General features: G+C 38.1%; 11 protein-coding genes, 1 long non-coding RNA gene and 4 pseudogenes across 13 annotated transcripts; 2 read left to right on the forward strand and 14 right to left on the reverse strand.

Moving 5' to 3' along the window:
- Positions 1-14,310: 14,310 nt before the first annotated feature.
- On the forward strand, positions 14,311-16,460 carry LOC103935155 (F-box/FBD/LRR-repeat protein At1g13570-like). Its single transcript, XM_048570803.1, has 4 exons — positions 14,311-14,564; positions 15,711-15,801; positions 15,907-16,062; positions 16,176-16,460. Exons 1-4 carry the CDS (start codon positions 14,311-14,313, stop codon positions 16,458-16,460), a joined length of 786 nt encoding a protein of 261 aa, XP_048426760.1.
- A 2,351-nt stretch (positions 16,461-18,811) lies between these two features.
- Positions 18,812-19,441, reverse strand: LOC103935145. The gene has a single exon (XM_009344901.3). It carries the CDS (start codon positions 19,277-19,279, stop codon positions 19,082-19,084), a length of 198 nt encoding a protein of 65 aa, XP_009343176.2. The 5' UTR covers positions 19,280-19,441; the 3' UTR covers positions 18,812-19,081.
- Positions 19,442-30,391: 10,950 nt separating this feature from the next.
- Positions 30,392-32,318, reverse strand: LOC125471002 (non-functional pseudokinase ZED1-like). The gene is made up of 2 exons (XM_048570858.1): positions 32,081-32,318; positions 30,392-31,674 (listed from the first exon to the last, which is right to left on the reverse strand). Exons 1-2 carry the CDS (start codon positions 32,101-32,103, stop codon positions 30,642-30,644), a joined length of 1,056 nt encoding a protein of 351 aa, XP_048426815.1. The 5' UTR covers positions 32,104-32,318; the 3' UTR covers positions 30,392-30,641.
- Positions 32,319-40,827: 8,509 nt separating this feature from the next.
- LOC125470959 (non-functional pseudokinase ZED1-like) lies at positions 40,828-41,907 on the reverse strand. The gene has a single exon (XM_048570804.1). The coding sequence runs from the start codon at positions 41,905-41,907 to the stop codon at positions 40,852-40,854; it is 1,056 nt and encodes a 351-aa protein (XP_048426761.1). The 3' UTR covers positions 40,828-40,851.
- A 635-nt stretch (positions 41,908-42,542) lies between these two features.
- On the reverse strand, positions 42,543-44,404 carry LOC125471000 (non-functional pseudokinase ZED1-like). The gene is made up of 2 exons (XM_048570856.1): positions 44,135-44,404; positions 42,543-43,712 (listed from the first exon to the last, which is right to left on the reverse strand). The coding sequence occupies exons 1-2, from the start codon at positions 44,155-44,157 to the stop codon at positions 42,674-42,676; spliced, it is 1,062 nt and encodes a 353-aa protein (XP_048426813.1). The 5' UTR covers positions 44,158-44,404; the 3' UTR covers positions 42,543-42,673.
- A 3,680-nt stretch (positions 44,405-48,084) lies between these two features.
- LOC125471005 lies at positions 48,085-58,697 on the reverse strand (annotated as a pseudogene).
- Positions 58,698-61,610: 2,913 nt separating this feature from the next.
- Positions 61,611-63,230, reverse strand: LOC125471003 (non-functional pseudokinase ZED1-like). Its single transcript, XM_048570859.1, has 2 exons — positions 63,037-63,230; positions 61,611-62,658 (listed from the first exon to the last, which is right to left on the reverse strand). Exons 1-2 carry the CDS (start codon positions 63,057-63,059, stop codon positions 61,635-61,637), a joined length of 1,047 nt encoding a protein of 348 aa, XP_048426816.1. The 5' UTR covers positions 63,060-63,230; the 3' UTR covers positions 61,611-61,634.
- Positions 63,231-63,447: 217 nt separating this feature from the next.
- On the forward strand, positions 63,448-66,378 carry LOC125471006. 2 transcript variants are annotated; one of them, XR_007253333.1, is made up of 3 exons: positions 63,448-64,029; positions 64,140-64,908; positions 64,992-66,378. It is a non-coding gene; the product is annotated as an uncharacterized LOC125471006 (long non-coding RNA). The 2 variants fall into 2 exon arrangements; XR_007253332.1 differs by having other exon boundaries at positions 64,140-66,378.
- Positions 66,379-68,637: 2,259 nt separating this feature from the next.
- LOC125471001 (non-functional pseudokinase ZED1-like) lies at positions 68,638-70,347 on the reverse strand. The gene is made up of 2 exons (XM_048570857.1): positions 70,139-70,347; positions 68,638-69,716 (listed from the first exon to the last, which is right to left on the reverse strand). Exons 1-2 carry the CDS (start codon positions 70,159-70,161, stop codon positions 68,681-68,683), a joined length of 1,059 nt encoding a protein of 352 aa, XP_048426814.1. The 5' UTR covers positions 70,162-70,347; the 3' UTR covers positions 68,638-68,680.
- A 1,028-nt stretch (positions 70,348-71,375) lies between these two features.
- On the reverse strand, positions 71,376-72,442 carry LOC125470960 (annotated as a pseudogene).
- A 541-nt stretch (positions 72,443-72,983) lies between these two features.
- On the reverse strand, positions 72,984-74,925 carry LOC125470999 (non-functional pseudokinase ZED1-like). Its single transcript, XM_048570855.1, has 2 exons — positions 74,661-74,925; positions 72,984-74,246 (listed from the first exon to the last, which is right to left on the reverse strand). Exons 1-2 carry the CDS (start codon positions 74,681-74,683, stop codon positions 73,208-73,210), a joined length of 1,062 nt encoding a protein of 353 aa, XP_048426812.1. The 5' UTR covers positions 74,684-74,925; the 3' UTR covers positions 72,984-73,207.
- Positions 74,926-78,530: 3,605 nt separating this feature from the next.
- LOC125471004 lies at positions 78,531-84,334 on the reverse strand (annotated as a pseudogene).
- An 879-nt stretch (positions 84,335-85,213) lies between these two features.
- Positions 85,214-87,050, reverse strand: LOC125471008 (serine/threonine-protein kinase ZRK1-like). The gene is made up of 2 exons (XM_048570860.1): positions 86,761-87,050; positions 85,214-86,402 (listed from the first exon to the last, which is right to left on the reverse strand). The coding sequence occupies exons 1-2, from the start codon at positions 86,775-86,777 to the stop codon at positions 85,421-85,423; spliced, it is 999 nt and encodes a 332-aa protein (XP_048426817.1). The 5' UTR covers positions 86,778-87,050; the 3' UTR covers positions 85,214-85,420.
- Positions 87,051-89,953: 2,903 nt separating this feature from the next.
- Positions 89,954-91,296, reverse strand: LOC125470961 (annotated as a pseudogene).
- Positions 91,297-91,449: 153 nt separating this feature from the next.
- LOC125470962 (ATP-dependent DNA helicase PIF1-like) lies at positions 91,450-93,077 on the reverse strand. Its single transcript, XM_048570806.1, has one exon. It carries the CDS (start codon positions 93,067-93,069, stop codon positions 91,450-91,452), a length of 1,620 nt encoding a protein of 539 aa, XP_048426763.1. The 5' UTR covers positions 93,070-93,077.
- A 946-nt stretch (positions 93,078-94,023) lies between these two features.
- LOC103933281 lies at positions 94,024-95,562 on the reverse strand. Its single transcript, XM_009342952.2, has 3 exons — positions 94,885-95,562; positions 94,625-94,793; positions 94,024-94,514 (listed from the first exon to the last, which is right to left on the reverse strand). The coding sequence occupies exons 1-3, from the start codon at positions 95,560-95,562 to the stop codon at positions 94,024-94,026; spliced, it is 1,338 nt and encodes a 445-aa protein (XP_009341227.2).
- Positions 95,563-105,527: the final 9,965 nt, after the last annotated feature.

Raw genomic sequence — 105,527 nt, forward strand, 5'->3', positions numbered from 1 at the left:
GGTGTGCTCTGAACACGGTCCTTATTTGCATATTCATTATTCTTTTATATTTATAACCCTTATTTATCCCTTGTTTTCAGCATTTGCACTCAATAAATGGCTTTCGTCACCTTCGGGTGTCGCCCAGCACGTGCCTATCCTGGTATTCGGGGAATATCGGGGTCGGGGCGTGTCAGTTATGGTCGTTTGAAATGAACTTTTGGATGTCTGGGTGGCTCCCTCGGAGTTTTCAAAAGTTTGGTATTGATTTCCTATGAAAGATTTATATTCAAGGTTTATAAATTATGATTGATGGCTGGTTTTATTATTGTATCACATGCTTATTTTATTGTCCCTCGCCCGAGCCTTTCAGCTTATCTGAGTGCCTGATTTGCCAGTGAACCAATTCCATAATATTGGCATTGACTTTACATATGATAGGTCTGGGTAGATTATGAGAAACCGCTTGATATTTTGGTTCCGTTGAGTGGTCCGGAACCCAATGTTATTGGATTCCGTGAGTGGTCCGGAATCCTTGTTCTTGTTCATTCCGTAAGGTGATCTTAGAATCCTAAATTCGAGTAGATGGGAATTACCCACAATAGATATTGTGAAAATAAATTAGAATTACCAGGTTATTATTCTTAACCCAAATTGGGAATTATGTAGAGTTCTTTAATTAAATTCGTGAAATGATATGTTATCTTACTGATTGATTAACGTAATTAAATATTAATATTGTACTTCATGATTCCTTGATATGTTACAAGCTATGTATTGAGATATAATGTTGGAAGTATAGTGATTAGTATGATGAAGTGAAATGTGATTTGACTTGTGTATTGGAAATGGTTGTGACATGTGATTGAAACGCATATTGAATTGCTTGGGAGATGTGAGGTCTAGTAAATGATCGATGACCCATTGTGATGTGGATTTGTTGCTCGATATTGTTTCGTTTCGTTGAGTTTTTGGGAATTGGGTAACTTGAATCATGTCTTGTTCCTTCGAGCCGTTGTTATGCTTCTTGGACTTCCGTTCAATTCGGTTGGGTGGTTTGGAACTGAGTTCTGTTTGGATTCCGTTGAGTGATGGTCCGGAATCCCCTTTGGAGCCTTGGTCCGTTGGGTGATCCAAAATCCCCTTTTCCAAAGATGTAGTCTTCAACTGAATTGTGTTGCTCTAGCCTTGCGTTCGACTTGTTGTATGTGTTATTGATTATGTGATGGTTGAAGTGGAAATGTTAATTGTCATGTGGGATTGTTATGTTGGATGTCATTGTTATTGTTATGATTAGACTTGTTGATAAATGTGGCTCGAGAATGGTATTGTACATCGTTGGTTCTTTGAAATGATATATGTTGTGAATTGCAGTATCATGTTGTGACATAATGGTCTATATATTGATGGAGGGGAAATCATGATTTGTAGATGGGTTTGTTATGTAACCCTGAGTCTAGTATTTTCATGCTTTTCAAGTTCTATTGATTGATTGAGAAATGTTATACCTATCGACTTAATCGGACTGTGTTGTATGTCAACTATTGTGCTTGATGAACTACGAATGGCTTGATCCCTGTTTAGGGTACGTAGGCAGTCTAACGGGGAGGTTAGATGCAACCATAAAGCATACGAAAAATAACTATGTGATTCGATTAGTGAGTTGTGCTTGCCCATATCCCGGAGGTGGGATATGATAGATACGGATTTTTTGTGACGTCACGTGTCAATTCTGGACGTATGTCGGGATTGGGGCATGACAGCTTCTCTCTCTCTCAACTTCTCATCCCTTCCCTAGTCCCAGTTTTTTTCCCTACCTCCATTTCTGTTACCCCTCTCTCTCTCTTTTCGTTCTTGTTGAAATTTTAGTTTTGTTTAATTTCATTGTTGGGGTTTTAGGGGAATTAGGGAATCGATTATTTCACCTACTTGTATTTTAATTTTAATTTCTCTGAATTTTGAGAAATCTTCCAGAGAAGTTGTTTGTCTCGGCAACCAAGCAGAGAATTAGGGTTGCCATCTAATGGCTTTGAAGCAATTACGTGCTGTTGGAATGCTAGAATTTTGATCCAATTAAACCTAGAAATGGAGAAATTTATACTTATCCAATTATCTGCAATCAGCGAAATATGATGGCGTTAGTTTGATAGTAAAATATATTTGCAGAACAATTCGTAATTTCATATTTCAATTTGGGATTCTCGATTTGTCCTGATATCCCAAAAATATTTTGGAATTCCCGAAAATTTGATTTAGAATTGGTCTTCTAATTTTCATCCCGAAAAATTTCAATTTGGGATTCGGGATATTAGTTTCGGTTTGATATCCTATACCAAACCAGCCCTAGATACAGGTGTTCATTGAGATGGTGAGTGTGATATGATCCACCAAGGAAACATGCATATATAATCCTTCAACAAAATGAGGTATTCTAAAATACCGTTTAGTTTCTGAGCTCTCGATCCCTCTTCCTTTCTGTCTCTGCCGTCGGATTGGATTGGGTTTGTGCTAACTCCACAACCACCAAGCTGGTTCTGGGATTTTTATTTGGCTTGAAGTTTTCAACGTATTTGGGACTAAAACTATATTCATAATTGACTTGAAATTGGGCTTAAAATATAAATATTCAACATAAATAAAAGTTCGGTTTGGTTCAGTTTTTGAACCACTAAAATCGAAACCAAACCAAAACATTTTGGTTCGGTTCAGTTTTGTTTAATTTGGTTAGGTTTTTTTTTTTGGTTTTGGTTCAGGTTTTTTATTTCGATTTTCGATTTTCGATTTTTTTAACCGACCCCTAATTCCAGCTCAATTTCTAGATTTTTTTTATTGAAATTTTTAATCAAGTGTAGTTCTCCAATATTTTAGTTAGTAACTCAAGTGATTAAAACTTAAAATCATTCATGTGTGCACTTGAATGGGTGTTAAAAGCCCGTGTTCTCACATTCTAATCTACTAGCCTTCATGCATGCGTTAGCGCGTGCAAATAACATTTTTTGAATCACGTCGTATTACGTGCGACTTATGCATTTTAAATGCATTTATATGTGTGAATTGCTTCAATAGGTTTTTTTATGACAAAAAGAAAGTCAAATATTTTGACCAAATGAATAATATGAGACCATGCTAGAAGAAACTCCTTATAAACCAATCAAAACAGGTGAATCCAGATAATAAAATCAGTCTTTCAATTTTCATCTATATTATATTGAATTTAAATTAAAAATAGAGAAAATAACATTTAATAAACAACTGATTGAATCACATTATTGTTAGCCCATTGTGAGGTTAAACTAACTCCCTCCCTTTTAATGTATATAACATCGTTTGTTCAAAAAAAAAAAAAAAAACAAAATTAACGATCATTTGACAACTAATTGAATCACATTATTATGCACGTGCAAAATGTCTTTTTTATAACTGACACTACACGCCTCTTAAGTGTTTAAAAATAGAGAATAATATTTAATGAACAACTGACTGAATCACATTATTGTGCACTTGTGAAATGCTTTTTTTATTACTGATGGTACGCATCTCTTAAGATGTTTTGAACATGTTTAAAAATAGAGAAAATAATATTTAATAAACAATTGATTGAATCACATTATTATGCGTGTGCTAAATACCTTCTTTTATAATCGGCATTACGTTTCTCTTAATATGTTTTGAACGTGTTTAAAAATAGAGAAAATAATATTTAATAAACAACTGATTGAATCACATTATTGGTAGCCCACTATGAGATTAAACCCACCCTCATTTCCCTTAGTGTAGATAATAACGTTGTTAAAAAAAACATCATTTGACAACTAATTAAATCACATTATTATGCGTGTGTGAAAGATCTTTTTTATAACTGGCACTACGCACCTCTTAAAATGTTTTGAACGTGTTAAAAAAATAATAATATTTAACAAACAACTGATTGAATCACATTATTACTAGCCTATTCTGAGGTACTAATTATTAAAAATAAAAAATAAAAAACTGTACAAAACATATTAATATATATACAAAATACTGTTTATATGACAAAAATATCCTGCATTATTTTTTTTTTCTCAAATACCCTGCATTATTTTGGTTTGCTTTTAATTTTTTTTGTCTTGGGCATTTTTGTTCAAATTTTTTTGGTGAAGCTGTGACCCTAAAAGGGACCAGCGGCTTTATATATACAGATACGAATCAAACTCACCAACGAGTCCTTTGGGCAACATCATCCTCCAAGATAATTGACATAGAAATCTCCATGTTTTTATTTTTATTCAAGTCAAAGCTAAGTCTATAAATCTAAACATATTTAGTAGAGTTAATGGAGCTGCGACATTCGAAGTGTTGAATATGAATCTCCTTCCTCCAATATCACCTATACCAAATATATATATATATATATATATATATATATATATATATATTAAAGCAAACAAAATAAGTAGTAATTTTTACACACTTCATTTTACTTCTCCCTCTTCCTTTTAATTGTTTAGTAGTTTTTTAGGTGGGGTGTTAAAATAGGAGAATGAGTTACATGACACAAGTACACTACGAAAATAGCGTCGCATACCAATGAAATAAAGGAATATGTAAGTATTTGTTCAAATATCTTTATTTCATTGACACATAATGCCATGTGAAGATATATCTGTGTCATAAAAATTATTCTTATATAATGAGTAATGAGAAAATCACTACCATATATATATATATATATATGTTAAAAAAACTATTAAATAATTAAAAATGTGTGCGTGTAAAATAAAATGGGGTGCGTGAAAATGAACAACAAATAGCATGAGGCTGAATGAATGATAAGAGTATATTTAGGCAACTTAGTTGGCTTGTTCTTGTGCATTTACGTTGTTATTTCTTAGTTCTTTAAGTCTTTTAAGTTATTTTCGTATGTTTTCAGGTTCTAAGGGCTAAAGGAGCAAAGAAGTGCATTTTGGAGCCTTTTGGAGCACTTTTGAGCTAAGGATGGATAGCTTATGCTTGGAGCCAAAGTGTTGGACAAAATGGAAGGCCTTGTATGCACTTTAGGACATAAGACAAAGGGCCTAGCCCATTCTAACACCATCAAACAACCCCAAGGCCGTGCATTTCATACCCTTTCCAGCATGAATCCTTTAAGTGTGCCGTGCAATCCCTATGCCATTGCAGCCACCAACCAACCCAGCTTTCACCCACATGCTCTCCCATCATCATTCCTTCTTTAATCCATTCAGCCACATGCTTTCCCATTCTATAATTCAGCCACAACTCCCATCATCATTGCAGCACATTCACTTCCATATTCCCTAACTGTTTTTCCATTCATTCCCTTCATTATTTCAGCCACATGCACTCTTAATCATAGAGCCACATGCACTCTTAATCATTCAGCCACATTCTCTCACATTCTCTCACATTCTCTCCCTATCAAACCATGCATTCATACGCACTTCAAATCATCACCCAATCTGCCCAAGAGCCGTGCAAAACCTCCATTCCAACAATCAATCCATCAAAGCCGTGCATTTCCCCTTACATTTCCTGCACTCCCTATCCCTCCAAAACACTACCCTACCATCACACATCCATTCCTCCATACAAATACCACCCCAAAACCTGTCCTTAGACCTTGTGCCACAACAAAGAGGAGGAGAAGAGGGCCTAAACGTTCATACAATTCAAGTTTGAGTTGTTGGAATTTTTAGTTGTTTTCTCTCCTTGATTTCAATGGTTAAATTTACTTATCTTTGTCTTGTACGTATGAGGAACTAAACCCCCCCTTGGCTAGGGGGGGATTCGAAACCATGATCATGCTTGCTATATGATTTGATTACCTCTAATTGCGTTTCATAAGTTGTGAATTCCATTTACTTATCTATTTGAATTAAACTGATTTGTGTATGTTGGATGAGAGTGCACGCTTAATTATCATGCGTAAATCTAATGCTAGGATATAAGGAAGTTTCTCCTAATCGTTACAAACTTATATTCACAAGTAGTAAAAGTTGATGACCTCAATTGCGTTAAGTAAATTCTTAGCATAAGTTTCATGCAATTCATAGTAACGAATGCTTCGTCAATGCTTATGGTTTTCAAAGAACTTAATGATTCTTGCTTGTATCTCTATTATGCAATTCATGTAGGGAACTTGTGGGGAATGCTTTGGGTTGTCGTATGCAATCATCCAATTCAATAACGTTAGGAAAATCTGAGGGTTAATTAGTGCAATTCACGGTTAATCTGGGGCGTTGAGAATTCATGGGTTATTGAAAAGCAATTAGAAATCGTTTTGTGTGCAAGTATGGCATGTGTGAAGATGAATCCCTTAGCTATTCCATCATCTATTGATTCATCACAATTTGTCTTACAATCTGTTTTCTTACAATCTGTCCATTTAATTTAATTTCGTCCAAACACAATCCCCCCATATTTTGTTAAGTCTTAGTCATTACAAGCTATCTTATTTTGTGTTTTTAAGTATTTGGAGTCTTGTGGACTTGTTTTGAGTTTTTGATTGAGTTAAGTGTTTTAAAGGTTAGTTTTATTTATTTGAGTCAGTTTAAAGTGTTTAGCACCCCTAGTTAATCCCCGGTTAGAACGATCCCTACTTACATCATTACTACAATTGTCACAAATGGGGTTTAATTTGTGTGTCATATTCGTAACGCAACAAATTTTGGCGCCGTTGCCAGGGATTAGCAAAGTTGCTAATCCCTTGTCTTGAGTCTTGTTTAAATTGTTTGGTTTCTGTTTTGTTTTAATTTTTGCACCGTGTGTATGTGTTTTGTTTTTGTGCCAGGTGTGGCTACTTATTTTCTTACTTGTGCCGAGTCTATTAAGTTAGTTACTTATCTTGTTTGCTCTTGTGTGTAGGTACTAGTTTATGACCCGTAGCTCACAACCTGTTCGTGAGCATATCTCCGACTTTGACGGCGATTTCGAGAGGACTTTGAGAAGGAACAGGAAATTGCAAGAGTCTAATCCTCCTAGTCCCGAACCTGAAGTAGAAAAGCAAGAAGTTGAGGTAGAAGAGGAGGCCACGGCAAAGTTTGAAGAGGAAGTACCAACCATGGCAGCGGACAATCGAACCATCAAGGAGCTTTCTGCCTCGGGTTTGGCCAATGCAGCCCCTCTTTGCATCCAATACCCCAATGCAGCCCCTGAGAAGACCAATGAGTTTGAGTTGAAGTCCAGTTTGCTACATCATATACCCAAGTTCCATGGGTTATCAATGGAGGATCCTAATAAGCATTTAAAGGAGTTCGAAGTAGTATGCTCAAGTATGACACCGGTGAATGTGGACAGCAACATATTGAAGATGAAGGCTTTTCCTTTTTCTTTGATGGAGAAGGCCAAGGATTGGTTGTATGAGTTAGCTCCCGGAACTGTCACATCATGGGAGAGTATGAAGCGAGCCTTCTTGGAGAAGTTCTTTCCGACATCGCGAGTCATTCTTCTTCGTAAGAAGATTAGTGGAATTCAACAAAGCCAAGGTGAATCTTTTCCAACTTATTATGAACGTTTTAAAACTCTTGTTGCTTCATGTCCATAGCACCAAATGAAAGAGGAGCTACTTCTTCAATATTTTTACGAAGGTATTTTACCACTTGAACGGCAAATGTTGGATGCATCCGCGGGAGGAGCTCTAGTGGACAAGACACCCAGGGATGCCAAAACTCTCATTGCTAATCGAGCACTCAATGCACAACAATATGAAGGTGTTGGGCAGAGAGACACCCCACGGCCACATCATGTAAATGAGGTAAGTTCTATTTCTGAGTTACAACTCCAAATGGCTAACCTTACGTCTATGTTGTCGCAGTTTGTTGAAGGCCCCAAAGCGCAAGGAGCTACAATCTGTGGTGTATGCTCCATTCAAGGACCCAATCTGATCAATGCCCTCAATTAATTGAGAATGGAGGGTGGGAATCTGCCAATGTCGTGGGTTATGGGAATCAAAACCAACCAAGGGGTGATCCTTTCTCCAATACTTACAATCAAGGATGGCGTGACCACCCAAATTTCAGATGGAGAGATGCACAACAACCTTCCCAACAAAGTGGATTCCGACAACCCCCGGGTTTCTTTCCAAGGCCAATGGCACCACAACCACCTCCTCAAGCACAATCATCCCAAACCAACTCAGGTACGTCTATGAATGATGATAAAACATATCAATTATTAACCACAATGGCACAGGGAATGCAGAACCAAGCAAAAGAGGTTAATGAGCTAAAGAAACAAATGGGACAAATGGCCGAATTTTTGGGACAATTTCGTGAAAATGGTAAGTTACCAAGCACTACGGTGGTCAATCCAAAGGGTGGTTTCGAATCTGCAAAAGCTATCACCCTAAGAAGTGGAAAAGAAGTGGGAAGCAAAGCACATGAATCTGCCCAAAACAAGGAAGATGAGTACTTGAGGGAAGAAGATGAGCAATCCTACCCCACGGCAAGTGTAGCACCACCCAAGTCGCAACCATCTAAGCTTTCCCATCTGTCCATCTCAGGTAATGTTGTCCCAAATGTTATGATTTCGAACACTAATCTGCCCAATGTTCCTTTCCCTCGCAGATTTGCACAATCGAAGAAGGAAGAAAGCGAAAAGGACATTTTGGATACCTTTCGAAAAGTCCAAGTAAACATTCCTTTACTTGATGTCATTAAGCAAGTGCCCAGGTATGCAAAGTTTTTAAAAGAGTTATGCACAACTAGGAAAAGAATTTCAAACAAGGAAGTTGTGAAAGTAAGTGAAAATGTATCTGCGGTTTTGCAACGAAAGTTACCTCCAAAGTGTAAGGATCCAGGGAGCTTTACTATTCCATGCATAATTGGAAACACTACAATGCATGTTAGATTTAGGTGCTTCTATTAATGTCATGCCATATTCCATTTATGCATCTATGAACCTTGGTGAGTTAAAACAAGATGGTGTTATAATCCAATTGGCAGATCGTTCTAACGCTTATCCCAAGGGAGTCCTTGAGGATGTTTTAGTGCAGGTCAATCATCTTATTTTTCCTGCAGATTTTTATGTCTTAGAAATGGAGGATTCGAGCCATGCTCCATCATTGCCAATCTTGCTAGGCCGTCCATTCATGAAAACAGCAAGAACAAAGATAGACGTGTTTACGGGAACATTAACCATGGAGTTTGATGGGGACATTATTAATTTTAATCTTTCAGAAACCATTAAATATCCAATTGAGGACCATTCTTGTTTTGCTATTGACATTGTGGATTCGTTGGCACATGAGCATTTGGATCAAATGAACGAAGATGCACTCGATGTAGCCTTAGTGCACGGCATAGGAGCAAGAAATGAGGGTGGGGGAATTCTTGCAACCCACGGCATGCAATCTGACCATATCGCCATGCCCGCTTGTGGTGAAGTGATTGAAATGGTTGCTGCCCTCGAGTCATTGCCCTCACACTCTAGTAAGTCTCCACTCTCAATTTTGGATTCGGTTTTGACTAACAAGTTACTACCATCAATTGTGCAGCCACCTACACTTGAGTTAAAGCTTTTACCTAGTCACTTGAAGTATGTTTTCTTGGGAGAAGATCAAACACTACCCGTCATCATATCAAGCTCACTCACGGCCCAAGAAGAAGACAAGTTGATAAGGGTGTTAAAGGAGCACAAATCTGCCATTGGATGGACCTTAGCGGATATCAAAGGCATTAGTCCCACCACGTGCATGCATCGCATCCTTTTGGAGGAGAGAGCCAAGCCATCTCGTGAAGCTCAATGTCGCCTCAATCCACCCATGTTGGAAGTAGTGAAAAAGGAGGTTATAAAATTGCTTGATTGTGGTGTTATATATCTTATTTCTGATAGTCGTTGGGTGTCACCTGTGCGGGTTGTTCCGAAGAAGTCCGGAGTCACGGTGGTAAAGAATGAAGAACAAGAGCTTATACCCACTCGTGTTGTGACCGGTTGGCGTGTTTGTATTGATTACAGGAAGCTAAATGCTGCAACAAGGAAAGATCACTTCCCTTTACCATTCATTGATCAAATGCTTGAAAGGTTAGCCGGTCATTCTTTTTATTGCTTTCTTGATGGTTATTCGGGATATAATCAAATTGTCATAGCGCCGGATGATCAAGAAAAGACCACCTTTACTTGTCTATTTGGTACTTTTGCATATCGTCGTATGCCATTTGGTTTATGCAATGCACCAGCCACTTTTCAACGATGCATGGTAAGTATATTCTCAGATTATGTTGAAAAGATAATTGAAGTATTTATGGACGATTTTAGTGTCTTTGGGGACTCATTTGATGATTGCTTGCATAATCTTACTTTAATCTTGAAAAGATGCGTGGAAACTAACCTTGTTTTAAATTGGGAAAAATGTCATTTTATGGTTAAACAAGGCATAGTTTTGGGTCATATCATCTCTAAAAAAGGAATTGAAGTTGATAAGTCTAAAATAGATCTTGTACGTTACTTACCCTCTCCTACTTCGGTTAGAGAGGTTCGTTCTTTTCTTGGCCATGCAGGATTCTATCGGCAATTTATCAAGGATTTCTCCAAGATTGCACAACCCTTATGCCGTCTCCTACAAAAAGAAGTGACGTTTGAGTTCAACGAGGAGTGTGAGAAGGTAGGCAGTATTAAAACACCACTCTGCCCATGGCAACCACTGAACCCACTTTTTGAGCTGCCCTCCAACAAAACACCTAACGTATGTGCCCAAGCATCAATTCATCACCTCAATATGTCCATCAGTTTGGGGATGATAACCCGAACTCATACAAAGCTTAGAACCTTGGAGCTTGAAAAACTCTCTCCAAAATGCACTTATAAACACTGGATCCCTATCACTCACAATGGAATTAGGCATGCCATGCAGTCGGAAAACATGTTCTATGAACAGTTGAGCAACCATAGAAGCATTGTAGGGATGAGCAAGTGCAATGAAGTGACCATACTTGGAGAGTTTGTCCACAATGACCATGATAACTGATTTGCCCTTGCAATTAGGTAGTCCCACTATAAAATCCATACTAATATCAGACCAAACCCTTTGTGGTAAAGGTAAGGGCTGTAGCAATCCAGGTGGTGCAATGGTCTTGAACTTGTTTTGTTGGCATATGGCATACTCAGCCACAAACTTCCTTATATCCCCTTTCATTCCTTGCCAATAAAATCCCCTTTTTATCCTCTGATAAGTTTTAGTCACACCTTGGTGACCTGCTATTGGAGTGCAATGGTGTTCCTCCATAAGCTTGGTTCTCCACAAGGAATTTGGGCTAATTTCCACCCTCTTTTTATAACATAAAAAACCATTGTCAACTGAATATTTAGCTAAGGCAAAATTGGTAGTGTCCTTGAGTTTGTATGCAGTGACTTCCTTGATTTTGTCCACAATCCAAGCATCACTTTCATTATATCTCCTTAAGTCATCCCTCCACCCAAAGTAAGGGTAAGAGATAGCAGCTAAGACCATAGTGTCCTTAGAGACAATATCATGATGATTTGGAATTCGGGATAAAGAATCTGCAACTGTGTTTTCATTTCCACTTCTATACCGGATCTCATAATCAAAACCAAGGAGTTTAGACACCCATTTTTGCTAGAACTGAGTGTTGGTTCTCTGCCCCAAAAAGTACTTTAAACTGCTGTAGTCAGTTTTTATAATGAAGTGCCTCCCTTGCAAATAATTTTGCCATTTCCTTACTGCATGAACTATGGCAATAAGCTCCCTTTCATAAGTAGAGAGTGCCTGATTCTTAGGTCCAAATGCTTGACTGAGAAATGCAATTGGCCTTCGGTTTTGTTGCAAAACAGCCCCTGTACCATTTCCAAATGCATCACATTCTACTACAAAAGTTTGAGTCTAGAAGCGCTAAGACCTGTGGTGAAGACATAATTCTCTTGAGTTGTTCAAAGGCTTCAGTAGAGGAATTATTCCAATCAAAACCATCCTTTTTAGTCAGATTGTACAAAGGTTAGCAGACCTTACCATAGCCAGGAATGAATTTTTGCTAATACCCAATAAGCCCCAAAAACCCCCTTAATCGCTTTACATTTCTTGGTTGAGGCCATTCCTGGATTTCTCTGAGTTTAGACAGATCTGCAGCCACCTCATGTTTCGATACTATATGCCCAAGGTACTCTACACTACTTTGACCAAAGGAGCACTTAGACTTCTTAAGATACAACTGATTCTTGTGCATGACATTGAAGACTTCCCTTAAATGAATCAAATGTTGCTGCCAAGATTTGCTATAAATGAGTATATCATCAAAGAAAACAAGCACAAACTTCCTGAGAAATGGTTTAAACAAGTCATTCATCAAGTTCTAAAAGGTTGCCGGTGCATTAGTAAGGCCAAAAGGCATCACTAAAAACTCATAGTGACCCTCATGAGTTCGAAAAGCTGTCTTCCCCACATCCTCAGGATGCATTAAGATTTGATGGTAACCTGACCTCAAATCGAGCTTAGAAAAATAATTGGAACATGCAATTCAACCAACAAATCATCAATGAGAGGGATAGGGTACTTGTCCTTGATTGTGAGAGCATTCAATTCCCAATAATCAATGCACATTCGCCAAATGCTGTCTTTCTTCTTGACTAATAGCACCGGGAATGAAAAGGGGCTATGGCTTGCCCTTATAAATCCTGCATCCAAGAGTTCCTTCACAGCTTTCTCAATCTCTGTTTTTTGAATAGGACCATAGTGACAGGGTCTCAAGTTAGGAGGTTTAGCCCTAGGGATTAAGGTAATAGAATGATCATGCGATCTCGAAGGTGGCAGTTTGGTAGGTATCACAAAAATGTCTTCAAACTCTCCCAACAGCCCTTGTAACTCCTACAATTGGTGAGAATTAAGATCACTGATCTCCAACTGATTATTTTCCAATGAATAAAGACATATACCAAGATTAGAATTGTGGAGCTCCTTGTCTATGTGCTGAAGGATAGTTCTTGAATGAATGGAACCTGTGGGGGGCTGTGAACTAACTTAAACTTCTGATCACCCTTGGAAAACTTTATAGTTAATAACTGAAAGTCCCATAACACCAGGCTCACTGAGGATAGCCATTGTACCCCCAACATTGCATCACATCCACCTAATGGCAAAGCATAAAGGTCTACTGCACACTCATAACCCCTTAATGAAAGAGGCATAGCCTTACAACAACCCGAACTTTGCACATTCCCCCTATCTGCAATCATGACTTCAAAAGGTTTTGTGAACTGAGCTTGATAGCCCCATTGTTTCAGGAGCTTGGAGTCCACAAAATTGTGAGTACTTCCTGAATCTAACAGTATCTTAATAGAATGGCCTTGCAACAGACCGTCCATTTTCATTGTTTGTAGTGTTTGGCGCGCAGTGGTGCCATGTGATGCAACTCAGGAGCCTCAACCTGTGTGACATCAAAATCATCAACTTCTTCATCCACTAAATCCAACATAAGAAGCTATTTAAGCCCACATTTGTGACTTGGTGTCCATTTGTCCGAGCAGAACCAACACTCTCCTCTCGCCCTCTTTTGTTGGGCTTCTTCAGGGAATAGTTTTTTGACTGCCAAATTACATGCCTTAGGGCCATTGTGAGGAGGAACAGGGGTAGTTACCAACTGATTTTTCAACACCTAAGAGGATTTAGCTTGACTACTCTTAAACTCATTAAGTTTGGCATCTAATTGGACAGCAATTGTAATTGCATCATGGACCGTAGCCGGTTTTAATAATTTGACATCAAATTTAAGCTCGCGTTTCAAACCTCCTGAGAAACAACTCTTAAGTAACACAGGACTAATATCAGAAGTATGATTAGCCAATCGCCTAAATTCAGAGATGTAATCCTTTAAAGTACCTGTATGGCGCAGTTTAAAGAGTGTTTCAGCAGTGTCCTCAAATTCCAGTAGGCCAAACTCCAGGCACAAGGTGTGAGAAAACTCCTCCCAAGTCGGTGTAGTACGTAAGCAGTCTCTCCACTTAAACCATTGCAAAACTTCTCCATCAAAATGGAATGAAGTAGTGAGCACACGATGAGCAGTCGGAGTGTTGTAGAAGGAGAAAAACTACTCCGCCTTGTAAATCCAAGCAAGCAGATCTTCCCCCTCAACAAATCGAGGAAACTCAATGCGCTGGATCCATGGCGGTCTTGGCGGTGGTTCATCGCCAACATGAATCGAACCCGGGGGACGTGGATCTAGAATAGCAGCATGATGATCGAAACAGTCTTGCACTACGGGACCTAGAAGGCCGCTGCCGCCAGGTCGAAAGTGTAGCTCGTGATGAAATTACTCGAAATAGAGCTGCAATTTAGTATCAAGAGTAGCCGCCACCGCATTATCAACCAAGGAAGGAAGCGAAGCCATGGAAACATCGAGCGAAGCCACAGAGGCCATAAGCGAAGCGACGAAATCTTCGAGCTCAGCCACGCGGCTGTCCATCACAGAGAGACGATTGGTGGTTGTAGCACGGGTCATGCACGAAAGGGAACTAGGGCCGGAGGCTGATACCAATGATAGCACCAGGATCCATAAGGCTCAAAACCTTAACCTGCTTGCAAGATTAGAAATGGCAATGGAAGAGAAGGGAAAAAATAGCAGAAATTCCTTTGTAAAATTGTATTAAATTCTTTTTCTAATCTTTCGAAAAGAAAGGACCTATGGCTTTATAGGTAGCCAAATACACACGTGAAACCTGCCATATGGCAATACTAAAACAAAAATTGTAAACAAACACCACTACAGAATTACAAATAGCAAAATAACCCTTCAACCTATTTCACTTATTACATTTGGTCCCATTTCCTGATACTTACGATCAAAGTAATCACAAGATCATAACAGGCTCATGCCCGAAAAATTTCCGCCCTTGAGTTAAAAAGTAGGATCAATCTGCGTGAACATCTCCTCCCGCGGATTGTAATCTTGGAATTTAAAGCCTTAAAACTCTCTTGGTGCTTTCTAGTAAAAACCATATACTATGAGTCTACTATGGTTCTCTCGTTGTGTTAGATTACTAACTTCCTTTTTTATACTTAATTTTCATGATGCAAGGAAAGCTATCTGAGTCCTCTTTGAAAAGAAATATGGAGTTGGATAGAATTAGCAACTTACCAAGTGATGTTTCAGAACAAATTTTGTCATTTTTGCCTATTAAGGAGGCGGTGAAGACAAGTGTTTTATCCAGCAAGTGGAGGTACAAAACGGCTACACTTCCACATCTTGTGTTTGATAATCAGTGTTTTCCGACCAAACCCCTTACAACCTTTGAGCACATTACTTGTACTTCATGTTGGCCCCATACACACATTCAAGCTTGTCCATGAAGTTCCTATAGCAACTGGTCATATTGTTCGATGGATTCTTCATGTATCAAGAAATGCTATCAAGAAGTTCATACTTGATGTTTGGAGAAAGAATCCCTACAAAGATGCCTTCATGTTTTTATTCTTGTCAAGATTCGGTTAGTTTGACGTTATATAATTGTTTATTTAAACCTCCTTCCACATTCAAAGGCTTCAGGAGTTTGAAGAACCTTTGTCTTCGTGAAGTTACAAGTGCCCAAGATGTATTGCAAGCTCTGATTGATTGCTGTTCTCTTCTTGAGAGATTAACTTTGAGAACATGTAGCGGAATTAGCCACCTTAAGATTAATGCACCAAACCTCCAATTCTTTGACTTTGCAGGCTCGTTTGAAAATTTAAATCTTGAGAATATGTTAAATCTTGTTGAAATTTTCATTGATTTGGACTGTGATTCCATTAGATTGGTTCCTAACAGTTCTAGCCATTTGGTCAAGGTTTTTGTTCACCTGCCACTTGTTCGAAGGATCACAATTCAGAATGACTTTTTACAGGTAACGAATTGTGTGGTTTCATACTAATTCAAGATGATTTACATGGCCATGGGAATTTGAGCATATTCGTTGATTCTTCTGCTTTCTGCATGCATTCTGCTCCAGTATTTGGATGAAGGTGCCTCTCCAGAAAAGCTTTCCAGACCATGTCTATGTCTGAATTTTATTTCCATAACCGTTAGCTTCTGTTATGCGGATGAAGTCTTAACTGCTCTATGTCTTCTAGGAAGCGCCCCTGCTCTTCAAGTACTAAAAATTCAGGTGAGTTTTATTCTATGGATGCATAAAGTACTCTTGTGCACCACAGAAGTTTAGCAGTTTGGAAATCCGTTTTTGTCATAATCTCAAGATTTGATGCTATATACCTTGCGCAGGCCAGTGTATATGGCGAGGACTCTGAGCAAGTAGTGAACTCTTGGTATGATGACAACCAGAACTGCCAATTCAGCCAACTGCGACTTGTGACAATAACCAATGTTTCTGGTTTCAAAGCTGAACTAGATATCATCAGATTTCTGCTTTCATGTTCACCTGTTCTTGAGAGGATGACTGTTGAGCCTGCTTCTGACGTTGTTTCTTCAAAACTCTTAAAAGAGTTGGTCCAGTTTAGGCGTGCCTCACCCCGTGCCGAGATAATCTACTTGGGGACTCTCGAGTGAATTCCAGCAGAGCTGACAGGACTTTGCTTGCAGAAGAGATTGTGGGTTTGTTTTTTTTTTTTTAAAAAAAAAAAAACAGTTTCTGTGTTGAGACAAGTTTTGAACATTTTCATTTTTATATCAAGCTTTCCTACTTTTTCATAGGCCTCCTGAAACATGTTATACAGAAGAGTTTATATTTGAGTTTGCCGAGTTGCTTTCAAGTCCAACTAAATCAAATTACCCAAGAAACCAACCGTCTCAACGCCAGTCTTGACCTCCAAGCAATAATTTTGGGTAGGATAACGCACACCTTGACTATTTTCACTCCATGTCATGGAATCATGGCTTCACCATCAACTCACAAGCATGTCTCATTGTTGCCGCATCAACAATGATTTTTGTTTTTGTTTTGGGTCAAACCACGTCATAAATTTAGTGAAGGACAAGTGAGTGTATTTTTTTATCACCGCCTTCAAGTATTGATAATGCTCACAACCATATAAAATTAGATGATGTTAAGTATGGTTAACTCAAAAACTTGATTATAACTTAAAAGCCTTTTTCTTTAAAAAATGGATCAATTGGTGATTTCGCTACACCAATTCTCCTTTTGAGGCTGAGAAGACCATAAATAAGTAAATGAAAGTACTAGCGCTTGACAACTCCTCTAAGAAAACTTGTGTAACTTATAAAGTCTTCAGGGCTTCTCAGGGACAACACGACGCATTATACATTCACTTCATGAAAGAATTACATGACTGTGAATAACTTTGACTTATAAAATATTGGATCAGAAGTCATTATTTTACTTTAATTTAATGATGCATGTGATTTTAGGGCCTAATTGGTTATTAACTCAAAATTATTAGTCGGTCAAATAATCAAAACAGTTGACTTGCTAGTCACGGCAAAAAGCTGCTCTTTCCCATTTTTCTAATGATAAACTCAAATCAATCTGGGAAAGGTTCTATCTATGCTGCATTTTTTTTTTCCATTTTTAACTGTTTTATATCTTAAATATTGCATTTTTAACTGTTTTAAATCTTGATTTTTGTATTTGTAACTAACTAAAAATTACAAAATTAAAATGTTCGGATTATACGATATTCCGGAGCATCTAGAGAATATCTGTATGCTATTCTTTAATTAATGTGCAGCTGCAATCCTTGCGTTGGAATTGAACTTACGCTATTGACTATTAGAACAAGTTTTGTTTATTCGCGTCCACAACATTCTTACCAAGCAAAATTTTGTAGTGAAGCGCACTTTTCACGTGTGATTTGTTTGGGTTTTTTATTTTATTTTTTTAACTCCATGGTTTTCCTCATCATAGATCCACTGAGTCCGGTTAAGAGACCTTGAAGCTTTTCCAAGCGATTAATATATAATGGAAGAGAATTGTTATTGACAATCTAAAAACCTCATTTGACACTTAAAACTTACTATAATTAGGAAAAAAAAGAAACACTTATGAGGAGTGTAGAATGAGATTTTTGGAGTGCTAATAACAATTCTCTAATGAAATTGTGTTTAACTTATTGGATACTGGGTAATATATTAATTTGTAAATGGGGTTTTATCGTTGTGGCATAAATCAATTATGTCTATGCATTATGTTGCGGGTTTAATCCCTATCAAAATTTTCTCCCCTAACAACTAACTATCCAATTCCAAACCACTTCTACAAGTTTTTAACATAAATGTTGATGCACCACTTAGTGCTACGAGCTAGTAATATTCATCTTCACTTATAAGTAAGAAGTCTTGAATTTGATTCCCGCTAAAGGCGAATTTGAACCACATTATTATGACAAGCCCATTATAAGGTTTAGCTCACTTCCCCACTTCTCTTAATGTAGATATTATCTTTGTTAAAAGAAACACATAAATGTTGAAGCAAACCCAACAAGCAGGTGCAAACACCAATTAGCTATTGGTAGTTGTACCTTTTTTTTATCTCTTCTTAAAGTTCAAAGAAGTCCAAGTTCGAATCCCTCCAGGCCCCATATATTTTAGTAGGGGCCCGCAGTAAAATCTTATTTGGCGTATATTACATTACGATTAAGCAATCATGAAATACTCTTTTTTGGTAAATAGTCATGAAAGTGTCATCTTTCTCTTTTATGCATTAGAAGATTAGAAATCATTGAACTCATTATTTAACCCATTAACAACTTTCATCTGTCTCTTTCGAGCAACCCTCGATCCCCCTAAAGGAGTCTCGAGTGATGCTCGAATCCCTTTGAATGATTAAAATTCTAAAAGTTGAAAAAATAAAAGCCGAAAGTCTTTGGCACGTCATTCACTTTCAAAATTTCAGCAAAACAGGCACTAGTAACAATTGCTCATTAGATTTGAAGACAAAACCATAACCCAAACATTGTTCATTTGATTTGAAATCGAAGACAATCCGAAACGGTTACAAAACACAGAATCGGCAGCCAAACCAAAAACTTATACAAAAAAATAAAAACTTCACCCAGAAACAACCCAATTCACCAATCAGCCTACCTATCTCCGATCCAACCCCCTTTTTTTCTTTTGTAATGAAGAGATTTACACAAAACAAATACCTGGTAAATGATAGAAGCTAGAAATGTAATTATTTGGGATCATAACATGATTAGTTAATTGAAAAATTAAGGAATGGGGCGCTTGCCGGGACGGTCGGCGGCCTTGAGGGTTTTGTCGATGAGCTTGCGTGCCTTTTTGCTGCGGATCTCGACCTTCACGCTGGAGCTTTTGTCCATCTTTATGTACGGTTTCTTCGACTTCTTCTTCAGCGCTCGAACTTTCGATTTGATCGACTCCACCAAGCTCTCCAACTGGTTCGTCATGATGATCTTGATTAATATGACTGACCTTGATTAATTATAAAGCTTAATGATGATTCAGTATCGAGAGAGATCTAGGAAGAAGAAGGAGCAGGAGGAGGTGAGCTTTTGTTGCTGGCTTGGGAATTGGAGCTTGATGCAGGCTCTCTCTCTGTCTGCTATCTCTCACTAGGTTTTTTATCGAGTCAATCTATATGGTGTGCTGTAGAATGGTCTTGGTGTGTGAGATAATCACCCATTTGCCATTCCGTTTGACTTTCACTTGTTAGTTTTGGATACGGATGTGTACACTTATTGGAATTTCCAAGTCCACACTTTTTTGGCAAGCATTTTATTTTTCAAATATTTGAAATGAGGATCACATGTTTTTTAGTACATCGATATTTTTTACATTCAGGGGAGGGGGAGTTCGGCTAAACCACACAATGGGTAACCTAATTTGATTTCGAATTCACCATTCTCAAGATTCGAATCTAAGACATTTTACTTCCAAGTGAAAAGGAATATCATTAGACCGTAGTAATGAGTGACAATTAGGATCATATGTTAATTATGTGAATGTTGTTTTTTTTTTTTTTTTTTTTTTTTTTTTTTAAGTGAACAACTGGTGGCAAACCACGGTTATCTACCCCTTCCAGGCCCGGAGAGGATATGAGGAATTTCACCCTGCCTGTGGTCATAATCAAGCAAACTCACCAACTCAGAGCATCGACTCTAATTATGTGAATGTTCAATAATGATTGTGAAGGGTTGTACTAGTGGTTTCGTGCTTTAATGAATTTCTTTGCGTAAAAAAAAAATTGGGAATTTGGGATTAAGAAATGATAATAATTTTTTTAATGGAAAGTGAACATAGCTTAACAAGAAAAGTATTTCTAACTATTAAAGGGGTCAAACCAGGTTGTATGAATTTTTTTTTTTTTTAACAAATAATATCATCTACACTAAGGGAAAGCGGGATGAGCTTAACCTCAAAATGGGCTAGCAGTAATGTTGTTCAAATTTGTCTTTTGGCGAGAATCGAACTTAAGATCTCTCACTTATAAGTGAAAAGAAATATCATTATACTATAGTACTAAGTGGCAATTGTATAAAAATTAATGACTTAAGTTAAAAATATAGAAAACGAATTAGAGTAGTAGATGACTTTACCTCGATAAGACATTTCTTATAATCAATCTTGCATTTGGTTTACAAGCTTTACCTTTTGTTATTATAATTTCATATTTAGGCTTTAAGATTTATTGTGTATCTTTTTCGTGATTAATGTTTTTTTAGTTGAAGAAAAAAACCATTTGCTTATATGTTGCAATGGGATAAATTTGATTATAAATTTCAAGCGAAAATTTGAATAGATAAGTCATACCGTAGCACCATTAAGTATGATAACGTTCTTATCATAAGATTTTAATAATTATTATTATATTCCCTAAATAAATTATCTTATTATATTATAATAAGTAACAATTCAAAGATAACTGACTGAAATAATATATGAGAAGAAGAAAAAAAAATCTATTTTTCAAATACGTCACTTGATTTTGATGATGAGTGCAGCCATGTTATTTGGTCAATGCACAGGGGGCAGTTTCGTACTTTGGTGTACGAAACGTAGAGTAGTTTTGAGTCCGAAAATATAGCTCAGATTATACACTCAACGCACTTTAATTTAATGTGGCAAACTTTTCTAGAAAAAACTGGTTGGTGCATAGAGTCGTCGAGGAACAATGCTTAACTTCGCAAACAAATTGTAAATACTGCATTACCACACCGGCAGAGAACAATCAAGCTTACTAAACAAATAAATTCAAACATTTCTTACTGAAAAAAATAAAAAGCAAAAGAACATTTATAGTTGGATAGACAAATCTACCATATCTACCATCAACTTTTCGATAAGTAGGATAGCAAATTCTCTATAATTGTAGTTATAATTATAAATTCCTATTGTGACACATTTCGGAGTAAGATAAATCAAGCGTTCGATCTTGTTCTCGTGACCAAAAAGAACTTTAAAACAATTACAAACGCCAGTGTCCTACGCACTGTTAATTAACAATTTTTGCAGTATTAGAATGGTACTAATGCTGTGAACAAAGGTTCTATAGTTTTTGTTCAAGTTTTATGTATACCAAATTGGTTTAGTGGCACTTCTCTTTCCGACGTTGAACAATACCCACCATCAAGGTTGTGCCAAAAAAGAAAAACAAATCTTACATATGATTTGCAAGTGATTACAACTATCTGAAGTTTAAGGGAGTGAGTTTGAGCATCGAGCATTCAATGTAGCATGAAGTGCATTAAGGCGAATAATAAACGTAATGCGGCTGGTGCATATATGAAAAACTTGGATGTGTTGCAATTTGCAAATTAAAATTTCTCTTTATCCTCTCTCCTATTAGTAACAATTCTAAGAGAAAAGAACGTCGAGGCCCTTTTATTTTTATTTTTTGACAAAATGATATTTTGATTTATTAACTACTAGGGTTTATGAGAGCAGTTTGAACTTCAATGAAAGAAAACTAGCACATTGTCTTGGACAAGTAACTTAACGCACACATGCAACCGCTATGTTTCTTTCATTGACAAATGAGACATAAAAGACTCCTTATGCTGGCTGCGAACTCTAGTTATAGAAGTCGAGAGTTTTTTGGGGTTTAGGGCAAAGAAATGCAAGCAATCGATTTTCTAACAAAAGAATAAATTTAGAAACTGTGAGCACCTAGCATGATCATATGAAATGCATCAACCTGCCCGGCACCTCTTACAAAATCCTAATGAGAAAAGGCTCTTAAATTCCACTGCTCTACCAATCACTGCCTTGTGTTGGCTTGTATGTTTTCATTTCTGAAGTCGACATTTTGAATTATCAGCACAAACAAAAAGAAAAGTCACCGCAAGTTCGGCCAGAATTTTTGACATGGAAATGACGGGGGAAATCAGAGTGAAAATGACCCAAACTCATTGTTTACATGAATCATATATCACTTAGTCAAAGTAGCCATCATCGACAAATTACTAGTCAATCAAGTAATGAATATGTATAGTGTAAAATGCAAATCGGTCAGATCAGATGCCTTTCAACAAGCCAGCCAAAGTTTACCCACGAATCATGATATGAGTTGTGTGACTACCCACAACTTGCAATATGAACCTGTGACACATAAAATCCCGCCATACAACCTACAAAGTGTGAACCAACAAATTTTTTCTGTCCTTTCCCACCAAATTTACCCTTTAGGAAACGCGTCAGGGTGTTCAATTTTAAGCTGACTATACTCAAAACTAGGTTTTATGCAATACTTAGGCTTGTTTAAACTCTACCAATGGCATTATGGTTAATGGTGTTGAAATATCTTATATGTGAGAAAAGAAGAGTTTAAATATCCAACTCCATCGCAACTAACACCGATACCTTTTGTAATAAAATCTCATAATGAAAGATTGTGCATGTCGTAATTATCAAGTTTGGGATAGTATTAGTGTTGTTGGAGGTGGACATTTGGTCAGTCTCTCAGTCAAGGAGTGGGATCATACTGCCACGTGATGGGTGGGTCCCCTTAGTCCTGTGCGATGATGGTTGGTCCCTTGGCCCCGCATGTAAGGTGAGTCCCCTTAGTTCCACATGGTTGTCGATGTATCCCACATCGACCGTATATGTGAGAAAAAAAGAGTTTAAATATCTTAACTCCATCCCAACTAATACCAAGATTTTTTGTCATAAAACTGCACACCTGACGGATTGTGCAGGTGGTAGTTACCAAGTTAGAGACAATGATGGATTGTGCATGTGGTAATTATTAAATTAGGAACAATATTAATGTTGGAAGTGGATCTTTGGTCCATCTCTCTAATAATTTGACAAAAGGCAGTCGGGAAAGACTCTAGTCATGTACCAATAATCATGTCCGAATCTATATAGGGACTGGGGTGGTCCCGGAACCCTCCAAAGATCAGAAAAAATGCCTGTGAAGTACTTAGAATGACCACCCTAAACTCTAGAAGGAGCTTATGAAGGATTCGATAGGATAAATTATTGTGTAAAATAATAATTAATAACATAGTAGATATAAGAGCCACCGTTGGCTGGGTTTTATTAGCCGGAGTGTAAAAATTTGAGTTGCAGAACCTGCAAATGAAGAGAAGACGAGTTGTGCACTGCACCCTACTTTTTTTCTTTTAATAAAACGTTGTCGTATTGCGTTCTTTCTACCCATATTTCAACTTTGGACCCACCATCTTCTATCTAAATACTTTTTTTCTATCCTAGCTTTGCCATTTGGCCCCCTTTCTATTCCCTACAAAAATAAAAAAAAAAAAAAAATTTATATTCACACATTCCAAATGATTTTTTCCACATCTTTTTAATTTTTTAATATTTTTTTATCAAGTATTAGTGATGTGTAGAAAATATTAAAAAATTAAAAGGATGTGGATTTAGAGTGTGTGAATATAATCTCTTTGCAAAAATATTGAATGCTAAATATGTTTTTTTTTTAACATTTTAAATTACTAAATCTTCTCTCCTCCGTGAAAGCATATTCCCTCCTCCGTGAGAGCATCCTCTGAGGGTAAGATCTTTGGGCCATTGGTTGTGGCTCAGAAAGTGGGGTGGGTCTGGTCATTTATTGGGTAAAGCTAGGGAGTTGCAGTCTACGAGGAGATCTACGATTTGTGTGCCAAATCTCCATGTGGGTCAATCTCAAAACTACAGGCAGGCGCCTGAGCAGTGTGAGCCTAGACATTTATTGACTCTGGGAAGGAACATGTAGCGGGCAAGGAGGCATTTAAACCCTTATCTACCTTAGATCCAATCAGTAAGTTAGTGGGGATTGTAGAAGTTGTAACTGGTGAGGTGGATTTATTCCCACAACTACTCTCAACCTAACTAGATCAGAGTTGTTGATAGGTAAAAGGAACAATCTCTTGCTTAGTTCTGTTTTTGTCCAAGGTTTGGGTGGGTTGGGCCCAGATCTCCAGATCCGGCTGGTGGAGGGCGATTAATGCATTTTCATCTCTGGCATTAATTGTTTTTAGGAGATTTACAACTACCAAAAGCCTAAAAGTACAACGACAAGATGCATATGAGTAAAGTGTTGAGGTACGCATAAACATTGCTTTTATGGGTGTATATCTTGATAAGTAATCTAACTAGCCAAAGAGCAATCAAAAAAGGAAAAATCAACAGTCACTACAGAGACAAGATTTGCAAGGATTCCACATTCCATCCTTTTCACTCATCTATTCCAGTGATCTAGAGCACAAAACATCGTATGGCCGAGCAGGTTGTTGAGGATTTGGTGGTTCACCTTGATAAATCCATCAATTTGTCGACCATGGAATAGGGGATATAATTGGTTGAATACGAGTGTTTGCAAGACTTCTGTTACAGGTGTGGGTGTATCGGACATGCAATGAATGAATGTTCATTTGATCAAACTAAAGGAAGAGCGGTTGGCTATGGGGATTGGACTAAAGCGGCGCTTATTCGTGAGCTGATTGAAACCCCTAAACCTCTTAACTTTGGGATGGGTGAGCGAAGACAACCTAGTACGGCTAGGAGAGGTACGAGGATGGATACCCAGCAGTCTACTGAAATTAGAACCTAGGGAAGTAATAACAGAGGAGAAAGCAGCCAGATGGATGTTGGGTCACATAGAGGCACACCTCGGCTAAAGAAAGGGTGGAGGCGAAATTACAGGATAAACCAACTTAGGATGAAAATGGGGTCTGTCATCCCACACTGGTTAATTTCACAGGGTCCCCAATACTTGAATCAGCAGACTACCCTCTATCAGATGCAAGCTAGCTCAACCTCGATCGTCATACAGGAAATTAGAGAGGATGAGACTCAAACCAGGGAAAAGTTGGCTTTGAATAGGGTGATGGATGTTGGTCCTCGGTTGAAGAGGGGTGTTGACCTTTGTGTGATGGAGATCCATCATTCGCCTAAAAAAGAAGTAAAAATGTTAAAAGTAGCGATGTCAAGAAAAAAAGAGTGGCAGAAAAGCTGAAGAGTATGAGTACCAGAATAGATGTTTGATGATGGAGAGAGCCTTATATGCGGATGAGAAGTTTGAGGAAATCTCGGAAGAATACAAGGAAATGCGGGATTATATGGAGGACATCATGGAGACAGAGATGAGGAATCTGAAGGAGAGAAGTGAGGGGTCGAGCTCTCAAGGCGGTGGCGGCTGGCCTGAAACAGCCATAGGATCGCCATGACACACCTATTTTAGAACTGTCGTGGTCTTGGGCCGGACACAGTTGTTCGAGCCCTACATGGGCTAATCAGAAAATATAGACCCTTTATGATATTTCTCTTGGAGACCAAAATGAAAGATCATAGAATTGACGGAGTTCGTAGAATAATGGGATTCTTGAATGGTTTCAATGTAACCCCTATTAGCAAGGCTGGTGTCAGTCTTTGATGGGATGATTTAATGGAGGTTGAGGTTACTTACTTATCAAAACATGTCATTGATGCTCGAGCAAGGCTAGTGGGAGAGAACAGGTGTGTGAGCTCGGTTAATTTTGCTGTGCTTCTTAATGGTCAATCGGGCAATAAATTTGTCCATTCGAGGGGGCTTCGACAAGGTGACCTACTTTCCCCATACCTGTTTTTGATGGTTAGTGATGTCCTCTCATGGATGATAAGCCTTGCTACGGAGACTAACAAGCTGCAGGGGTTGAGATAAGCCATCATGACCCGTCCATTTCCCATATCTTTTTTGTTGATGATACTTTCATATTCCTAAAGGCTGATAGACCAAACTGCCAAGTGTTGGGCCGGCTCATTGAGGATTACTGTGCAACTTTCGGCCAGGCAATAAACTTACAAAAATCGTGTGTGTTCTTTAGTGCCAATACCCTTGCGACAGTTTCGGATGAGCTGGGGAATATTCTTGGTGTACCAGTGGTGACTAATCCAGGGACCTACCTGTGGGTTCCAGCTATCTGGGGTCGATCCAAATGCCGAGGCCTCGCTTATGTGAAAGGTATTATGATGGGGAAAATCCAAGGCTGGAAGTAGTGCACCTTATCCCAAGCTGGCAAAGAGGTCATGATAAAAGTTGTGGCCCAAGCCATCCCTGCTTACCCAATGAACTTATTTAAATTTCCAAATACAGTTTGTAATGAATTGGATTATATGATTATGGGGTTCTGGTGGGGGCAGAAAAATGGTGAAAAAAAAATTCATTGGGTCTCTAAATGTCGAATGGGCCGCTCGAAAAATGATGGGGGCATGGGTTTCAGATGCTTTAAAAAATTTAATGATGCTCTCCTTGCTAAGCAATGTTGGAGGATGATTGCGGAGCCAAATTCGCTCTAGGCCTCTGTTCTTAAGGCCAAGTACTTTCCACATTGCTCATTTCTTGACGCCAACCCGGGGAAGCTGAGCTTCGTGGGCCTGGACTAGTTTACTTGTGGGTAGAGATTTAATTTTACAAGGGGCATAATGGCAAATTTTTTATGGTCGTGAGGTGTGGTTTTGGGTCGATCGTTGGCTCCCCTCCCTCCCTTTGGGCCACCCTATTCCAAGGGGACCAGTGTCAGTTACTATGGATACTCGGGTTCGAACTTTTTTGAGCCCAATCACTAAAATGTGGGACATAAACTCTCTCATACCTTTCATTTTCATGAAAGAGATCAAAGCTATTACGGGTACTGATATTAGCGATGTCACAGGAAAGGATCGCCTGATCTGGCCAGAGACTAAGACTGGCGTTTAGACGGTGAAATCCGGGTACCTTTCGATGCAGGCTAGTGTTTGTCTTTCTCTGCTTTCTTGTCCCTCCACGTCTCGTGCCACTCTAGATCGTGCGTGGAAGATTATTTGGAAACTGCAAACCTCTGCAAAAATCAAGAATTTTCTATGGAAGACTTTCCACCGCGTTCTTGCCACAATGGAGGACTTGTTTAAGCGTTAATCTGCCCCTAACCCGATGTGCCCGATATGCCATCTTCAAGAGGAGTCAATTGAACACCTTCTTTTATTTTGCCCATGGGTAAAGCCCATCTGGTTTGATGGGATACTAAATTACAAGATTGATAGAAGTGGGGTATCTAGTTGGACGAAGTGGTTTGACTCGGTGGCTTACAGTCAATTGGGGGACAGTGGGGATCGGTTGCATGTGCTCTTGTATGTTGCCTTCACGTGTTGGCATATATGGAAGGCTCATTGCAATCTCTTGTTTAATCGGCGACCAATCGACCCCACCCAAGTGGTTTGTGCCATTAATAACTCGGTGGGTGCTTTTAGTGCAAATGTACGTGATGTGTATCCACTCCCATCTCCTATCCCACCGGTGGATGATCAATTGCCTAGGTGGTTCCCCCTACCACAATGTATACAAAAATAAATGTTGATGTTAGTTGGTCGATGTGGACGCGCTCTGGCTTCGCTGGAATTATTGTGCAGGATGACAGAGGCTCTTTTGTGGCCACGATCAGGTACGCTATTCGAGCCCCTTGTGCTAGTGCGGAAAAAACAATGGCTATCCTCAAAGGGTGTGAATTTGGTCTTTGGCTGAGGCTTAGTAAGGTGGTTGTGGAGTCTGATTCCCATGAGTCTATCTCATCTTTGGTGGACTCACTCGACAAGGGTAGATCGGAAGCTTTACCTTACTTAGTGAAAGCTAAAAGACTAAGGGATTCTTTCTAGGACTGTCGCTGGTCTTGGATCCCAAGACTAGCCAATTTGGCGACAGATGCTTTGGCGTCGCAGAAAAGCTCGAAGATGTGTGATGTTTCTTGGGTTAACAAACCCCCATCTTCGCTTGTTCATGTCCTTCACAATGAAGGATTACCTTGCCCTCCTTAGGGTTCGGGGGGCTTTGGTGAGGGCGACACGCTAACTTGATTACTACGTCTCCTCTGTAACTCTCACCATTGCCCTTTGTCTATTTCTTTGTTTCATGTTTGCTTGCCTCGTTGTAGGCTCTGTATGTTTTGTTTGGCATCTTTCTTTTCCCAGTTTTAATCTACCAGTTTTCTAAAAATAAATAAATAAAACATTTTAAATTACTAGTATGACTATCTTATAAGAAAGAAAATCTTTCAAGTTACTAGTATCTTAGGAAAAAAAAAATCCCTTTGATTTACTTGTTCTTAGGAAAGAGCTTTCAAGTTACTGGATGTCAAGAAAGATTGACATTGAATATTTTAGCAAGGCTTCTAATCTCTAAAGAACAAAACAAGGCCACTCACATATACACAAAGTGCTCGACGAATTGTTTTGTTTAAAAAAATACATAATTTTTTTTTTGCGCGTTGTGTGCTATTTTCATCTACAAAATCTTTAAATATTTTATACTAGGACCATTCAAGGTTAGAATCCTGGATTCACCACTGCTAATAATTCTCCACTTTTGTTTTGTTTTTTCAAAAAGACAAATAGAAACTAGAAACTTCTCTTTAAGTTTGGACAAGAATCTATTAACCCCAATAATAATATTGTTTTCCATATGAAAAATCAACATTAGTTCTTTCTCAAATGACACTTGAGATTTTACATGCGGATATGATTCCATAGTACGTCTTGTTGATCATTTCTATTAACCACCGGTTCACAACGCAAAAAGAAGCATCTTTATGCTAGTGGTGTTTCGTCCATATTCCTACGAGGGCTAATGACCATCTCCTCCATTTGCTCGTGTCATGAGAATGGAGAAGGTGGTTATCCGGCATTTCGCCCGTATTGTTTGCTTTCTCATAAACAACGGATGAGGATCACATCTAGATCCAAATGGTAGGGATCTTAGAAATCCACACATCCTAATTGTTCATCGTATATTGTGCGGTCAGTTTTCGTCAGATACTATTTGTGTTTAATTTTAAATAATAAAATTCAAATGATTTTTGAACGTTTGATGTACGATAAACGGTTAAGATATGAGACTTCCTAGGATCCCTACCATTTAGATCCAGGGATCCAAATCCATAAACAACTATCTATCAAAGATCTCCATTGGAATAAAACAAATGATGCGGGGTCCACGGCTGGATATTTGGTCAGCGGTCGTAAAAGGTATTGTAGAAGCTGAGGCAGACTTCATGCGGATGAAATGCAGCACTTGCAGACATTCTTCCTCGCGAACAATAAACATCTCGAGCTGTCTAAGATTGAGAAGACTGGGAATGGCCATGAGTGATAAGAAGGCCCACATCCCACCAGGAGAACGTTATTGAAGTTGATTCTCGGTTGATTTCAATCATGAGTAATAGAAAGGCCCGAGATTTCAATCATGTCTTTGAGCTTTGTCTTTTAAGCATATTACTGTCAAGTAGATCGTCATCATTGTTCGTTTAGATTTCTACCAGTGTGGTGTTGCAATAGATTTCTACAGGCAAGTGATGATCGGTTGGTGCAGTTCTCTCAATCTCTAATGGAGTTCATATAACAGTTGGCATTTGAACGTGCTTTATAGTCCATGCTTGAGGCTACAAACAAAATCCAATCCTCCTTCAACTATTCACCAAATGAGCAGCAGCAGTGGGACTTCACAGTCCTCTGTTTTTTTCTGAAACTTCGTAGCACTCTTCATAGTCTTATGTCCAAGAGAGTTCATAGTCATGTTATGCAAAGTTTCAATCTCAAGCTTGGTTACCCATGTTGAGATTGATGGGGAGTACTAAAAGATGTTTTTATTGGAGATTAGTTTATAATTGAACGGTCGAGATTGGTCTAGTTGATGAAACTATTAGAAGAGTTTGTTAGAAGGTTGTAAAATTAGTTATTTATTGATAGGCTAGTATAAATTAGAAGCTCTCCTTGACTGTAATTTTTTTTCAACTTAGAAGATATTAATACATGCTTTCATTTCCTTCTAAACTTTCATCTTCTTCTTCTTTGTTTTATTGTAATTTGGATAGTTTCATACATTTTTCAATGAATTAAATATCTGATCTCTTTGAAGTATGTAGTATATAGTTGAGGGTATTTCAATTGACTCGAGAATATTAGACTATTATTATATATTTGACGGTATTTTTTAGCTGCCTTTATTTCAATATTTTAAAGCAATTTTGTAATATTAAGTATTTAAAATAAGGCCTAGGTAAAGTAAGACAGAGACTATAAGAAGATGAAAAAAGTATATGTAACAAATTGACTAATATTTAACTACCTAATTAAATTCATGAAACATCCAACATGTGTCATTTTACACCAACTTTATATAAAAGTTTACCAAACACTTTGACACTACTTTTTTTTTTGCTCAATGAACTTTTAGCAATATAGTTTATTAAACACTTACCTGATTTGTTTTTACAACGACTTATTCTCACAGCACAATAGAAATAGTTTTTTTTTTTTTTTTTTTTTTTTTTTTTTTTTAAACACAGCAACCCAAACTAGCCCCTAGCTGGGCATAACAAACTCTTCAATTCGAACAAGTTCTCTAGCCACATCCACCATATCTGGTCGGCTTTCAATTCTATCTCGAGTGCAAAACAATGCCAGGTTTAGGAAATCATGCAACTGCTGTTGTATTTGCTCATTTTCCTCCACCTCCTCAAAGATTTTTGGATCGACAATCGCCCTGATTTGACCATCACATTCAAGAACATAAGAAATCACAGATCCATATCCTTCCGCCTGATTAAAGTCCAGAGCTTTTCGTCCCGTCAGGAATACAAGTAAAAGAACACCAAAGCTGTAAACATCAGTTTTTTCTGAAATGCAACCAGACCGCATGTAGGCAGGGTCAAGGTACCCAAGTGTCCCTCCCACAGCATCTTCAACATCCGAATCCGGAGGAGGAATGGTTATAGAGAGCGAGAAGTCGAAAAGTTTGGGAACATAGTCATCATCCAAGAACAGGCATCTGGGGTTCAGATGCCTATGAATGATGGCTCCGTCAAAAGCGGTATGGAGATATGAAACTGCACTAGCAACTTGCTTTGCAATACGCAATCTAATGTTCCATGGTAGTATGATTCGATCTTCACTAGCCCCACCTAAACTTCCATCAGGGTTGAGAACTCCTTTTGCTGCGTATTCATGCACCAGCACTGGTATAGGGAACTCTAAGCAGCAGCCCAAGAGTTTCAAAACATTATCATGGTTGCTCATCTGCAATGAAATGACAATGTCACGAATAACGCGAGACCTATCCCTATCCTCGTTTGACCAGTTCCGAATGTAGTACTTTGATACGATAATGGATCGGCCATCTAGAAATCCCCTGAACATTGCGTAAAATGAACCCTGTTTTACAGTGCGAGAAGGACTGAAGTTGTTAGTTGCCCTGATGAGGTCATCCGCAGAGTAACAATGAATAGGATGAGATTCTCCATCACTAGAAGCAAGGAGATCCTCTAATAACTTTCTTAGATTCTTGTAGTATGATGACTCTCTTTCCTTCCTTCTAAAAAATGGCAGCTTTGAGAACCTGGCACAAATATATATACACGATGTAACACAAAAAATTCATGAAACTGTATATATCTTTCTTACTTGCCATTGTCAACAACGAAAACAAAATGTTGAAATGTTAAAAATCTCATAATTATCTAGTGCGGTACACCTGCTCTGATACCATGCTTGGCCTATAGCTAAAACTTATACTCTAAACTTGGCTGAACAACAAGAACGAATTAGAGAATGATTTTTTCCCCATTTATGTGGTACTAAATACTTTTGGAAGATCTCTTGTTCAACAATTTATGTTCTCGAAAAAAGATTACATTCACATGAAAATTTTGATTGAGTTCAGGACTTTAAATAATGGTCGATAGCACTTCCTAGACCATAAACAAAAACAGAGGAATTAAATCTGAAATATGCTGATAACTCACAGTTGCAGGAGCTTTGATGGCATTGTTTCAACGTATGATAAGATTCAGATTGCACCAACTCAGTAGATCGATCGATTTCTCCAGCAGTCCGCTGTCGGATGTCTTGTGCAAGCAGATCAGCAGCGCTTCTACTCCGGCAGTTTCATTTTCTTCTGCGGACGGAGAACTAGAGTTTTGAAGAATTGGAAGTTTATTGGTAATGCTTTGCAAAGTCAACGATGGCTGGCCTGCTGAGAAATTACATGGTGCAGTAGGTGGTGGGCCAGGCCGAAGAAATACACATGATAAAGACAACTGGCAACTTGCAAAGAAAGAAAGAAGGAACTAGGAAATAGGAGGCTGTGACAAAATCACATACATGATACACTCGTCCATCATGCAAGGCAAAACACATCAACGGCCTTACAATCTCACCTTCAAAATCCACCTCCAAATTCACCTATCACTCGAAAACCAGCATAATGCGTAAGCAGGCCTGTGCCTGCCACAGCAATCACAATGTGATGAATTTCCTAATGATAATTTGGTTGATCGTCCAGAAAACCCTCGCCATAGAGTAAAACCTTTTGTATAATGCTAAAAGGATCGAAGTTGTTGGTTGCCCTGTTGAGCTCTGCAGTAGAATAAAAAACAAATGGGAATTTGGAGCAAGCCTCTGTCTGAGATTGATTACAATTTTACAGAATGTTGTCGAAAAAAGCTTTGATGCATTAATTTGACTACCTTGTTTTGTTGTTTACTAAACGCCAAGTGTGAACCAAAGAAAGCCAAATGCAATGATGAAAACCAGAACTTACAAAATTTTGGATGGCATCGTTTTTGCTTTTTGCATCAAAGACAAAAACGATGCAAGGCCAGATATGAGAATACAGGGAGCTTAACAATTGAACAATGAATGACCAAAGTTCTATACTAGAAGCTAGTTCCGTGGTTGAATCGATACCCTATGATGTTAACAAATGAGATGGATAACAATCTTAGTAGTATTAATTAGACAAAATTAGGCCTGGCAAACGGGTCGTGTCTGTCGTGTTTGTGTCGTTTTCGTGTAACACCTGTTATCTTAACGAGTCGTGTCGTGTCACACCCGTTATCTTAATAGGTCCTTAACGACCCGTTATGACCCGTTAAGAAAAATGTTTTTTTTCTTAAATTTGCATATACCACACATTGCCACATAAATATTACTTCAAAACATTAAAACACATTTGTCGTTTAAGTACTACATCTGCACTTGAAAATAAAAGCCTAATAAACAAGCATCCATACACTACTAATCTATTACAAAATATTAAATGTGCAATGATATGCAAAATGAAAGAGTTTTTGTTTTAAAGGTTGTGAACCCTTTCTCAAAAGTTTAAACCTTGCCAATGGAACTCAAAGCTTGCATGTTATTCCTTTTACAAAATCCTCAATTTTCTTCGATCATCATGACATAAGATTTTGTGGTATCCACTAGTGTAAATATTTTAAGCTGAATATCAAATTCATCTCTGAATGTTTGTTTTTTGCGATTTTTGGCGTATGCGATCTTGAAGCATATACAAACAAAGTTTAACGGTTGGATCATTGAAATTATTTTCGTAGAATGCGTATCCCATCAAAACGATAGATTCACTAACACTTGGAGTTTATTTATACTTTCATTAAGTATAACATAAGATTTTGTGGTATCTACTAGGGTAAATATTTTAGATTGAAGATCGAATTCATTTATTGTATTCATATAGGGTCAAGGACTGTAGCTGTAAAAAATCATCAAAATCAGAGTTAAAATAACCGTTAAATCGTGATTTTTCGTTGATAACCGTCGAAAAGTTTTGTCCAATTACTTGATCTCTGAATGTTTGTTTTTTGAAATTTTCGGCGTATGCAATCTCGAAGTATATACAAACATGTTTGACGGTTGGATCGTTGAAACTAGTTTCATAGAATGTGTATCCCATTAAAACAATAGATTCACTAACACTTAAGAGTTTATTCATACTTTCATTAAGTATAACATAAGATTTTGTGATATCCACTTATGTAAATATTTTAAATTGAAGATCGAGTTCAATCATTGTATTCTTATAGGGTCAAGGAGTGTAGCTGTAAAAAAATCATCAAAATCGGAGTTAAAATAACCGTTAAATCGTGATTTTTCATTGATAACCGTCGAAAGGTTTTGTACCTTTACTTAATCTCTGAATGTTTCTTTTTTGCGATTTTTACCATATACGATCTTGAAGCATATACAAACAAGTTTGACGGTTGGATCGTTGAAATTAATTTTGCAGAATGCGTATCCCATCAAAATGATAGATTCACTAACACTTAAGAGTTTATTCATACTTTTATTAAGTATAACATAAGATTTTGTAGTATCCACTAGTGTAAATATTTTAAATTGAAGATCGAGTTCATTCATTGTATTCACATAGGGTCAAGGAGTGTGGATGTAAAAAATCATCAAAATCAGAGTTAAAATAACCGTTAAATCGTGATTTTTCAATGATAACCGTCGAAAACTTTTGTCCCGTTACTTCATCTCTCAATGTTTATTTTTTGCAATTTTTGGTGTATGTGATCTCGAAGTATATACAAACATGTTTGACGGTTGGATCGTTGAAATTAGTTTCGTAGAATTCGTATCCCATCAAAATGATAAATTCACTAACACTTAAAAGTTTATTCATACTTTTATTAAGTATAACATAAGATTTTGTGGTATCCACTATTGTAAATATTTTAAATTGAAGATCAAGTTCATTCATGATATTCATATAGGGTCAAGGAGTGTAACTGTAAAAAAATCATCAAAATCGGAGTTAAAATAACCGTTAAATCGTGATTTTTCGTTGATAACCGTCGAAAACTTTTGACCCGTTACTTGATCTCTGAATGTTTGTTTTTTGAAATTTTTGGCGTATGCGATCTCGAAGCATATACAAACATGTTTGACGGTTGGATCGTCGAAACTAGTTTCGTAGAATGCGTATCCTATCAAAACAATATATTCACTAACACTTAGAGTTTATTTATACTTTCATTAAATATAACATAAGATTTTGTGGTATCCACTTGTGTACATATTTTAAATTGAAGATCAAATTCATTTATTGTATTCATATAGGGTCAAGGAGTGTAGTTGTAAAAAATCATCAAAATCGGAGTTAAAATAACCGTTAAATCGTGAATTTTCGTTGATAACCGTCGAAAAGTTTTGTCCCGTTACTTAATCTCTGAATGTTTGTTTTTAGAAAATTTTTACGTATGCGATCTCGAAGCATATACAAACATATTTGACGGTTGGATCGTTGAAACTAGTTTCATAGAATGCGTATCCTATCAAACCAATAGATTCACTAACACTTAGAGTTTATTTATACTTTCATTAAGTATAACATAAGATTTTGTGGTATCCACTAGTGTAAATATTTTAAATTGAAGATCGAGTTCATTCATGATATTCATATAGGGTCAAGGAGTGTAGCTGTAAAAAATCATCAAAATCGGAGTTAAAATAACCGTTAAATCGTGATTTTTCGTTTATAACCGTGGAAAAGTTTTGTGCTATTACTTGATCTCTAAATGTTTGTTTTTTGCGATTTTTTGTTGATGTGATCTCGAAGCATATACAAACAAGTTTAACGGTTAGGATCGTTGAAATTAGTTTCGGAGAATTTGTATCCCATCAAAACAATAGATTGACTAACACTTAGAGTTTATTTATACTTTCATTAAGTATAATATAAGATTTTGTGGTATCCACTTGTGTAAATATTTTAAATTGAAGATCGAATTCATTCATTGTATTCATATAGGGTCAATGAGTGTAGTTGTAAAAAATCATCAAAATTGGAGTTAAAATAACCGTTAAATCGTGATTTTTCATTTATAACCGTCGAAAAGCTTTGTCCCGTTACTTGATCTCTGAATGTTTGTTTTTTGTGATTTTTTGCTGATGTGATCTCGAAGCATATACAAACAAGTTTGACGGTTGGGATCGTTGAAATTAGTTTTAGATAATTTGTATCCCATCAAAACGATAGATTGACTAACACTTAGAGTTTATTTATATTCATTAAGTATAATATAATATTTTGTGGTATCCACTTGTGTAAATATTTTAAATTGAAGATCAAATTCATTCATTGTATTCATATAGGGTCAAGGAGTGTAGTTGTACGTGATGTGTATCCACTCCCGTCTCCTATCCCTCCGGTGAATGATCGATTGCCTAGGTGGTTCCCCATACCACGATGTATACAAAAATAAATGTTGATGCTAGTTGGTTGATGCAGACGCGCTCTTTTGTGGCCACGATTAGGTACACTATTCGAGCCCCTTGTGCTGGTGCGGAAAAAACAATGGCTATCCTCAAAGGGTGTGAATTTGGTCTTTGGCTAAGGCTTAGTAAGGTGGTTGTGGAGTCTGATTCCCATGAGTCTATCTCCTCTCTGGTGGACTCGCTCGACAAGGGTAGATGGGAAGCTTTCCCTTACTTAGTGAAAGCTAAAAGACTAGGGGATTCTTTCCAGGACTGTCGCTGGTCTTGGATCCCAAGACTAGCCAATTTGGCGACAGATGCTTTGGCGTCGTAGAGAAGCTCGGAGATGTGCGATGTTTCTTGGGTTAACAAACCCCCATCTTCACTTGTTCATGTCCTTCACAATGATGGATTAACTTGCCCTCCTTAGAGCACTTCCACTAGAAGCAAAAGAGGCTGGCACCCAGTGGAAAAAACAAGCTGAGACTCAGCCAATCCACTCCAGCCGGTGGAATAGACTGGCACCTAGCCCAAGCCAGTCCACAGGTCAGCCTAAAATCGACAGAGGAAGGAGACGGCTCATTTGACGCCTTGCTAACGTCATGGCTACAATCTCTCTCATCTGGAACCCCATCCGGCTCCTGGAACCCCACCCCGATCCCTGGAACCCATCCCAATCCCTGGAACCCCATCAACCCCCTTCCCCTGATAAATCCATATATTCAACACCATGTCCCCCTTCCAAATCATGATCCTCCTGCAACTCGGATCGTCGTCGATTGGTTGATGAACTCGGATCTTCCTACAACTGGAATTTTTTTTTCGTTTTGTATATTTTCGATGAATTTTTGAATATGAAGGTGTTGATTTTTGGGGGTTTACGGTGTGCACATGTCCATGTTTAGAATAGGGTAGATTCGATGATGTGGTGTACAGAGAGGAGAAAAAAAAGGAAGAACAAGAAGAAGAAGAAGAAGATGGTGTACAGAGAGAAGAAAAAACTGGGAAAAGTGGGAAGAATAAGAAGAAGAGGAAGAAGAAGACGGGAGGGGTGTCAGATGAAGACAAAAATTAAAATACCAAATTATTATTTTATAATAAAAATTAATAATATTTTAATAAAATTGACTAGGCTATTTCTTGTTAGGGGTGGAGATGCTTTGGCCTATTACTGTTCATTAGAATCTATTACTGTTCATTAGAATCTATTACTGTTTACTTGAGTGGATAAATGAGCTGGGTGCTGGTGCAAAGTCTTTAGGGGTGGAATTGCTCTTAGGGCTCGGGGGGCTTTGGTGAGGGCGACACGCTAACTTGGTTACTGAGTCTCCTTTGTAACTCTCACCATTGCCCTTTGTCTATTTCTTTGTTTCATGTTTGCTTGCCTCGTTGTAGGCTCTGTATGTTTTGTTTGGCATCTTTTCCCGGTTTTAATCTACCAGTTTAAAAAAAAAAAAAAAAAAAAAAAAAAAACGTTTGAAATTACTAGTATGACTATCTTATAAGAAAGAAAATCTTTCAAGTTACTGGTATCTTAGAAGAAAAAAAAAAAAAAACCTTTGATTTACTTGTTCTTAGGAAAGAGCTTTCCAGTTACTGGATGTCAAGAAAGATTGACATTGAATATTTTAGCAAGGCTTCTAATCTCTAAAGAACAAAACAAGGCCACTCACATATACACAAAGTGCTTGATGAATTGTTTCATTTAAAAAAATACATAAATTTTTTTGCGCGTTGTGTGCTATTTTCGTACAAAATCTTTAAATATTTTATACTCGGACCATTCAAGGTTAGAATCCTGGATTCACCACTGCCAATAATTCTCCACTTTTGTTTTGTTTTGTTTTTTTCAAAAAGACAAATAGAAACTACAAACTTCTCTTTAAGTTTGGATAAGAATCTATTAACCCCAATAATAATATTGTTTTCCATATGAAAAATCAACATTAGTTCTTTCTCAAATGACACTTGAGATTTTACATGCGGATATGATTCCATAGTACATCTTGTTAATCATTTCTATTAACCACCGGTTCACAACGCAAAAAGAAGCATCTTTATGCTAGTGGTGATTCGTCCATATTCCTACGAGGGCTAATGACCATCTCCTCCATTTGCTCGTGTCATGAGAATGGAGAAGGTGGTTATCCGGCATTTCGCCCGTATTGTTTGCATTCTCATAAACAATGGATGAGGATCACATTTGGATCCAAATGGTGAGGATCTTAGAAATCCTCACATCTTAATTGTTCATCGTCTATTGTGCGGCCAGTTTTCGTCAGATACTATTTGTGTTTAATTTTAAATAATAAAATTTAAATGATTTCTGAGCTTACGATGTACGATGTACGATGAACGGTTAGGATGTGAGACTTTCTAAGATCCCTACCATTTGGATCCAGGGATCCAAATCCATGAACAACTATCTATCAAAGATCTCCATTGGAATCAAACAAATGATGCGGGGTCCACGGCTGGATATTTGGTCAGCGGTCGTAAAAGGTATTGTAGAAGCTGAGGCAGACTTCATACCGATGAAATGCAGCAATTGCAGACATTCTTCCTCGCGAACAATAAACATCTTGAGCTGTCTAAGATTGAGAAGACTGGGAATCGCCATGAGTGATAAGAAGGCCCACATCCCACCAGGAGAACGTTATTGAAGTTGATTCTCGGTTGATTTCAATCATGAGTAATAGAAAAGCCCGAGATTTCAATCATGTCTTTGAGCTTTGTCTTTTAAGCATATTACTGTCAAGTAGATCGTCATCATTGTTCGTTTAGATTTCTACCAGTGTGGTGTTGCAATAGATTTCTACAGGCAAGTGATGATCGGTTGGTGCAGTTCTCTCAATCTCTAATGGAGTTCATATAACAGTTGGCATTTGAACGGCTTCATAGTCCATGCTTGAGGCTACAAACAAAATCCAATCCTCCTTCAACTATTCACCAAAGAAGGGATGGCGAGGACTTTAACTGCATAAAATGAGCAGCAGCAGTGGGACTTCACAGTCCTCTGTTTTTTTTCTGAAACATCGTAGCACTCTTCATAGTCTTATGTCCAAGAGAGTTCATAGTCATGTTATGCAAAGTTTCAATCTCAAGCTTGGTTACCCATGTTGAGATTGATGGGGAGTACTAAAAGATGTTTTTATTGGAGATTAATTTATAATTGAACGGTCGAGATTGGTTAGTCGATGAAAGCTATTAGAAGAGTTTGTTAGAAGGTTGTAAAATTAGTTATTTATTGATAGGCTAGTATAAATTAGAAGCTCCCCTTTACTGTAAATTTTTTTTCAACTTAGAAGATATTAATACAAGCTTTCATTTCCTTCTAAACTTTCACCTTCTTCTTCTTTGCTTTATTGTAATTTGGATAGTTTCATACATTTTTCAATGTATTAAATATCTGAACTCTTTGAAGTATGTAGTATATAGTTGAGGGTATTTCAATTGACTCGAGAATATTAGACTATTATTATATATTTGACGGTATTTTTTAGCTGCCTTTATTTCAATATTTTAAAGCAATTTTGTAATATTAAGTATTTAAAATAAGGCCTAGGTAAAGTAAGACAGAGACTATAAGAAGATGAAAAAAGTATATGTAACAAATTGACTAATATTTAACTACCTAATTAAATTCATGAAACATCCAACATGTGTCATTTTACACCAACTTTATATAAAAGTTTACCAAACACTTTGACACTTTTTTTTTTTTTGCTAAATGAACTTTTAGCAATATAGTTTATTAAACATGTCACATCCGGGCCCGGGTGGGACGACTTCCCGGGCCCGCTCCACCACCGTAGCACGATATTGTCCGCTTTGGGCCCCCACCACGCCCTCACGGTTTTGTTTTTGGGAACTCACACGAGAACTTCCCGATGGGTCACCCATCCTGGAAATGCTCTCGCGCGCTACTCGCTTAACTTCGGAGTTCCTATGGAACCCAAAGCCAGTGAACTCCCAAAAGGCCTCGTGCTAGGTAGGGATGAGAATATACATATAAGGATCACTCCCCTGGGCGATGTGGGATGTCACAATCCACCCCCCTTAGGGGCCCGACGTCCTCGTCGGCACACACGCGGCCAGGGTTAGGCTCTGATACCAAATTGTCACATCCGGGCCCGGGTGGGACGACTTCCCGGGCCCGCTCCACCACCGTAGCACGATATTGTCCGCTTTGGGCCCCCACCACGCCCTCACGGTTTTGTTTTTGGGAACTCACACGAGAACTTCCCGATGGGTCACCCATCCTGGAAATGCTCTCGCGCGCTACTCGCTTAACTTCGGAGTTCCTATGGAACCCAAAGCCAGTGAGCTCCCAAAAGGCCTCGTGCTAGGTAGGGATGAGAATATACATATAAGGATCACTCCCCTGGGCGATGTGGGATGTCACAAAACACTTACCTGATTTTTTTTTTACAACAACTTATTCTCGCAGCACAATAGAAATAGTTTTTTTTTTTTTTTTTTTTTTTTTTAAAAACACAGCAACCCAAACTAGCCCCTAGCTGGGCATAACAAACTCTTCAATTCGAACAAGTTCTCTAGCCACATCCACCATATCTGGTCGGCTTTCAATTCTATCTCGAGTGCAAAACAATGCCAGGTTTAGGAAATCATGCAACTGCTGTTGTATTTGCTCATTTTCCCCCACCTCCTCAAAGATTTTTGGATCGACAATCGCCCTGATTTGACCATCACATTCAAGAACATAAGAAATCACAGATTCATATCCTTCCGCCTGATTAAATTCCACAGCTTTTCGTCCCGTCAGGAATACAAGTAAAAGAACACCAAAGATGTAAACATCAGTTTTTTCTGAAATGCAACCAGACCGCATGTAGGCAGGGTCAAGGTACCCAGGTGTCCCTCCCACAGCATCTTGAACATCCCAATCTGGAGGAGGAATGGTTATAGAGTGCGAGAAGTCGTAAAGTTTGGGAACATAGTCGTCATCCAAGAACAGGCAGTTGGGGTTCAGATACCTATGAATGATGGCTCGGGCAAAAGCGGTATGGAGATATGAAACTGCACTAGCAACTTGCTTTGCAATACGCAATCTAATGTTCCATGGTAGTATGATTTGATCTTCATCACTAGCCCCACCTAAACTTCCATCAGAGTTGAGAACTCCTTTTGCTGCGTATTCATGCACCAGCACTGGTATAGGGAACTCTAAGCAGCAGCCCAAGAGTTTCAAAACATTATCATGGTTGCTCATCTGCAATGAAATGTCAATGTCACGAATAACGCAAGACCTATCCCTATCCTCATTTGACCAGCTCCGAATGCAGTACTTTGATACCATAAACATATCGTAGAATTGACCCTGTATTGCAATGCGACCCTGTTTTACAATGCGAGAAGGACTGAAGTTGTTGGTTGCCCTGATGAGGTCATCAGCAGAGTAACAACGAATAGGATGAGATTCTCCATCACTAGAAGCAAAGAGATCCTCTGAAAACTTTTTTGGATTCTTGTAGTATGACGACTCGATATCTCTTTTCTTCTTTCTACAAAATGGTAGCCTTGAGAACCTAGCACAAATATATATAGACATATGTAACACACGAAAAATTAAGGAAACTATATATATATTTGATACTTGCCATTGCCAACAACGAAAATAAAATGTTGAAATGTTAACAATCTCCTAATTATCTAGTGCGGTACACCTGCTCTGATACCATGCTTAGCCTATGTGTAAAACTTATACTCGTAAACTTGGCTGAACAAGAAGAACGAATTAGAGACTGATTTTTTACTCCTCAGCCGAGCTCGGCCGACGAGTTGGCACGCCCCGCATTCAACCAAAGGACTTAGTTAGCTTATTAGTTATTCGGCCTACACGCCGCGTAGGCTTTGTAATTTTTAGGGTCAACAAGTACATAGTTGAGGGTATTTCAATTGACTTGAGAATATTAGACTATTATTATATATTTGACGGTATTTTTTAGCAGCCTTGATTTCAATATTTTAAAGCAATTTTGTAATATTAAGTATTTAAAATAAGGCCTAGGTAAAGTAAGACATAGACTATAAGAAGAAGAAAAAAGTATATATAGCAAATTGACAAATATTTAACTACCTAATTAAAATCATGACACATCCAACATGTGTCATTTTATATCAGTTTTATATAAAAGTTTATCAGACACTTTGACACTTTTTTTTTATTTTTTTTGGTAAATGAACTTTTAGCAATATAGTTTATTAAACACTTACCTGATTTTTTTTACAACGACTTATTCTCACAGCACAATAGAAATAGTTTTTTTTTTTTAAAAAAAAAAAAAAAAAAAACACACAGCAACCCAAACTAGCCCCTAGCTGGGCATAACAAACTCTTCAATTCGAACAAGTTCTCTAGCAACATCCACCATAACTGGTCGGCTTTCAATTCTATATCGAGTGCAAAACAATGCCAGGTTTAGGAAATCATGCAACTGCTGTTGTATTTGCTCATTTTCCCCCACCTCCTCAAAGATTTTTGGATCGACAATCGCCCTGATTTGACCATCACATTCAAGAACATAAGAAATCACAGATTCATATCCTTCCGCCTGATTAAATTCCACAACATTTCGTCCCGTCAGGAATACAAGTAAAAGAACACCAAAGCTGTAAACATCAGTTTTTGCTGAAATGCGACCAGACCGCATGTAGGCAGGGTCAAGGTACCCAGCAATCCCTCGCACAGCATCTTCAACAACCAAATCCGGAGGAGGAATGGTTATAGAGAGAGAGAAGTCGTAAAGTTTAGGAACATAGTCATCATCCAAGAACAGGCAGCTGGGGTTCAGAAACCTATGAATGATGGCTCCGGCAAAGGCGGTATGGAGATATGAAACTGCACTAGCAACTTGCTTTGCAATACGCAATCTAATGTTCCATGGTAGTATGATTTGATCTTCACTAGCCCCACCTAAACTTCCATCAGGGTTGAGAACTCCTTTTGCTGCGTATTCATGCACCAGCATTGGTATAGGGAACTCTAAGCAGCAGCCCAAGAGTTTCAAAACATTATCATGGTTGCTCATCTGCAATGAAATGACAATGTCACGAATAACGCGAGACCTATTCCCATCCTCATCCTCGTTTGGCCAATTCTCATTGTAGTTCGTTGATACGATAATGGATCGGCCATCTAGAAATCCCCTGAACATTGGGTAAAATGAACCCAGTTTTACATTGCGAGAAGGACTGAAGTTGTTAGTTGCCCTGATGAGGTCATCCGCAGAGTAACAATGAATAGGATGAGATTCTCCATCACTAGAAGCAAGGAGATCCTCTAATAACTTTTTTAGATTCTTGTAGTATGACGCCTCTCTTTCCTTCTTTCTAAAAAATGGCAGCTTTGAGAACCTGACACAAATATATACACACGATGTAACACAAAAAATTCATGAAACTGTATATATCTTTCTTACTTGCCATTGTCAACAACGAAAACAAAATGTTGAAATGTTAAAAAGTTAAAAATCTCATAAATATCTAGTGCGGTACACCTGCTCTCATACCATGCTTGGCCTATAGCTAAAACTTATACTCTACACTTGGCTGAACAACAAGAACGAATTAGAGAATGATTTTTTCCCCATTTATGTGGTACTAAATACTTTTGGAAGATCTCTTGTTCAACAATTTATGTTCTCGAAAAAAGATTACTTCGGATTCAGCACATGAAAAATTTGATTGAGTTCAGGACTTTAAATAATGGTCGATAGCACTTCCTAGACCATAAACAAAAACAGAGGAATTAAATCTGAAATATGCTGATAACTCACAGTTGCAGGAGTTTTGATAGCATTGTTTCAACGTATGATAAGATTCAGATTGCACCAACTCAGTAGATCGATCGATTTCTCCAGCAGTCCGCTGTCGGATGTCTTGTGCAAGCAGATCAGCAGCGCTTCTACTCCGGCAGTTTCATTTTCTTCTGCGGACGGAGAACTAGAGTTTTGAAGAATTGGAAGTTTATTGGTAATGCTTTGCAAAGTCAACGATGCCTGGCCTGCTAAGAAATTACATGGTGCAGTAGGCGGTGGGCCAGGCCGAAGAAATGCACATGATAAAGGCAACTGGCAACTTGCAAAGAAAGAAAGGAGGAACTAGGAAATAGGAGGCTGTGACAAAATCACATACATGATACACTCGTCCATCATGTAAGGCAAAACACATCAACGACCTTACAATCTCACCTTCAAAATCCACCTCCAAATTCACCTTGTAAGAATATGAGTATGAGATAAAGAAATTTTGAGAACAGTTGAAGGTATTCAATTAGGGATGGAAAGTCCTATTGATGAAAGGAATGCTGATCCTTTATAGTAAAGGATTTTGGTTAGCATACGGAAAACAAGAGGTTGTTTCCAATTAGGATTTTGATAGGGAATCCTGATTTGTCTTGGAAAAGTCTATATGTATATATATAGTGGCCTCTATTCTCACAGAGATATGCTCATACTGAACCATAACCTATCTGTGAGTCGAGCTCTTAACATTCTGCAAGAGAAGAGAAGGTTCACTGAGATATTGCTGCGATGGCTTCAAGTGCTGGTGTTGCTGCAGGTATGATTCACTTTCTGGTTTATAATGTGCATATATCTAGATTAGTCCTTTTGTGTTTGTCGTTCATGTTTTGGTCTTGGTGATTGGTTGCTAGATAAATCTTACATGTGGTATCAGAGCCACAAGACATACAAACTTGAGTTCAAATCTGTAAAGGAGAAAAGATGTATGTGTTCAATAAAAAAATAAATAAAAAAATAAAAAAATAAAAATTTTGCCCTGATAGAAAATCGAGGTTGGGTTCTCGAGACCAACAGAACGGCTGTGGAAGAAAACAACGGCTATTTTTGAAATTGAAAAATTTTGACCGTTGGAGCCACTTAACCACAACCGAATGGGATTTTCTCGGATTGGGGTTCGGTTTTGATCTGGGTTTTCATAAAATACGAAACCTTATGTTTTCAAATTCTAAATTCGCTTCCACTATCTTCATCGAGAATTTGAAATCAGTAATTAAAAGGTATGGTTGTGTTCTGCAAGTTCTGAAATTCCAGTATATGGTTGAATATGTATAAATATATGTTGCTGCATTCTGTGTTCATAAATTAATCGTGATATATGTTGCTGCATTCTGTGTTCATAAATTGATCGTGATAATCGATATCAAACGTAATATAATTGTTGGTTTTGGAAGTAGATTAAAGATTCTAGATTTAACCTTGTTTATTTTGCATCTATGACATGATTGTGAGGACTCCATGCTCAATAAATGTTTAAAGACACATGGCTGCTACAACATGTTGATTGGATCCTAAGTATATCATTTGTTCTATATATGCTTGTCAACAATTTGTTGATTAAGACTATGTATATGAATCTATGATTATAGTCATGATGTGCAAAGGGATGTTGGAATGAAATCTGGAACTAATGAGTTCTTATTCGTGATTTCATGGTTGCTGCAGCATCTGCAATATCATTGAGGACTATGAACTTAGCCAATATACCTATTCTAACTGGAGGAAGCAATTACAAGAAGTGGAGACGAGAGATTGACCTCTTGTTGACACTTAATGAATTTGACATTGCTCTTGACACTCACAAGCCGGTTTTAACTGATCAAAGCACTCGGGCTGAGAAAACTGACGCAGAGAGATGGGTTAGAGCCAACAAGGTGGCACTTTCTATACTTGAAAGTGCCATGACAGATACTGTTCGTGGAGGGATCAAGAAGCATGAATTGGCTGTTGATTATTTGGGTGCAATTGAGAGGAAGTTCAAGGAATCTCAAAAGGCAGAAATCAGTCAATATATGGCAATGCTTACCACGTACAAGATTGAAGGCACAGGTTCCATTCGGGATCACATCATGAAAATGACCGATGCAGCTGAAAAGTTAAATTCCCTAGATGTTAACATTGGAGAAAAACAACTAGTTTTTATGATTCTCCAAGCTCTTCCAAGCAAATTCAGTCAATTGAAGGTGTCCTATAACACTCAAGACAAGAATTGGGATGTTGATGAGCTAATTGCACAGTGTGTGCAAGAAGAGACTAGACAGAAGCAAGAAAGATCAAAGGATACTGAAGCAGTAAACTTTGTGCATTCAGACAAAGGGAAAAGGGCTTTCAATTCTTTCCCAGGAAACTATGGTAAGAATTCCAATACTAAGCCTACTTCTTTTAAGCCAATTGCATCTGCTAAAGTAAAACACTCTGTTAAGGGATCTAACAATCTTAAAATCAAACCTAAAAATATTGCCAAACTTAGATGTTTCTTCTGCAAAACTAAGGGACACTTAAGGAAAGATTGTCAAGTCTTCAGTGATTATCTTAAAAGCAAGGGTGTGGAACATGTCAATGTGTGTGTTGAGTCAAATTTGATTGAGATACCTGTGAATTCTTGGTGGTTTGACATTGGATGCTCAGTCCACATTACAAATTCTTTAGAGGGCTTCACAATGTCAAAACAAACTGGATTCAAGAATTATAATGTTTTTGTGGGTGAAGGAACTAAGGTTGCAGTAGAAGCCATAGGAACGGTATACTTAAAACTGTCTTCTGGTTTTATAATGAGTTTAAAAGATGTGCTTTATGTGCCTAAAATGAGGAGAAATTTGGTCTCTGCTTCAAGAATTGTCAAGGAAGGTTTTGCTTTTCTAGGAGATGATGAAAGCTTGAAAATTTTTGAAAAGGGCAAGTTAGATCATGTATTGGGAGATGCTTATTTGAGTGACAACCTGTGGTGTTTGAACTGTACTTTAGAGTCTCATAATCAATATGTCTTAAACACAAGTACTAAAAGGATGCATTGTGGTGATGATTCATTTATTCTTTGGCACAAAAGGTTAGGACATATATCTAAAGAAAGAGTCCTAAAGTTATCCAAGGAAAACTTGATTCCAGAATTGAATTTTGACACTGCAATCGAATGTGTTGATTGTGTCAAGGGAAAGATGACTAATTTTAGAAAACTAGATGCTAAGAGAAGTCATGACTTGCTGGAAATCATACACACTGATATTTGTGGACCTTTTTCTACCAAGACCATATGTGGAAACTCTTATTTTGTTAACTTCATTGATGATTTCTCAAGATTTAGTTATACTTATCTGATATGTGAGAAGTCATCAGTTCTTGATTGTTTTAAAGTGTACAAAACTGAAGTTGAGAAACAACTAGGAAAGGTCATTAAGATTGTTAGATTCGATAGAGGAGGAGAATACTTTGGCAGGTACACTGAGGCTGGACAGAAGAAGGGTCCTTTTGCTCATTATCTTGAGCAACAAGGTATCGTTGCTCAATACACCACACCTGGGACACCACAACAGAATGGAGTTTCTGAGAGGAGGAATCGAACTTTGATTGGAATGGTGAGAAGCATGATGACAAGGTCAAAGTTGCCTGGTTTCCTTTGGGGAGAGGCATTAAAGACAGCAACTTACATCTTGAATAGAGTACCTTCCAAAGCAGTTTCATCCACACCTTTCAAAATCTGGTGCAAGAGGAAGCCTAGCTTTGATCATTTTCATGTTTGGGGATGTAAAGCTGAGGCTCGAATATATAATCCAAATGAGAAGAAACTTGATGCAAGGACTGTCACATGCTACTTTATCGGATATTTAGAGAAATCCAAAGGCTATATCTGGTCGGCTTTCAATTCTATCTCGAGTGCAAAACAATGCCAGGTTTAGGAAATCATGCAACTGCTGTTGTATTTGCTCATTTTCCTCCACCTCCTCAAAGATTTTTGGATCGACAATCGCCCTGATTTGACCATCACATTCAAGAACATAAGAAATCACAGATTCATATCCTTCCGCCTGATTAAAGTCCAGAGCTTTTCGTCCCGTCAGGAATACAAGTAAAAGAACACCAAAGCTGTAAACATCAGTTTTTTCTGAAATGCGACCAGACCGCATGTAGGCAGGGTCAAGGTACCCAATTGTCCCTCCCACAGCATCTTCAACATCCGAATCCGGAGGAGGAATGGTTATAGAGAGCGAGAAGTCATAAAGTTTGGGAACATAGTCGTCATCCAAGAACAGGCAGCTGGGTTTCAGATACCTATGAATGATGGCTCCGGCAAAAGCGGTATGGAGATATGAAACTGCACTAGCAACTTGCTTTGCAATACGCAATCTAATGTTCCATGGTAGTATGCTTTGATCTTCACTAGCCCCACCTAAACTTCCATCAGAGTTGAGAACTCCTTTTGCTGCGTATTCATGCACCAGCACTGGTATAGGGAACTCTAAGCAGCAGCCCAAGAGTTTCAAAACATTACCATGGTTGCTCATTTGCAATGAAATGACAATGTCACGAATAACGCAAGACCTATCCCTATCCTCGTCTGACCGGTTCCCAATGTAGTACTTTGATACGATAATGGATCGGCCATCCAGAAATCCCCTGAACATTGGGTAAAATGTACCCCGTTTTACAGTACGAGAAGGACTGAAGTTGTTAGTTGCCCTGATGAGGTCATCCGCAGAGTAACAATGAATAGGATGAGATTCTCCATCACTAGAAGCAAGGAGATCCTCTAATAACTTTTTTAGATTCTTGTAGTATGACGACTCTCTTTCCTTCTTTCTAAAAAATGGCAGCTTTGAGAACCTAGCACAAATATATATACACGATGTAACACAAAAAATTCATGAAACTGTATATATCTTTCTTACTTGCCATTGTCAACAACGAAAACAAAATGTTGAAATGTTAAAAATCTCATAATTATCTAGTGCGGTACACCTGCTCTCATACCATGCTTGGCCTATAGCTAAAACTTATACTCTACACTTGGCTGAACAACAAGAACGAATTAGAGAATGATTTTTTCCCCATTTATGTGGTACTAAATACTTTTGGAAGATCTCTTGTTCAACAATTTATGTTCTCGAAAAAAGATTACTTCGGATTCAGCACATGAAAAATTTGATTGAGTTCAGGACTTTAAATAATGGTCGATAGCACTTCCTAGACCATAAACAAAAACAGAGGAATTAAATCTGAAATATGCTGATAACTCACAGTTCAGTTGGCCATTAAGACAACTCGATATCAAAAATGCTTTTCTTCATGGCGACTTGGAAGAGGATGTCTATATGAAACAACCACAAGGGTTTGTGGATGCTACCTGTCCTGGATATGTTTGCAAATTGGTCAAATCCCTTTATGGGTTAAAACAGGCCCCTCGAGCTTGGAACTCGAAGTTCACAAGCTATCTTCCAGCTGTTGGGTTTCAATCCTCTTCTTCTGATTCTAGTCTTTTTGTCAAGATTGATGGTAGTGATATAATTCTGCTCTTATTGTATGTTGATGACATCATTCTCACTGGTTCAGATTCTGCTAAAATTCAATCTGTCATTGATGATCTTGCTGGTGTATTTGAACTCAAGGATATGGGGAGGTTAACATATTTTTTGGGATTGCATATCCAATATAGAGATGATGGTTCATTGTTTATCTCCCAAGCTAAATATGCCAAGGATGTGTTACAAAAGGCAGGAATGGATACCTGCAAATCTACATCTACGCCATGTAAGCCTCATACTCAAATTCTTGCTGGTGAAGGAACATTGGTGTCTGATCCTAGTCACTATAGGAGCATCGTTGGGGCTCTACAATATCTTACCTTTACTCGCCCTGATATAGCCCACTCAGTGAACATGGTTTGCCAATTCATGGCACAACCAACTGATGTCCACATGGTTTTGGTCAAAAGGATCTTGAGATATATTCAGGGGACAATTGGTTATGGCTTACACTATACCAAAAGCAAGGAATTCAATATTACTGCCTATTCTGACTCAGATTGGGCAGCAGATATCAACACCAGAAGATCAATCACAGGTTTTATTGTCTATTTGGGGAACAATCCAGTTTCTTGGCAGTCTAAAAAGCAGTCCACAGTCTCTCGAAGCTCCACGGAGGCAGAGTATAAGGCATTAGCTCACTGTGCAGCTGATGTCTTTTGGATTCGCTCTGTGTTTAAGGATCTTCTTCAATCCATATCAGTTCCCCCATTCATATACTGTGATAACATTTCTGCCCTGGCTTTAAGTTCAAATCCTGTTTTTCACTCCAAGATCAAGCATCTTGACACGGACTATCACTTTGTGCGTGAAAAGGTTCAACGAGGAGATCTTATGGTTCACTATATTCCCACAGATGATCAGGTGGCCGATGTCTTTACAAAGGGTTTGCATAGTCCCATTTTTCATAAACATTGCAGGTCTCTTGGCTTGGGCATTAGTTCTGCAGCAAACTTAGCTTCCGTAGCTCAGCTCAGTTTGTGGGGGGAGTAATAACCATAGAGTCATGTTGACATATGGCAGTGTGTCATTGGTTAGTTACTTGGTTTGAGTTAGTTAGAATGGAGTTGTTAGAAAGGGTAATAGAGTCATTGTGTAATGTGATATTAGCTAGTATAAATAGCTGATATAGATGTCATGTGTGTATATTCAGAAAACTCTATTTCTTTACTCTGTGAAATACAAAACCTCTCGACTTCTCTTCTTTCTTCACTTCAGTTCTCATATCTCTGTTTGATACATTTAGGGCATCATACATTCATTAGTTAATAGTTTCAACGTATGATAAGATTCAGATTGCACCAACTCAGTAGATCGATCGATTTCTCCAGCAGTCCGCTGTCGGATGTCTTGTGCAAGCAGATCAGCAGCGCTTCTACTCCGGCAGTTTCATTTTCTTCTGCGGACGGAGAACTAGAGTTTTGAAGAATTGGAAGTTTATTGGTCATGCTTTGCAAAGTCAACGATGGCTGGCCTGCTAAGAAATTACATGGTGCAGTAGGCGGTGGGCCAGGCCGAAGAAATACACATGATAAAGGCAACTGGCAACTTGCAAAGAAAGAAAGAAGGAACTAGGAAATAGGAGGCTGTGACAAAATCACATACATGATACACACGTCCATCATGCAAGGCAAAACACATCAACGGCCTTACAATCTCACCTTCAAAATCCACCTCCAAATTCACCTATCACCCGAAAACCAGCACAATGCGTAAGCAGGCCTGTGCCTGCCACACCAATCACAATGTGATGAATTTCCTAATGATAATTTGATTGATCGTCTAGAACACCCGGGCCATAGAGTAAATCCTTTTGTATAATGCTAAAAGGATCGAAGTTGTTGGTTGCCCTGTTGAGCTCTGCAGTAGAATAAAAAACAAATGGGAATTTGGAGCAAGCCTCTGTCTGAGATTGATTACAAATTTACAGAATGTTGTCGAAAAAAGCTTTGATGCATTAATTTGACTACCTTGTTTTGTTGTTTACTAAACGCCAAGTGTGAACCAAAGAAAGCCAAATGCAATGATGAAAACCAGAACTTACAAAATTTTGGATGGCATCGTTTTTGCTTTTTTGCATCAAAGACAAAAGCGATGCAAGGCCAGATACGAGAATACAGGGAGCTTAACAATTGAACAATGAATGACCAAAGTTCTATACTAGAAGCTAGTTCCGTGGTTGAATCGATACCCTCTGATGTTAACAAATGAGATGGATAACAATGTTAGTAGTATTAATTAGACAAAATACACCTCAAGTTTTCTGTAATGTACCCAGTTTCCATGTAAGTAGGTTCAGCGTACAGTATGTCCTTTCACATCATCTTCAACATGCAACTGCTGAGTAACAATAGTTGTACACCGCGGAAAACTTCTATCTTTCTCCCATCTTGGAATTATCATTAAAATATAACAAAACTCTCAATGACCTCTGCTTCTTATGCAAGATTGGGCTCAAACCTTGAGTTTGGACTTTGGGGGTGTGATAATTAATATATATGGTGGAGGAAAATATAGTCGATCTTTTGACAAAAGGCCTACCAAGAGAACGATCAGATTACAAACATTAGAATTGCCGTTAAACCAGTATCCAATACTTTTGATAACAAATGTAGTGGATCGAAGCCAGCTGGCCAAAACAAATTCTTCAATTCGAATGAGTTCTCTAGCCACATCCACCATGTATGGCCTTCCTTCAATGTCATCTCGAGTGCTTAACAATGCCAGTTCAAGGAAATCATGCGACTGCTGTTGTACTTGCTCATTTCCCCTCACTTCCTCATAGATTCTCGGATCAAGAATTTCCCCAATTCGACCATCACAACCACTAGCATATGGAATTATTTCAATTCCTTCCACCCGCTCCCAAGGTGTTCGTCATGTCAGGAAAACAACTAAAAGAATACCAAAGCTGTAAACATCAGTTTTTTTTTCTGAAATGAGACCAGGCCGCATGTAGGCAGGCTCAAGGTACCCAGGTTTCCCTCCCACAGAATCTTCAACATCCTATTCCGTAGGAGGAATGGTTGTAGAGTGCGAGAAGCTGTAAAGTTTGGAAACATAGTCATCATCCAAGAACAGGCAGCTGGGGTTTAGATACCGATGAATGATGGGTTCGGCAAAAGGGGTATGGAGATATGAACCTGTACTGGCAAGCTGCTTTGCAATACGCAATCTAATGTTCCATGTGATAAACCTAGTTTGGATAAATCTCTACACCCTAACGAAAGGTCCACATCAGCACCACCAATTCAACCTTCCCGCTGCAATCTGCTGTACAACCTGGACAAGCTGTACAACCTGGACAACAGACCGAAGGAATAAACTCAACCTGCACAATCACATGGCTACTGCCACCTTTATTCACATGGCTACTGCCACCTTTATTCACATGGCTACTGCCATCTTTTATTGTTGTTTATCTGCTATCTTTATGGTTGTTTTTTGTATATAAACCGCTGCCATTGCAGCATTGAGAAATATAATTGATCAAAGCAATATTCATTATGGTATCTCAGAGCTGACAGTCTAACCGACCAAAAGCTTTATTTTATTTTTTTTTTCTCTCCCATGGCGTCCAGTTCAAGTCCCTCCCATCTCTCTCTTCCAAATGCTTCCAACTTTCTGACTATCAAGTTGGATCGTACCAACTATCCCCTATGGCATGCCCAGATGTTGCCCTTACTTCGCAGCAGGAATCTGGTGTCTTTTGTCGATGGAACCAACCCATGTCCTCCTGCCTTCTTAAAGGACGATGCTGGCCAACTCACTGATAAAACCAATCCTGACTTTGATGCATGGATTCAGCACGATGCTATGGTTCTCTCTTGGATCAACAGTTCGGTTCATCCCACAGTTCTTGCCTCTCTTATTGGTAAGACTAGTTCTCTTTCTGCATGGACTTGTTTACGTGACAGGTATGCTTCTCAGTCTACTGGCCGCCTCTTCCAATTGCGTAGTGAGCTTATGAATACCCATCGTGGTGATTCCTCTATTGCTGAGTTTCTTGATCGTATTAATTGTTTTGCTGACACTCTCTCCCTCTCTGGTTCTCCTGTGACTGACTCTGATCTTGTTGCCATTATTTTAAATAATGTTGGGCCTGCTTATGAGAGTACTGTTGCTTCTGCACAAGCACGGGATGAGGCCATCAATTACAATGCCTTGGAGGCTCTTCTTCTTGGTGCAGAGAGACGTCAAAAGCTTCATACTATGTTTGAAACTGGGCCCACTGCCCTTGCTGCTGGAAGAGGTCGTTTCGGCTCTTCCCGTGGTCACGGTGCTCCTCGCGGAGGCCGTGGTCACTTCAATGGCAGCCGTGGTCAGTTTTCTCCTCGTCCTCAAGCCCAAGACCACTATGCTCCTCCACCCCGACAAACCCATAATGGCGTTCTTGGTGCTCCTCCTTCTCCAACCCAATCTGGTGGGCGTATCCAATGCCAAATATGTCGTCGTCACGGCCATTCTGCAATTGATTGTTTCAATCGCCTTAATATGGCCTATGAAGGACGTGTTCCTGCTCCACGTCTCCAAGCTTATGCTGCTGCTGCACCGTCTCCGGCATCTGCCTCTCCCTCTGGCATTCAAAACTGGCTTTTTGACTCTGGAGCCAATGCACATATCACCAATGATTTACATCAGGTTTCGAATCCTCGTCCCTACAATGGCACTGACAATGTTAATGGCGTGGTGGATGGATCAGGTTTGCACATTTCTCATGTTGGCACTTCTTTTCTTCACACACCCAATCACTCATTTACCCTTCCCAACACCCTTCACTGCCCTAATGCTTCTACTAATGTTATTTCCATCAATCAATTTACCAACGACAACCATTGTTCACTAACCTTATATCCCAATTCCTATCGTATTCAGGACCTTCAAACGGGGAAGATGCTTTTGCAAGGCCGGAGTAAAAATGGTTTTTATCCATTTTCAAGTTCTTCTGTGGTCAACCATGGAGTCTCTGCATTTGTTGGTGTTAGAGTGTCGGATGCTATTTGGCATTCTAGGTTAGGTCACCCTGCAATTTCTGTTTTGCGTCGTCTAATTTCCCAAAATAAATTACCTTTAACTGGTAATGCAACCTACGACTTTTGTTCATCATGTCCCCTTGGCAAAAGTCATAAGTTGCCATTTAATTTATCTTCTTCCCAGTCATCGTGTCCTTTGGAATTAATACATTCCGATGTATGGATTTCTCCTTCTTATTCAATTAATGGTTACAAGTATTATGTTGTTTTTGTAGATGACTTTTCTCGTTATGCATGGCTCTATCCTTTAAAGTTAAAATCTGATGTTTTTCAAACCTTTGTTCATTTTAAAAAGCTTGCAGAAAATATGTTCAACACCAAAATTAAATTTTTTCAGTCTGATGGTGGAGGAGAGTTTGTCAATTCCTCTTTTAAACACCTTTTCTCTCAACATGGCATTCATCATAGACTCAGTTGTCCTCATCATCCCGAGCAAAACGGTCTCGCAGAACGTAAACATCGTCATCTTGTTGAAATTGGCTTAACTTTACTTGCTCATGCGTCTCTTCCTCACACTTTTTGGGATGACGCTTTTCACACTGCAAATTATCTCATTAATCGTCTTCCCACCAAAATCTTGAATGGCGTCTCCCCTTTCCAAAAACTGTTTTCAAAATCACCCCAGTATGATTTTCTCAAAGTATTTGGTTGTGCTTGTTTTCCCTATTTACGTCCATACACTGATACTAAACTTAAGTTTCGATCAAAACAATGCATTTTCTTAGGATACTCATTAAATTATCAAGGTTATAAATGTTATGATCCTACCACTGGCAAGTCTTTTCTGTCTCGTCATGTCATTTTCAATGAAAAGAGTTTTCCCTATACAGACCTTGCTACTCCGACCTTGTCAAAACCGACTCAGTTGGACCATGTCCTGCCCATTGATACCTTCCAGTACACCCCACCACGTTCGACCCCACGGACCCCTCCTTCTCTTGTCACCACCTCACCCTCTCCCCTGCTCCCTAACCCGGTCTCCCATACTATCCTTCCATCCTCTATCCCAGACTCCCATTCTTACCCACCAACTCCCACTACTCACGTGAATATTGAACCTGCCAACACCACTTCTCACACTGTTCCATCCACTCATCCCATGATCACGCGTGGTCAACAAGGAATTCGAAAACCAAATCCCAGATATGCTTGCATCACTACTGTTAGTAATACTTTGGTTGAGCCCACATGTTTTTCCCAGGCCAATAAGTCTCCCCAATGGCGCCAAGCAATGGCAGATGAATTTAACGCTTTACAGCGTACAGGCACTTGGACTTTGGTACCCTACAAGTCTTCTATGAATGTGTTACCAAATAAATGGGTGTATCGCATAAAAAAGAACTCTGATGGTTCCATCGAGCGTTTTAAAGCTAGACTAGTTGCAAATGGATTTCATCAGCAAGAAGGCATTGATTTCTGCGAAACCTTCAGTCCGGTGGTCACCCATGCCACCATTAGGCTCATTCTCTCTATTGCTCTTCACTTTCAGTGGCCTATCCGCCAGCTTGATGTTCAAAATGCCTTCCTTCATGGCACCTTGAATGAGGAAGTTTATATGCGCCAACCTGCAGGGTTCATTGATCCACAGTTTCCCTCTCATGTGTGTCGACTTCGAAGGTCCCTATACGGTTTGAAACAAGCACCCCGTGCTTGGTTTCAATGTTTTTCCCAGAAACTAGAAGACTTGGGCTTCACTGCTTCCCAAGCTGACTCGTCTCTCTTCACCTATTTTGATGGCTCAACAATCCTTTATCTTCTCATCTATGTGGATGACATTTTAATCACAGGGAACAACAATGCTCACTTGTCTCAGTTTATCACGCAGCTTGGTGCTCATTTTGCAATGAAAGATCTTGGTCCCTTACACTACTTCTTGGGAATGGAGGTTTCCCGGACGCCTTCTGCCTTCTATCTCACTCAATCCAAGTACATTTTGGAGCTTCTACAGAACACTAATATGGTTGACGCCAAGCCCATCTCAACGCCAGTTCCCAGTGGTAAACGCTTGAGTTTATATGATGGTGAGCCCCTCTCCGATGGATCTTCTTTTCGCAGTGTTGTGGGAGCCCTTCAATACCTTCTCTTTACCCGTCCTGATATTGCTTATGCTGTCAACCAAGTATGTCAGTACATGCACTCTCCAACTACTGCACATTGGGCTGCAGTCAAACGCATACTACGGTATTTGAAAGGCACACATGATCATGGTTTAATTTACAAACCCAGTCCTCTCACTCTAACTGCCTTCGCTGATGCTGACTACGCTGGTGACCCTGATAACCGTCGTTCCACTGGCGGTCACTGCATATTTCTTGGAGATAATTTAATTTCCTGGAGTTCGAAAAAGCAACGTGGAGTGTCACGGTCTAGCACAGAGGTGGAGTATCGTCAACTTGCCTATACTTCTGCCCATCTCTCATGGTTTCGCAATCTATTCCGTGATCTATATCTTCCATTACAGCCACCTCGTCTCTGGTGTGATAATATCAGTGCCATTGCTGTTGCTTCCAATCCCGTTTATCAAGCTCGCATGCGCCATGTTGAAGTGGATTATCACTACATCCGGGACAAGGTCATTCGCAAGGAAATTGATGTTGGTTATGTGGCTACCACAGACCAAATTGCCGATTTTTTAACCAAAGGTTTGTCATCTGTTCGCTTCCATTATCTTATCTCCAAGCTTCCTGTTCGTCAACGCCCTGTCAGCTTGCGGGGGCGTGATAAACCTAGTTTGGATAAATCTCTACACCCTAACGAAAGGTCCACATCAGCACCACCAATTCAACCTTCCCGCTGCAATCTGCTGTACAACCTGGACAAGCTGTACAACCTGGACAACAGACCGAAGGAATAAACTCAACCTGCACAATCACATGGCTACTGCCACCTTTATTCACATGGCTACTGCCACCTTTATTCACATGGCTACTGCCATCTTTTATTGTTGTTTATCTGCTATCTTTATGGTTGTTTTTTGTATATAAACCGCTGCCATTGCAGCATTGAGAAATATAATTGATCAAAGCAATATTCATTACCATGGTAGTATGATTTGATCTTCATTATCCCCTCTTAAACTTCCATCATGGTTGAGAACTCCTTTTGCTGCGTATGCATGCACCAGCACTGGTATGGGGAACTCTAAGCCGCAGCCCAAGAGTTTCAAAACATTATCATGGTTGCTCATCTGTAATGAAATGTCAATGTCACGAATAACGCAAGACCTATCCCTATCCTCATTTGACCAGCTCCGAATGCAGTACTTTGATACCATAAACATATCGTAGAATTGACCCTGTATTGCAATGCGACCCTGTTTTACAATGCGAGAAGGACTGAAGTTGTTGGTTGCCCTGATGAGGTCATCAGCAGAGTAACAACGAATAGGATGAGATTCTCCATCACTAGAAGCAAAGAGATCCTCTGAAAACTTTTTTGGATTCTTGTAGTATGACGACTCGATATCTCTTTTCTTCTTTCTACAAAATGGTAGCCTTGAGAACCTAGCACAAATATATATAGACATATGTAACACACGAAAAATTAAGGAAACTATATATATATTTGATACTTGCCATTGCCAACAACGAAAATAAAATGTTGAAATGTTAACAATCTCCTAATTATCTAGTGCGGTACACCTGCTCTGATACCATGCTTAGCCTATGTGTAAAACTTATACTCGTAAACTTGGCTGAACAAGAAGAACGAATTAGAGATTGATTTTTTCCCCATTCATGTGGTACTATGTACTTTTGGAAGATCTCTCGTTCAATGCTTTATGTTATCAAAAAAAGATTACATTCGGGTTCATCACATGAAAATTTGGATTGAGTTCAGGACTTTAAATAACAGTCGTTAGCACTTTCTAGACCATAAACAAAAATAGAGGAATTAAATCTGAAATATGCTGATAACTTACAGTTGCAGGAGTTTTGATGGCATTGTTTCAACGTATGATAATATTTAGACTGCACCAACTCAGTAGATCGATTAATTTCTCCAGCAGTCCGCTGTCGGATGACTTGTGCAAGCAGATCAGCAGTGCTTCTACTCTAGCAGTTCCATTTCTTCCGAGGACGGATGACTAGAGTTTTGAAGAATTGGAAGTTTATTGATAGTGCTTCGCAACGTCAACGATGCCTGGCCTGTTAAGAAATTACATGGTGCAGTAGGCGGTGAGCCAGCCCAAGAAATAAACATAATAAAAACAAATGGTGACTCGCAAAGAAAGAAAGAAAAAAGAAGGAACTAGGAAATAGGAGGCTGTGTCAAAATCACATACATGAAACACTCATCCATCATGCAAGGCAAAACACATCAAAGGCCTTACAAACTCACCTTCAAACCCACCTCCAAATTCACATATCACCCGAAAACCGGTTGAATGTTTCATAGAAGAAGCAGGGTCATTGACAGTTCCTCTGCTTTGGTGAGGGCGACACGCTAACTTGGTTACTGCGTCTCCTCTGTAACTCTCACCATTGCCCTTTGTCTATTTCTTTGTTTCATGTTTGCTTGCCTCGTTGTAGGCTCTGTATGTTTTGTTTGGCATCTTTCTTTTCCCAGTTTTAATCTACCAGTTTTCTAAAAATAAATAAATAAATAAAACATTTTAAATTACTAGTATGACTATCTTATAAGAAAGAAAATCTTTCAAGTTACTAGTATCTTAGGAAAAAAAAAATCCCTTTGATTTACTTGTTCTTAGGAAAGAGCTTTCAAGTTACAGGATGTCAAGAAAGATTGACATTGAATATTTTAGCAAGGCTTCTAATCTCTAAAGAACAAAACAAGGCCACTCACATATACACAAAGTGCTCGACGAATTGTTTCGTTTAAAAAAATACATAATTTTTTTTTGCGCGTTGTGTGCTATTTTCGTCTACAAAATCTTTAAATATTTTATACTAGGACCATTCAAGGTTAGAATCCTGAATTCGCCACTGCCAATAATTCTCCACTTTTGTTTTGTTTTTTCAAAAAGACAAATAGAAACTAGAAACTTCTCTTTAAGTTTGGACAAGAATCTATAAACCCCAATAATAATATTGTTTTCCATATGAAAAATCAACATTAGTTCTTTCTCAAATGACACTTCAGATTTTACATGCGGATATGATTCCATAGTACGTCTTGTTGATCATTTCTATTAACCACCGGTTCACAACGCAAAAAGAAGCATCTTTATGCTAGTGGTGATTCGTCCATATTCCTACGAGGGCTAATGACCATCTCCTCCATTTGCTCGTGTCATGAGAATGGAGAAGGTGGTTATCCGGCATTTCGCCCGTATTGTTTGCTTTCTCATAAACAACGGATGAGGATCACATCTAGATCCAAATGGTGGGGATCTTAGAAATCCTTACATCCTAATTGTTCATCGTATATTGTGCGGTCAGTTTTCGTCAGATACTATTTGTGTTTAATTTTAAATAATAAAATTCAAATGATTTTTGAACGTATGATGTACGATAAACGGTTAAGATATGAGACTTCCTAGGATCCCTACCATTTGGATCCAGGGATCCAAATCCATAAACTACTATCTATCAAAGATCTCCATTGGAATAAAACAAATGATGCGGGGTCCACGGCTGGATATTTGGTCAGCGGTCGTAAAAGGTATTGTAGAAGCTGAGGCAGACTTCATGCGGATGAAATGCAGCACTTGCAGACATTCTTCCTCGCGAACAATAAACATCTCGGGCTGTCTAAGATTGAGAAGACTGGGAATCGCCATGAGTAATAAGAAGGCCCACATCCCACCAGGAGAACGTTATTGAAGTTGATTCTCGGTTGATTTCAATCATGAGTAATAGAAAGGCCCGAGATTTCAATCATGTCTTTGATAAGCATATTACTGTCAAGTAGATCGTCATCATTGTTCGTTTAGATTTCTATGGTGCAGTTCTCTCAATCTCTAATGGAGTTCATATAACAGTTGGCATTTGAAAGTGCTTCATAGTCCATGCTTGAGGCTACAAACAAAATCCAATCCTCCTTCAACTATTCACCAAAGAAGGGATGGCGAGGACTTTAACTGCATAAAATGAGCAGCAGCAGTGGGACTTCACAGTCCTCTGTTTTTTTCTGAAACTTCGTAGCACTCTTCATAGTCTTATGTCCAAGAGAGTTCATAGTCATGTTATGCAAAGTTTCAATCTCAAGCTTGGTTACCCATGTTGAGATTGATGGGGAGTACTAAAAGATGTTTTTATTGGAGATTAGTTTATAATTGAACGGTCGAGATTGGTCTAGTTGATGAAAGCTATTAGAAGAGTTTGTTAGAAGGTTGTAAAATTAGTTATTTATTGATAGGCTAGTATAAATTAGAAGCTCTCCTTGACTGTAATTTTTTTTCAACTTAGAAGATATTAATACAAGCTTTCATTTCCTTCTAAACTTTCACCTTCTTTGTTTTATTGTAATTTGGATAGTTTCATACATTTTTCAATGTATTAAATATCTTTTCTCTTTGAGGTATTTAGTATATAGTTGAGGGTATTTCAATTGACTCGAGAATATTAGACTATTATTATATATTTGACGGTATTTTTTAGCTGCCTTTATTTCAATATTTTAAAGCAATTTTGTAATATTAAGTATTTAAAATAAGGCCTAGGTAAAGTAAGACAGAGACTATAAGAAGATGAAAAAAGTATATGTAACAAATTGACTAATATTTAACTACCTAATTAAATTCATGAAACATCCAACATGTGTCATTTTACACCAACTTTATATAAAAGTTTACCAAACACTTTGACACTTTTTTTTTTTTTTTTGCTAAATGAACTTTTAGCAATATAGTTTATACACTTACCTGATTTGTTTTTACAACGACTTATTCTCACAGCACAATAGAAATAATTTTTTTTTTTTTGTTTTTTTAAAATAAAAAAACACAGCAACCCAAACTAGCCCCTAGCTGGGCATAACAAACTCTTCAATTCGAACAAGTTCTCTAGCCACATCCACCATATCTGGTCGGCTTTCAATTCTATCTCGAGTGCAAAACAATGCCAGGTTTAGGAAATCATGCAACTGCTGTTGTATTTGCTCATTTTCCTCCACCTCCTCAAAGATTTTTGGATCGACAATCGCCCTGATTTGACCATCACATTCAAGAACATAAGAAATCACATTTCCATATCCTTTAAGTTCCAGAGCTTTTCGTCCCGTCAGGAATACAAGTAAAAGAACACCAAAGCTGTAAACATCAGTTTTTTCTGAAATGCAACCAGACCGCATGTAGGCAGGGTCAAGGTACCCAAGTGTCCCTCGCACAGCATCTGCAACATCCGAATCCGGAGGAGGAATGGTTATAGAGAGCGAGAAGTCGTAAAGTTTGGGAACATAGTCATCATCCAAGAACAGGCAGCTGGGGTTCAGATACCCAAAAATGATGGCTCCGGCAAAGGCGGTATGGAGATATGAAACTGCACTAGCAACTTGCTTTGCAATACGCAATCTAATGTTCCATGGTAGTATGATTTGATCTTCACTAGCCCCACCTAAACTTCCATCAGGGTTGAGAACTCCTTTTGCTGCGTATTCATGCACCAGCACTGGTATAGGGAACTCTAAGCAGCAGCCCAAGAGTTTCAAAACATTATCATGGTTGCTCATCTGCAATGAAATGACAATGTCACGAATAACGCAAGACCTATCCTCATCCTCGCCTGACCGGTTCCGAAAGTCGTACTTTGATACGATAATGGATCGGCCATCTAGAAATCCCCTGAACATTGCGTAATATGTACCCTGTTTTACAGTGCGAGAAGGACTGAAGTTGTTGGTTGCCCTGATGAGGTCATCCGCAGAGTAACAATGAATAGGATGAGATTCTCCATCACTAGAAGCAAGGAGATCCTCTAATAACTTTTTTAGATTCTTGTAGTATGACGACTCTCTTTCCTTCTTTCTAAAAAATGGCAGCTTTGAGAACCTGGCAGAAATATATATATCTTTCTTACTTGCCATTGTCAACAACGAAAACAAAATGTTGAAATGTTAAAAATCTCATAATTATCTAGTGCGGTACACCTGCTCTCATACCATGCTTGGCCTATAGCTAAAACTTATACTCTAAACTTGGCTGAACAACAAGAACGAATTAGAGAATGATTTTTTCCCCATTTATGTGGTACTAAATACTTTTGGAAGATCTCTTGTTCAACAATTTATGTTCTCGAAAAAAGATTACATTCGGATTCAGCACATGAAAATTTTGATTGAGTTCAGGACTTTAAATAATGGTCGATATCACTTCCTAGACCATAAACAAAAACAGAGGAATTAAATCTGAAATATGCTTATAACTCACAGTTGCAGGAGTTTTGATGGCATTGTTTCAACGTATGATAAGATTCAGATTGCACCAACTCAGTAGATCTATCGATTTCTCCAGCAGTCCGCTGTCGGATGTCTTGTGCAAGCAGATCAGCAGCGCTTCTACTCCGGCAGTTTCATTTTCTTCTGCGGACGGATAACTAGAGTTTTGAAGAATTGGAAGTTTATTGGTAATGCTTTGCAAAGTCAACGATGCCTGGCCTGCTAAGAAATTACATGGTGTGGTAGGCGGTGGGCCAGGCCGAAGAAATACACATGATAAAGGCAACTGGCAACTTGCAAAGAAAGAAAGAAGGAACTAGGAAATAGGAGGCTGTGACAAAATCACATACATGATACACTCGTCCATCATGCAAGGCAAAACACATCAACGGCCTTACAATCTCACCTTCAAAATCCACCTCCAAAGTCACCTATCACCCGAAAACCAGCACAACGCGTAAGCAGGCCTGTGCCTGCCACATCAATCACAATGTGGTGAATTTCCTAATGATAATTTGATTGATCGTCTAGAAAACTCGAGTGTCACTGTTCTATAACAGTAAAATGGCAAAAATGCTCTCCAAATTTTTATCTGGCTGTGCTTTATTTCAGCTTTTCTATAGTGAAAATGTGGTTATGCCCTTCCACTCCACCTGTCGACCATCGCTGCGTCTTCTAGTTTCTTCCCTTTGCTTTTCACTCTTTTTGCTTATGTTGCTTTTCACTCCTTCTCCACTAATTTCCGTTCGATTGTTTTGCGTTTTGTGCTTTGGTGAGATATTTTATTAGTCTATGTTATGTGTTCTGATCAAGGATTGAATTGGGTTTCTTAGTTAAAGCGAAACTGGACTCTTCCTTTTGCTTCCAATACGTTCTTCCAACCCACCCCCAATTCTCTCTCGACAGTTTTTCTTGGAAGCACAACGTGAATCCTGTCCCGGTTCTCTCGATTCAAAAAAATTCTTCAACTGGCTTTGATTTCAAGGTAACTCTTCTCTCTTCAGAATTTTGTTTGGGATTATCTTTTTCACTCTGTTCCACTGAATCTCTATGACCTTTGATTGAATCTTTTCTAAAATGGGTGTTCTAAAGCAGCTGTCATCTTTGCATACAACTTCCTTGCTGCTGCGTTGGGGGCGACGATCTGAAGTGAAAGGCCTCAAATTTACAGCTAATACAAATATCATGTATTGCTTATCGCATTTTATCTTCAAGCTTAATCCATCACTTGATATGCAGTACTAATTCAGTTGTTCATCAATTTGTTTCACTTTTAGGTTTTATTATGGTAAGTAATTCCTCTATTTCGAGTATCATGTATATGTTCTTGATTTCCACTGAATGCATATATTTGTGTTAAAGTATTGATTTTCGGTTTTTTACAGTTTCGTAATGCATTCTTTTGTCATGTCATTAATGATCACATGTTTGCTAAGCATGATCATGTGCAATAAAATGCATCTGGTGACTTCATTAATCCTCTATCCAATATTTGTATTAGTTGATTGAGAATTAGAGTTACGCGATTTCCCAATAATGCATCGAATTGAAGGTTTTTTTTTGAAATTTTTTCGTTTTCTGTCATGATAGTTGCAATAAGCTTGGATTGTATTGTTGCTAAATACTATGATATGCAAGATGGGGAACTTCGATTAATATGCTAAATTCTTAAAATTGGGACGTCTAGATGTTTATAGACGGTTCTTCCAACATCATTAACTGTATCAATTCTGCACCAAGTCCCAGAAGGTCGTGTTGGGGTATATTGGAGAGGATGCACTCTTCTGAGGACAATTACAAGGGGACAGGCGTCAGTTACTATGAATACTCGGGTTCGAACTTTTTTGAGCCCAATCACCAAAACGTGGGACATAAACTCTCTCATACCCTTCATTTTCAAGGAGAAGCTGAAAGTTGTTACGGGTACTAATATTGGCGATGTTACAGGAAAGGATCGCCTCATCTGGACAGAGACTAAGACTGGCGTTTAGACGGTGAAATCCGAGTACCTTTCAATGCAGGCTAGTGTTTGCCCTCCTCTGCCTTCTCGTCCCTTCATGTCCCGTGCCACTCCAAATCGTGTGTGGAAGATTATTTGGCAATTGCAAACCCCTGCAAAAATCAAGAATTTTCTATGGAAGACTTTCCACTGCCCTCTTGCCACGATGGAGGACCTGTTTAAGCGTTAATCTGCCCCTAACCTGATGTGCACGATATGCCATCTTCAGAAAGAGTCAATTGAACACCTTTTTTTATTTTGCCAATCGGTAAAACCCATCTGGTTTGGTGGGATACTAAATTACAAGATTGATAGAAGTGGGGTATCTAGTTGGATAAAAAGTGGTTGACTCGGTGGCTTACAGTCAATTGGGGGACAGTGGGGACCAGTTGCACGTGCTTTCATATGTTGCCTTCACATGTTGGCATATATGGAAGGCTCATTGCAATCTCTTGTTTAATTGGTGACCAATCGACCCCACCCAAGTGGTTTGTGCCATTAATAACTCGGCAGGTGCTTTCAGTGCAGCTGTATGTGATGTATCCACTCCCGTCTCCTGTCCCTCCGGAGGATGATCGATTGCCCAGGTGGTTCCCTCTACCACAATGTATACAAAAATAAATGTTGATGCTAGTTGGTCGATGCAGACGCGTTCTGGCTTCGCTGGAATTGTTGTGCAGGATGACAAAGGCTCTTTTGTGGTTGCAATCAGGTACGCTATTCGAGCCCCTTGTGTTGGTGTGGCAAAAGCAATGGTTATCCTCAAAGGGTGTGAATTTGGTCTTTGGTTGGGGCTTAGTAAGGTGGTTGTGGAGTTTGATTCCCAAGAGTCTATCTCCTCTCTGGTGGACTCGCTCGACAAGGGTAGATGGGAAGCTTTCCCTTACTTAGTGAAAGCTAAAAGACTAGGGGATTCTTTCCAGGATTATTGCTAGTCTTGGATCCCAAGACTAGCCAATTTGGCAACAAATGCTTTGGCGTCGCAGAGATGCTTAGAGATGTGTGATGTTACTTGGGTTAACAGACCCCCATCTTCACTTGTTCATGTCCTTCACAATGACGGATTACCTTGCCCTGCTTAGGGCTCGGGGGGCTTTGCTGAGGGCGACACGCTAACTTGGTTACCGCGTCTCCTTTGTAACTCTCACCATTGCCCTTTGTCTATTTCTTTGTTTCATGTTTGCTTGCCTCGTTGTAGGCTTTGTATGTTTCATCTGGTATCTTTGCCCGGTTTTAATCTACCAGTTTTCAAATAAAAAAAAAAAAAAAAAAGCCATTTTAAATTACTAATATGACTATCGTCTAAGAAAGAAAATCTTTCAAGTTACTACTATCTTAGAAAAAAAAAAAAAAAAAAAAAAAAAAAAAACCTTTGATTTACTTGTTCTTAGGAAAGAGCTTTCAAGTTACTGGATGTCAAGAAAGATTGCCATTCAATATTTTAGCAAGGCTTCTAATCTCTAAAGAACAAAACAAGGCCACTCATATATACACAAAGTGCTCGACGAATTGTTTGGTTTAAAAAATACATAAATTTTTTTGCGCGTTGTGTGCTATTTTCGTCTACAAAATCCTTAAATATTTTATACTAGGATCATTCAAGGTTAGAATCCTGAATCCACCACTGCCAATAATTCTCCACTTTTGTTTTGTTTTTTCAAAAAGACAAATAGAAACTACAAACTTCTCTTTAAGTTTGGACGAGAATCTATTAACCCCAATAATAATATTGTTTTCCACATGAAAAATCAACATTAGTTCTTTCTCAAATGACACATGAGATTTTACATGCGGATATGATTCCATAGTACGTCTTGTTGATCATTTCTATTAACCACCGGTTCACAACGCAAAAAGAAGCATCTTTACGCTAGTGGTGATTCGTCCATATTCCTACGAGGTGGCTAATGACCATCTCCTCCATTTGCTCGTGTCATGAGAATGGAGAAGGTGGTTATCCGGCATTTCGCCCGCATTGTTTGCATTCTCATAAACAACGGATGAGAATTCCATCTCGTTCCAAATGGTGAACATCTCAGAAATCCTCACATCTTAGTTGTTTATCGTGTATCGTGCGATCAGTTTTTGTCATGTACTATTTGTGTTTAATTTTAAATAATAAGATTCAAATGATTTCTGAAAGCACGATATACGATGAACGGTTAGAATACGAGAATTCCTAAGATCTTCACCATTTGGATCCTGGAATCCAAATCCATAAACAACTATCTATCAAAGATCTCCATTGGAATAAAACAAATGATGCGGGGTCCACGGCTGGATAATTTGGTCAGCGGTCGTAAAAGGTATTGTAGAAGCTGAGGCAGACTTCATACCGATGAAATGCAGCAATTGTAGACATTCTTCCTCGCGAACAATAAACATCTCGAGCTGTCTAAGATTGAGAAGACTGGGAATCGCCATGAGTGATAAGAAGGCCCACATCCCACCAGGAGAACGTTATTGAAGTTGATTCTCGGTTGATTTCAATCATGTCTTTGAGCATTGTCTTTTAAGCATATTACTGTCAAGTAGATCGTCATCATTGTTCGTTTAGATTTCTACCAGTGTGGTGTTGCAATAGATTTCTACAGGCAAGTGATGATCGGTTGGTGCAGTTCTCTCAATCTCTAATGGAGTTCATATAACAGTTGGCCCTTGAACGTGCTTCATAGTCCATGCTTGAGGCTACAAACAAAATCCAATCCTCCTTCAACTATTCACCAAAGAAGGGATGGCGAGGACTTTAACTGCATAAAATGAGCAGCAGCAGTGGGACTTCATAGTCCTCTGTTTTTTTCTGAAACATCGTAGCACTCTTCATAGTCTTATGTCCAAGGGAGTTCATGGTCTTGTTATGCAAAGTTTCAATCTCAAGCTTGGTTACCCATGTTGAGATTGATGGGGAGTACTAAAAGATGTTTTTATTGGAGATTAGTTTATAATTGAACGGTCGAGATTGGTCTAGTTGATGAAAGTTATTAGAAGAGTTTGTTAGAAGGTTGTAAAATTAGTTATTTATTGATAGGCTAGTATAAATTAAAAGCTCTCCTTTACTATAATTTTTTTTCAACTTAAAAGATATTAATACAAGCTTTCATTTCTTTCTAAACTTTCACCTTCTTCTTCTTTGTTTCATTGTAATTTGGATAGTTTCATACATTTTTCAATGTATTAAATATCTGATCTCTTTGAAGTACGTAGTATATAGTTGAGGGTATTTCAATTGACTCGAGAATATTAGACTATTATTATATATTTGACGGTATTTTTTAGCTGCCATTATTTCAATATTTTAAAGCAATTTTGTAATATTAAGTATTTAAAATAAAGCCTAGGTAAAGTAAGACAGAGACTATAAGAAGAAGAAAAAAGTATATGTAACAAATTGACTAATATTTAACTACCTAATTAAATTCATGAAACATCCAACATGTGTCATTTTACACCAGTTTTATATAAAAATTTACCAAACATTTTGACACTTTTTTGTTTTTTTTTTTGCTAAATGAACTTTTAGCAATATAGTTAATTAAACACTTACCTGATTTTTTTACGATGACTTATTCTCACAGCACAATAGAAATAGTTTAAAAAAAAAAAAAAAAAAAAAAAACACAGCAATCCAAACTAGCCCCTAGCTGGGCATAACAAACTCTTCAATTCGAACAAGTTCTCTAGCCACATCCACCATATCTGGTCGGCTTTCAATTCTATCTCGAGTGCAAAACAATGCCAGGTTTAGGAAATCATGCAACTGCTGTTGTATTTGCTCATTTTGCCCCACCTCCTCAAAGATTTTTGGATCGACAATCGCCCTGATTTGACCATCACATTCAAGAACATAAGAAATCACAGATTCATATCCTTCCTCCTGATTAAATTCCACAGCTTTTCGTCCCGTCAGGAATACAAGTAAAAGAACACCAAAGCTGTAAACATCAGCTTTTTCTGAAATGCTACCAGACCACATGTAGGCAGGGTCAAGGTACCCAGGTGTCCCTCCCACAGCATCTTGAACATCCCAATCTGGAGGAGGAATGGTTATAGAGTGCGAGAAGTCGTAAAGTTTGGGAACATAGTCGTCATCCAAGAACAGGCAGTTGGGGTTCAGATACCTATGAATGATGGCTCGGGCAAAAGCGGTATGGAGATATGAAACTGCACTAGCAACTTGCTTTGCAATACGCAATCTAATGTTCCATGGTAGTATGATTTGATCTTCATCACTAGCCCCACCTAAACTTCCATCAGAGTTGAGAACTCCTTTTGCTGCGTATTCATGCACCAGCACTGGTATAGGGAACTCTAAGCAGCAGCCCAGGAGTTTCAAAACATTATCATGGTTGCTCATCTGCAATGAAATGACAATGTCACGAATAACGCAAGACCTATCCCCATCCTCGGTTGACCAGTTCCGAATGTAGTACTTTGATACGAAAATGGATCGGCCATCTAGAAATCCCCTGAACATTGCGTAAAATGAACCCTGTTTTACAGTGTGAGAAGGAATGAAGTTGTTAGTTGCCCTGATGAGGTCATCCGCAGAGTAACAATGAATAGGATGAGATTCTCCATCACTAGAAGCAAGGAGATCCTCTAATAACTTTTTTAGATTCTTGTAGTATGACGCCTCTCTTTCCTTCTTTCTAAAAAATGGCAGCTTTGAGAACCTGACACAAATATATACACACGATGTAACACAAAAAATTCATGAAACTGTATATATCTTTCTTACTTGCCATTGTCAACAACGAAAACAAAATGTTGAAATGTTAAAAAGTTAAAAATCTCATAAATATCTAGTGCGGTACACCTGCTCTCATACCATGCTTGGCCTATAGCTAAAACTTATACTCTACACTTGGCTGAACAACAAGAACGAATTAGAGAATGATTTTTTCCCCATTTATGTGGTACTAAATACTTTTGGAAGATCTCTTGTTCAACAATTTATGTTCTCGAAAAAAGATTACTTCGGATTCAGCACATGAAAAATTTGATTGAGTTTAGGACTTTAAATAATGGTCGATAGCACTTCCTAGACCATAAACAAAAACAGAGGAATTAAATCTGAAATATGCTGATAACTCACAGTTGCAGGAGTTTTGATAGCATTGTTTCAACGTATGATAAGATTCAGATTGCACCAACTCAGTAGATCGATCGATTTCTCCAGCAGTCTGCTGTCGGATGTCTTGTGCAAGCAGATCAGCAGCGCTTCTACTCCGGCAGTTTCATTTTCTTCTGCGGACGGATAACTAGAGTTTTGAAGAATTGGAAGTTTCTTGGTAATGCTTTGCAAAGTCAACGATGCCTGGCCTGCTAAGAAATTACATGGTGCTAGGTGGTGGGCCAGGCCGAAGAAATACACATGATAAAGGCAACTGGCAACTTGCAAAGAAAGAAAGGAGGAACTAGGAAATAGGAGGCTGTGACAAAATCACATACATGATACACTCGTCCATCATGCAAGGCAAAACACATCAACAACCTTACATCTCACCTTCAAAACCCACCTCCAAATTCATCTATCACCCGGAAACCAGCACAATGCGTAAGCAGGCCTGTGCCTGCCACATCAATCACAATGTGATGAATTTCCTAATGATAATTTGATTGATCGTCTAGAAAACCCTGAAGCACGCCATAGAGTAAATCCTTCTGTATAATGCTAAAAGGATCGAAGTTGTTGGTTGCCCTGTTGAGCTCTGCAGTAGAATAAAAAACAAATGGGAATTTGGAGCAAGCCTCTGTCTGAGATTGATTACAATTTTACACAATGTTGTCAAAAAAAGCTTTGATGCATTAATTTGACTACCTTGTTTTGTTGTTTACTAAACGCCAAGTGTGAACCAAAGAAAGCCAAATGCAATGATGAAAACCAGAACTTACAAAATTTTGGATGGCATCGTTTTTGCTTTTTGCATCAAAGACAAAAGCGATGCAAGTTCCGTGGTTGAATCGATACCCTCTGATGTTAACAAATGAGATGGATAACAATGTTAGTAGTATTAATTAGACAAAATACACCTCAAGTTTTCTGTAATGTACCCAGTTTCCATGTAAATAGGGTCAGCGTACAGTATGTCCTTTCACATCATCTTCAACATGCAACTGCTGAGTAACAATAGTTGTACACCGCAGAAAACTTCTATAATTCTCCCATCTTGGAATTATCATGAAAATATAACAAAACTCTCAATGACCTCTGCTTCTTATGCAAGATTGGGCTCAAACCTTGAGTTTGGACTTTGGGGGTGTGATAATTAATATATATGGTGGAGGAAAATATAGTTGATCCTTTGACAAAAGGCCTACCAAGAGAACGATCAGATTACAAACATTAGAATTGCCGTTAAACCAGTATCCAATACTTTTGATAACAAATGTAGTGGATCGAAGCCAGCTGGCCAAAACAAATTCTTCAATTCGAATGAGTTCTCTAGCAATGCCAGTTCAAGGAAATCATGCGACTGCTGTTGTACTTGCTCATTTCCCCCCACTTCCTCATAGATTCTCGGATCAAGAATTTCCCCAATTCGGCCATCACAACCACTAGCATATGGAATTATTTCAATTCCTTCCACCCGCTCCCAAGGTGTTCGTCCCGTCAGTAAAACAACTAAAAGAATACCAAAGCTGTAAACATCAGTTTTTTCTGAAATGAGACCAGGCCGCATGTAGGCGGGGTCAAGGTACCCAGGGGTCCCTCCCACAGCATCTTCAACATCTTATTCCGTAGGAGGAATGGTTGTCGAGTGCGAGAAGCTGAAAAGTTTGGAAACATAGTCATCATCCAAGAACAGGCAGCTGGGGTTTAGATACCTATGAATGATGGGTTCGGCAAAAGGGGTATGGAGATATGAAACTGTACTGGCAAGCTGCTTTGCAATACGCAATCTAATGTTCCATGGTAGTATGATTTGATCTTCATTATCCCCTCTTAAACTTCCATTATGGTTGAGAACTCCTTTTGCTGCGTATGCATGCACCAGCACTGGTATGGGGAACTCTAAGCCCCAGCCCAAGAGTTTCAAAACATTATCATGGTTGCTCATCTGTAATGAAATGTCAATGTCACAAATAACGCAAGACCTATCCCTATCCTCATTTGACCAGCTCCGAATGCAGTACTTTGATACCATAACATATCATAGAATTGACCCTGTATTGCAATGCCACCATGCTTTACAATGCAAGAAGGACTGAAGTTGTTGGTTCCCTTGATGAGGTCATCAGCAGAGTAACAACGAATAGGATGAGATTCTCCATCACTAGAAGCAAAGAGATCCTCTGAAAACTTTTTTGGATTCTTGTAGTATGACGACTCGATATCTCTTTTCTTCTTTCTACAAAATGGTAGCCTTGAGAACCTAGCACAAATATATATAGACATATGTAACACACGAAAAATTAAGGAAACTATATATATTTGATACTTGCCATTGCCAACAACGAAAATAAAATGTTGAAATGTTAACAATCTCCTAATTATCTAGTGCGGTACACCTGCTCTGATACCATGCTTAGCCTATGTGTAAAACTTATACTCGTAAACTTGGCTGAACAAGAAGAACGAATTAGAGATTGATTTTTTACTCCTCAGCCGAGCTCGGCCGACGAGTTGGCACGCCCCGCATTCAACCAAAGGACTTAGTTAGCTTATTAGTTATTCGGCCTACACGCCGCGTAGGCTTTGTAATTTTTAGGGTCAACAAGTACATAGTTGAGGGTATTTCAATTGACTTGAGAATATTAGACTATTATTATATATTTGACGGTATTTTTTAGCAGCCTTGATTTCAATATTTTAAAGCAATTTTGTAATATTAAGTATTTAAAATAAGGCCTAGGTAAAGTAAGACATAGACTATAAGAAGAAGAAAAAAGTATATATAGCAAATTGACAAATATTTAACTACCTAATTAAATTCATGAAACATCCAACATGTGTCATTTTATATCAGTTTTATATAAAAGTTTATCAGACACTTTGACACTTTTTTTTTTATTTTTTTTGCTAAATGAACTTTTAGCAATATAGTTTATTAAACACTTACCTGATTTTTTTTACAACGACTTATTCTCACAGCACAATAGAAATAGTTTTTTTTTTTTTTAAAAAAAAAAAAAAAAAAAACACAGCAACCCAAACTAGCCCCTAGCTGGGCATAACAAACTCTTCAATTCGAACAAGTTCTCTAGCAACATCCACCATAACTGGTCGGCTTTCAATTCTATATCGAGTGCAAAACAATGCCAGGTTTAGGAAATCATGCAACTGCTGTTGTATTTGCTCATTTTCCCCCACCTCCTCAAAGATTTTTGGATCGACAATCGCCCTGATTTGACCATCACATTCAAGAACATAAGAAATCACAGATTCATATCCTTCCGCCTGATTAAATTCCACAACATTTCGTCCCGTCAGGAATACAAGTAAAAGAACACCAAAGCTGTAAACATCAGTTTTTGCTGAAATGCGACCAGACCGCATGTAGGCAGGGTCAAGGTACCCAGCAATCCCTCGTACAGCATCTTCAACAACCAAATCCGGAGGAGGAATGGTTATAGAGAGAGAGAAGTCGTAAAGTTTAGGAACATAGTCATCATCCAAGAACAGGCAGCTGGGGTTCAGAAACCTATGAATGATGGCTCCGGCAAAGGCGGTATGGAGATATGAAACTGCACTAGCAACTTGCTTTGCAATACGCAATCTAATGTTCCATGGTAGTATGATTTGATCTTCACTAGCCCCACCTAAACTTCCATCAGGGTTGAGAACTCCTTTTGCTGCGTATTCATGCACCAGCATTGGTATAGGGAACTCTAAGCAGCAGCCCAAGAGTTTCAAAACATTATCATGGTTGCTCATCTGCAATGAAATGACAATGTCACGAATAACGCGAGACCTATTCCCATCCTCATCCTCGTTTGGCCAATTCTCATTGTAGTTCGTTGATACGATAATGGATCGGCCATCTAGAAATCCCCTGAACATTGGGTAAAATGAACCCAGTTTTACATTGCGAGAAGGACTGAAGTTGTTAGTTGCCCTGATGAGGTCATCCGCAGAGTAACAATGAATAGGATGAGATTCTCCATCACTAGAAGCAAGGAGATCCTCTAATAACTTTTTTAGGTTCTTGTAGTATGACGACTCTCTTTCCTTCTTTCTAAAAAATGGCAGCTTTGAGAACCTGACAGAAATATATATACACGATGTAACACAAAAAATTCGTGAAACTGTATATATCTTTCTTACTTGCCATTGTCAACAACGAAAACAAAATGTTGAAATGTTAAAAATCTCATAATTATCTAGTGCGGTACACCTGCTCTCATACCATGCTTGGCCTATAGCTAAAACTTATACTCTACACTTGGCTGAACAACAAGAACGAATTAGAGAATGATTTTTTCCCCATTTATGTGGTACTAAATACTTTTGGAAGATCTCTTGTTCAACAATTTATGTTCTCGAAAAAAGATTACTTCGGATTCAGCACATGAAAAATTTGATTGAGTTCAGGACTTTAAATAATGGTCGATAGCACTTCCTAGACCATAAACAAAAACAGAGGAATTAAATCTGAAATATGCTGATAACTCACAGTTGCAGGAGTTTTGATAGCATTGTTTCAACGTATGATAAGATTCAGATTGCACCAACTCAGTAGATCGATCGATTTCTCCAGCAGTCCGCTGTCGGATGTCTTGTGCAAGCAGATCAGCAGCGCTTCTACTCCGGCAGTTTCATTTTCTTCTGCGGACGGAGAACTAGAGTTTTGAAGAATTGGAAGTTTATTGGTAATGCTTTGCAAAGTCAACGATGCCTGGCCTGCTAAGAAATTACATGGTGCAATAGGCGGTGGGCCAGGCCGAAGAAATACACATGATAAAGGCAACTGGCAACTTGCAAAGAAAGAAAGGAGGAACTAGGAAATAGGAGGCTGTGACAAAATCACATACATGATACACTCGTCCATCATGCAAGGCAAAACACATCAACGACCTTACAATCTCACCTTCAAAATCCACCTCCAAATTCACCTTGTAAGAATATGAGTATGAGATAAAGAAGTTTTGAGAACAGTTGAAGGTATTCAATTAGGGATGGAAAGTCCTATTGATGAAAGGAATGCTGATCCTTTATAGTAAAGGATTTTGGTTAGCATACGGAAAACAAGAGGTTGTTTCCAATTAGGATTTTGATAGGGAATCCTGATTTGTCTTGGAAAAGTCTATATGTATATATATAGTGGCCTCTCTTCTCACAGAGATATGCTCATACTGAACCATAACCTATATGTGAGTCGAGCTCTTAACATTCTGCAAGAGAAGAGAAGGTTCACTGAGAGATTGCTGCGATGGCTTCAAGTGCTGGTGTTGCTGCAGGTATGATTCACTTTCTGGTTTATAATGTGCATATATCTAGATTAGTCCTTTTGTGTTTGTAGTTCATGTTTTGGTCTTGGTGATTGGTTGCTAGATAAATCTTACATGTGGTATCAGAGCCACAAGACATACAAACTTGAGTTCAAATCTGTAAAGGAGAAAAGATGTATGTGTTCAATAAAAAAAAAAATTAAAAAAAAAAATATTAAAATTTTGCCCTGATAGAAAATCGAGGTTGGGTTCTCGAGACCAATAGAACGGCTGTGGAAGAAAACAACGGCTATTTTTGAAATTGAAAAATTTTGACCGTTGGAGCCACTTAACCACAACCGAATGGGATTTTCTCGGATTGGGGTTCGGTTTTGATCTGGGTTTTCATAAAATACGAAACCTTATGTTTTCAAATTCTAAATTCGCTTCCGCTATCTTCATCGAGAATTTGAAATCAGTAATTAAAAGGTATGGTTGTGTTCTGCAAGTTCTGAAATTCCAGTATATGGTTGAATATGTATAAATATATGTTGCTGCATTCTGTGTTCATAAATTAATCGTGATATATGTTGCTGCATTCTGTGTTCATAAATTGATCGTGATAATCGATATCAAACGTAATATAATTGTTGGTTTTGGAAGTAGATTAAAGATTCTAGATTTAACCTTGTTTATTTTGCATCTATGACATGATTGTGAGGACTCCATGCTCAATAAATGTTTAAAGTCACATGGCTGCTACAACATGTTGATTGGATCCTAAGTATATCATTTGTTCTATATATGCTTGTCAACAATTTGTTGATTAAGACTATGTATATGAATCTATGATTATAGTCATGATGTGCAAAGGGATGTTGGAATGAAATCTGGAACTAATGAGTTCTTATTCGTGATTTCATGGTTGCTGCAGCATCTGCAATATCATTGAGGACTATGAACTTAGCCAATATACCTATTCTAACTGGAGGAAGCAATTACAAGAAGTGGAGACGAGAGATTGACCTCTTGTTGACACTTAATGAATTTGACATTGCTCTTGACACTCCCAAGCCGGTTTTAACTGATCAAAGCACTCGGGCTGAGAAAACTGACGCAGAGAGATGGGTTAGAGCCAACAAGGTGGCACTTTCTATACTTGAAAGTGCCATGACAGATACTGTTCGTGGAGGGATCAAGAAGCATGAATTGGCTGTTGATTATTTGGGTGCAATTGAGAGGAAGTTCAAGGAATCTCAAAAGGCAGAAATCAGTCAATATATGGCAATGCTTACCACGTACAAGATTGAAGGCACAGGTTCCATTCGGGATCACATCATGAAAATGACCGATGCAGCTGAAAAGTTAAATTCCCTAGATGTTAACATTGGAGAAAAACAACTAGTTTTTATGATTCTCCAAGCTCTTCCAAGCAAATTCAGTCAATTGAAGGTGTCCTATAACACTCAAGACAAGAATTGGGATGTTGATGAGCTAATTGCACAGTGTGTGCAAGAAGAGACTAGACAGAAGCAAGAAAGATCAAAGGATACTGAAGCAGTAAACTTTGTGCATTCAGACAAAGGGAAAAGGGCTTTCAATTCTTTCCCAGGAAACTATGGTAAGAATTCCAATACTAAGCCTACTTCTTTTAAGCCAATTGCATCTGCTAAAGTAAAAGACTCTGTTAAGGGATCTAACAATCTTAAAATCAAACCTAAAAATATTGCCAAACTTAGATGTTTCTTCTGCAAAACTAAGGGACACTTAAGGAAAGATTGTCAAGTCTTCAATGATTATCTTAAAAGCAAGGGTGTGGAACATGTCAATGTGTGTGTTGAGTCAAATTTGATTGAGATACCTGTGAATTCTTGGTGGTTTGACATTGGATGCTCAGTCCACATTACAAATTCTTTAGAGGGCTTCACAATGTCAAAACAAACTGGATTCAAGAATTATAATGTTTTTGTGGGTGAAGGAACTAAGGTTGCAGTAGAAGCCATAGGAACGGTATACTTAAAACTGTCTTCTGGTTTTATAATGAGTTTAAAAGATGTGCTTTATGTGCCTAAAATGAGGAGAAATTTGGTCTCTGCTTCAAGTATTGTCAAGGAAGGTTTTGCTTTTCTAGGAGATGATGAAAGCTTGAAAATTTTTGAAAAGGGCAAGTTAGATCATGTATTGGGAGATGCTTATTTGAGTGACAACCTGTGGTGTTTGAACTGTACTTTAGAGTCTCATAATCAATATGTCTTAAACACAAGTACTAAAAGGATGCATTGTGGTGATGATTCATTTATTCTTTGGCACAAAAGGTTAGGACATATATCTAAAGAAAGAGTCCTAAAGTTATCCAAGGAAAACTTGATTCCAGAATTGAATTTTGACACTGCAATCGAATGTGTTGATTGTGTCAAGGGAAAGATGACTAATTTTAGAAAACTAGATGCTAAGAGAAGTCATGACTTGCTGGAAATCATACACACTGATATTTGTGGACCTTTTTCTACCAAGACCATATGTGGAAACTCTTATTTTGTTAACTTCATTGATGATTTCTCAAGATTTAGTTATACTTATCTGATATGTGAGAAGTCATCAGTTCTTGATTGTTTTAAAGTCTACAAAACTGAAGTTGAGAAACAACTAGGAAAGGTCATTAAGATTGTTAGATTCGATAGAGGAGGAGAATACTTTGGCAGGTACACTAAGGCTGGACAGAAGAAGGGTCATTTTGCTCATTATCTTGAGCAACAAGGTATCGTTGCTCAATACACCACACCTGGGACACCACAACAGAATGGAGTTTCTGAGAGGAGGAATCGAACTTTAATTGGAATGGTGAGAAGCATGATGACAAGGTCAAAGTTGCCTGGTTTCCTTTGGGGAGAGGCATTAAAGACAGCAACTTACATATTGAATAGAGTACCTTCCAAAGCAGTTTCATCCACACCTTTCAAAATCTGGTGCAAGAGGAAGCCTAGCTTTGATCATTTTCATGTTTAGGGATGTAAAGCTGAGGCTCGAATATATAATCCAAATGAGAAGAAACTTGATGCAAGGACTGTCACATGCTACTTTATCGGATATTCAGAGAAATCCAAAGGCTATATCTGGTCGGCTTTCAATTCTATCTCGAGTGCAAAACAATGCCAGGTTTAGGAAATCATGCAACTGCTGTTGTATTTGCTCATTTTCCTCCACCTCCTCAAAGATTTTTGGATCGACAATCGCCCTGATTTGACCATCACATTCAAGAACATAAGAAATCACAGATTCATATCCTTCCGCCTGATTAAAGTCCAGAGCTTTTCGTCCCGTCAGGAATACAAGTAAAAGAACACCAAAGCTGTAAACATCAGTTTTTTCTGAAATGCGACCAGACCGCATGTAGGCAGGGTCAAGGTACCCAATTGTCCCTCCCACAGCATCTTCAACATCCGAATCCGGAGGAGGAATGGTTATAGAGAGCGAGAAGTCGTAAAGTTTGGGAACATAGTCGTCATCCAAGAACAGGCAGCTGGGTTTCAGATACCTATGAATGATGGCTCCGGCAAAAGCGGTATGGAGATATGAAACTGCACTAGCAACTTGCTTTGCAATACGCAATCTAATGTTCTATGGTAGTATGCTTTGATCTTCACTAGCCCCACCTAAACTTCCATCAGAGTTGAGAACTCCTTTTGCTGCGTATTCATGCACCAGCACTGGTATAGGGAACTCTAAGCAGCAGCCCAAGAGTTTCAAAACATTATCATGGTTGCTCATTTGCAATGAAATGACAATGTCACGAATAACGCAAGACCTATCCCTATCCTCGTCTGACCGGTTCCCAATGTAGTACTTTGATACGATAATGGATCGGCCATCCAGAAATCCCCTGAACATTGTGTAAAATGTACCCCGTTTTACAGTGCGAGAAGGACTGAAGTTGTTAGTTGCCCTGATGAGGTCATCCGCAGAGTAACAATGAATAGGATGAGATTCTCCATCACTAGAAGCAAGGAGATCCTCTAATAACTTTTTTAGATTCTTGTAGTATGACGACTCTCTTTCCTTCTTTCTAAAAAATGGCAGCTTTGAGAACCTGGCACAAATATATATACACGATGTAACACAAAAAATTCATGAAACTGTATATATCTTTCTTACTTGCCATTGTCAACAACGAAAACAAAATGTTGAAATGTTAAAAATCTCATAATTATCTAGTGCGGTACACCTGCTCTCATACCATGCTTGGCCTATAGCTAAAACTTATACTCTACACTTGGCTGAACAACAAGAACGAATTAGAGAATGATTTTTTCCCCATTTATGTGGTACTAAATACTTTTGGAAGATCTCTTGTTCAACAATTTATGTTCTCGAAAAAAGATTACTTCGGATTCAGCACATGAAAAATTTGATTGAGTTCAGGACTTTAAATAATGGTCGATAGCACTTCCTAGACCATAAACAAAAACAGAGGAATTAAATCTGAAATATGCTGATAACTCACAGTTCAGTTGGCCATTAAGACAACTCGATATCAAAAATGCTTTTCTTCATGGCGACTTGGAAGAGGATGTCTATATGAAACAACCACAAGGGTTTGTGGATGCTACCTGTCCTGGATATGTTTGCAAATTGGTCAAATCCCTTTATGGGTTAAAACAGGCCCCTCGAGCTTGAAACTCGAAGTTCACAAGCTATCTTCCAGCTGTTGGGTTTCAATCCTCTTCTTCTGATTCTAGTCTTTTTGTCAAGATTGATGGTAGTGATATAATTCTGCTCTTATTGTATGTTGATGACATCATTCTCACTGGTTCAGATTCTGCTAAAATTCAATCTGTCATTGATGATCTTGCTGGTGTATTTGAACTCAAGGATATGGGGAGGTTAACATATTTTTTGGGATTGCATATCCAATATAGAGATGATGGTTCATTGTTTATCTCCCAAGCTAAATATGCCAAGGATGTGTTACAAAAGGCAGGAATGGATACCTGCAAATCTACATCTACGCCATGTAAGCCTCATACTCAAATTCTTGCTGGTGAAGGAACATTGGTGTCTGATCCTAGTCACTATAGGAGCATCGTTGGGGCTCTACAATATCTTACCTTTACTCGCCCTGATATAGCCCACTCAGTGAACATGGTTTGCCAATTCATGGCACAACCAACTGATGTCCACATGGTTTTGGTCAAAAGGATCTTGAGATATATTCAGGGGACAATTGGTTATGGCTTACACTATACCAAAAGCAAGGAATTCAATATTACTGCCTATTCTGACTCAGATTAGGCAGCAGATATCAACACCAGAAGATCAATCACAGGTTTTATTGTCTATTTGGGGAACAATCCAGTTTCTTGGCAGTCTAAAAAGCAGTCCACAGTCTCTCGAAGCTCCACGGAGGCAGAGTATAAGGCATTAGCTCACTGTGCAGCTGATGTCTTTTGGATTCGCTCTGTGTTTAAGGATCTTCATCAATCCATATTAGTTCCCCCATTCATATACTGTGATAACATTTCTGCCCTGGCTTTAAGTTCAAATCCTGTTTTTCACTCCAAGATCAAGCATCTTGACACGGACTATCACTTTGTGCGTGAAAAGGTTCAACGAGGAGATCTTATGGTTCACTATATTCCCACAGATGATCAGGTGGCCGATGTCTTTACAAAGGGTTTGCATAGTCCCATTTTTCATAAACATTGCAGGTCTCTTGGCTTGGGCATTAGTTCTGCAGCAAACTTAGCTTCCGTAGCTCAGCTCAGTTTGTGGGGGGAGTAATAACCATAGAGTCATGTTGACATATGGCAGTGTGTCATTGGTTAGTTACTTGGTTTGAGTTAGTTAGAATGGAGTTGTTAGAAAGGGTAATAGAGTCATTGTGTAATGTGATATTAGCTAGTATAAATAGCTGATATAGATGTCATGTGTGTATATTCAGAAAACTCTATTTCTTTACTCTGTGAAATACAAAACCTCTCGACTTCTCTTCTTTCTTCACTTCAGTTCTCATATCTCTATTTGATACATTTAGGGCATCATACATTCATTAGTTAATAGTTTCAACGTATGATAAGATTCAGATTGCACCAACTCAGTAGATCGATCGATTTCTCCAGCAGTCCGCTGTCGGATGTCTTGTGCAAGCAGATCAGCAGCGCTTCTACTCCGGCAGTTTCATTTTCTTCTGCGGACGGAGAACTAGAGTTTTGAAGAATTGGAAGTTTATTGGTCATGCTTTGCAAAGTCAACGATGGCTGGCCTGCTAAGAAATTACATGGTGCAGTAGGCGGTGGGCCAGGCCGAAGAAATACACATGATAAAGGCAACTGGCAACTTGCAAAGAAAGAAAGAAGGAACTAGGAAATAGGAGGCTGTGACAAAATCACATACATGATACACACGTCCATCATGCAAGGCAAAACACATCAACGGCTTTACAATCTCACCTTCAAAATCCACCTCCAAATTCACCTATCACCCGAAAACCAGCACAATGCGTAAGCAGGCCTGTGCCTGCCACACCAATCACAATGTGATGAATTTCCTAATGATAATTTGATTGATCGTCTAGAACACCCGGGCCATAGAGTAAATCCTTTTGTATAATGCTAAAAGGATCGAAGTTGTTGGTTGCCCTGTTGAGCTCTGCAGTAGAAAAAAAACAAATGGGAATTTGGAGCAAGCCTCTGTCTGAGATTGATTACAATTTTACAGAATGTTGTCGAAAAAAGCTTTGATGCATTAATTTGACTACCTTGTTTTGTTGTTTACTAAACGCCATGTGTGAACCAAAGAAAGCCAAATGCAATGATGAAAACCAGAACTTACAAAATTTTGGATGGCATCGTTTTTGCTTTTTTGCATCAAAGACAAAAGCGATGCAAGGCCAGATACGAGAATACAGGGAGCTTAACAATTGAACAATGAATGACCAAAGTTCCATACTAGAAGCTAGTTCCGTGGTTGAATCGATACCCTCTGATGTTAACAAATGAGATGGATAACAATGTTAGTAGTATTAATTAGACAAAATACACCTCAAGTTTTCTGTAATGTACCCAGTTTCCGTGTAAATAGTGTCAGCGTACAGTATGTCCTTTCACATCATCTTCAACATGCAACTGCTGAGTAACAATAGTTGTACACCGCGGAAAACTTCTATCTTTCTCCCATCTTGGAATTATCATTAAAATATAACAAAACTCTCAATGACCTCTGCTTCTTATGCAAGATTGGGCTCAAACCTTGAGTTTGGACTTTGGGGGTGTGATAATTAATATATATGGTGGAGGAAAATATAGTCGATCTTTTGACAAAAGGCCTACCAAGAGAACGATCAGTTTACAAACATTAGAATTGCCGTTAAACCAGTATCCAATACTTTTGATAACAAATGTAGTGGATCGAAGCCAGCTGGCCAAAACAAATTCTTCAATTCGAATGAGTTCTCTAGCCACATCCACCATGTATGGCCTTCCTTCAATGTCATCTCGAGTGCTTAACAATACCAGTTCAAGGAAATCATGCGACTGCTGTTGTACTTGCTCATTTCCCCTCACTTCCTCATAGATTCTCGGATCAAGAATTTCCCCAATTCGACCATCACAACCACTAGCATATGGAATTATTTCAATTCCTTCCACCCGCTCCCAAGGTGTTCGTCATGTCAGGAAAACAACTAAAAGAATACCAAAGCTGTAAACATCAGTTTTTTTTTCTGAAATGAGACCAGGCCGCATGTAGGCAGGCTCAAGGTACCCAGGTTTCCCTCCCACAGAATCTTCAACATCCTATTCCGTAGGAGGAATGGTTGTAGAGTGCGAGAAGCTGTAAAGTTTGGAAACATAGTCATCATCCAAGAACAGGCAGCTGGGGTTTAGATACCGATGAATGATGGGTTCGGCAAAAGGGGTATGGAGATATGAACCTGTACTGGCAAGCTGCTTTGCAATACGCAATCTAATGTTCCATGGTAGTATGATTTGATCTTCATTATCCCCTCTTAAACTTCCATCATGGTTGAGAACTCCTTTTGCTGCGTATGCATGCACCAGCACTGGTATGGGGAACTCTAAGCCGCAGCCGAAGAGTTTCAAAACATTATCATGGTTGCTCATCTGTAATGAAATGTCAATGTCACGAATAACGCAAGACCTATCCCTATCCTCATTTGACCAGCTCCGAATGCAGTACTTTGATACCATAAACATATCGTAGAATTGACCCTGTATTGCAATGCGACCCTGTTTTACAATGCGAGAAGGACTGAAGTTGTTGGTTGCCCTGATGAGGTCATCAGCAGAGTAACAACGAATAGGATGAGATTCTCCATCACTAGAAGCAAAGAGATCCTCTGATAACTTTTTTGGATTCTTGTAGTATGACGACTCGATATCTCTTTTCTTCTTTCTACAAAATGGTAGCCTTGAGAACCTAGCACAAATATATATAGACATATGTAACACACGAAAAATTAATGAAACTATATATATATTTGATACTTGCCATTGCCAACAAAGAAAATAAAATGTTGAAATGTTAACAATCTCCTAATTATCTAGTGCGGTACACCTGCTCTGATACCATGCTTAGCCTATGGGTAAAACTTATACTCGTAAACTTGGCTGAACAAGAAGAACGAATTAGAGATTGATTTTTTCCCCATTCATGTGGTACTATGTACTTTTGGAAGATCTCTAGTTCAATGCTTTATGTTATCAAAAAAAGATTACATTCGGGTTCATCACATGAAAATTTTGATTGAGTTCAGGACTTTAAATAACAGTCGTTAGCACTTTCTAGACCATAAACAAAAATAGAGGAATTAAATCTGAAATATGCTGATAACTTACAGTTGCAGGAGTTTTGATGGCATTGTTTCAACGTATGATAATATTTAGACTGCACCAACTCAGTAGATCGATTGATTTCTCCAGCAGTCCGCTGTCGGATGACTTGTGCAAGCAGATCAGCAGTGCTTCTACTCTTGCAGTTTCATTTTTTCCGAGGACGGATGACTAGAGTTTTGAAGAATGGAAGTTTATTGATAGTGCTTTGCAATGTCAACGATCATGAAAGGCAAAACACATCAAAGGCCTTACAATCTCACCTTCAAACCCACCTCCAAATTCACATATCACCCGAAAACCGGTTGAATGTTTCATAGAAGAAGCAGGGTCATTGACAGTTCCTCTGCTTGCCACCCCAATCCCAATGTGATGAATTTCCGAATGATAATTGATTGATCATCTAAAAAGAAAAAAAAAAAAAAAAGCCCTGAAACACGCCGTAGAGTAAATCCTTTTGTATAATGCTAAAGGATCGAAGCTGTTGGTTGCCCTATTGAGCTCTGCAGTAGAATAAAAAACAAATGGAAATTTGGAGCAAGCCTCAGTCTGAGATTGATTACAATTCCCCAATGTTTAGATCCAAACCATCAAGCGTAAAGAATAATATTTGGCAGACCAAATTTTATACCAAATTTTCAAATAATTTGTCACCAATAGAAAACAAGTACGTTAATCAACACCTTCAATCCCACCTCCCCATTAATCTGCACATATCCTTAGAGCACAGCAGAACGCATATATATCATTGAAGACCAGTGAGAGCTTAGTCGTACACATGTATCATGTATAAAAAACACAAGTTGCATACAGAAGTTTTGGGAACAATGTCACGGTCCAGGAAAATATGGCAGGTGTTACATATCTACGAATGATGGGATTAGGAAGGTGGTATAGAGCTACATTTAAGTGCATTCAGAAGGTGCTCTGCAATACACAACTTAGTTTTCCACGGTAATAATGATTTATCTTCGTTTGTCACTGTTAGAAAAATGCTAATCGAACTTGCCCTGGAACGGTTGAGCACAGAGATACACAGAATGCAAATTTGGTAGCTACAGGTTTCACCATCACTTGCTAAACAAATACAAGTAGGGATCCGTATAATGTTATTGAACCAACATATCCCCTTTTATGACAACCAATCCGGACAAGTTAATCTAGCAATGCAAAATAGACTTCTCAATTCGTACAAGTTCTTTGGCTACATCAGTCATGCATGGCCTTGATTCCCTTCCGTCCTGGGTGCACAACAATGCCAGTGCTAAGAAAGCTTGCAATTGCTGTTGTGCTTGCTCATCTGCCCTTAGCTCCCTAAGGATATTAGCATCCACATATGAAGTGAGGTCTTCTACTACTGCTGATTTATCGACAACCCTAATTTTTTGTCCCATCAAGAATACAAGTAAAAGCACACCAAAGCTATAAACATCAGTTTTTTCTGTAATGTAACCAGTTGCGATGTAGGTAGGGTCAGTATACCTATATGTCCCTTTCACTACATCTTCAACATGAAATTGCTTAGGAGGAATCGTTATGGATAGTGAAAAGTTGGAGAGTTTGGGAGAATAGTTATCGTCCAAGAAAATGCACGTGGGCTTTAGATCCCTATGAATGACGGGCCTGGGAAAGGCGGTATGGAGATATGCAAGTGCATGAGCTACTTTCGTTGCAATTAGCAGTCTAGTTTTCCATGGTAATGAGCGAGTATCCCCTAAACCTCCATGGCAGTCGAGAGCTCCTTTTGCTGCATCTTCATGCACCAGAGCTGGTAGAGAGAACTCTAAGCAGCAGCCCGACAATTTCAAAGCATTTTTGTGCGTACTCATCTGCATCGATATGATAATATCACGAATGGCCATGGACCTAGCTTCAGCTTCACTGGGCCAATGCAAGTACTTCTTAATGATTATTGACCGGTCATCTAGAAGACCTCTGAACAGTTTGAAGGATAAATCCTCACTTATAATGAAAGAAGGATCGAAATTGTTGGTTGCCTTGACTAGCTCATCAGCAGAGTAACTGCGAATAGGACTCGATTTGCCCTCACAAGAAGCAATGAGATCCTCTAACAAGATGCTTCCATTCTTCAAGAATGAGCTCTCAGTTTCCACCATTCTTACACATGGAAGCAAGGAGAACCTGGTACAAATATATATATATATATATATATATATATATATTACACAGTATAAATTGGTAAAACATGAACACAAAGAATGAATATAAAATGGGGAATTGTAAATAATTAAGCGCTCGCGGTTCTCAAGAAATTTTCAATTTTCTTTAGAACTTCAATGAAATCTCAGCTTTCAACTTTTCTTTGCCTCAAATATTTAAGGTTCTCATTACTTTGCGTGCAAAAGAATTTATATGAGACTTCAATTAGTAAAAAATCACTGAGGTTGGATTAATATTTTACGTAATGTTGTAATAAAGAGAAAATATCATAAGCAAAATCTCATGTCTAAGGAAAGTACCATAGAATCAACGAACTTACAAGAATTTGGATGGCATCGTTTACACTTTAATCTCTCTGTAAATTACCAGTCAGGCACCTTAGAACTGGGTTCAGATTATGCCATTTGAACAGTAATTGATTGATTCATAAACCGAGACCACTGCGATGGCATTGGAATGTGCAAGCAGAGCAGCAGTTCAAACAGCCCTGTTTAGAATGACATGCAGTGGGAGTGGCTTAGGAAGAAAAAGGAAGGAGATAGAAAATTAGTGTTGGACGAAAATGTCAAAGAAGTTAGCTAAGAAGAGGACATTTTGCCCTACTATTCAGAGTCAAAGAACTTTAGTCAAGAAGGATGAAAGAAATGCTTTCAACTATAAAGGGAAGAAAGAGCGTTTTAAGACGCGTAAATGTTTTCTTATAGATATTTTGCTCCCACAATTAGTAGGCAAATGGGACTTTCAAATAAGCCTTGTGACGTGCGTTTTTAAATAGTCAACTAGGACTTTGAGCGAGTCAAATTCCGAGAGCAATCTAGCTTGGTACTACCCATTCAAACATATACACATACACAAAAGATTATAATGGTTCACTCAAAACCGGGCTACATTCACTTTGTATTTAGTCACGTACGGAGGATTTTACAGTATATACATGGGGGTGACTAAATTTTTGTGAAAGCTTGGAGGAAATGGAGAAGGTTGTTGGGCCTCGTTCCGCAGCTTTCTTTTCCTGGAGCTAGTACCCCTTTTGTAGTCACTTTGACCTTCTTGAGCAAGAGATTTGATTAGGTCCGACAATTTTTGACAAGAACCATTAATCCAACACGAAATGATACGAAGGTAACAGGTTTTCGGGTCGACACGATAATCAATCGAATTGTTATCGGATGACCTGATAAACACATATTAAGATAACGGGTCAGTCCAGGTATACACGTGAGTAATCCGTTACACTATAGAAAAATATATTAATTTAATAATTGTATACCACTAAAAAAAATTCTATAATTAACAGTAAGAGGATTTAATCCTGAACCGAACTGAAAGTTAAAATATAATAAAATATAAATTAAATTTAGAAAATTAATGACTGTTGGATCGGCTGAGATTTAATTTCGGCTGCCCAATGTTTTTCTCAGCCATAAACTCTCATTCATTTTGCATATCCTTGCACATTTGATATTTTGTAATAATGTATTGATGCTTTTTTTTATTAACAACAAATGTGTTTTTGGTTTTGAAGCAATATTTATGTGGCAATGTGTTATATGCAAATTTCTAAAATTAAAAAAAAAAAAATCTTAAAGGGTCATAATGGGAGAACTGTCATTAATAGCCAAAATTTAACACCCAATTTCATAAATATCACTTTTCTATAAAAACTTTCAAATTAAACTCACGTGACTCATGTGAATAGATCTCCTCTACGTCTTTGGATTCGGAATTCTCATTAGCATCTGAAATTCATATGACTTTATGAAATCAATTGCGATCAATCTGACGTACGAATATCACGAGAAAATTCTTTTGCGTGATTTCAGTTCAGAGAAGGGGCAAAAGCCAAGATTGGAAGATTGCTTTCATGCAAAAATTCATGTTTTCTGTAATAAAAGAGGTGGCAATGCCGAGCCTCAGATATTTACACAAAATAAACTTAAAAATAGTTAAGTGCAAGTATACATACCAAAACTTTCTTAACAAGTGTCAAAGGTAAAACAAAAATTCCACCAACTTGAACTTTGCTAGAATTCTATAGCATGTGCATGGATCTTTCTTTGTGCAGGGGCTGGATTCATTATCTTTGAGCTTTTTGGATTCGTGTTGTACTTTTAACAGATATGTCAGCAGAAACCATCATTTTTGGCCTTAATCTTGACAGCTCGTGGTATGCCATAAGTCTTGTCCTCCTAGTGATTCTCTTCAAAAACAATATATTACAAGTCCAATTCTAACACCACAATATTTCTTGTTGCCTTTTCTACTGCCATATTGATTGAATCCAATTTTTTTCCACTTTAATTCTTATTTTCCTGAATTTGAAATATTTTATTTTCTTTTTCTTTGTACGAGTTCTCCTACATCAGTTGAGAAATCCTTTTGCTGTATATTCATGCACCGGAGCTAGTACTAGAAACTTTAAGTAGCAGCCCAATATTATCAAAGCATTCTTATGTGTACTCATCTGCATCGATATGATAATTTTCGTGAATGGCCATGTACCTAACTTGAACCTCACTAGACCATCACCCTGTGAAGCACTTCCTGACGATAATTGACCGGTCATCTTGAAAACTTCTGGACCGATGGGAAGATGAATGCTCACTTATAAGGCAAGAAGGATGGAATTTGTATGTTGCTTTGAGAGCTCATTAGCGAAGTAAGTGCACATAGACTAGATGTTCATCACAAGAAGCAATGAGATCCTCTAATTATATGCTTCCATAATGCAAGACTGAGCTCTCTCTGTCCTCCGTTTTGATTATCGGATACAGAAAAATTAGTCAAGGCTGTGACAAACCACAGACATGATACGCAAAGAAGCCGACACAATGTACGTTTCATTGAAGAAGAAGCAGAGGTCATTGAGAGTTTTATTTTATTTTCAAAATAATTACAAGATGGGAAAAGGATACTAAGTTTTCTGTGGTGTACAACTGTTAAAATTTAAAACAAAATAGAAAAGCAGAACTTACAAGATTTTGGATGCCATTGTTTTTTCTTTCCTCCTGTGCAGAATCTAGGCCACTCAGAATTGGTGATTCGGATTGCACAAAGTATCTTCACCCAGTCCGGTGCAGGTTTTATGTACAAGCAGATGTTTCCAGTATGAGAAGTTTATTGATATACAAAAGTTCTATCATCAGCTACAAATCCTCAATTACAGAATGAGGACGATCAGATTACAAACATTAGAATTGCCGTTAAACCAGTATCCAATACTTTTGATAACAAATCTAGTGGATTAAAGCTAGCTGGCCAAAACAAATTCTTCAATTCGAATGAGTTCTCTATCCACATCCACCATGTATGGCCTTCTTTCAATGTCATCTCGAATGCATAACAATGCCAGTTTAAGGAAATCATGCAACTGCTGTTGTACTTGATTATTCCCCCTCACTTCCTCATAGATTTTCGGATCAACAATTTCCCCAATTCGGCCATCACAACCACGAACATATCGAATCATTTCAATTTCTTCCTACCCCAAAGTCCCCAAGGTTCTCATCCCGTCAGGAATACAAGTAAAAGCACACCAAAGCTATAAACTTCAGTTTTTTCTGTAATGCGATTAAAATACAGGTAGACAGGGTCAATGTACCCAAATATCCCAGTCACTTCATCATCAACATCAGATTCCATAGGAATGGTTATAGAGAGAGAGAAGTTGTAAAGTTTGGGAACATAGTCATCATCCAAGAACAGGCAGCTGGGGTCCAGATTCCTATGAATGATGGGTCTGGCAAAGGCGGTATAGAGATATGAAACTACACTAGCAACCTGCTTTGCGATACGCAATCTAATGTTCCATGGTAGTATGATTTGACCTTCATTAGCCCCTCTTAAACTTCCATCAGGGTTGAAAACTCCTTTTGCTCCGTATTCATTCACTAGCACTGGTATAGGGAACTCTAAGCAGCAGCCCATGAGTTTCAAAACATTCTTATAATGGCTCATCTGTAATGAAATGACAATGTCACGGCTAACGCAAGACCTGCCCCTATCCTCATTTAGACTTTGCAACGATAATTGATCAACCATCTAGAAATCCCCTGAACATTTTGTAGCCTGAACTATAAGTTACAATGCGAGAAGGATGGAAGTTGTTGGTTGCCTTGATGAGGTCATCAGTAGAGTAACAATGAATAGGATGAGATTCGCCATCACCAGAAGCAAAGAGATCCTCTAATAACTTTTTTAGATTCTTGTAGTACGACGACTCTCTTTTCTTCTTCCAAAAAAATGGCAGCCTTGAGAACCTGGCACAAATATATATACACACGTATGTAACACACGAAGTGATAATGAAACTGCATATATTTTTGTTACTTGTCATTCCCAACAACGAAAATAAAATGTTGAAATGTAAATTATATTTATACTAGCCTCTCTGTTGCGAGAGACATTTTTGCATCACGGGCGCTATGCGCCCCTAAAGGTGTATTGTGTTAGTTTTTCCCATTGTAATTGTCAAGATATACTTTAAATGTATTGTGCAAAGAGGAACTTTTTTTTTTATCATGCACGTCCTAAAAAGTTATCATGTTTTTCGTTTTTACTTTGTGTAAAGTAATGATTTAAATGTTATTCATGCATTTATCAAACAACATACGATTTTAGATGCAAGTTCCTACCTAAAGCCTATGAACAATAGCAAGTATATGTAAATAAAAAAAAAAATAGTAGATGAAAATAGTAAGTACTCGTAGCAAAATACAACACAATTTAAATGTCAAAATATAAATCCTACATAACAATATGTACATTATTCACAATACTCATAGAGTCTATATGTCACTGTTTCTTTTGAAAAGAAAGTTTACATATTAACATCAATGCTGCAATTTCCACCCATTTGTTCATGATTGATGCTTCAAATTTTCATTGCCAATCTACAAACGATAGTGAGAAAATTAAAAATCAAATAAAAAGAGTTAATTGATAAGTGAGAAATGCATACTGAAAGGTTATCGTTAATAAAGCTGTTACCCATTAGGAATCACCATAATTAGCTGGAATGAAGCAAGACTTCTTTGTATACTACATTCCGTGTAAATACACCTTGTTGGCCTACTATGGAGCCACTTTTTACTAACACGGTTGTGGTTGACTTTGAGACCCCCCTCGATAAAGCCACATATAATTGTCCATGGCTGAAGACATGATCTGGAAGGTAAACGCTTACATGTGGTATTGTCTGACCTTGAGATTTGTTTATAGTGATAGAGAAACTTAGTTTCACTGGAAATTGCTTTCTTGTAAGTTCAAATGGAAGCCCAGCAATATCAGTACTTTTGAGAGGGATTCTTGGTAAGAAAACTCTGGATCCGGCAAATTGTCCAGTTAGAATTTCAGCATCAATAAGATTTCGGTAAGAACCACGACACAATAATCTTGTACCATTACACAATCCCAATTTCGGATCAATATTTCTTAAAAGCCTGATTGGAGCACCTCTTTTCAAAGTTAACTTGTGCGGAGGCAAACCACCAAGTGAGATTGAATTCAAGAACTCTAGCTGATGCAAATTCCTTATGTCATCCTCAACTGAATCAAATGAATACATTGTCTCTTCTAAACCCGGAAATATATTGATTATCTTTTCATTCAACATATCAACGTCTTCATTTGTAGGAGTTACCACTGCCCTTTCCACCATGTAGGTTGCATCATTTATATGATCCTCTAAGTCAGGGAAGATTTTGGCAATTAATTGATTAATGGAATGCTCACTCTCCCATGGTATCACCATGCATTTAGGTAGTTTTACCATATCATCCATAATAACATCTTCATTCCCATCACCAACACGAAGTAAAAATTCTGAAAATTCACAATCATTTATGGATCTCATGTTTTGTTTGAGTTTTAAAATCTTTACTTGTAACCAAAATGATGCCTTAACAACACTTGCTTGGAATAGTTCGGACTTGGTTCCTTTCCGGATAACAGGAAGAACTTGTCGAAAATCTCCCTCAAATATCATTATCTTCCCCCCAAATGGTAAGTCAATATCTGTTAAGTCTCTGAACGTTCGATCGAGTGCTTCAAATGCATGACGATGCGTCATTGTTGCTTCATCCCAAATAATTGCCTTTGCCTTTTGTATTAGCTTTGCTAAATCAGATTGTTTACCGATCGAACACATCGATGATGCATTGAGACTAAGTGGTATCTTGAATTTAGAATGTGCTGTCCTCCCACCAGGCAATATCGTAGCTGCTATTCCAGATGATGCTGTTGCTAATACTATGTGCCCCAACCTTCTCAAGCTTGCTAACAATGCGCGATATAAGTAAGTTTTTCCAGTTCCACCGGGACCATCCACAAAAAAAGTTGCATTATCCGATTGTTGAATTGCACCCATTATTATGTTAAACGCACTTTTTTGGTCATCATTTAAGCGTTCAATTGCATCAAGATCTTGTTGTGGAATACATATGGATATTTCATCTTCAATACATCCTGTCATTCCTGAACTTGATTCATTTCCTCTTGTCATTTGGGGCAAATCAAACTCGTTTATACTCTTATTAAATTGAACCAAAAGTATGTTCAACTCACGCAAGAGTATGTTGGTAGCAAGTGTGGGAGTTATGTTAGTCATGGAAACATAATCTTCCATCATGAATGGACAGAACTCATCCCATAACCCTCGAACACCAATTGGTGCACAATATACCAATATGGTGACGAATAATCTTCTTAAAGCCGACGGCATCTGAATTGTGGAGGCCTCTAACAAACATTGTCAAATACTGTCATCTCTTTCTAACAAACCTCGTTGTTCTGCTGCCTGCTTAAATGTTGGATGCAAAACCCCATTAACTGTTCTCAAGTTTGTGAAGGATGTTGGTCCTCTAACATGATTAAGAAGAATCCGAAGGTAAAATTTTTCGCCTTCAGCAGGTGAAACTACATATATTCGCCCAATAACCTTGTTATGATTCATTCTTTTAGACCACTTTCTTTGAGCTTGAATCCATCTGTAATGTGATGGTATCTCCATGTATAAATAATGTCGCGCTTCTGCATCTACATGATTAAGTGTAAAAAATTCAGTCAACATTGTCTTTCTTGTACTCTCATCATGTAGAATATTTGTTATGCTTTCATCGGCACGAAACTGAACTTGGTGCATATTAGGAAGATGTATTTGCATTCGCTCAACAGATGGATAAATTCGATTAATAATGAACTTGAATATCTTCCATAAGGCCTCTGGTGCACAAACCCATCTTGCATCCTGAAACTGCTTTATTACATCGTATTGAGGGTCTGATTGTACTTCAACTGTCATTCTGTATGGGCCTTTGTAAACATACTTATATAAGTACTTGACACTTTTTATGCTTGCGCAAATTTCAACACTGATGTGACAATCATACCTTAACAGCAACCATGGATTATATGGAATGACCCAACTATTATCAACCATTATGTTTCCTTGTCGATTAAGTGAGACGGGCAATCGATTTCCTCGCCTTTGATAAATTGGATACGAATCATTCCCTTGAATGGTGACCGGTGCAAATGGTTTGGGAAACTTTCTCTTACAACTCCCATTTTTCATACATGGAGATTAAGGATTATGAATCCCACACGGGCCATGAATCATATGCTTTAACACCACATTATAAAGTTGAGGCTCTACATCTTCATTTGGTATTTCAGCTCTAACAATTCGGTCGTACTCATCTGGGTTATTGATCTTATCATTTTCATCTAACACAACCACCATATGCACATGTGGAAGACCACGTTTCTGAAACTCAATAACGTATGCGTAAGCAACAACACTGCCTAATACCCCCTTTTCAATGATGTCTTCTTTTAGTTGCTCAAGTTTTGCACGAAATACTCTAGTGAGTAACTCAGGGCGATCTTGTGGAGTTTGTCTAGTTAGTAATTCGCTTTTGATTTCTTCCCAACTTGGGTTACATGTCATGGTAATAAAAAGATCTGGCTTTCCGAATCTTTGAACCAAAGTCATTGCGTCTTGATATCGTTGGTACATGTCACGTGGGCTTCCAACAAATGATGATGGTAAAATAATTCTACGCCCGATGCTACCTAATAATATTTTATTTTCAATTAGCTGTATATATTGTACACACTTTAAACAAAGTTATATTTCTAAATAACGATGACTGAAACGATATATATACCTACATTGTGTTCACCTGCATTTAAAGAGTCTTCAAGTCCTTTGTAGAGATCCGCTCTAACTGTGGCTTGATTAGAACGCAACCATCTAAGTTTTTGTGATTCAATTTTAATGTAGTTATCTACAGCATATTGTTGCAAGAGACGTCCACCTCGAAGCAAAAGTGATGATCCATTATGGCGTATCTACAAAAGCAAATTTCATATATTGCTTTTAATATAGGAATCATCATTCATCTATATATACCGGGAAGTAAATTATGTTATTAGTACAAACCTGTAACATATAAGCATAATAGTCGCAACATGTTATTGCTCTTCCACCATCATCATGACTGTTAACATCCCATCCATATGTACTGTAAGGCAGCAACAGTGGATATTGTAAGGGATCATAAAATCCAACATAGTCTCGGACGTGAGAAAGTCTTCCACTAATTGTCTCCACCACGATATCCCTTCCATTTGCAATTGTGGCATTATCTCCATCTATTATACTTGCTGCAACTTGTGATGTTGATGGTAGACTATACTGACGCCGATCTATTGGTTGCTCTTTTAGGATCAACTTGCAATTCGGCAAATCTTGGCATTGTCCGAGGCTTCGCAATGTATGAACAAAAGGATTATGGTTGTTCAACATCTGTTGTATCTTTTCAACCACACGTCTATCTAAAACTTTACTTTCACACATTCGGTTTTCAACTTCATGCTTAGTGTCATATATATAAGCTTGTAAAAATCGCGGTCTGTTCCCTTCATTTGGTAAAAGTCCACCAATCTTATGATATAATGCACCTTGAGCACGAAATGTGTAAATCCCACGACCACCAATATTAATTCTTTCATCCACATGTACTCCCATTGAAGTGAATGCAAATGCATGATTGTAAGCTCGAATATTTTGCCTGAAGTGTCTACCCTCATTTGTTTGGTCAGAGAAAAGAGCAACCATTTTTGGTGGGGACTGTATTGGGGGTAAAGCAATTCTTCCTTTCAAGCAACATATATTCAAAGTTTTTCGAGTAAACAATCGTGCATAGCAGTACGGACATGTGGTTGGAGTAGATAATTGGCAATCTAGGATACCCCGATTCTCACTATAATTTCTAGCACAATTGTGGTTTCTTCTTCCTCTGCTTTGGCGCACATGACAATTGGTTTTATTTGCATGTTCTTCTTCTGATATTTTTACATGAATATCCAACACTCAGTATAAGAATTTTCTTTGTAACTAATCATATATGTATATAAAGATAGAATTATATACTAAGCTCACCATTGTGGGGAGGAATTGAGAGCATCCCATAAGATATTTGTGACCTATTTGAATGTGCCAACTGTCCCATATGAGTACGCATTCTAGTAGAAGTTTGGTCATCACAATTTGTGATATCTGACAAAACCCTTGAATTCGCGCTTTCATGCTCAATTTGTTCTAATAAATAGACCACATTATAATCGATTAGTTAAAAATTGTGTGTTTAATATTTAATATATTTAGTTGTGAGTCTAATATTTCATAAGACTACCACTAAAAATAACTACAACATTGAGATCAATATGAGAGTATCGAAGAAAAGAATAAAATGAGATTTCAATTCACAAAATTTTGTTCTTAAAAAATAACCTAATTTTTTAAGTGTGAAACAAATACAAATAAAGAAATTGAAATAAATACCAGGAATTTGTTGTTCTATATTACTGGGGTCGACCTCAACATCATAGTTAGCCAACTGAACCCGTTCTTGTATATTACTGGGACCTACTTGTTGCATAGTTAAAAGAAAAATTAGAAATTAGATTTTTTTTATTTTTTTGCATTAGTATGAGTTAAAGAAAAAGGAATATGAAATAAATACCAGAAATTTCTTGTTGTATGTTACTGGGGGATGTCATAGTATGATCATCATATAGAGTTGGAATTTGTTGTCTTTTTTCTCGTGCTATTAGACGTCGTCGAGCTAGATATCTTTGATGTTCTTCAGGACTCAATGATTGATGCCATTGTCTTGCACGACTTTGACCACGCTCCATGGAAAAATTTATCTAAAAAATTAAAAAATAAATGAACCTAAATTGAATACAAATTTTGTGACATTCCATAAATACGAAAAATTCTACATAGATGCCTATGAACAGAAGAAGAAAAAACATTTATCTACACTTCACTATAATACAAAAGAACAAAATAAAATGATCACAAAATACTTTTGAAGTGTAATAAGATCAGTGCAAGGAAATGACGGGCCTATATATACACTTCTCGGTTGGTGTTAGGACTTGGATATGATTTAGCTTTAATGTTTTTTTTTCTTTTATAAATTAGCATTGTTTATAGAGTTTTAATTTTTATGTCAACTGGATGAGTAGAATTTTAAACTTTTTTAATACCCCTAAACCCTATCATAAATGACGGATGTGGGCTGGACATAATATAAAAAGTTTTTAGAAATGTGTAACCCATAATAAGAGGCTAAAAAACTACCACATGACAAAGAAGAATTTGTGTTCAATGTAGGTTCATTATATTTATTAGTTTGCTCTAATAACTCAACAATGCACATATAAGCTCTAAAATGTTATGATATCCTTAAAATTTTAGTAATTTTGGTTTCTTAGTTATTATGTTTATTAGTAATTTTGGTTCATTAGTTTAAGGATATGATCTTCAAGAATTTGTGATCAACACATCTTAAGAAATTTTGGGGTGCTTTGTTGGTCGTTGGGGTGCGGATGGGCATGGGATGATTTGGTTCAAATGGATAAAATAAATAAAAATAAATAAAAAAAATAAAAAAATAAACAATGCATGCACGCAAGGTTCCTTAACAAAATCATAATTATGAATAACTGTTATGATATTCAAAATCCTTCTCGAACCCTGCTGGTGTTTATGAATGATTTTGGACTACATGGATATTTGAGGTTACGAAGAAGATTATGAATAACTAAACATGGGTCAAAATTTTATTTGTTAGAGGACAACAATTGTTCATAATTGGTTTGATCTTGGACATAATAACAATTACGAATATTTGTTTTCTTCACATTATCTTCTTGAATTGGGGTTCAACATTAGAAGTTCTTTTCTCAAGTCTCAAAATTAAGCAAAATGAAGAAAACAAAAGGCCAAAAGCAAAAAGCCACCTCTTCCGCTATTATCACCTTCCCTTTTCTTCAATGCTCATTCCCAACAGAAAATCTATGGCAAGAATACACTTTCCCCCCTTCCTTTTTCTTCGAGCCTCAACAAATGGGTCTGCAACCAATGCCAACTGAAATAATTCAGGTTAAGCAAGAGGAGTTGATAAAGAATCGGCCAAGAGAAGACCAAGCTAAGCCAACTGAAATAATTGAGGTTATTCCTGACAACGCTATAAATATTACATCATAAAACAGTTTAGCTTAATTCAGTACATCTTTTTTTGTTAAATAAGAAATGACTATGTTTTCTGTTAAATAAGAAATGACTATGTCACAAATGTCCATATAATTTAATTGAAATGATAAACATGTTCTGTAAAACCAAGATTTTTGAAAGTCTAACTAATTGGTCAAATAGTGTCAAACATAGTAGTATTTCTCCAAGTAATAGCACGTCCTAATATTAAGCTGAAAAGTAAGAATAGTTATATGACATTAAATTGAAAGTCTAACTAATTAAGATGATTGTAATAAACATGAGGCACTGTTATGCAAATATAACAGGGCTGCAAACCAATTGGTAAAAGCACACTTTTATATGAAAATAAAAACAAAAAATTCAATTAAATAAGCATCATCATGCACTCCATGATCATCTGTCCTTATTTTTTTAATTTACGTTAGTTTGTATGCAAATGATTTGGGAAATTATAGGAGTGCAAAATGGATAGAACCCAGAACTGAAATGAAGAGAAAACACACATCCAATTTGGTGATGGTAAAAATGGAAAAGGGATATGATCAATACCCGATCGAATCACTGGCGAGAGAGCTCCGATTCCAAAAATTAATCCACAAATACTTAATGTTAGCCTTTTCAATCAAATTCTACTTAACCTAAGACTAATCCAATCCTAATCAGCGAACATGACTTGAATATTTGTATGGCAAATAGACAGCAAGCGAATGCTCAAACCTGGAATGTGTAGCCACTAGTATTCTCCATGTGTATCACTCCCGAAACACGTTAAAAGCTTTGGCAAGTAAGCAAACTGCAACATCGATACAATGACAAACAGAACTTCAATTACACACTGCCAAACCATCCAAAACTTTACTCAATAAGAGAACAATTAAAACATATTATATTGTAATGAAAAAAATTGTAAGGCCACATCCAAATTGAATCGTGCATCTTTAGAAAAAACTAAAAAAAAAAAAAAAAAAAGAAAGAAAAAAATCAGATTGCAAAACTATCTATGTAAATACTTAAAGTCATTGTAAAAGAATATACTATAATCAAACAAACAGCATAAAACTCACCAAGTTGCTTCAAGTCATGAAACCTGAAATGCAATGAAATCAATTCATTTGCAGCAAACAACATACACATATTTCTTTTGACACAGAGGTATACAAAAACCAAGCTACCTGTAAAACTCGTACGTATCAATAAACTGTACCCAACACCAATGGGGCACCAGTCTTACTGACAATGAAGCTGAAGCCGCCAATCTCTGGTGGGATGAAACTGACAATATCGGTGTAGCATATTCTCATAGAATTTGAAACAGTATGTGAACCTGTGTAATAAAATAAAAAATATAAAAAGCTATGAAAGAAACAAAAATCTGAACGTTAACAGTTTTTTATATACTTGCTCGGGAAACGAAAGCATGAAAGAGAGATCAAACCTGAAAGAAATCAGAAATGACCGTTCAGTGATCTTTGGGCGTGTGTGGGATTAGTAGAATTATAATGAGGCATTGAATCTATTTATCTCTGAAGAGTAGCTACATAAAGAAAACATAAACATAAGGAGGGTCCTTTTTGTGGCCTAGAAAGTGAGTGAAAATAAGCCCAGGAAACGCACCAAATATGATAAAAAAAAAAAAAAAAAAAAAAAAAGCACTCAAAAGCTAAATTGTTATACGAAAATAACACGCGGAAAATAACCCAGGAGAACCTCTGTTGGAGGATACAACGAACCGAAAGAAAAAACGGAGTTTGTGGTAGAGGCATGGGCTTAGGGTGCCGATGGGTGAATACTGAGTGTCGATGGAGAAGCAAATCTGAAAAATGGTTGAAAACGAACACCCCAATCTCCTTTTCAGAACGTGGGTTGTACATGAAGATGACAGTTGCCATTTGTTTGCATAGTTGGATAGTGCTTATATAAAAAATCGGTGTGATGTTTTCATCGTCCATTTTTTTAAACTAAGGGGCCACATTCATTGACGAAATTTAGGATGAAGCTTTGAGGGAGGGTTTGATTCATCCAACGAATAAAAACAATCTTGGCTAAGAGTGTAGAAAAAGTATATCTCACGTAAGCATCTCCCATGTGTGTTGTGTTTCATTTCACTATGTTACCCCTATTATAAGCAGTTACTTTTGTGTTGTCTTTTATATTGAATGAGGACATTATGGGAATATTGAAAGCTTCACCAAACTGAAGCTCTCACTTTATATATATAGATGTTGTATCAATTTTTAAAAAATAATGTAAATATCGTTTAATGCTTATTTTACAATAAAAGAAATTCATTTAAATCCATCTAGGTTCTTGCCTAAATCTCGCCTGGGCGCCTAATTGCTAGGCGTCAGTCCGTTGCCTGACTAGTGCCTAAAGTTTTTTAGAATATAATCCTTACCAATTTAAGGTTTTTACATGGCTTTGATCTTACCACTTACAACCGTTTTGGTGGATAGACTATTTTCTGTTATGAATATTGATTCAAAACTTTGCACTCTCTAGTATGAAAGCAACCATTTCGATTGAACCTTGCACTGTTTTGAATTTCGCCCCTTCCCTCGACAAATCCTGGTTTCGCCACTATATATAAGTACTATGGTATGTCATGTATATTTAAAACTTTTCATATGTTTTATACAGTTTCAAAACCCGTAGCACTGCGCTGGCACTCTTGCTAGTAATCTTCTAATTCTCTAGTGCGGTACACCTTCTTTGATACCATGTTTAGCCTATGGCTAAAACTTATGCTCGTAAACTTGGCTAAACAACGAGAACAAATGAGAGAGTGATTTTTTTTTTCCCGATATGTGGTACTAAATGCTTTTGGAAGATCTCTCGTTCAACGATTAATGTTCTGAAAAAAAAGAGTACTTTCGGGTTCAGCACATGAAAATTTTGATTGGGTTAAACTTTATACAACGGTTGAAAGCACCTCGTAGGCTTGTAGACCTTACAAGAAAATAGAGGAATTGAATCTGAAATAAGCTGAGAACTTACAGTTTCGCAAGTTTTGATGGCATTGTTTGAACGTATGATAAGATTAAGACTGCACCAACTCAATAGGAGGCTGTGACAAAGTCACATACATGACACACTCACCCATCATGCAACGCAAAACACATCACCGGCCTTACAGTCTCACCTTCAAACCCACCTCCAAATTCACGTATCACCCGAAAACCGGCACAATGTTTCATAGAAGAAGCAGGGGTCCTTGACAAGTCCTCTGACTACCACCCCAACCCCTGTGTGATGAATTTCCTAATGATGATTGATCGTCTAGAAAACCGTGAAACACGTCATAGAGTAAATCCTTTTGTAGATTGCTAAAAGGATCAAAGTTGTCGGCGAGATTTTGGATGGCATAGTTTTTGCTTTTTGCATCGAAGACAAAAGCAATGCAAGACCAGTTACGGGAATACAGGGAGCTTAAAAATTGAACAATGAGTGACCGAAGTTCTAAACTAGAAGCTATTTCCGCGGTTGAATCGATACACTCTGATGTTAACAAACGAGACGGATAATAAAGCTAGTATTAACAAGGCAGAATAGACCCCGAGTTTGTTGCTAATCCTCTGCGAGGTAAATGATGCCATTGAATGATCAGCACTGTTAAGAAATTTACCTAAAGCTATTGTTTTTCCCGTTTCATTAACCAGCACAAAATGAGGTTAGTCATTTGCAAAGAAATGAAAAGGAAAAGAGGAGGAAATGAGAAGGCTGTGAAAAAATCACATCCTTATAGTTCAAACCCCCACCCAATTCATAGGACATATGGAATCATAAGTTCATTTCCCTTGTTAAGGAAAGAAATGATGATTAACATATAATCAGATATTGAGATATGCCGACTTTTATATGATCCTTAACCTTTGTGTAATCTCTTAATCGTAGGAATGTAATTACTTGTACAGGCTCAATTCCGGGATCAGGAATTAATCCCTCCAGTGTATAAAATCCTTGTAACAGTTTGATGTTGAATACAATACAATTTTCACCTTTCTCTACATGGCACCAGAGCATAAAAGATTCTGGTAACCATCACAAACTTTCGCTCCTCAAACCAGAAACACTAGCCAATCCCAGAACAAGCCATCACCTATGGTAAAAGAACCAAGAGAGCCCTCGACCAAGCTTGAGGCAACCAAATATGATGATGCTAGTGATCCTCTATACATACACCATTCAGATTAGCCTGGTTCAGTTCTCGTCTCCTAGCAACTGAATGAAGAAAACTATAGAACATGGAGTCGTTCCATGACCATGGCTCTCAGCGCCAAAAGCAAGGAAGGGTTTGTTGATGGCTCAAGCCCAAAACCTTCAAAATCCTCCAAAACTGAGTTACAACGGTGGACCCGCTGCAATAACCTTGTCAAATCATGGTTATTGAACTCAATCTCATCAGACATTGTAGCCAGTGTAATCTAGAATGATTTGGCTTCTGGAATATGGGCTGAACTCAAAGAACACTTCTCTCGTGTCAATAGCGTCCATCTCTTTCATGTAGAACAAGCTGTCCATGATTGTGTGCAAAGTGGTATGATGATCAGCGCCTACTACACTAAACTCAAAGGTTTAAGGGATGAACGTGATGCCATACGTTCTATCCCCACTTGCTCCTGTGGCACTATGAAGGAGACCCTCCAGTTCCGAGAGAATCAGAAGACTATGAAGTTTCTTATGGGGTTGAATGATGTATACACAACCATTCGTGGCTAGATCCTCCTCATGGATCCACTTCCCTCAGTCAGCAATGCACACTCACTTATATTATAGGAAGAATAACAACGGACAATGTCATCTACATCACACAACACAGTTGATGCTATTGTTTTTTTAGTAAAAAGCAACAAAGGAAATTCAAGCAGAAATTTCATGCCACGGAACCCCCACCTAAAGTGTGATCGATGTGATATGGTTGGTCATACTTCAAATTCTTGTCGTTCCCATCTAAAGTGTGAATTTTGTGGGAACAAGGGGCATACCATCGAATATTGCTAGAAGCTCAAGAAAGCAAAAGAAAGAGGTGAGATTCAGGACCAAAAAAACTCGAAAGCAAACCATGTCAAAACCAAGGAAGATGTGCAGACTCGTTCCAGCCCTATTAGCCTGACAGCCGAGCAGGACCAATATCTCCTGACTCTACTTGGTAACAACAAATCAACATCCATGGCCAACCTCGTTGGTGCTTTTTCCACCACCAGTAGTCTCTCAGGTAAATCTTTTCGCGGCTTCGCTCTTTGGAATGACATAGCTTGGATCTTGGACACAGGAGCAACTGATCATCTAGTGTACTCTCCTGCCCTACTTACTACTTGCTCATCAATACAAAATCGAACTATACAATTACCAAATGGCATGAGTGTTACTGTTACACACGTAGGGAGTGTCAAATTCTCTCCCACTTTGACCATTCATAATGTCTTATGTGTTCCTTCGTTCCAATTGAATCTAATATCCGTCGCTAAACTTGTCTAACACTCGAACTACATTGCCTTTTTTTATAAAAACCTGTTTGTGTTACAAGACCAACGCTTGGGGACGATGATTGGGACGAGAACTGAAAGGGGATGACTCTGTTGGGGTTTAAAAATGCTTCACTACTTTGGAGATGTTTATCTCACAAATGAGAATGTAATGCAGCGGAATTTGATAGGCAAGACAAAGAAAGAACACTCAAAGTGTTATACAAATTTTTTTATTCTCGCACAATCTTAGTACAAGAGGAAACACTCAAACACTCTCACACTTCTTCACTCATTTTCTCACTTCTTGCTCTCTTACTTGCTCTCACTTCTTCTTGCTACATGGCAACACACATACACACCTAAATTTATAGGCATGCATTTTGCCGACTTACTCTGCCCACCGACTTGGGCATTGCAGCAATGACCACATGATTTGCTGCCTCTAGATCTTTCTTTAGCTTGGATATTTTAGATGATAACCGATTGAAATTGCTGGAATTTTCCAGCTATATTACCGACATAGATTGCTAGAATTTTCTAGCATTTGCACAATAGGCTTTGGGTTGGATCACTTGTCATGGGCCAAAGACAAGATTACCATTCAACATCCCCCCTTAATCTTGTCTTGTGACGCCGATTGAGTTTCTCAGTCTGATAAAGTCTTCTTGTTTGAGTGGCTTGGTGAATATATTCGCGATTTGGTCTTGAGACTTCACGTATTCCACTTGCGCATCCTTTCTTACAATGCATTCTCTTATGTAGTGATAGCGGGTATCTATATGTTTGCTCCTGTTATGGAGTACTGGATTCTTTGCTAGAGCTATTGCAGACTTGTTGTCGACATAAATCTCTGTTGGTTCTTTTTGCGGCATGCTTAAATCTTTCAGCAAGTTTCTCAGCCAGATTGCATGACAGACACATGAGGTAGCAGCTACATATTCAGCTTCGCAGGTAGAGAAAGTGACAATCGGTTGCTTCTTTGACATCCATGTAAATGCAGTGTCTCCCATGAAGAACACAAATCCAGTAATGCTTTTTCTATCGTCGGAATCTCTTGCCTAATCACTATCGGTATATCCAGTAAGTTTGTAGTTATCAGAACTTGAATAGAGCAAGCCAAAGTTAACAGTAACTTTGAGGTATCGAAGAATTCTTTTGGCAGTCTTCAAATGTGTAGTTGTGGGATTTTCCATGTAGCAACTGACTAATCCGATAACATAGAGAATATCTGGTCTTGTGCAAGTCAAGTAGCACAAGCTTCCAACTAGACTTTTGAAAAATGTTGGATCTAGGCTTTCTCCTTCGTCATGCTTGGTTAGTTTGACTCTACACTCCATTGGCATGCTTACGAGCTTGCAATCATCCATTTTGAACTTTTTCAGTGTCTCCTTTGTGTAGCTTTCTTGGGAGATGAAAATTCCTTCTTCGTTCTGCTTGACTTCAATGCCTAGGTAGTATGCCATCAGCCCGATGTCCGTCATCTCAAATTCTTTGGTCATCACTCTCTTGAACTTCCGGTGAAGATTAGATCATCCACATATAAGCACACAATCAAAATATCTCCATCTTTAATTTTGACATAAAGAGAATGTTCATGGGGGCACTTGGTGATCTCCTGCAAGTACTTGTCGATGCGACTATTCTATGCTCTTGGGGCTTGTTTTAACCCATAAAGGGCTTTTTTCAGCTTCAAAACTTTGTCTTCATGCCCCTTGATTTCATAGCCTGACGGTTGCTGAATGTAGACTTCTTCTTCAAGGACTCCATTTAGGAAGGTGAACTTCACATCCATTTGTTGAATCTTCCAACTATTTTAAGCTGCCAAAGAAATTAGTAATTGTATAGTTTCCAACTGAGCAACAGGTGCAAATACCTCATCATAGTCAATTCCGGCTCTTTGAATATAGCCCTTCGCCACTAGTCTATTGGCATTCTTCTTTGTCTTGTACACCCATTTGACTCCGATGGCTTTGTGTCCTTTCGGAAGAATAGTGAGTTCCCATGTATCATTATTCTGGATTGCTTCAATTTCTTCATCCATTGCTTTCC

This window comes from the organism of the source record quoted next, unplaced genomic scaffold (assembly GCF_019419815.1).
Source record: "Pyrus x bretschneideri cultivar Hongxiangsu unplaced genomic scaffold, Pyrus_bretschneideri_v1 Contig55, whole genome shotgun sequence".
Classification (NCBI taxonomy): Eukaryota; Viridiplantae; Streptophyta; class Magnoliopsida; order Rosales; family Rosaceae; genus Pyrus; species Pyrus x bretschneideri.

What these genes read in the sequence shown, in the direction of transcription:
- LOC125471001 (XM_048570857.1), bottom strand. Translation starts at nt 70,161, where the DNA reads ATGCTATCAAAACTCCTGCAACT. An exon ending in CTATCAAAACTCCTGCAACT is followed by an intron (nt 69,717 to 70,138) that starts GTGAGTTATCAG and finishes TATTTGTGTCAG; the next exon opens with GTTCTCAAAGCTGCCATTTT.
- LOC103935145 (XM_009344901.3), bottom strand. Translation starts at nt 19,279, where the DNA reads ATGACGAACCAGTTGGAGAGCTTGGTGGAGTCGATCAAATCGAAAGTT.
- LOC103933281 (XM_009342952.2), bottom strand. Translation starts at nt 95,562, where the DNA reads ATGGTTGCTCTTTTCTCTGACCAAACAAATGAGGGTAGACACTTCAGG. An exon ending in ATTATGCTTATATGTTACAG is followed by an intron (nt 94,794 to 94,884) that starts GTTTGTACTAAT and finishes TTGCTTTTGTAG; the next exon opens with ATACGCCATAATGGATCATC. An exon ending in TGAAGACTCTTTAAATGCAG is followed by an intron (nt 94,515 to 94,624) that starts GTGAACACAATG and finishes AAATATTATTAG; the next exon opens with GTAGCATCGGGCGTAGAATT.
- LOC125470999 (XM_048570855.1), bottom strand. Translation starts at nt 74,683, where the DNA reads ATGCTATCAAAACTCCTGCAACT. An exon ending in CTATCAAAACTCCTGCAACT is followed by an intron (nt 74,247 to 74,660) that starts GTGAGTTATCAG and finishes TATTTCTGTCAG; the next exon opens with GTTCTCAAAGCTGCCATTTT.
- LOC125470959 (XM_048570804.1), bottom strand. Translation starts at nt 41,907, where the DNA reads ATGTCTATATATATTTGTGCTAGGTTCTCAAGGCTACCATTTTGTAGA.
- LOC103935155 (XM_048570803.1), top strand. Translation starts at nt 14,311, where the DNA reads ATGGAAACATCGAGCGAAGCCACAGAGGCCATAAGCGAAGCGACGAAA. An exon ending in AGAAATTCCTTTGTAAAATT is followed by an intron (nt 14,565 to 15,710) that starts GTATTAAATTCT and finishes TGATTCCATTAG; the next exon opens with ATTGGTTCCTAACAGTTCTA. An exon ending in TTCAAGTACTAAAAATTCAG is followed by an intron (nt 16,063 to 16,175) that starts GTGAGTTTTATT and finishes TACCTTGCGCAG; the next exon opens with GCCAGTGTATATGGCGAGGA.
- LOC125471002 (XM_048570858.1), bottom strand. Translation starts at nt 32,103, where the DNA reads ATGCCATCAAAGCTCCTGCAACT. An exon ending in CCATCAAAGCTCCTGCAACT is followed by an intron (nt 31,675 to 32,080) that starts GTGAGTTATCAG and finishes TATTTGTGCCAG; the next exon opens with GTTCTCAAAGCTGCCATTTT.
- LOC125471003 (XM_048570859.1), bottom strand. Translation starts at nt 63,059, where the DNA reads ATGCCATCAAAACTCCTGCAACT. An exon ending in CCATCAAAACTCCTGCAACT is followed by an intron (nt 62,659 to 63,036) that starts GTGAGTTATAAG and finishes TATTTCTGCCAG; the next exon opens with GTTCTCAAAGCTGCCATTTT.
- LOC125470962 (XM_048570806.1), bottom strand. Translation starts at nt 93,069, where the DNA reads ATGATGGAAGATTATGTTTCCATGACTAACATAACTCCCACACTTGCT.
- LOC125471000 (XM_048570856.1), bottom strand. Translation starts at nt 44,157, where the DNA reads ATGCTATCAAAACTCCTGCAACT. An exon ending in CTATCAAAACTCCTGCAACT is followed by an intron (nt 43,713 to 44,134) that starts GTGAGTTATCAG and finishes TATTTGTGTCAG; the next exon opens with GTTCTCAAAGCTGCCATTTT.